Source organism: Sus scrofa, chromosome 2 (genome assembly GCF_054392235.1).
Source record: "Sus scrofa isolate SSC_HxYL_T2T_F1_AM1 chromosome 2, Sscrofa_HxYL_maternal_Yorkshire_Landrace_v2.0, whole genome shotgun sequence".
NCBI classification, from domain to species: Eukaryota; Metazoa; Chordata; class Mammalia; order Artiodactyla; family Suidae; genus Sus; species Sus scrofa.
In genome coordinates this window covers 12,345,020-12,469,142 of record NC_139384.1, presented here as the reverse complement: position 1 = coordinate 12,469,142, position 124,123 = coordinate 12,345,020, and the positions used below count along the sequence as shown (strand labels likewise).

General features: G+C 40.8%; 3 protein-coding genes and 2 pseudogenes across 16 annotated transcripts; 3 read left to right on the top strand and 2 right to left on the bottom strand.

The window, feature by feature from the left end:
* Window positions 1-14,525: 14,525 nt before the first annotated feature.
* Window positions 14,526-15,800, bottom strand: LOC102160176 (elongation factor 1-alpha 1 pseudogene; annotated as a pseudogene).
* Window positions 15,801-26,266: 10,466 nt separating this feature from the next.
* On the bottom strand, window positions 26,267-84,102 carry GLYATL2 (glycine-N-acyltransferase like 2). Of its 5 annotated transcripts, none has more exons than XM_085011091.1 (10): window positions 83,586-84,102; window positions 81,641-81,803; window positions 44,164-45,021; window positions 43,911-44,020; window positions 32,840-32,956; window positions 32,442-32,517; window positions 31,829-31,936; window positions 30,316-30,442; window positions 30,042-30,222; window positions 26,267-27,060 (listed from the first exon to the last, which is right to left on the bottom strand). In XM_085011091.1, the coding sequence occupies exons 5-10, from the start codon at window positions 32,875-32,877 to the stop codon at window positions 26,652-26,654; spliced, it is 939 nt and encodes a 312-aa protein (XP_084867217.1). In that variant the 5' UTR covers window positions 32,878-32,956; window positions 43,911-44,020; window positions 44,164-45,021; window positions 81,641-81,803; window positions 83,586-84,102; the 3' UTR covers window positions 26,267-26,651. The 5 variants fall into 5 exon arrangements, with proteins under 5 accessions (XP_084867217.1, XP_084867219.1, XP_084867220.1 ...); XM_085011093.1 differs by having other exon boundaries at window positions 81,751-81,803; XM_085011094.1 differs by lacking the exon at window positions 32,442-32,517.
* LOC146405104 (glycine N-acyltransferase-like protein 1) lies at window positions 51,994-78,756 on the top strand (annotated as a pseudogene).
* Window positions 84,103-84,435: 333 nt separating the features above from the next.
* On the top strand, window positions 84,436-95,193 carry FAM111B (FAM111 trypsin like peptidase B). Of its 6 annotated transcripts, none has more exons than XM_085011084.1 (4): window positions 84,436-84,603; window positions 84,986-85,035; window positions 85,968-86,056; window positions 92,915-95,193. In XM_085011084.1, exons 3-4 carry the CDS (start codon window positions 85,976-85,978, stop codon window positions 95,030-95,032), a joined length of 2,199 nt encoding a protein of 732 aa, XP_084867210.1. In that variant the 5' UTR covers window positions 84,436-84,603; window positions 84,986-85,035; window positions 85,968-85,975; the 3' UTR covers window positions 95,033-95,193. The 6 variants fall into 6 exon arrangements, with proteins under 6 accessions (XP_084867210.1, XP_084867208.1, XP_084867207.1 ...); XM_085011082.1 differs by having other exon boundaries at window positions 85,942-86,056; XM_085011081.1 differs by having other exon boundaries at window positions 85,891-86,056.
* Window positions 95,194-102,997: 7,804 nt separating this feature from the next.
* Window positions 102,998-113,352, top strand: FAM111A (FAM111 trypsin like peptidase A). 5 transcript variants are annotated; one of them, XR_014836584.1, is made up of 3 exons: window positions 102,998-103,061; window positions 108,524-108,649; window positions 110,689-110,823. XR_014836584.1 is itself a non-coding variant. In XM_085010046.1 (3 exons), exons 2-3 carry the CDS (start codon window positions 105,569-105,571, stop codon window positions 110,321-110,323), a joined length of 1,818 nt encoding a protein of 605 aa, XP_084866172.1. In that variant the 5' UTR covers window positions 102,998-103,061; window positions 105,503-105,568; the 3' UTR covers window positions 110,324-113,352. The 5 variants fall into 5 exon arrangements, 4 of the variants coding, with proteins under 4 accessions (XP_084866172.1, XP_084866173.1, XP_020940361.2 ...); XM_085010046.1 differs by adding an exon at window positions 105,503-105,586 and having other exon boundaries at window positions 108,524-113,352; XM_085010047.1 differs by having other exon boundaries at window positions 108,524-113,352.
* The last annotated feature ends 10,771 nt before the right edge of the window (window positions 113,353-124,123 follow it).

Sequence of the window (124,123 nt, the reverse complement as noted above, 5' to 3'; positions counted from 1 at the left end):
CCCCAATCTGAGCTGCTTCTGTGACTTACACCATAGCTCAGGGCAATGCTGGATCGTTAACCTAATGAGTGGAGCCAGGGATGGAACCCACATCCTCATGGTTACTATTTGGGTTTGTTAAGCACTGAGACACGATAGGAATTCCCTGGAATATTAATTCTTATTCTCATCTCCTGGGGTTGAAGTCACTGTAATTGTCCATTACTTTCTCCAAGCCCATTGAAACTTGTCTGTCACGATTAGCCTAGTGGATCCCCTAGGCCCCTGAGGGGTCCATAGCTTGCAAAGTCTGTCTACAACACAAGAGTAGAGTCCTTTTGTGTCCCACCCAGAGCCAGACCCCTGGTTCTCTTTCTCCTTCAGCTCTAACATTCAGTCCATCAAAAGATTCAAGATTCTTGGAAGAATATATTTCATGCAAATGGGGATCAAAAGAAAGCTGGAGCAGCAACACTCATATCAGACAAAATAGACTTTAAAATGAAAAATATTTTAAGGGACAAAGAAGGTCAGTGCATAATGACCAAAGAATTAATCCAAGAAGAAGATATATCTATGCACCCAATATAGGTTCACCACAATATATAAGGCAACTGCTAACAACCTTAAAAAGACAAATCAACAATAATACAATACTAGTGGGGGACTTTAACACTCCACTTACAGCAATGGAGAGATCATCCAAACAGAAAATCAACAAGGAAACACAGGCCCTGAATGAAGCACTAGACCAGATGGACTTAATAGATATTAATAGAACATTCCATCCAAAAGCAACAGAATACACATTCTTCTCAAGTGCACATGGAATATTCTCTAAGATTGATCACATCCTGGGCTACAAATCCAACGCCAGTAAATTTTAGAAAATTGAAATCATATCAAGCATCTTTTCTGAACACAATGCTATACAAATGGAAATCAACAACAAGAAAAAAAATTGCAAAAAACACAAACACGTGAAGACTCAACAACATGCTACCAAACAACCAATGGATCACTGAAGAAATCAAAGAGGAAATTAAAAAACACCTAGGAGCAAATGACAACAAAGATACGACACTCCAAAACCTATGGGATGCAGCAAAAGCCGTTCTAGGAGGAACGTTTATAGCAATACAAGCCCACCTCAGGAAACAAGAAAAAGCTCAAATAAACAAGCTAATGTTACATCTAAAGCAGCCAGAGAGAGAAGAACAGACAAGACCTAAAGTTAGCATAAGGAAAGAAATCATAAAGATCAGAGCAGAAATCAATGAAACAGAAACAAAGAAAACCATAGAAAAGATCAATGAAATGAAAAGCTGGTTCTTTGAAAAGATCAACAAAATTGACTAACCATTAGCTAGACTAATCAAGAAAAGAAGAGAGAAGACTCAAATCAATAAAATTAGAAATGAAAAAGGAGAAGTAACAACGGACATCACAGAAATACAAAGGATCATAAGAGACCGCTATATGCAACTATACACCAATAAAGTGGAAAACCTAGAAGAAATGGACAAATTCTTAGAAAAGTGCAATCTTCCAAGACTAAATCAAGATGAAAGAGAAAAGATGAATGGACCAATCACAAGAACTTAAATTGAAACTGTGATTAAAAAACTTCCAACAAACAAAAGACCAGGCCCAGATGGCTTCACAGGTGAATTCTATGAAACATTTAGAGACGAGCTAACACCTCTCCTTCTGAAACTATTCCAAAAAATTGCAGAGGAAGGAATACTCCCAAACTCATTCTATGAGGCCACCATCACACTGATACCAAAACCAGACAAAGGTACCACAAAAAAAGAAAACTCCAGGCCAATTTCACTGATAAACATCGATGCAAAATTCCAAAATACTAGCAAACTGCATCCAGGAATATATTTAAAGGATTGTACATCATAATCAAGTGGAATTTATCCCAGGGATGAGAGTATTCTTCAATATTTGCAAATCAATCCGTGCAATACACCACTTTAATAAACTGAAGAATAAAATCCATATGATTCTCTCAAGAGACGCAGAAAAAGCCTTTGACAAAAATCCAACACCCATTTCTGATAAAAACCCTTCAGAAAGTGGGCATAGGTGGGGGAAAAAACTGTAACTGCAATGTATACATCTAAGGATGACCTGACCCCCTTGCTGTACAGTGGGAAAATAATAAAAAAATAAATAAATAAACGATATAATTATGGTAAAAAAAAGAAAGTGGGCATAGAGGGAACCTACCTCAACATAATAAAGGCCGTATACGACAAACCCACAGCAAACATCATTCTCAATGGTGAAAAGCTGAAAGAATTCCTCCTGAGATTAGAAACAAGACAAGGATATCTGCTCTCACCACTACTGTTCAACATAGTTTTGGAAGTCCTAGCCATGGCAATCAGAGAAGGAAAAGAAATAAAAGGAATCCAAATTGGAGAGGAAGAAGTAAAATGATCACTATTTGCAGATGACATGATACTATACCTAGAGAATCCTAAAGACTCTACCAGAAAATTGTTAGAGCTCATCCATGAATTTGTCAAAGTCACAGGATACAAAATTAATACACAGAAATCAATGGCATTTCTATACACTAACAATGAAAGATCAGAAAGAGAAATTAGGGAAGTAATCACTTTTACCATTGCATCCAAAAGAATAAAATGCCTAGGAGTAAACCTACCTAAAGAAACAAAAGAACTGTACTCTGAAATCTATAAGACACTGATGAAAGAAATCAAAGATGATGCAAATAGATGGAAAGATATACCATGCTCTTGAATTGGAAGAGTTAATATTATCAAAATGTCTATACTACCTAAGGCAACATACAGATTCAATGCAATCCCTATCAAATTATCAAGGACATTTTTCACAGAACTTGAGCAAAATACTTTAACATTTGTTTGGAAGCACAAAAGACCCAGGATAGTCAAAGACATCCTGAGAAAGAAAAAGGAAGCTGGAGGAATCAGGCTCCCAGTCTTCAGACTATACTACACAGCAACAATCATCAAAACTATATGGTACTGGCACCAAGACAGAAATATAGATCAGTGGAACAGGATAGAAAGCCCAGAATTAAACCCATGCACTGACAGCCAACTAATCTATGACAAAGGAAGCAAGAATATATAATGGAGAAAAGACAGCCCCTTCAATAAGTGGTGCTGGGAAAACTAGTGACAGCCACATGTAAAAGAAGGAAATTAGAACCTTTCCTAACACCATACACAAAAATAAACTCAAAATGGATTAAAGACCTGTATGTAAGACCAGATACCATAAAACTGTTAGAGGAAAACATAGGCCAAACACTCTCTGACATAAACGACAGCAACATTGTCTCAGATCCACCTCTTAGAGTCATGACAGAAAATAAAAATAAACAAATGGGACCTAATCAATCTTAAAAGTTTCTGCACAGCAAAGGAAACCCTAAACAAAATGAAAAGACAACCCACAGAATGGGAGAAAATCTTTGCAAATGAATCAACCGACAAGGGATTCATCTCCAAAATTTATAAACACCTTCTGCAGCTCAATACAAAAAAAAAAAAAAAAAAAAGACCCCATCCAAAAATGGGCAGGATATCTAAACAGATGATTCTCCAAAGAAGACATACACATGGACAAAAAAAAAACATGAAAAGTTGTTCAACATCACTCATTACTAGAGAAATGCAAATCACAACCACTATGAGGTACCACCTTACACCAGCCAGAATGGCCATCATCAAAAAGTCTACAAACAATAAATGCTGAAGAGAGTGTGGACAAAAGGGAACCCTATTACACTGCTGGTGGGAATGTAAATTGGTGCAACCACTGTGGAACGCAATATGGAGATTCCTCAGAAAGCTAAAAATGGAACTACCATTTGATCCAGCAATCCCACTCTTGGGCATCTATCCAGAGAAAGCCATGACTTGCAAAGACACATGTACTCTGATGTTCATTGCAGCACTATTTGCAATAGGCAAGATATGGAAACAACCTAAATGTCCATCAACAGAGGAGTGGATCAAGAAGATGTGGTATATATACCCAATGGAATATTACCCAGCCATTAAAAGGAAAGAAATAACTGCATTTGCATCAACATGGTTGGACCCTGAAATTATCATGCCTAGTGAAGTCAGCCATACAATGAGACATCAACATCAAATGCTTTCACTGACATGTGGAATCTGAAAAAAGGACAGAATGAACTTCTTTGCAGAGCAGATACTGACTCACAGACTTTGAAAAACTTATGGTCTGCAAAGGAGACAGTTTGGGGGGTTGGAGGATGCGCTGGGGTTGTGGGATGGAAATCCTATAAAACTGGATTGTGATGATCATTGTACAACTACAAATATAATAAATTCATTGAGTAATAAAAAGAAAAAAATAGGTATTTGTAAGACATTCCATCCAAAAGCAACAGAATACACATTCTTCTCAAGTGCACCCAGAACATTCAGCTTTACTGCTGATTACAATTTTTTCTTTCTTTCTAGCCACCCATGCATGTCTTTGGCCATGTGACATCCCCCCTCCAACACAATCGCGGCTTCAGAGCTGCTTTATAGAGGCACACAGTTCCACTGGTTCCAACCACAAGGAAAGGAGATGTGATGCAGATTGTGACTGATTTTCTGTACGGTTTTGTTGGCTTTGTCTGTATGCATATATGTGGGGAAGCCACGTTCATCCAGAGCCTGGATGTGGACACACAGCAAATGGGTGATGAGACCCTGGCCCCGGTACTCAGGCAGGGTGGCCCCCATCCGTATCTCCTGTCTGGTCCATCAGGGACCAAGATATAGGGGTGCCCTCAGGCCCCAGCAAGCAGATGGAGAGAAAGTTGCGGATACATCGCTCAATGAATCTCTGGCTCCTCTCGTTGCCACCAAAATGCCAGAACTTATTCACCAAGGCAGCGTGGGTAACATCCATGGATGAGACTTGAAACATCTCTTGGTTACTATTGAAAACAAGGGGAGAGAACAGCCCATAAACCACACATGCTGTGGAGTGATGTATTTGTTTGCCCCCAAATCATCTTCAGACAATCAGAGCACAAGGTATAGATTCTGCATCCAGATGGCCTGGACCCATCGTCTGGCTACTGAGTTGTCTTCAGGAGGCTGTATAATGTTCCTATGCCTCCATTTCTTCTTTATAAAGTGGGACTATTCACCGAACCTTCTTCAAAATCTGATATGAATATAATAAGAGCAATTCCATCAGAAGTACCTAAGACTTGTGCTCACACACAGTAAAATGCATAGTTCTTCTCAGCAACACAGTGACTGACTCTCCAGTTAACATGAGAGACATGCTGCGGCCCCTATTTTACAGGTAAGAAACATACATAAACAGAAAAGAGACAAGTGCCCCAAAGTACATGCCAGCAAGCTATTTATGAAGATCGAGCTTAGAATCCCGAAATCTTAGAATGTTGGTGTCAGGGGGCCCTTGGCCACTGTGGGATGCTGAAGACCAGAGAAGGGCGGTGATGAGGGCAGGCAGCCCCTAGGGTACAGAGCACTGAATGTGAAGCCTTCTGCAAGACATAAAGGGGCTTTAGGAGGTGACCTAGAAAGAATCCTGGAGTTCCCATTGTGCCTCAGCGGGTTAAGAACCCAACATAGTATCCTTGAGGATGCGGGTTCCATCCCTGGCCCCACTCAGTGGGTTAAGGATCTAGCAGTGTCAGCTATGGCATAGGTTGCAGATGCCACTTGGATCTGGCTTTGCTGTGGCTGTGGTGTAGACCTATAGCTGCAGCTCCAATTTGAGCCCTAGCCCAAACAGTTCCATATGCCAGAGGCGTGGCCATAAACAGAAAGAGAGGGAAGAAAAGAATCCATATGAGGAATTACGAGGTATAGACTCAAGCCCATTATGCCCTTAACCGTCCACATGACCTGAACATTAACTTTGACAATTCTTGAAAAGCTTCCAGAGTTATAGAACCTAAGATTTCGAAGAGGACAAGGATAAGTTCTTGGGTCATCACACAGCAAAGATCATAGTAAATTCAAACCCTAGCTGCAGGCCTTTTCAGCTATGCTGGCCTCATACCATCCTTCTTGTAATTATGTAGCAACTATGTGCCCTATGTCCAAACCAGTGGCCCTGCTAATCAGTTTTGCTTCCTCAACCTTGCTTAGTTTTTTAGGTAGGAACACTGTCTGCTCGGGGACGGTGGAGGTCTGGGGCTGCTTACATGGGAAAAACAAGACCATGTATTCTATAAAATTTGCTGAGAACAAAGACCTGGTACTCAGACTCTGGAGGTGACTCCTCTGAGCCCGCACCAGTGCTGAATAAACCTTGCTTTTCCACATCTCCGAGTGTGGTTTGTCTCCTTCCTCTGCCATGGTTTCTACAGTTTCTGCAACATAGTCACCTGTTGAAGTACATTTGAGTTGTTTCTAGTTTTGGCGATTACAAATAAAACTGCTGTGAGCAATCATGTACAAATCTTTCAACACATGCTTTTATTCCTATTGTGTAAATATGAGGAAGTGCATCTTCATGGTTATCTAATGAGCATGTGTTTAAACTTTGTAAGAAACTGCCAAACTGCTCTTCCAAAGTGGCTACACTTTTATATTCCCAAAGCAGTGGGTGAGATTTCCACCTGGTCTACCTTCTCTCCAACACTGTTCCCAATGATTTCTTATGCAGCCATATTCAGAAATCATTGCTAGAGTAAGTAAAATCCTTGACAACCCCCTTCAAGTCAATAAAGCAAGAAAATCTGTAGAGCTAATTCTCAAGACAGACCAAAGACGGGGGCCAAAATGTACTTTGATAGATGCAGTTCTCTGATGGACTGACAATATTGAACTTCACCCAAACCCTATTATCCTGGACAACAGCACTGTTTAAAGAAACCCCTCTATTCCCCTTGTGTTCCTGAAATGTCTTCCTGCAAGGAACTGTCCTTCTCCAAAGTCTTTCTTTGGTTTTGTAAGAACATCCCCCTTGTTACCTAGAACAAGGCCAGATACTAACTCTTCAAATTCCCAATCTTTGCCTTAAGATGATGAGCTGAATTGTGAAGCTTCCACTGATAAATTAGAACAAAATGCTTCTTAAACAAAGCTTGGTTAAGTTTCTCTCCTTCCCCTGCCTAGGTCAAGTTAGCACAGACGCCTTCTTCACAGTACCTACCACAATAAGCTGAATTTAGGATAAAACATTCTCTGAGAGGTGTTGATCTCAACTCTTTCTTCCCACTTCCTCACACTGGATTCTTTCTAGCCCTTTTCCTATTCACTTATAAATTGTTATCTTGACCTTTATCCTCAACTGTACCATCTGAACAAAATGTTCTGAGGTCTTAACCAAGATTACTGGGCTTGGCCAAATATTAAAGTTCTCTCCATGCAGAGATCTGAACCTGGACTCACCCTCAGCCTGAGTCAACACTGGTATCCAGAAAGATCTTCCATAAACATGCTGACTTCTCATTAAAGAAAAACCCTTTTCTGCCTGAGCTTTCAGATGTTTCCAGATCTTATGGTCTGAGAGTTCTCCCTGTTGAAATAATGCCCTCTTCTTATTACAGGAATATCCTCCCCCCATAAACAGTCTTTTCAGATAGAGTCTCTCCTTACCTAAGTCTGGCCTTGTTTTGTATTTAATGATACTTTGGAGTAGCTCCATTATAAGTTAAAGAGACTTGTGTGGTTAGCCTGGAAACCTAAGTGTTGATGTATTGATCTTCCATGCAGTCATTCATGTATTCAACCACTCAATACATATTTATTGGGGACTCATTATATTCTCGACACATGAGGAAAAGGGTCACCCCAGCTAGGCTGAACTACATTTCCCAGTCCTGTGCATTTCCAATTAGGGTGGCCCATGGAGAGATTCCCACAGAGGATCTGGGGGGCAGAATTAAGCAGCAGGCATTTTGCAGCTAACCTCACGACACAAGGTAGAGGCTGGGCTGGCAGGTGTATGCCTCTCTCCTGGGTCTGCCTTCAATTTGTCTGTCACCTGGGTCAGGTATGGGTGTTTAGCTCCCTAACAAAGGAATCCAATATCTGTGGGTCACCCATTCTACCAAGGTCAGAGTCAGTAGGACCAAGAAAGTTTCTCTGGCCCTGTGAGCCCCAGGTTGTGCCATGCTTTTCAGCTTGTCTTTCTCCCTTGGACTTCCCAGTGTGGCTCAACAGAAACGAATCTGACTAGTATCCATGAGGACGTGGGTTCAATCCCCGGCCTTGGTCAGTGGATTAAGGATTCGGTATTGCTGTGAGAAAAAAAAATAGCTTGTTCTTTCTCCCTCCTGCTTTCCTCTCCCAGCTACCTTCCCCTGTGTACTTCAGTCTTCAGAACCAGGTGGGAAGAAACAGCCTCACAGAAACTACAGAAACTGCTGAACTAGTACACGCAATTGCCTAAGGTCAAGTATCTGTATCAAATCTACTTCTGCTTCTCTCTTTGGACCCTAACTGATGCTCAGACACTGAACGCTGTGCAACTGTGAGCTTAGAGTAAGCCATCATAGTTAGAGTCCCTGTGGCCTAAGAATTCATAATCTAATAAGGAAAATACACAACTGAAACATGCCTCATAGAAAGAGTTAACTTATATCCCATATATATATACATATATACATATACATACATACATATATATACATGTATATACATATACACAGCTATATATACATATATACAGCTGCTGTGGGCAGTCCTGGGACTGGTAGAATTCACTTAAGCTCTGTAGATAAATATTTTTTACTATCAAGTTTAAAGCTTTAGTTTCTTCTGTTGTCCTTCTCTTCCACACAAGACCACAGAATATTTCTTTAACTCAGTATCTGATTTATCAACTCTGGCCTTTCTTTATTTCGTTTATGCCCTACATCCAGAAGACCTTCAAAAATACAGCTTTTTCTCCCTTTTCGAAGTCTTACTTAAATTTCATTTTTCTCACTACTGACACCTTCTAGTCCCTCAATCCAAAAAGAACAAATTACTCTCTCTTTCCACACTCCCCTGAGATTATGTACATATTTCAATCACAAAGTGTGTTACAGTAACTTACAGTTTAACTTCTAGATTATCAGTCCTCTGGGCAGGGCCTCAGATTATTATTCTCGATGTTTATTACACTGTCAGATACACAGTATGGATTCAATAAATGTCTGTTTAGCAACTGAATGTATGAAATATTTGTATTAACATGACCATCTGTTTAGTCACTCTACTTACCAAGGACAAAGATTCATTCATTCAACAGGTAACTTTAGAAGGTCATTGGTATTCTGGGCATGGGAATTTGTACCAGGCACTTGGTTGAGAAAAGCCTCAGACCAGAATAGAGGGAACTATGCCATCTATCTTGGAGGTATCAAGACAGCAGAAGCTTACCATTTTTAAAGATTAACCTTACATTGGCTAGGAGCGTTTCACAAAAAGATTACATGAAAATAGGAAGAAAAATTGAATTTGATGTCAGATTCCTAGAGTACATTTGGGAGAACTTTCTGCACATGCATGCACATATACACTGAAAACACAAACATGGAGTAGAGTAAATGCAGTTGACTAAAACTGAGAACACCCATTTTGGTGAGTTGCTAGTATTAATAATGCACAAAGCCCTATAAAGAACACTTTGAAACTTTTGACAAAGTCATCCCAGTACTTGGGATTCATCCAAAGAAAAACAATTCAGGAGTTCCCATCATGGCTCAGTGCAATGAACCCAACTAGTATCCATGAGGGTGCCAGCTTGATCTGTGGCCTCGCTCAGTGGGTTAAGGATTTGGCGTTGCTCTGAGCTGCAGTATAGGTTGCAGACAGTGGCTCACATCTGGCATTGCTGTGGCTGTGCTGTAGGCAGCCAGCTGCAGCTCTGATTGGATTCCTAGCCTGGGAACCTTCATATGCTGCAGCTGCAGCCCTAAAAAAAGAAAAAAAAAAATTCAGATGAAGAAAAATGCTCTGAAAAATTTTATAAAGCAGGACAATATTGACTTGCAGGAAAGTGCTGAACACAGTCTCAGTGTCTCTCTCTAAAGATAGCATACATAAATAATGATCTATCATTTCACTACTCTAAAACCCATTAACATGGAAGTTAGGATATATATGTTGCCATACGAGAGAGCCTTAAGATGAACATGAAAAGGATGAAAAGTGACAGTGGGAAAATTCTAACTATATATATATATATATATATATATATTGTGGCCACATTTACATAAAGCACATACATCAAGATAAAAAAAATTAGAAGGGAACACCAAATAATATAGGAACATTATAGCTGAGATTTTTTTAAATTATATTTGTTATGGTCTTAAATTAACAGTTAATCTCATCTGTACTGCAGTCCTATTACTATAATCCACATTATCTCTTTGAAACCTTTATCAAGGCAATTAATTTCCCTGGTCATCATTTATCCAAAAAAAAAAAATCTAATTACCTTAGAATGTTACTAGAGTATGTCTACAAGCTGTTATATAAATGTCACTCTGGTTTTTTCCTTCCCAGAGGCTGTTAAATTTTCTGTCACTCATCTATCAGTTGCAGGCTCCCTAATCTCTCCAGAGTCATCAATTCAGTACAAAAGCCTATCTTTATCCAGTCAAAAACTTCTCACAGAATTAGGACACTGCCCTTCACAGAGTAGGTGCTGGATACAGATTTCTCAAAGAGAAGAGCTTCTTCTTTTTTTTTTTTTTTTTTTTTTTTCCTCACCTGGCATAATTCTAGACAGAGGTAAGCTCAGACATTCTATCCACACCCAACTGTAGCATTTTGATTCATTCCACTTCAGTGGGGAAAGAGAAGGAAATGAGTCTGAGAGCAGTGATCCTCCTTTGTCCTCATCTACAAAGCCGTCTTCTCATTCAGACTCTGCAGATTCCCAGACACTAACAAGAGGCAGCAGATGATTCTAGGAAATGAAATATATTTTCTGGGTACAGTATCTTCAAAAGTGTACTTTAATCTGTTTGATCCCAAAACTGCTGAACTGAGGTTCTTAAGAGAACCCATGGACCAACCTGCACCTCTGGCAGCAGAGTGTGAGGTAGAGTCACTCCCTCTGCACCCCATGTTCAAATATATGGCTCTGTAATATTGAGACATTGGCAGAGTGCCCCTTGAGGGTCTTTTTCCATAAGTCTGAGACTCTCTCTGGTCCTAACGATCCTGCCCATACTCAGAAAATCTGAGCTGTGAAACCAGCTAAGATCTAGGAAGCAGGTGGATCTTTATAAGAAATGCTTATTTCCTTCCTCCCCCTTTCACAAATACCTGCAGCTAAAGCAAGAGACAGCTACTGTTTAGGCTTAATGTATAGAATCAGAGTGTTGCCGGAGGCCAGCTCCGGCGGCCAGGGAGTGTACACTTTTTCCCGAAGAAGATGGACGGACGTCGGCTTTTGCATCAGAGACAGCTTCTTTGTCCCTTCTTTCAGGGCGCTGGACTGCTCAAACTTTATTGGCAACAGTGGTTGATTATATAGACAGTTTTTCACTACAGATTACATTACAGTGTTAAAAGTACATTGGTTAACTATTACATGGTATAGCAGCTATACATCATGTTTTAAGATCTCTATCTTAATTAAAGTTAGTGAGTACTTTGAAGAGGCCATAGACACAAGAATTTGGCATTCACAAACCTTGTTTGTAGACTGGTGCTTATCTTCAAAGCGTTGTGGCAGGGAGACAGTGTAAGTAAATATAAACCAACTTAATTAAACTAGCTATCACTTAAAAGCTTTTAAAATCAAAGACAAAACTCACAGCTAGGTTTTTTGGATAATATATGTCTAACTTTTATGAACCTCATTAAGATCCTAACTCTAAAGTTTACAATATAACTAGTTAATAGATAAACACTATGTTTTAACTAAATTGGATTAAAATAGGGGAAAGTCCTTCAGGATGAAATTCTTATTATATTATTGTTGTAACTTTGTTAAATCACAAATCACCACAGGAAAATAGGAATGGAAAATAAGAACAATAAGTAAATAATCAGGAAAGACTGAGGAAAACTGAATAACAAATAAAACAACAGGAAAGACTAGGTCACCCGAGAAACAATCCATGTTCTCTGGTGCAAACATGGAAATTATTATCCCAGGAAAGCCCCAATTCTTCCCCATCAACATCAAAATGAAAGCTGTGTAACCTGAGGCCTGCCCTCGGCTGGCTTGTACCGTGCAGGCAGGCTTTCATCCTGACCAGAGGCCCACCTTCAGCATGCACAGCATGCACCGTTCAGGTGAGTTTCATCCTGACCAGAAGCCCACCTTCGGCTTGTACCGTTCAGGTGAGCTCCCTTCCTTGGTTAGGAACCTGCCTTCAGGGGTTTTTTTTTGCCATCAGGCAAGGTCCTTGTTTTGAGTCCCTGCATTGTCTGGCTCCCCACATCAGAGCTCTTTTTTTTTTTTTTTTTTTTTTTTTTTTTACCATAAGTAGTTACTTACATGCAAAAACTAAAAGGTTTAGAATGTCCCCCTCCCTTTTAGAATAAGCTCACATAGAATAAACAGAAAGAAAAACATATTCAGACATGTCACAATTAAACTACTGAAAATTCCATAGAAAGATAAAACCTTAAAATCATCCAGAGGAAAAAAAGCATGTATTACAATAAGGGTATAAAGATACAAATAATGGCTGACTTTCAGAAGATACAAAAGGTCTAAAAGATAGTGTTACTGAGTCCAAGCTCTATTGCTTGGCATGCAGCAGGCCAATAAATTGAGAGACAACTTGTTGAGGCAAGGAATAGCGACTTTATTCAGAAAACTGGCAGTTTAAGGAGATGGTAGACTAATGTCCCAAAAGATCCGTTTGCCTGAGTCAGAATTCAGGCTTCTTTTATACTTAAAGGGTAGAGAGTAAAGTCAGTCATTTCCTGTTCTGGTCAGCCTCTGGAGGGGATGTGTTAATTTCTTCCTTCCTGTAGTAATTCACAGGTGGGCCTGGTCAGGATGTTTCCTGTGAGCTCAACAAAGGTATTTATTTTATTTTATTTTATTTTATTTTATTTTATTTTATTGTATTGTATTGTATTGTATTGTATTATTTTATTTTATTTTATTTTATTTTATTTTATTTTATTTATTTTATTTTACATGTTTTGTCTTTTTAGGGCCTCACCTGATGCGTATGAAAGTTCCCAGGCTAGGGGTCGAATTGGAAGTGTAGCTGCTGGCCTATGCCACAGCCACAGCCACAGCCACACTGGATCTTTAACCCACTGAGCAAGGCCAGAGATAAAACCTGTGTCCTCATGGATACTAGTCAGATCTGTTACTGCTGAGCCACAGTGGGAACTCCTCAACGCTCATTACCCAGGAGGCAGGGTTCCCACAGATGGGCCATTATGTGTAATTTAAGTTTATAGGCAACATCTCTTTAGTGATTAACCTGTAATAGAATGCAAAGTTTCTTCCCTGTCACAATTCCCCACTGTCAATGTCCTTTCCACAGTCCTGTGAGGAAGGGAACAAAGAATGCTCTGGCTACTTCCTGCTGAATGGGGGCAATGAATATGCCTTAAAATCTTTAGTCAGGAGCAAAATCCTATTTGCTTTTTTATTTACAACTATTTGAACATGATGAAACCCCTTAGAACTTTGTTGTCTAATTTATAATTGAACTTAGGGTTTTGGGTTCTAGTTCTCAATACATATGCCAAATTCTTGAACGAATTAAATAGGTTGACCCTTCTCTAGCTACAATGAAATTACTATTTACTTCAGTGGGGTAGGCAGACCTGCTTAAGGCAAGCTTATAAATAGAGGTTAGTATAGTGCCCCAAATTTTAACATAATTGCTAACTGCTAGTACTTTTAGAGCATTTATAGATTCTCCTATCCAGGCAGACACCTAGAATGCCTACTACACAGTATTCAAAGGGGCCTAATTTAAGCCTGCTTCGGGGAGCCACTGATACATACCAGGGCATCTGGAAAGGCCTTATCCCAAGTTAAACTTGTATTCATTTTCTTGTTTTTTCCATTGATTGTGGTCTCTAAGATGAATGCAGTTCCAATGCCTTAACCCAAATCAGGGGATAATTTCCTTAAAGAGAACTTTCAATTAAAGGGTACTGATTTTAAAAACTAATAACTTAAAACTGCCGCGCACAAAACAAATGGTCCACAAAACATTCTCCTTTCCAAATGAAGGTTTTATGATGTATTGCTATAATTTTTTTTTTTTTTTTTTTTTTTTGCTTTTTAGGGCCACACCCATGGCATATGGAGGTTTCCAGACTAGAGGTAGAATCAGAGCAGTAGCTGCTGGCCTATGCCACAGCCGCACAGGATCCAAACATCATCTGTGGCCTACACCATAGCTCACAGCAATGCCAGATCCTTCCCACTGAATAAGGCCAGGAATCAAACCTGCAGCCTCATGGATGCTGGTCAGATTCATTAACCACTGAGCCATGATGGGAGCTCCTGCATTGCTATAATTAACCAGTCTTTTACTATTAACCTTAAATGGCCAATTTATTCAAATAATTCTGAGACCATTCTTCCACCATAGATTAATACTGGGGTGGCAGGTATTGCAGATAATATTCTTTTACCTTCTGGGCAGACTTGGTGGCCTTGCAAGCTCTAGCACCCTTCTTGTCCACTGCTTTGATGACACCCACAGCAACTGTCTATCTTATGTCACAAACAGTAAAACAACCCAGAGGAGAATAGTCAGAGATGCTCTCAGCACACATGGACTTGCCAGGAACCATAGCAACAATGGCAGCATGACCAGATTTCAAGAGTTTCAGGCCATCTTCCAGCTTTCGTCCAGGATGACACTCAATCTTCTCCTTCAGCTCGACAAACTTGCAGTCACTGTGAGCTATATAAGAGTCCAAGATGGGGACATATCCAGCACTGATTTGGCCTGGGTGGTTCAAGATATCACTTGAGCTGTGAAGTCAGCTGCTTCAATTGGAGGGTCATTTTTGCTGTCATCCGTCACATTGCCATGATGAACATCTTTGACAGACACCTTCTTGATGTTGAAGCCAACGTGTCTCCCGGATGGGCTTTACTCAAAGCATCAGGATGCATTTCAGCAGTCTGTTCTTTGGTTGTAACATTGCTGGAGCAAAGGTGACCACCATGTCAGGTTTTAGAACACCAGTCTCCACTCGACCTAACAGGGACAGTCCCAATCCCAATTCTATAGACATCCTGGAGGGGCAGATGCACGGACTTGTCAGTTGGACAACTTGGTGGCAGGATGCAATCCAGAGCTTCAGGCAGCTTGGTTCCACTGGCATTGCCATCCTATGGGTGACTTTCCTTCCTATGAGCCAAGGCATGCTAGCACTTGGCAGCAGCACATTATCACCTTTCCAACCAGAAATCAGTACCAATACTGCTGTGTCAGATTTGTAGCCAGTTTTCTTCCTGTAGGTGCTGACTTCCTTAACAATTTCCTCATGTCTCTTCTGGCTGTAGGTGGCTCGGTGGACTCCATTTCATTAACCCCAACAATTCGTTGTCTCACATCCAGAGTGTGGACCAGACGGGCATGCTCACAGGTCCATCCATTGCTGGAGACAGCCACATCAAATTCACCAACACTGACAGCAACAGTCAGGACAGCACAGGCAGCCTGGGGTGTGCCTGTAATCAAGTGTTTGATGAAGTTTATGTCCAGAGGCATCAGTGATGGTCACGTAATACTTGCTGGTCTTGAATTTCCACAGGCAGAGATCCATGATGTTACCATGCTCGGCTTTCAGTTTGTCCAAGACCCAGGAACACCATTCAGAGACTTTGTCCAGGTGGGATATGCTTCCTCCCATCCTGAAAATTTTCGATAAACACTAGCAGGTATCTGAAATTTCCTCTTCCTTTAGGCATTTGAGCAAAGTCCATTTACCAGTCTTTGGTGGGTCACATTCTTCTGGGTTGGGTCCTCATCTGGGGACAGGTTATTTTTAGCACAAATCATACAACCCAGAGTGACTCACTGTATGGTCATTTGTAGGTTAGGACCCTTATATATTTTTGAGTCCATTGTAAAGGGACATCTTTCCCATGATGGGCACTATTGCGAGTGTGCTTCACACAGTGGCCAAGGGCACCTCAGGGATCAAACCAATTCCTTGGGCACTGTGTCTCCAGAGAGTTGTGATCCAAATGAAATTCCACTCTTTGTCCCTCTCTGTCCTTTTCTGAATGCCCTGGCTGGTATTTGGACAAATCAATCTGGGGAAGAAGTAATCCTCTTGCCTCAGGATATTGTTTTAGGTTAGGTGTCCCGGTGACCCTTTTTAGTGGGATTTGTATCGTTCATGTGTTTTTGGCTTTCCCTGGGGTGTCGTTAGCCCATACATCTGGCCTTACCTTTTCTTAGCCCTGAGGGTTGGGGCAGGGGGAGAACTCTGTCACCTTTCCTGGGGTTTTTTGGAGAACCATCTGCAGGCTTGAAGCATGTTCTGATGCGACTCTGATATCAAGCTGTTTTATTGAAAAATGTTGGGGTGCAGTCTATCAGGAAAACTAATTAGCTCTTTCCTCACTGTTAATTTTAACCAGGACTCCGGTGGGGAATTAGGCATCTCAAGTTCAAGAGCGCCCCTGGGCCTCTTCATTCATCGGTGTTCCTCTCTTTCTGCCATATGAGAGGCTCTATCCAGGGCAATCTGTTTTCCACTGTTCATCCTCCTTAGAGTAAGCACATTGTTCCCTCCCCAGGGGTAGTTTGCCTTTCTCTGGTTGCTCAGTTGGGAATCTAATGCTGCTACTAAAACGTTTCATTTCATGTCTTTTTTTTCTTCCCTTGTTGTCTCCTGTTAACACTTTAAAAACAGTATTTACGATTGAGAGGGGTTCATCCCAACTGTGCCCTCTTATTTTTGCAACTTTCTGCTGATATCTAAGGTGCTTTTCCTGCCTCCAAAAGGTCAAATTTACCACTATGATACTTTCAGGATCTGCATTAATATGATATCTGTAGGCCTGATACATCCTTTTGAAAAATTCAGAGAGGTCTTCATTTGTTTTTCTGAATTTCTCATAAGTCTTTTGCTTTGCTTACCCCTTTCGAAGCCCTGCCAAGATGCACCAGTAAGTAGTGCTCTAATCAGGGCATGCTTCCCTCACTGGGGGGGGGGGTCCCCAATTTGGTTCAGCTATAGGTACTGCCAACTGGGCTTCAGGTATAGAGGATCCTCCCTATCGGGGGGTGGCAATCTTTCCAGTGAAAGAAGTCTGAGAAACCCAGCTGTCTGGTGTTTTTTGTTTGGCCCCTTTGATGAGATAACAGAAACGGAAGTTGTCCTGCTCTGGCAGTGACTCGACCCAAATTGGGCACTGGATCAGGTCTTAGTTTCTGGGGCACAGGGACTCATATCTGGTATCACTGTCTAACATTTTCTAACTGATCCCTAGAAGGAGGGTAAGTCCTGTGCTCCAGTGTCAGGAATTAGAGCTGGATAGGAATGGAAGGTGGTGCAAGGGGTGACTATATTGGTATAATGGCAAGAGCGGCTGGGAGAGTTAAGGAGGAGTTAAGGTTTGAAGCAGCATATCCTGACTTTTATTCTCTCCTTTTCTCATTTTCCCTGATGTAATAGCACAAATGCTTACATGTAAAGGATTTGATCATTCTTCTCCACTCCTTCACAGAATAGCGATAGAGTCATTCAAAAAGCCACTGTTAAATCATTAATACCAGTTGATCATGTCTAATCATTAAAAGGATGCCCTTTTGCTTTGGTATTAACCAAATGACCTGAATTCTAGGATGGGGCTCAGGCGATTTCAGGAACCAAATGGAACCTTTCTCTTCTCCCTGGAACTATTTCATTCTTGGATAAGAACAGAAAGGGTTTTTGTTTGTTTAATTTTCCTTTTGTCCATTTGACATCAGTAAAAGTTTTAAATATCATAAAATTGGTTTGTCTGTAACTGAAGAAACTGTACCAATCAAAATGAAATGAAAAACCCAAAGGACACAGAAAATCCTAAATAAACTCTGAAGTTTTATCTAGGGGTTTTACATATATGAACAACGCAGGAAACCATAAATGACATAATTAACACAGCAAGGGAGCACAGGGTCCTAAGATAACCCTGTCTAAACCCTTTGTGGAGATCCTAGCAGGTACTGCGGCCACACATTGTTACCACAAAATAGCATCTTTCTATAAGTCGTAAGTTCATAGCTGTAATCAGATCACTTATGTGAATTGTACCTCAGAGGAATTTCTTTAGGGATAGTTGAAACATTCCTCATTTTAAAAGGCAGAAATGCCAGGCAAACAAAACACAAACAGTACACATACAATTGCTAGCATCCAAAGAAACAAACAAACTGGTTCACAAATCCAGTAAAAGTCCAAAATCTCTTTCCTCTCTCCAGCAGGGTACCCCACTTAAGTACAAAACAAATTGGCTTATTCTGGAGAAAAAGCCCCCAGTGGCTAGGAAATAAAGTTTCTGGCTGTGCATGCCAGAGAAACTTACCCTATCATATGGAGTTTGAGGTCTCCCAGATGTCAATTCTTCGTTCTAACTGCCAAGCATTGAGGCTGCTGATGCTGCTTTGGGGAATTTAGGAGGACTGCTCCTCAGGATAGGGGATCCCAGCACCACTAGGGCCTTACTCAGAAATTCCCAAACAGGGGCTGTTGGCCATGAGCAGCAAGACTCCCGGCTGACTTTTCAAAATTTCTTACAGAGTACAAGCTTGTACTACTCCCAGCACCACAAGCCAGTGAATTGAGAGACGACTTGTTGGGGCCAGGAATAGTAACTTTATTCAGAAAGCTGGCAGACTAAGGAGATGGGGGACTAGTGTTGCAAAGAACCAGCTTGCCTGAGTTGGAACTCAGGCTTCTTTTATTCTAAAAGGGGAGGGAGTGAAGCCAGTCGTTTACTGGTTCTGGTCGGCCTCTGGAGGGGCTGCGTTAATTTCTTCCTTCCTGCAGTCATTCACAGATGGGCCTGGTTGGGATGTTTCCTGTGAGATAAACAAAGGTATTTTAGCTTAACACTCATTACCTGGGAGGCAGGGTTCCCAGAGATGGGCCATTATATATAATTTAATCTTATAGGCAACATCTCTTTAGTGATTAACTTGTAGTAGAATATAGGTAGAGTAGGCTCTTCATATGATAATAGAATGATATTTTTTAAATGCTGAAAAAAAATAACTCTCAACATAAAATTCCATATTAAACAAAGTATCTTTTCAACATGGAGGCAAAATACAAAATATTCTCAAATAAGCAAAGCGGATCTGCCCTACAAGAAAAAAGTCTGTGGGCCAAAAAGAAATTAGATTAAATGACATTTTTGGAATAGCAGTTAGAAAGGGAGACCATTGAAAATATGAAATAGTTTTAAACGATTTTTTTTCTTAAATTTCTAAGAAATAATTGACTATTTTTAATTAAATATATAATAACTGTTTATTACAGAGTTAGGACAAATGTAGAGGTAAATTATTTAACAATGCACCAAAAGGGGGCAAATGGAATTACATTATTATTAAGTTCTTACATTATGTGTGAAATGGGATACCATTAATTCAAGATAAAATGTGATGAGGATTCATAGTCATAATTCTTAAAGAACCACTGGTTGAAGGGTCCTTGGAAAGACTGTCAATTACATTCAAAGCCTATGGAATCAGAGAACAACAAGAAAAGATCCAGGGTCCTCTACCAAGGCAGTCCTATCTTATTCATTCAAGCCTCGCTGGGACAATTAACGGATTAAAAGAAGGAGCAGTGAACTTTGAAAAACCCAGGTAAATTTACTGAGCTCTCTAAAAATCCCTCATCAGAAAAATGAAAGATTGGACTTGGTGATCTATAGTTTTTTTTGTTTTTTGTTTTCACTCTGGGTCATTTATTATCTGAAATTTTATTTATTTTTATTTTTTTCCCTACTGTACAGCATGGGGATCAAGTTACCCCTACAAGTATGCACTTTTTTCCCCACCCTTTGTTCTGTTGCAATATGAGTATCTAGACATAGTTCTCAATGCTACTCAGCAGGATCTCCTTGTAAATCTATTCTAAGTTGTATCTGATAACCCCAAGCTCCCGATCCCTCCCACTCCCTCCCTCTCCCCCCAGGCAGCCACAAGTCTATTCTCCAAGTCCATGATTTTCTTTTTTGTGGAGATGTTCATTTGTGCTGGCTATTAGATTACAGTTATAAGGGATATCATATGGTATTTGTCTTTGTCTTTCTGACTCATTTCACTCAGGATGAGAGTCTCTAGTTCCATCCATGTTGCTGCAAATGGCATTATGTCATTCTTTTTATGGCTGAGTAGTATTCCATTGTGTATATATACCACATCTTCCTATGCCAGTCTTCTGTCGATGGACATTTGGGTTGTTTCCATGTCCTGGCTATTGTGAATAGGATTGCAGTGAACATGAGGGTGCATGTATCTCTTTTAAGTAGAGTTTTGTCCGGATAGATGCCCAAGAGTGGGATTTCAGGGTCATATGGAAGTTCTATGTATAGATTTCTAAGGTACCTCCAAACTGTTCTCCATAGTGGTTGTACCAGTTTACATTCCCACCAACAGTGCAGGAGGGTTCTCTTTTCTCCACACCCCCTCCAGCACTTGTTATTTGTGTACTTATGAATGATGGCCATTCTGATTGGTGTGAGGTAGTATCTCATGGTAGTTTTGATTTGCATTTCTCTTATAATCAGCGATGTTGAGCATTTTTTCGTGAGTTTGTTGGCCATCTGTATTCACGATGAGGGATTTTTCAGATTTAATTAAAGCCGATCCTCTTCATTCTGAGGTACAATGCCAACTCTCTTCCTTCCTACCTCCAGAAACAAAGGAAAAGAAATCACAGCTAGGCCCAGACTCTCCTCAGTACATGTCAGGCAATCAAAACACCCCCTAGGTTAAGAACCAGGTTCAGGCTTGGAGAAGTAGTGGTGCGTTATGCAATAATCCCACCTCCCACCCTCTGAGTCAAAAAATGGCTCCGAATCCAAACAGTTTAGAATCCTGACAGTTCTTCTTTTTTTTGTCTTTTTAGGGCTGCACCCGCAGCATAGGGAGGTTCCCAGGCTAGGGATCTAATCAGAGCTACAGCTGCTGACCTACACCACAGCCACAGCAAAGCCCGATCTGAGCCACGTCTGTGACCTACACCACAGCTCAGGGCAACACTGGATCCTTAACCCACTGAGCAAGGCCAGGGATCAAACCCACAGCCTCATGGTTCATAGCCAGATTCCTTAACGACTGAGCCCCTACAGGAACATCCTCCTGACCGTTCTTAATGCTGCAGCTGAGAGAATCTACAAGCCACTTTGGTCATTTGCCCTTCTGTGTTCTCTACTGTCCAGGGTACCAGTTCCTCAGTCTAACCTAATCCTTCCCTGCTGCAGGGTTAAACCCAATCCTTCTTTCTGACCTTGGGGAGATGGCAGTTCCCCAGCCCATCCCCTCACAGATGCCCTAAGGACTCCCTCTCAAAGGATCAGACATCCCTCCTATCCTCCCACCCTCCTAAATATAAATTTAGGACAGGGAAGCTTTAGGGCTCTCCCAGGACCAACAAGACTTAGAAAAGAAGAAGGGGAAAAAAAAAAAGAACCACTGGTTGAGCCATCAGAACATGACAATCTCCTAGGAAGTGTAATGTCAGTCGGAATTTCTCCCTGTGTGTCTCTTTCAGGTTAATAGGTCTCTGGCAGCCAAATCACAGTCATAAGGAGGACGAACCTTAGGATGAAACCAATAGTGATGAAAGAAAGAGAAAGAACCTGGTTTCTTGATGATGTCCTTGAGCTGCTGATAGGCACCTTTCTCAAGCCTGGTCCACATTTGGACTCTCAATTTGGTGAGATAACCGATTTCCTTATTACTCAGGTCATTTCGAATCAGGGCTTTTTTTTTTTTTTTTCCTTGCTTGAAGCCAAAAGCACCCCAAATAATATACCATATAACCATGTCATAAAATCATGTAAACTGTGTTTATCAAAAGACTTTATTAATATGGGAACTATGTATGTCATGACAGTAAGTATAAAAACATTGAATATAAAATGTTAATGCTTTTCCTTCAAGGATTTGAGATATCAAAGGGTCTAATATTATTTTACGAGCTTCTAATATACACCGGATACTGGGCCTGTTAGGATATATTATTTTTTACTCTATCCTTACAACTACTCTATGAAATTTCATTCATTCATTTATTTTTTATTTATTATTTACATCCAGTCATTATTCATTCATTAAACAGGCATTTACTGATAAGTTCCTAGCTAGGGACTAAAGTTTCAGCGATCTTTGCCTTCATGGAAATTACTTTCCATTGTCGAGGAGGGAGCATACATTTTACAAATAATTGTACAAGTATTTAATTGCATTTAGGATGAGTTATATAAAGGAGAAATACAGAGTGCTAAGAGAATACGCATCAGGGGAAACAGGTCTAGGTGGGGTACTAGTGATAGACAAGTCACAGAAAACTTCCCTTTTGGAGTCATTCTCTTTTTTTGGCTGCACCTGTGGAGTGTGGAATTGCCCAGGCCAAGGATCAAACCCAGGCCACAACTGTAACCAGAGCTGCAGCAGTGACAGTAATGGATTCTTAGCCCCCTGCATCACAAGGGAACTCCCCAAAGTCATTCTTAAGTTTGAATCTGAATGCTGCAGAGGTGTTTGCAGGGAGGGAATCAGAGCGTAGAGAACCAGAGGGAATACCTAAGGGAATTAAATTGGATAATTTCTGAGGTCTGTTCAATTCAAACATCTAAAGATATCTTTTTTTTTTTCTTTTTAGGGCTGCACCTGCAGCATATGGAGGTTCCCAGGCTAGGGGTAGACTAGGAACTATAGCGGCTAGCCTACGCCACAGCCATGCCAGATCCTAGCCGCGCCTGCGACCTACACCACAGCTCACAGCAGCACCGAATACGTCACCTGCTGAACAAGTCCAGGGATTGAACCTGCATCCTCATGGATCCTAGTTGGGTTCATTAACCACTGAACCAGGACAGGAACTCCTAAAGATGTCTTAATTACTTCTAAGCTTTGACCTACACATAATAAGTCTCATCAACTTAGAAGCAAGTGGCAGTATTCCTTTATGGGTTTTTTTGTATTTCTGCAGTATCCACTGAAATTTATTCTTTTTCAGTTCTTATTTTATTTATTTGAGTTCTTTCTTTCCTCTTCTTCGTGCGTCTGGCCAGAGGTTTATAAATTTTGTTTACCCTTTCAAAGAATCAGCTCTTGGTTTTATTGATTATTTTCTATTTTTTTTTGAATCTCTATTTTATTGATTTCCTCTCTGATCTTTATGATTTCCTTCCTTCTGTTGACTTTAGGTTTTGTTCGTTTTTATTTTTCTAATTCTTTTAGGAGGTAGCTTAAGTTGTTGATTTGAAATTTTTCTTTTCTTTTTTCTTTTTTTGGCTTTTTGCCTTTTTCTAGGGCCACTCCCGTGGCATATGGAGGTTCCCAGGCCAGGGGTCCAATTGGAGGTGTAGCTGCCAGCCTACACCAGAGCCACAGCAACGTGGGACCTGAGCTGCATCTGCAACCTACACCACAGCTCACAGCAATGCTGGATCCTTAACCCACTGAGTGAGGCCAGGGATCGAACTCACAACCTTATGGTTCTTAGATTTGTTTCTGCTGCGCCACAACAGGAACTCTGAAAAAAGCATATTAATAATTGTTTACTACATGCTTTACAGTAGAAGACAAGACACATTTCTCATATGTGAATGTAAATATGATAAACACACGCCAGGAATGAGTAAATAAACAAAAAGATGTAAGGCAGTTGACGAATGACTGTGACTATAAGCCTGAGTCTTGTATCCAGGTTGTTAATAATTATGGAACTACAGCAATGGTTCTCAACAGGGTGGTTTTATTGCCAGGGGTCTTTTGATAATGTCTGAGGACAGTGCCATCACAACGAGGAGGTGCTACTTTTATCTAGTGGAGAAAAGCCAAAGATATTGTTGAAATCCTGCAATGCAAAGGATAGCTCCCATAGCAAAGAATTATCCACTTCAAAATGTCAGTGGCATCTAGGTAGAGAAACTCTGACTGAGTCTAAACAATTTAGACTTGTACCTGTTGTTCATGTAGCAGTAATTGTTCCTTTATATTGCTTAGTAGTATTACAATGTATAAATATACAAAAACTTTTTTACTAGTTGTTTGCAAGCACTACAACTTTAAATTGATGGACATTGGTGTTATTCCGAGCTTTTTACTACCATAAATAAATAAGGCTGCTATAAGCATTTACCATCTCTCAATGCACATTTTTTTTTCTCTTAGATAAATACTTGGGAGTGGGTTTCTGCATTGTATGATAAGTGTAGAGTTAACTTTATAAGTAACTGCCAAAATATTTTCAAAAATGGTGACAGCCAAAGCTTGAAGTGACCCATATAGTAATTTTTTTAGGGTACTTATTTTTAGGTTGATATATTATGGATACTCAATAATTTTTCATCTTTCTTTGATGAATGTTTGAAGTTTGTTCCAGAAGTCATTTGCATTTCTGGAAGATCACATCGATTCTGTGGAAGCAGTTTTAGACATTGTCAGTCTATTTTGCTCTGGCCTTGGTCCTAAAACATAAGCATTATACCTGAGCTGTTCATCTCACAACTCATTATGGTCCTTCAGGGATTTCAAAGGAAAAGCCTGAAGTGTTCACCACTCCCTTACTTTGGTAAGATCTGTACTCTCTTCCGGACAGAATGATTGTTTACCCCCAAAGTCATATATTAAAACCCTATCCACCACTATAAGATAGTATTAGGAGGTGGGGTTTTTGGGAGATAATTAAGATGAGAAGGGGCCATGAGGATGGAGCACTCACGAATGGGATTAGTGTCTTTATAAGAGTCATGAGACAACTTGCTTCCTCTCTCTGCTCACCACCATGTGAAGATACAATAAGTCAACCATCTGCAACATGAAAGATGGCCCTCACTAGAACTTGACCATTTTGTCACCCCAGTCTTGAACTTCCAGCCTCCTGAACCATATGAAATAAATTTCTGTTATTTGTAAGCCACTTTGTCTATGGCACTTTGTTGCAGCAGCCCAAAGGGATGGAATTCCAGTATTAAGAGGCTATTCGCATCTCTGCACAGCTCTTTCAGTCTTCCAGCTCTTGGTATTTACTTGAGTCTTCAGATGTAATACCCACATATGCATCTTTCAAGAGTCAACTAAGGATTTAGAGGAAACTTGATAGTATACATTTTATGAGGTCCTGCTGTATAGCACAGGGAACTATAGCCAGCCTCTTGGGATAGACCATGATGGAAGAAAATACGAGAAAAAGAATGTGTGTGTGAGTATATATATATATATATATATATATATATATATATATATATATATATGAAAATATGCTAAAATATGAGAAAAAGAGTGTGTATTTGTGTGTGTGTGTATATATATATTTCTGGTATACAGCTGATCATTTAGCTGTATACCAGAAATTGGCACAACATTGTAAAACAACTCTACTTTATTAAAAAGAAAAAGAAGATAGATTTTGTGACTTTTCCCAGTTGACCTCCTTTTACGACATTCCCATTCAATGTCCAGTGGTTAGTGGACATTTGGTTCTGTCCAAGACATCCATATGACATCTGGCTCACGCCAAAGGACTTTGATATTTGGCGTTGCGCAAAACCATTTAGCACGGACCAAATGTCCCACAAGGATAGTAACAAATGTCCTTGTCAAAAGAGAGATAGATGGAGATCTGAATACAGAAGTGAGGGCTGTGTGAAGACGATAGAAGTGGAGGGAGAGCAGATGCACAGCCTCAAGCCAAGTAATGTAGACAGCTTCTGCAAGCCCAAAAGGTAAGAAAATGAATTCTCCTCTAGAGACTCCAGAAAAGACCGACTTCACCAACACTTAGATTTTCATCCTCTAAGACCTCTTTCAGAAATTTAAGATAATAAATTTTTGCTACTTTAAGTCATTACGTTTCTGATAGTTTGTTACAACAATGTCGGGAAACTAATATAGCAAACACATAAAAATCATGTTGAAAATATGAAGTTAAGCCTCACAACTCAACCTACAAAGCCCTTGGGTTAAAAAGCTAGTCAGAAAACCAAACTCTCTGATGGCCATATAATTTAATTCAGTATAGTCCCTCAAAGCACTCTAGAAGGTACCAAGAACCGAAGGCAATGATGGTGGGGTATTCTGAAGGATCCTTTGGAAAAAAAAAACTCTGTAGGAGGAAGAGGACAGTACCGAGAGGACACATTTTTTCAAAACAGATTTTTTTTTGTTTTATTTTCAAACATAGAAGCATGAAAAAGTATGATTCTTTCAAGAAAGGAGTCTTCCAAAAAGAAAATATTGCTTCTAAAGGGTTATCTTGGTGGTAATGATTGACACTGGGTAATTTTAACTGCAATATCTATCACTCAGAATTTTAAAAAGTCACAAAAGTATAACATCCAACGTGCAAGCTTCTAATTTTCTGCAATCTGGAGGAGAAGGAAGGCAAAATTTTTATATGTGTTGACTTACATAATGCACGAACCCCAGATAATTGGATTTTTTTGTGTGCGCTAACATAGATGACCATGTTTTTTGCATTCTTTTTTCACTGATAAGAAAGGCTTGAAATGGGCAATGGCACCAATCAACAATATTTTTTAGGGGTGCATATCCACTGATGCCAGCCACAAAGACTCTCCTTACACCCAACAGTTCTCATTAGCTTTTGAATTTCTTCTTTCTCTTCTGCCACATGTAAATAAAATGGCATGTTTTTTGAAATAAGATATGATATAAAGTGGTAAGCAATTTGCCACATGTTGCCTTGGCCTCTGTATTTGGGAACAGTGTAACCCATTCTCAACTCACAGGACTGTTCCATCACAACCCAAGAGACTGGACACTCCTCTGGACCCCACACACCAAATCCTGGAAAATTCTGGAGACAGCGTTCAACATATTTCAAGCTCCTCTCATTTTTTCCAAAGTCCCAGTGCTCATTCACAAGCCCCGCATATGAGGCATCCAAGAAGATAGTCCTAAAGTTTTCTTTCCTGTCAAGAAAAAAATGTGCATTTATCTAACCAACATTTAAGGAACAATCAGGATTGCAGAAAATGAATATGACACATCCCTTCCCCTAAGGAACCTACAGCCTTGAGGAGGAAATGCATGCACACACATACACACACTGCTTTTTATATGCCTGCTTCAAAATGTTCCCAGATAGTTGAGAGAGAAAAAACCTTATGTCCTCTATGACACATTTCACAGTGGAGAGTCAGCAAAATATAGTATAGTGTATTTCAAAAAGGCCCAACCAAATACCCCAAGAAAAGAGAAAATGCGTTCCTAAAAGAGCGAGGATTGTAGACAAGAGCAACCCTCTATATGGCTGAATTTTCTTCAAAGACCATGTATAAAGTATGGATTTTTGTAGGGGACTGAGAAGTTCACACTGCTGTGTATAACAGGGAAAGGCTGAAGTTCCTGTATGGCTCAGCAGGTCAAGGATCCAATATTGTCACTGCTGTGGCTCAGGTCACTGCAATGGTATGGGTTTGAACCCTAGCTTGGGAATTTCCATATGCTGCAGGCATGGCCAAAACTTTTTTTAAAAAAATAAAAAATAACGGGATAGGCTATAGGGATATATTGAACAGCATAGGGAAATGTGGCTATTATTTTGAGGTGACTGTAAGTACAACTTATAAAATTGTTGAGCCTCTATATGTTGTACACCTGAAATTAACAGGATGTTGTCAATCAACTATACTTGAATTCAAAAATGTGGATTTTGAGTTCTACTCCACAAAATATCTAAATGTACAAGACAACATTTCTTTCGACATATATTTCAATAAAATGTATATTAAAGGGAGATGACAGCCATTTTGATCTTATGGTTTTCTGTGTCCCAAAACTCACCACCACATACTTCTAGGAAAGTACAAAAAGGCAGTTTAAGAAGTGACACTACGGGAAAAAGCGTCTTGGATTTTGGGTGGTAACAATTAGGGTTTTAGTCCTGATTATCTCATTGGGCAAGCTATCTGAGAAGGCGTTTTCTCACCTGTAAAACAGAATAACATCCTCTGTAAGTAGGAGGGGCTGAGAAAGAGAAAAATTCTCAAAGAAGTTTTACTTCTCATGAAAATGGAAGAGTTTTCAGGAATTTGTCAATTTCAAAGTCACTTCACATTTACCAGAGAGTGGGTTCACTGGGCACTAAACTGTCTACACATGGGTGAGGTGTTTTGTTTTTTGTTTTTCTCTCTTTTGCATCCTTGAACTGATCCTGGCCCTACTTCCTCAAAGATCTCAAGCATCCTCACCTGCCTTTTTCCTACGGTACAAACCCAGAGTGGCAAGATATCAAAATACACATTTGGGCTTATAGGAAAGAATCACCTTAGAATAAGCACTTCATTCCATATTTCCAGAATTATAATATCAAGTATTATTTACTTCTCATTTATCATATGTCCCTGTAGATTTGTTTCTCTAAAAACCCTCCTGGGAACATAGTTAAGACAAAGCAGGATTCAAATATTGTTGGCTCTCCTGGCTAAATCAGTTGCATGAATATAATGCATATTTTTGAAGGAATGATACAATTAGGAAGCATAAATGGATATTGATGGAAAATAATTATTTCTTTTTATCTGAAACCCTATTATGCAGTTACCTTCTCTAGATGAAACTGTAATATAATATATTTACATAATCTTCTAGAGGCATTCTATGGAAGTTTAGATGTGTACATACTGGGATGGCATATACAGTATACCCTGTTCCGTCCATCTTATTTGTTGTTGTTTCACTTAACAATATATTAGCTATGGAGTTTTTTCTTTATCAATTCACACAGAGCTCTCTATTCTTATTGATGACTTCATATTATTCCAGTGTTTGGATTGTACTGTAACAAGTCTATCCATGTCCCTATTGAAGGACACAAATTTTTTCACATGTTTTGTTATCATATATTCATATGTTATATGTACCATCCAATTTTGTAGTATCTTTCATTTAATAAACATATTATTTTACCCAACCATTTCAATTCCAGGAATCCAGCTTTCAGTAATATTTATGCAACTTGTGCAATGATCTATTTACACAGACATTTATTGCAGAATTTTTGCTATTAGAAAGAACTGGAGATAAATCAAAAGTGTGTTAATATAGGCATACATAATTCTGCATCTCCCTCTTAAGGAAACCTATGCAGCTGTCAAAATAAATGAAAGCTATCCATATGGGCTTACATGAAAGATGCATATAACACATTGCTGAGTGAAAAGAGTAAGTTGCAGGATAGTACGTGCATATTTGGTAGGAAAAAAACTAACAAAGCAACTCACACCTACAGAGTATAAGCATCCACAGCAATGTAAGAGAATTTACACTTGGACAGGAAGATTGTGAGGAATCCCAGTGGGCAACTTTCACTTTTTACTTTGTATACATGTATGCCCTGTATAGCATGCAGTATTTTTGCAAAAAATGAAAAGTTTCAGTAAAGATTTTTCAATGCCATTATGATGTCCAATATTCTTCCAGGAGGATTCTTATGAAACCTAAGGGAATTAATATATGTAAAAAAGATATCTCTCTTTTTTTTTTTTTTTTTGGTCTTTTTAGGGCTTCAGCTGGGGCATAAGGAAGTTCCTAGGCTAGAGGTCGAATCAGAGCTGCAGCCACAGAAACTCAGGATCTGAGCTGCATCTGCAACCTACACCACAGCTCACAGCAACACCAGATCCTTAACCCACTGAGAAAGGCCAGGTATTGAACTTATGTCCTCATGGATACTTACTAGCTAAGTTCATTACTGCTGAGTCACAACAGGAAATCCTGAGGATATCTTCTAATGGAATTCCTGCCCATGCTCAGGAAAGATTAGCTAACATAGCTCCCTCCCTTTACATGCACCTATAATTTAGTCTCATATCCTACATTTATAAGTCTGGCCCTTATAGAGACTGAAAGATGCTATCAGGAACTTAGGAAGCAAAAGGTAAAATCTTACTTTCCATCTTCATCCTCTTTAGACATTTTAGGTACCTTCATCAAATCTATCTTGTCATCAATTGTTTTCTTGAGCTTCTTTTCATTTACACTCATAAAGAGCATGGTTCTCTTGTAATCTACTTGCACTGATTTTGAAGCTGAAATCTTTCTTATGGCCTCACCCACGCTCTCTTGGCAACCTGGAGAGAGGAGAAAGTCAGGCATTGATTCACCCCGTTCACATTTGCTATGAATGAACCCAGGCGTCTTTGCCTTTAATTCAGAACAATTACCTTGGATCTGGAAGGCTTGTTCCCAATTGATAACCTGGGGGCATGCCAGGACTTCCTCTAACTTCTCAGGAGCTTTGGTGAAGATGTGGTAAGTGTTGGTATAATAATCCAGATCATCCTTCATCTCCTGAGGTAACAAATACCAATCACATTTACATAGCACTACCATTTACAACATGTTGCATGTGTCTGGAGTACCAGAGACTCGTGTGTTTGACACGCTCTGTTTTTCTGAGAGAGGTGCAGAAAATGTCCTTGGAATTCCTCGTAGAATAAATAAATCATTGTTGCCACACTAAAGGTGGTTCCTTTCTGAGGGTGCATGGAGGTCAGCTACCCTGGGCGGGAGGTGGTAAGTAGCTCCGTTGTCTGAGACGGAAAGTGCTCCAGAAATAGTGTGTGTTAAGGAACTAAAAGAGAGTGTACTTAAGATATGGAGGAAAGTACAAGGAACAGGGTCAGGGTCAAGACTCTGGGTCTGTGAGGAGGTGGTGACCCAGCATTCTGGACTGGCATGGTGATTGGTTCTTGGGGTGTATGTGAAAAAAAAAATGGGACTTTTAGAAAAAGGTTTTATGCTAGAGCTCATGGCAACTCCTGGAGTAGAGGAGCGGCCGCGTGCCTGGTGCTAACTCTCCTCGGGGGGTTGCTGTGGGTGATGTTGTGTTCTAATTTCCCTGATTGCTAAGTATATGGATGAGGGGATGAGGGGTGGCTATTAAAATATTCTTACTCTAGGAAGGAAGGAATCGACTGCCTAGACTTCCCAAATCTAGAAAATAGAGAGGACATTCTTATTAAATATATATGATTTATCTATCATTTTGTAAATCTTTGACACAGTCATTTTTGTCAACTTCACTTTTTATAGTTAAGAAAGTGGAGTTCCCCTTGTGGCTTAGTGGGTTAAGAACCCGACATAGTGTCAGTGAGGATGCAGTGGGTTAAGGATCTGGTATTGCCACAAGCCATGGTATAGATCACAGATCCCACATTGCTCTGGCTGTGGCTGGTCTGATTCAACCCCTAGTCCTGGAACTTCCATACGCCACAGTCGCAAACCAAACCATACCAAACAGCAACAAAAAAACAGTCATCTTCCCAAGGACACACAAGAAGTCATTTGGCAAATTTAGATCTTCTCAAATGCAACACTGACTCAAGTATTACTAGATGGTGTTTATTTAGTCACAGGGAAAGAAAAACACTTCCTAACCACTTCCAGCCATAGGCATCTATGTTGAGGAATATGCCTATGATCAGAATCTTGATGGAAAAGTACTGACCAGTGGGATTCTAATGCTATTTACAAGTCTTGGATTATGGGCTATGTGACCTACTCCCATGCCTTGTCTCATTGTCCTGCCCTCTCCCCCAAGCAGCCCCTCTAAAACCTGTGTGAATCAGGGGTATCAAGGTTCTTCTCCTTAGTCCCCGGCCCCAGCTCCTGAATTCCCACATGGAGAAAATCCAGAGGGTGAGCAGCCTGATCTTCAGTAGCTAGTGCTCTCACCTCTTTCTGAGGCCGTGTAATGATTGTCTGATAATCTGGCCAAGCATCCACCAGCACCTCCAAGTTGAATGGATTTTTATTTTTAATGTTGTAAATGGCACCGTATACCTACAAGAGCAACAGAACAAAACAGGAGAGGATGAAGTTTTTCTTTGAGATAGGATCCTGGCTGTGGAATGGGAAATAAAGCCAGGAATTAGAAGGGTTTGGCAGAACATAACTAGTCCTTCTGGGATGGCTTGTTGAACTATTCATTGGAAGAAACTGCAAAACAACCCAAAGGGGTCCACAAAAATTCAAGTTAATAATGAATCAGTAGGAGTGGGCTTCCCTAACATTAATCTTTATTAAAAATTCATACTTTTTTGTATTTTTAAATTTAATATCATAAATTAAAATAAAAATGTAATACTATACCATTTATATGGCATCTATCTATTATATATCAAATTTGTATCAAATACGGAGAATTTAAAGTTGAATGTGGTATGGCCACTGCCTTCAAGTTGGGTCTAGAAGGACAAAGAGATACACAGTCTAGTCATAATAGGACACATGTTCTGACAGCTCTATGCTCAAGGTGAGGTAGGGTCCCCAAAAGGAAATGCATTACCTGTCTAAAAGTGGTGGGAGACTTACAGAAGAAGTAATACTTAAATGCAGTCTTGAAGGATAAGTAAAGTCTTTCCCTGGCAAAGTAAAGAGAAGAGGTCGTCGAGTCATTTCAGGTAGGAGGAAAACCATGAGTACATGTTTGAAAACATTGGAGCTTATACTGTACCTGCTAAACTGTGAATGGCTCAATGATTATGGCACAAGGTGTATGGTAGGAGAATACTGGGAGATAAAGAGGCATTTTGTGGTAAATCTGGATATGGGTGGTAAGATCGTCCCTGGGGAAGGAATGTGACTGTAGACTGTACCTCCGCCTGCCCAAGAAGGATCTGAGCTCTGAACCTATCTTCCTCACACCTCAGTCATCGCTCCCCAGATCTTCCCTTACTCCCTCACCTTAGTGGACTCAGGCAAGCTCTTTTCCAAGGTTTCATACAGACTCTGCAGCTTCAAGGGTTCACGAAGCACAAACATCTTCTGTAACACCTCGTCCCCTTTCCTGAGGAAGATGATCTAAGGAAACAAACACAGAAAACAAAAATACCTGAAGAGATGAGATAGGTGTCCAGGAAGAGGAGAAAGGAGAAATGACCTAGGACACCACGCATTGCCAGAGGCAAAGGGCAAAGCATTATCTAGACCAAACCTTTCCTTTTACAAATAATAAAGTCCAGAGCTGCATCTAGACCTCAGAGCTCCTTGGTGAGCTCTCTACAATTCCACAGTAAGAAGTAACACATCTGTTACTCTGAATCTCCTAGTACCCATTTGATGCAAATCAGGCCAAGACTTGGAGAAGCAACTATCTTCAGCTTCCATTTGCAAATGAAGAATAATGTATCTCTTCAGAAACTGTCTCTGGAGACCCTTGAGATTGAAACACTTGCTCTAATGTTGCCACAGCATCAGTAGTAGTTCCAGCCATCATAAAAGAATGCAACCTGCTGGAAAATATCCTAGAGACCATATTGTGTGTAGTCGCTTTTCCCTAAGGGACAACACCATTGGAAAGAAAAATTGATTCGTGATGATAATACCTAAATACAAATTGGCAAAATCTAGAAACTGGAATTATATTTTAGCAACCTTACAAACAGAGCAAACTCTTTTATTCAATAATTCCGCTTCCAGAAACTCATACCAAGGAAAAAATAATAGACATCTATAAAGATATGAATACAAGGAAATTTATTATTGTACAATGATTGTGTAAATTTAGGAATGATCCAAAATCCATTGTAGAGAAGTGGTTCCCTTAATGATGGCATATCCAAACAATGGGTTAGCAGGCAGCCATTAAAATGATGTCTTCAAAGTGTATTTAATGACACACGGGAAATGTCTATGTTATAAAGTCAACGTATAATCTCAAATTAGTACCCATCTCAAATTCTTTCTGAAATAAAGTTGTATATAAAGAATACTAAGTGAAGTAAGTCAGAAAGAGACAGACAAATATTATATGATAGCACTTATATATGGAATCTAAAATATGGCACAAATGGACCTGTCTTCAAAACAGAAACAGACTTGCAGACAGAGAGTAAACTTGCGGTTGCCAAGCGGGGTGGGCAAGAGGGATGGACAGGAAGTTTGGGGTTGGTAGATGCAAACTATCACATTTAGAATGGAAAATAAATGAGGTCCCACTCTACAGGGCAGGGAACTATACCCAATCTCAAGAGATAGAACATAATGTAAGATAGTATGAGAAAAAGAATGTATATGTATGTCTAGGTTACTGTGCTATACAGCAGAAATTTGCACAGCATTGTAAATCAACTATACTTTAATTAAAAAATTGAAAAAGACATACATGTGGAATTTCTTCCAGTCTTATATACATTAATATCTAATGATATGTAATATCTAATGATATGTATTACAGGTACCTGATCAAAGAATATATGCTAGATTATACAAGTCATCATATTTTCCAAAAATCAATGAATGCAAGAAATTCCAAACAATTTTGGTGTCTTATAAGGGAGTCATTTATTTTTTTCAAGTACAACAGTCCCAAAAAATCCACTACTCATAGCGTGTGTGTGTGTGTGTGTGTGTGTGTGTGTGTGTGTGTGTAGCCAGAATCAAAAGAAAGAGAGGCACAGAGGTTGAGAGCATAACATTTGGAATAGGTATGTCACTCTGCTTGAATTTGTCTGAACTTCACTTTCTTTATACAATGGGCATAATAAACCTCCTTAGGATTGTAGGCTGTCCTTAGGATTTATATCAAGTCACAAAATGCTTGTGAAGTATTTAGTGCAGTGATTGATGGTGTATATATATGGGGTGTGTGTGTATATATATATATACCATGTATACACACCATCAATCATTGCACTAAGTGTGTGTGTGTGTGTGTGTGTGTGTGTGTGTGTGTGTGTGTATTCCTGAGGGGAAATCTGAAGACCTTCAAATCCAAGCAAGGGGACCATTCTGTAGGACAGGAACATAACTGAAGAAACTGCAGCTTCAAAGATGGTGCTATAGATAACTTGTCCTATAAATCTATTAACACAAAAATCAGCATTTTGAGCCAAACCACAGCTCTAGAACAAACCAGTGTGTTTACAGCACTGTCTAGAATTGTGAGTATACTTATCAGATAATCCTAATGAACAGATAATCCTGTTCATTTGGGAGGATTTTTGCAGCATATTTCCCCAGAAGAATGTAGTCTCCTCGAATATGGAACCACATTTTATTCCTCCTTGTAGCTCAAGCCTCAGCGCCACACTTGACCTAGTGTACATATTAACAAACATTTTTGTTCAATGAGTGAATGAATGAAATAAGCAAGGCATAGTGACAGAGCTCTTGGGAGACTTTCTTGAAGACTTAGCATATAACTTTCTTTGATTTGATTCCAGGCTCAGTCAACTTCCTGAGGAAAATGTAGCTAATAATAGATGCTTTCAAATAAAGAAGAAAATGTACAACAGTAGGTTGCATTGAACACATTATATCAAATATATAAGATGTAGGGGGGTGCAGTCAAAAGGGATGAGAGAGGAGTCCCTGTTGTGGCTCAGCAGGTTAAGAACCCAACTACTATCCTTCAAGACGCAGGTTCAATCTCTGGCCTCGCTCAGTGGGTTAAGTATTTGGCATTGCCTCAGGCTGTTGTGTAGGTCACAGACATGGCTGGGATCCCGTGTTGCTGTAACTGTGATGTAGGCTAGCAGCTGCAACTCCGATTAGACCCCTAGCCCAGGAACTTCCATATGCCACATGTGCAGCCTCGGAAAAAGAAGGAGAAGAAGAAGAAAAGGGGAAAAGGGATAGGAAAAAGATTGGGCATAGCTTTTGTTCACTGCTGCCACCTGTGTGTCATCCATAGGGCAGGTTCTCTAACTGCCCTCCATGGTAGGATCCCAACTCTGCTCCCACCAACTGGAGAACACACACCACTTTCCTCGGGGCCTCCAGGCAGCAGAATCCTTCCGGCTAAACAAGATCCAATAAATACTCTGTTATAATTATCTATGAAAATATATAGAAGAATATAGATGTCGAACAAGATCAGAGAGGAAGAGGGGCCAATGGAGGAGACTGGGGAAAAGTTGCCAAAAAATAGTGTGAAAAATAAGAAGAGTATCTCAGAAGCCAAACAGGAGAAACTTTATTTAAATGAGGGATGGACCAGAGTCCTCAAATGCTGCTGAGAAGCTAAGAGAGAGGAGTACTATAAATGCCAGTGCATTTTGGAATTATAAATTGATACCTGATTTGGTGAGAGATATGACATGGAATGATGGAGGGGAAGAAAAAAAGGTTAAGGGGATTAGAGATTAAATAAAATGTAAGGAAATGAAGATAAATCTTTCCAAGAGCTTGACCAGGAAAGGAAGAACATAAAAGTACTGAGGGAGAAAAGAGAGTTCAGGAGCACAAAGAAAAACATCACATGAGAGAGTTAAGCATAGTCATGCTAATTACAGAAAACCTGGTAAGATGGACTATAATTGATAAGCCAATGGATGTAATAGGAGAAAAAGAAGGAAAGAAAAACAGCTAAATACATTGACTCTGCACTGTCTCCAATCATTTATGTTCCTTAATTCATTTAATCTTAAATCATACTTCCAAGTGTAGGTGTTAGGATGAGTTAGGGACAGAAGGACTATCCAAGATGGGAAAGAAAGATTTTAATTTGGGTAGACATGTATGTGTATAGGTATATATGTGAGTATGTGGGCTTAGAAAAAAAAGAGCAGGAAGATAACAAGTTTTCTGTGAATGTCTGTTTTTGGACAAAACAGAATGGCAGGTCATCTTTTGGAAGTAAAGAGGGTGAGAGTGTTCAAGAAAAGTGTAAAGAGAAAAGAATAGAGATTTCTGGGAAAAGATTGGCGGTTTGAATGGATTCTGATGTTAGTGGGAGAAAATGCAGACAAGGAATACACATAGGGGTTGATCTATTCCACTGGGGGTTATGGGGGGGCTTAAGCACCTGCAAAACAGCTTCAAGGACATGGCTCAGAATATTATCTATAGGAGATGGGATTAAGATGGTGGAAGAGAAGGACTAGAGCTCAACTTCTATCATAAATCAACAAAATTACAACCAAATCCTGAGCAGCCTTCAACCAAATGGACTGGAAACTTTCAAAAAGATATCCTACTCCAGAAGACAATAAGAAGGCCACATCAAGAGATAGGATGGGTGATTACATGATATAAGCAACCCCATACCATCTGGGTGGGAAGATGCACAGACTGGAAAGTAACTGTATCACAGAGACTCACATACAGGAGTGAGAGTTCTGAACCCCACGTTAATAACCCACACTTGGGGACCTGGAACTGGGAGAAAGAGCCCCCAGAGCATCTGGCATTGAAAGCCAGTGGGGCTTGTGCACACGAGCTCCACAGGTCTGGGGGCAAGGAGACCCCATTCTTGAAAGGCACACACAGAATTTCATGTATACTGGGTCCCAGGGCAAAGCAAAGTCTCCATAGGAATCTGGATCGGACTTAACTGGAGTTCTTGGAGGATCTCCTGGGAAAAGAGGGGGTGACTGGGGCTTGTTGTGGGGGAAGGGATTAGAGGCAAAGCTCTTGGGAATATTCATCAGCATGAGTTCCTCCAGAGGTGGCCATTTTGGGAAAATCTGGCCCCACCTATTAGCACTGAGAAACCCCAGGCCAAACAATAATCCAGGTGGGATCACAGCCCTGCCCATCAGTAAATAGGCTGCCTAAAGACCCCCCAGGCACACAGCCACCTCTAATCTCACCTGCAGACAAAGCCACACCCACCAGAGGGAGAGGAATCAGCCCCACCTACAGTGGGCAGACACCAGGCCCTCCCATCAGGAAGCCTACAGCCAGCCCCCATACTAACTTCAGCCACAAGGGGGCCAGGCACCAGAAATAGGGAGGCTACAACACTATTGTCTGCAAAAAGGATACCACACCAAAAACCTATAAAAATGAAAAGACAGAGAACTGTAACTCAGATAATGGAGAAAGGAAAAATCCCAGAAAAACAGCTAAGTGATCAGGAAATTATCAGCCTCCAGGAAAAAGACTTTAGACTGTTGATGCTGAAGATGAAGCAAGACACTGGAAATAAACTAGAGGCAAAGATGGATAATTTACAGGAAAACACTGAGCAAAGAAATACAAGACATAAAACTTAAGCAAGAAGAGATGCAAAATACAATAATTGAAATAAAAACTTCTTTAAAAGCAGCCAATGGCAGAATACAGGAGGGAGAAGAATGAATAAGTGAAGCAGAGGACAGATTACTGAAGTCACAGATGGGGAACAGAAAAGAGAAGAAAGATTGAAAACACATGAAGAGAGTCTCAGAGACCTCTGGGACAATATTAAATGGACCAACATCAATATTATAGGGGTGCCAGAGGGAGAAGAGCAAGAGAAAGGGGCAGAAAATATATTCGAGGAGATAATAGCCAAAAATTTCCCTAACATGGGAAATGAAGCACTTGCTCAAATCTAGGAAGCACAACGAGTACAATATAAAATAAACCCAAGGAGAAACATCCCGAGACACATATTAATCAAATGAACCAAAATTAAAGACAAGGAGAAAATATTGAAAGCAGCTAGGGAAAAGAAACAAATAACAGACAAGGGAACCCCAATAAGGTTATCGGCATATCTGCAGCAGAAACTCTGCAGGCCGGAAGAGAGTGGCATGATATACTTAACATGATGAAAGAAAAAAACCTCCAACCAAGATTACTTTACCCAGCAAGGCTCTCATTCACATTTGAAGGAGAAATCAAAAGCTTCACAGACAAGCAAAAGCTAAGAGAATTCAGCACCACTAAACCAGCTTTACAACAAAAAAATACTATAGGAACTTCTCTAGGCAGAAAAGAAAAGACAGCAACAGGAAACAAAAATACCACAAATGACAAGGCTCACCAGTACAGGCATATATACAGTAAAGATACAAAATCACCCATGCACAATTTTGCTACCAAAATCAGAAATTGTAAGAAGAGGGGGGTACAAATGTAGAACACTGGAGATGCACTTGCAATTAAGAGACCAGAAACTTAAAACAATCTCGTATGTATATAGATTACTATGTCAAAAATTCAGGACACTTGCAAACCAAACATCTACAATTGATACAAACCAAATAAGAAAAATCAACTCAAATACAACACTAAAAATAGTCATCAAACCACAGGAGGAGAGAAAAACAAAAGATGAGAAAAAAGAGCAAAAAAACCAAATCCAAAACAGTCAATAAAATGGCAATAAGAACATACATATCAAGAATTACCTTAAATGTTAATGGACTAAATGCTCCAACCAAAAGACATAGACTGACTGAATGGATACAAAAATAAGACCCTTATATATGCTGTTTCCAAGAGACCCACTTCACTTCTAGGGGCACATACAAACTGAAAGTGAGAGGATGGAAGAAAATATTCCATGCAAACAGGAACCAAAAGAAAGGTGGAGTAGCAATACTCATATGAGACAAAATTAACCTTAAAAAGAATATTTTAAGAGACAAGGAAGGACATTACATAATGATCAAAGAATCAATCCAAGAAGAAGATATAACAATTGTAAATATCTATGCACCCAACATAGGTTCACCACAATATATAAGGCAACTGCTAATAACCTTAAAAGGACAAATCGACAATAACACAGTAATAGTGGGGAAATTTAACACCCCACTTACAGCAATGGACAGATCATCCAGGCAGAAATTCAACAAGGAATCACATGCCCTGAATGAAGCATTAGACCAGATGGACTTAATAGATATTTATAAGACATTCCATCCAAAAGCAACAGAATACACATTCTTCTCAAGTACACATGGAACATTTGTGTAAGTGGAGTGTTACATTCTCTAAGATTGGTCACATCCTGGGCTACAAATCAAGCCTTGGTAACTTTAAGAAAACTGAAATCATATCAAGCATCTTTTCTGAACAAAACGCTGTAAGACTGGAAATCAACAACAAGGAAAAAAAACTGCAAAAAACACAAACACGTGGAAACTAAACAACATGCTACTAAACAACCAATGGATCACTGAAGAAATCACAGAGGAAATTAAAAAGTACCTAGAATGCAGGGACCCAAGAAGATACAAGGAGCTGAGGAAAGGAGCTTGCCTGAACAGTACAATTCCGAGGGCAGGCTGCTAATCAGAAAAAGGGGCCTGCCTGAATAGTGCAGTTCTGAGGACAAGCTCCTAATCAGGAAAAGCAGCCTGTCTGAACGGTGCAATTCCGAGGGCAGGTTCCTAAACAAGGGGATACCTGCCTGTAGGGTGCAATTCTGAGGACAGGCCCTAGAAGACAATGAGGTTTGCCTACTGACATTGGTGGGGAACTAAATTTTCCAGAAAAAAAATTTCCATTTTGCATTGCTTAGTGGGGATTGTTCCATGGATGACTTAGTCTTTTCTGTTATTTACTTGTTATTCGGTTTTTCCTCAGTCTTTCCTGTTATTTGCTTATTATTATTTTCCATTCTTATTTTCCTGTGGCGATTTGTGATTTAACAAAATTACAACAACATAAAAATTTCATCCTTATGGACTTTCCCCTATTCAAATCCAATTTAATTAAAAACATAGCGTTTATTTACTAACTGGTTATACTGTAAGCTTTAGAAGTTGGAATGTACTATAGACTTAGATAAAGTTAGACATATTATTCATGGTCAAAGAAACCTAGCTATGAGAGTTGTCCTTGATTTTAGAATCTTTTAAGTGATAGCTAACTGAAGTTGATTTTCTCATACTGTCCTCCTGCCATGACACTTTGGAGATAAGCACTAATCTAAAAACAAGACTTGTGAATGCCAAATCCTTACATCTGTAGCCTTTTAGGAAGCATAACCTGGGAGTTCACTTTTAGAACTTGACCTTCGGGTATACTTTTAACATTGTGATGTAATTGAAAACTGTCTTATAAAACAATCATCTACGCCAATAAAATTTGAGCAGTCCAGATCCCTGAAAGAAGGGACAAAGAAGCTGTCTCCATGTGCATTCACCAACACCATCCATCCCCCGACAGGGTGTGCATCCCTGGCCGCTGGAGCTGGACTCCGGCACTAGAAGCAAATGACAACAAAGATATGACACTCCAAAACCTATGGGATGCAGCAAAAGCAGTTCTAGGAGGGACATGTATAGCAATACAAGCTCACCTCAGGAAACAAGAAAAAGTTCAAAGAAACAACCTAACTTTACATCTAAAGCAGCCAGAGAGAGAAGAACAGACAAGACCTAAAGTTAGCAGAAGGAAAGAAATCATAAAGATCAGAGCAGAAATCAATGAAAGAGAAACAAAGAAAACCACAGAGTAGATCAATGAAACTAAAAGCTGGTGTTTGGAAAGTTCAACAAAATTTAGAAACTCTTAGCCAGACTTATCAAGAAAAAAAAGAGAGAGGACTCAAATCAATAAAATTAGAAATGAATAGGGAGAAATTACAATGGACATCACAGAAATACAAATGATCATAAGAGACTACTACATGCAACGGTATGCCAATAAAATGGAAAACCTAGAAGAAATGGACAAATTCTTAGAATAGTTCAATCTTCCAAGTCTAAAGCAAGATTAAGTAGAAAAGATGAAGGGACCAATCACAAGTACTGAAATGGAAACTGTGATTAAAAAACTTCCAGCAAACAAAAGACCAGGACCAGATGGCTTCACAGGTGAATTCTATCAAACATTACAGAAGAGCTAACACCTATCTTTCTGAAACTATTCCAAAAAATTACAGAAAAGGGACACTCCCAAACTCATTCTATGAGGCCACCATCATCCTGGTACCAAAACCAGACTAAGATACCACAAAAAAAAAAAAAAAAAAAAGAAAAGAAAATCACAGGCCAATTTCACTGATGTGCATAGATGCAAAAATCCTCAGAAAGCTAAAAATAGAACTACCATTTGACCTGGCAATCCCACTCCTGGGCATCTATCCAGAGAAAACCATGATTCCAAAACATACATGTTCTCCAGTGTTCGTTGCAGCACTATATACAACAGCCAAGATATGGAAACAACCTAAATGCCAGAGAGTGAATAAAGAAGACATGGTACATATACACAATGGAATATTACTCAGCCATTAAAAGAAATGAAATAATGGCATTTTTAGCAACATGGATGGACCTAGAAATTATCATGCTAAGTGAAGTCAGCCATACAATGAGACATCAACATCAAATGCTTTCACTGACATGTGGAATCTGAACAAAGGACAGACTGAACTTCTTTGCAGAGCAGATACTGACTCACAGACTTTGAAAAACTTACGGTCTCCAAAGAAGACAGTTTGGGGGGTCAGGGGATGTTCTTGTGTTGTGGGATGGAAATCATATAAAATTTGATTGTGATGATCATTGTACAACTACAAATGTAATAAATTCATCGAGTAATTAAAAAATAAGAAAAAAAGATGTAGTACATATACACAATGGAATATTACTCAGCCATTAAAAGGAAAGAAATAACTGCATTTGCAGCAACATGGTTGGACCTAGAAATTATCATGCTAAGTGAAGTTGGTCAGACAATGAGACACCAACATCAAGTTCTATCACTTACATGTGGAATCTAAAAAAGGACAGAATGAACTTCTTTGCAGAGCAGATACTGACTCACAGACCTCAAAAAACTTTATGGTCTCCAAATGAGACAGGTTGAGGGGTGGGGGGGATGCGCTGAGGTTTTGGGATGGACATGCTGTAAAAACTGGGATGTGATGATTGCTGTACAACTATAAATGTAACAGAATTCATTAAGTAATTTAAAAAGAAAGTATATATTTGTAATACGAAGTCACTTTCCTGTACAACAAAAATTAGCACAACTTTGTAAATCAACTCTATCTTAATTAAATAAATAGATAAAATTATATAAAGGAAATAAGGAATACACATAGGGACTGCCAAGTATTGTATAGGACCAGGTGCAGGTAGGAAGCCATCACTCAGTAGTGATAATCATCCACATGCATGAGCTCAGCACCCAGAGACTAGGAGCAGAGAAGACAAATTGCAACAAATTAGGGTTTTGTTTTCTCCACGCTTAGAGCAGCAATAAAAATAAGCTGCGAAGTATTTGAGAACAAGGGGATGAGATGCTTCAAACTGCATATGAGGGATCTAGGAGAGAGAAAGAAGTAAGTAAATTAGGTCCAATCAAGTAGGAAAAGTTGGAGAGAGTGTAGGATGAAACTCCTTTACGAAGTCAAAGAATAGTAATGGTGCTGGGCAGGGGGCGTATATTCAGAGAATAGGAGACTAGAATAAAAAATTAGGATATTAGAGGTTAGGACTTCAGAGGTAGATCAGTTCTGGATCCATGGCTATTGGCTTCAACTTCCAGTCAATAGAGTTGGAGCCAGTAAGGGACTGGGAGTTACAGGTGTCAGAGACTTCACCAGGATGTGGCAGGAGTTTGATGGAGAGAAAAGTTTGTGAGTCAGTTGCCAAATGTAGTGATAAATGGAGAGAAATTTTGCCTAAAGCAATCCAAAAGAGTAAAGCTTCATCTTAGCTGCATGGTCCAGTATGCAAAGGAAGAGTTTTTCTACACAAGTAATTCTTTGAAGGCATGGATGGAAGACCAGGAGAATGCTAATTTTTTTTAAGGTCCTTATATGGAAATTCCCAGTCTAGGGGTCGAATCGGAGCTACAGCTGCTGGCCTACACCACAGCCACAGCAACATGGCATCCCAGAGGTGTCTGCAACCTACACTACAACTGACAGCAATGCTGGATCCTTAACCTATTAAGCAAGGCCAGGGATCGAAACAGTAACCTCATGGATACTAGACAGGTTCATTACTGCTGAGCCACAGTGGGAACTCCCAAGAATGCTGATTCTTATTTTTACTCTGGGTGTCTAGAAGGCAGCAGAGAAAGGTATACAGGTAGGTATAAACAATTATAGTTCAAGGAAAGGATCTAGAAGGCTTACCAGTTTGAAACACTAGCTTTGTAGATTCTTAAAGTACTTCTTTCTGGCTCCAGGGACCTACAGTTTCTTTCAGGAATTTGTTCTCAGCACTGGGATACTGCTGGGTGCTCCTTCCAAAGATTTGAAAGGGAGAATAATACAAATTATTTAGAACTGGGATCCCAATTAAGCGAAAGACTGAGAAACAAACAAACAAAACAAACAAACAAACAAAAAACAAAGGGGTTTTGCTATTCCAAACAATTCTGCTTACCTGCAATTTCTTTGTAGATCTGTATACACACCACCTTCTGCCGTTGTTCAGTGTGTCAATGGAGAGGCTCCTATGGCCGCTACCTTAGAGTTTTATCCACACTAAACCCCAACTGATTTAACTTGTCACAGTTTAGCATAAAGCTCTAAGTTGTGGGTTCCTAGTAGGGAGCAAACTGGAGGTTATGTCCATTGACTGTATGAAGTCAGAGGCTTTGCAGACCAGAGGAAGACCAGGAATGTGTTCTGTAGTGAGCAGCTTCTACAATTATAAGTGTCCCACAGAAGATTTTGATTTATGCATGATCGCTTGTAGACTATTGGCTATTCCAGAGCCATTATAATATGGAAACTTGAAGGAGTTGGCAGAGAGGGCTTCATTGCAGCATTATTCAAATAGCATCATTTGAGCAAACAAAAGACTTAGAAAATCTGGCTTCACTGGGAAATTCTTGGTCTCAAGCCTCTAAACACTTGTGACTTGGGAAAAGCAGAGAAAAACCTCAGGAAAGTCACTGTGAGTAGAACTGAGCTTGGTACACACCTTGTCCTTGGCGTTGTCAAAAATGCAGGGGACAGATGAGGGCAGGGGGGTTGTAATACTAGCATAATACACAGTTACTGGACAAAAGTTAGGGAGGGACTGGAATGCATTTTGGAGGAGAATAGATGTGAAAAGGATTCCCCAAAGTGTGCTTCTCGGAGCATCCACATTAAGGTCATCCAAGTTTGCCTGTTAAAAAAATACAGGAGCTTCCTCACATCAGCTGAATCAGGGCCTCCCATACTACATGAGAATATAATGTACTGTATAAAAAGCTACCTAAAAGAGTCTGATCTGCATTAACATTTTGAAGACCTGGAAATAAAGGAAAGGGATAATAAGTTATCAATATTTTACCCACTTTCAGGAACTTCGCAAAGCAACTTCACAAATTTTAATCATGCATGAAATGAGAAAAGCAAGAGTTATATTTCACAAATTAGGAAGATAATGTTGAAAGAGAATAAACGCCTTTCCTGAGGTCACAAAGCTAGCCATCAACAATGCCTTGTACTTGAGCTGAAGCCAAAGACCAAGTGCTTATAATGAAATCATGATTCTTCAATGAGTGATTCCTTACCCTTAGCTGGTTTTTAGCTTATAAAAAACCTACTTCATTAACTTTGGAAATTCCTCACCCTCCATTTAAAAAATGTTTGTCTATTCCATGCCAGGAAATGCGTAATTTTTTATTTTAAATATAGCTAAGATCACACTAGAGTTCCCTGGTGGCTCATTGGATTAAGGATCCGGCATTGTCCCTGCTGTGGCTCGGGTCCTAGAACTTCTGCGAATGCCATGGATGCACCCCCCCACCCCCCAAAAAGATCACCCTGTAGATAGTTGAGATCACACAATTTTGTATACCCCACTAAGTGTTTCCAAAGAAGCACAACCACATTTAAAGCCACCAGCACTTCAAGTTTGTCTGTTTGAGTGACCTCACTGAGTGTTCGGAGGTGCAGAATCTGCTCACTCCCCAAAGCCCCTGAATTGAGAGTCTGGCTGCTCCTTTGGACCATCACGAGGTACTTTGTTAGGAATTCGGATAGAGAGCAGATGCATTAGGAGAGCCCCCAGCCCAAGTGTCCCACTATCATTTTAGAAGCCAGCAGAGAAGACCCTGGCCCTTGGAAGATATGGAAAAACTGCCCCCACATTTGAGAGCAGGAGGACCTCTTGGTGAATTCCCTAATAAAGATATACCAGGAATTTCCAGACTCTGGAAGAGGTGTGCAAACAGGCAGTCACCGTCTCAAGATAACTTTTAAGGAGTTGGTTTTAATGTAGATCGGGGTAGAGTGACCCTTTGACCTTTAGGTCCCTCTAAGATCTGGCAAAGTCAAGTTGCCTCAGGATCCCTAAGGATTTTATACCTGAGTGTGGACTGCCAGCAGATGGGCACTCCTTCCTAAGGCACCTGCTGCACCCCAGTTTCATACTGCTAAGGGTTAATGAAGGACATCAAGAAGAAAGCAGAATCCCAGGGACCCATGAGATCTTGTGAAGGAATACAGAGGGTGAGACTATACCAGCCTCCCACAGTTTCCCAGCCTTGTAGTCCAGCCCCAAATCTCCAGGAGAGTCAGAGCCTCACAGAGGTTCAGGGATGGTTGGTGTATGGCTATTCTTTGTGGTATTAGGTATATGAAAAAATAAAGACAAAACATAGTTTTAAGAATATAGTTGCTTTATTATATAGCTTTAAAGTGTTAGGTGCCATATTTTCCTAAGAGAAGAGGCACAGGGTCTGAGTGGAACCTTAGCCCTCTGCACCCCATGATCCCAGACTAAGCCCCAGAGGAACTCCAGAGCTGATTGCAAGGATGGTACAAAGGAGGCCTGTCTAGTCAAGAGGTCAAAGGAGCTTACACGCTCCTAAGGAAGCCCATAAGGAAGTTGCTCTCCTGGCCAAGATCCTGAGACAATGAGTAGGAAAAAACTGGGCTGCCTCGGGGCAGACTGTAGGTAGCAAGGGAACTGGAATTCAATAAGGAAGTGCAGATCTTGTATCAGCCACTGTCTCGGCTGAATGACCTTGAATAAATCACCTTTACAGCCTTGATTTCCCCATCTGTAAAATGAGGATAATTTGGGCTATTGAGAGCACGAAATAAGTCATTATAAGTGAAGGTAGCTAGCAGAAGGGGCTTAATAAAAGCTGACTCTTACTCATTTCTTGGACAAAATATTAGCCATTCATGATTTTCAAATTTATTTTATTTTTAATTTTTTGGCCACTTGGTGGTATATGGAGTTCCCGAGCCAGGGATCAGATCTGAGCAGCAGTTGAGACCTATGCCACAGCTGCAGAAACACTGGATCCTTAACCCACTGTGCCAGTCTGGGGATCGAACCTGCATTCCAGGGCTCCAGAAACACTGCCATTCCCATCATACTCCTGTGGGAACTCTCATGATTCTCAATTTTAATTGTTGAAATGTAATCTAAGAAAATAATTGTAGCTATTTACAAAGGTGTGGAAAGCATGGAAGATTAACCAAGGGGATATTTGGAAAAGTGGAAAGTCAGAAAAATATTTAATTACCCAACCATTAGGAAGTGGTTAAAGGAGTTACATTTTGCCCAGTCAGTGGTATTAAGCAAAAATGCTCAATATCAAGAGGGTATAATCATGAAAATACTGTTAAAGGAAGAAACTGGGTTGCAAAATAAGATGGAGAGTATATCAGTCTTATAAAATGTTGTCCACATGATTTTTGTTTCTCATCAAGGACTCACTCTGGATCCTGTCCCATGCCCAGTACACTGCCCTTCCCCAAAGACTGGGCAGCTGTCCAGGCACCATGGGATCCTGCATGCACATATGCTGTTGCCTTATTGCCAAGATCAGTCTGTGCCCAAATCTCTCCCTTTGCCTGCAGGACAGGACCACCTTAACATTTGCGGTGCTCAGGGCAAAAATATAAATCCACATACCACACTCTAAATATTCCAGCTACCAAAAAATCTGAAAACGATTAAACAAAATATGCTCCATTCTCTGTCTCGACCAATATGCTTTCATAAATAAGATATAAATCATAGAAAATAACATTGGAGGAATATACATTAAAATGTCAGCAGTAGCTATCTCAAGAGAGTGGGACTGTGGCTGTTTGAGCTGCTTTCTTTTCTTTTCTTTTTTCTTTCTTTCTTTTTTTTTTTTTTTTTTTTTGTCTTTTTGTCTTTTTGCCTTTCCTAGGGCCGCTCCCGCAGCATATGGAGATTCCCAGGCTAGGGGTCTAATCACAGCTGTAGCCACAGGCCTACACCAGAGCCACAGCAATGCAGGATCCGAGCAGCATCTGTGACCTACACCACAGCTGACGGCAACACCGGATCCTTAACCCACTGAGCAAGGCTAGGGATCGAACCCGCAACCTCATGGTTCCTAGTCGGATGCGTTAACCACTGAACCATGACGGGAACTTCCTGAGCTGTTTTCTTAGTGCATAAGTATTTTCTAAAAGGTCTGTAATGTAAATGGAGGACTTCTGATATCAGCAGCAATGACTATTCTTTCATTTGTATTTATTGTGTCTGATGGAGACCAAGGATTTTTATAGGCACTTAATAAGAAACAAGCAAAAAAGACTCCTGCTTTCATCAGAGCTCAAAACCTCATGGGGGCAGGAAGCACGCACTAAATTTTTTAAATAATTAAATTGTACAGCATGGTTGAAGGTACCTAATACTATGGAAACAGAAAAGAAGTAGGGAATGATAATGGGAAATCGGAGCATGGCAGAGAGTTAGGGGAGCAGTGGTGATTTTTAATAGGGTGATTGGAAAGGTCACATGGAGAAAGTGGCTTTTATGTGAAGATTTGAATGAGGCAAGAGAAGCGTCTGTGCAGACTAAGGAGAATAGAGAATATAGGCATAGGAAAAAGCCATACAAGAGTCATAGGCAAGCGTGGACCTGACCAGTTTAAAGAATAGCAAAGAAGCCCAGCAGCTGAACCAAGCAGAGTGACCAGAGGCACTGAAATAGAAAAGGAAGCCAGGAAGGGGTATGGAGCCTAAGTCATAGCAAACCTAGGGGATCATTGTAAAGAATGTGTGTCTTTTTTTCTGAATGGGTTTGGTAGTCTTAGCAGGAGTTGGAAAGGAATGACAAGAACTTGCTTTAGTTTTTAAAGGAAAATTCCAGTTTCTGTGGTAAGAAATAAACTAGAAGGAGCAAAAAGAAGCTGGGAGGTGTTAGTGACAGATTGCAGTAATTTAGGCAAGAGTTAATGATGGATGTTTGTAGAAATCAGGATGAGAGTGGTTGGATTCTAGATACATTTTGAAGGTAGAATGGTCAAGAACTGAGAAGGTTTAAAGATTTTACCCTATTGACAAGATAAACAGGCACAATTTCATAAATGCTGGCAGAATATATGACTGCTGATTCAGAGACAAGATTTTATTATTTATGGTATAACAGGCAGAATGAATTTCATGTCTGTGTCAGTTCCCCTTGCCCCACAAGATCTATGGAGGTGACACAAAAGGGAACGGGTGGAAGATGCAAATGTAATGGGATTTGTGTTGCAGGTGAAGAATCCTGAAATAGGGGACCTCGGGGTTTATCATGAAATACATGCAAACATGCTTGACCTGAGATACAGAGAGAGATATTATCTTTGTTGTTGTTGTTGTTGTTGTTGCTATTGTTGCTGTTGCAGTGTCTATTCAAATCTTTCACCAATATTTTATTGAATTGTCTTCACTGTCGACTTTAATTTTTTTTGATTAATGTATAATCGATTTACAAGGTGCCAATTTCTGCTGTACAGCAAAGTGATTCAGATATATATATACATATGCACATATATATACACAATATATATATACACACACTCATTTTTCATATTATTTTCCAACATGGCCTATTCCAGGCAATTGGATATAGTTCCCTGGGCCATACTGTGGGACCTGAGACATTTTCTTTACCTAATTTCCCCTATTGCCTATAGTTCTAGTGGACCTCTCAGTTGAGGTTCTCTACTCTTCCTTAACCAAGTGGTGGTGGGTACGAGTCCCATACTAGTCTAATCAGATCTTTGGAAGCTGAATCTTGAAGGTTGTGGCACATGGATGGAGAAAACAGAATGATTCATCCTTATAATATCCTTAAAAAATCATTCATTCATTTCTTTACCTGAATAGACAAGGCTACCTGATTACTGTCTTAAGCAAGTTATGGGAGTTAAATTCTTCTTGGGTTTTTTTTTTCTCTTTTTTTGGCCATGCCCATGGTATGTGGAAATTCCCAAGCCAGGGATCAACCCACGCCACAGCAGTCACCTGAGCTACAGCAGTGACAACGTAGGATCCTTAACCACTGGGCCACCAGGGGGCTCCAAGTTTTCCTTGGATTTGGACAGCTACCCTACATCTTGATAATTAATGTTCCTTTCTTGCCTAAGTGAGCTAGAACCAGTTTCTATTACTTGCAACCAAAGTGTTGTGGAAGAACTTGATGTTTGAGCGGTCACATGGTAGGTAGTAACTGGTGGAACTGGGATCTGAACTCACGTGTTCAGACTCCTGAATCTGCTTTTTTATTCATTACACTGAATTTACAATGTGAGGAAGGTCGTGGATCTGTGGGGTGGCTCCCCTCTGCCAACTTGCCAACTGTTATGTAGTCTAGAGTTGTTTTTGTTTGTTTGTTTGTTTTGTCTTTTTAGGGCAGCACTCAAGGCATATGAAGGTTCCCAGACTAGGGGTTGAATTGGAGCTGTAGCTGCTGGCCTATACCACAGCCACAGCAATACCAGATCTAAGCCTCGTCTGTGAGCTATACCACAGCTTACAGCAATGCCAGATCCTTAACTCCCTGAGCAAGGCCAGGGATCACACCTGCATCCTTATGGGCGCTAGACAGATTCGTTTCCACGGAGCCGGAGTTCACATCTCAGTGAGCCGTTTGCACAGGAACTCCCTAGTCTAGAGTTTTGATAGCTTTGAAAGAGAAAAGAGATTCAGCTGGACAAGATTATATTGATGAAAAGGCAAACTTTTTTTGTTTTCATAATCCTGATGGTTAACTATAGTTATGGTATCTTACATCTTTTTTTCTAATTTGTATGAAAATTAAAAGATATCAACTGTGTTAAAGAAAATTCTGAAATAGGAAGTAAATCACCCATGTTACACTATCCCCCCCAAATTTTCATGTTTACTTGTTCCATTCAAATCCTGACACACATGCATACATATTTTGCATAGACACTATATACGAATTATTACAGTTATATTTTGATTTTTACTGATAGAGTCATTATAGCTGCTTTCATATATAGTGTTCTCAATGACTCCTGCCTGTGTGAGAGTCATGCTTCTTAACTGTCTTTTACAAATTCATTCTTTTTCTTCAGCAGACTTGTAAACTTCTTAAGAAAATTGGTTATGCTTTTTATCTCTGTATTGGAAACACTGCTACTTGGATGACTGGTTTATTTGGCAAACTGCTTTACATCTTTAGGACTTGCTTAAATCAATAAGTATAATTTAATTTAACCGAATGTTTAGGAACCTTCAATCCCTTCTTAGTTCAAACTCTTCCTGTTTACTTTGGGAATCTGAAAGGGTCCATGGGATTTTACCAGTTGAGAAAGATGGGGAGATATTTGCTCCTTTGCTCTTTGTTTTCCTGGGCTTCAAAACTGTATGGTGTGTTTAATAAGAAGAGTCTTCTTGGCATTCAGACCGTGCAGAGGACACAGGAAGAGATGAAACTTAGAAGCTCAGTTGAGATCTGTGATAGCCTAAATATAAAATCAAAGTATTTAGATTCAATCCTGGCCCTTGAAGAGTGGGGTCTGAGCACACTACCCTTTATAATCAAAAAGAACAAAATAGGAATAAATTTAGCCAGGGAAGCGTAAGGCTTACACACTAAAAAGTACAAAACATTGGAGTTCTCGTTGTGGCTCAGTGGGTTAAGGACCCATTGTTGTTTCTGTGAGGATGCGGGTTGGATCCCTGGCCTCTCTCAGTGAGTTGAGGATCCAGCATTGCCGTGGCTATGGTGTAGGCTGCAGCTGCAGCTCCGATTCAACCCCTGGCCCAGGAACTTCCATATGCCACAGTTGCGGCTGTTAAAAAAAAAAAATTATTTACAAAACATTGCTGAAAGAAATTAAAGAAGATCACGTCTCAATGGGTTTTGGAATAATTCATTTATAGTTTGAAAATCTAACTCTGCTTTTCATGTCTGGACAAAATTCAAGGGCGTTACCTTGTCTTGATGAGCTTTGATGTCTTCAAAGTGAGGATGATGATAATCTCCTCGTGAGGCTTACTTGGTGGATACGTGTAAAAGAGCATTTTTAATTTCTCTGGTCTCCAAACACTCTCCCTTAACTTATCTTTTCAGAATCTCTCCTTGAAGAACTCAAAGACTGAAGCATCCTGCCACATGCTTCTGCTGTGTGATTCTCAGAAGCTGCTGACCTAAATCTTTGGCCAGAAGCATCCCTGAATCTCTCAAAGTGAAAAGGAGCAGAGGTCAGGTGTGGAAGTGGGGTACTGAGGATGGGAACGTAGTCGGTCCTTAATTCCAGTCCTTCATCCTTGCCTCTCAGCAGAGGGTTGGAGGTGCGAAAGAGGATGGAGGGGGAGATACATCTAGAGATGCTACTGCTTCTCGGGAGGAAACAATAGGGCTCATTCAGTAGTCCTTTTTATTTGCTTGGAGAGGCGGTGGAAGACGGTGTCTAAGGGCAGAGGTTTTGGAACCAGACTGAATGGCTGTAGATTCTGAGTCTGCCACCTTCCAGCTGTATAGCTTTGGACATGTTACTTTGCCTTTCTGCGCCTTGGTCTCTTCACCTAATGTTAGCACTGTCTTCTTAAAATCGTTGTAAGCACTGAGGTCCATACAGTGTAAGTCTTCAGAGTAGAGCGAGTGCCCAGTTAGTGCCCAGAGGCTGGTCATTATCAAGAGGAAGACTGTGAGTTCTACCTGCCTTCTGGTGACTTCCCTTCCATCAGTATAGTCCTGGAATCCAGCACTTGTCACTGATGTGGTCCTTCTTCGGGAGTATGGCTTTGTTGATCACAGCAATCATTGAGACTCCTTCCACCTGGAGGTGCTGGTGGACTCCTGGCCAAAGTATCAGACTGTCATTATCCAGCTTCAGAAACAGGTAAGCATGAGCTCCCAAAGGGCTGAGGAACTAGTTCGTCAGACCCACCATGGCTGCTTGTGGAGTGAAAGAGAAGGTGGTATGCTTTCACAAGGCTCCTGTAGTACTTGGTACCCAGTGAGCTCCACATCTCCTTCCTTCCTGTCACAGCACAGAACTCATCTGGGCAAGGGCAGGATTTGAGGAGGAGGAGGAAGAACGTGATGAGGAGAAGACTGGCACTGGCTGGTCACCTCTGACCTGATGTAAAACAAGAGCTGACTGAGGTTGGCTGGGGTCAGCGACAGGGGCGGAAAAAAGGAGAGTCCAGAGGGAAAGTTGAGTGTCTAGAATATCAGAACAACAACTAAGAAACAAATGTCAGGGCAGAAGTCCAACCCTAAAAACTGCCTCTTAGGAAACAGGGCTTGGACTCAGAATGAAATGCATGTCAACTACATGGATGCAATGCCTCCAGTTAGTTAGTGTCATCCTCAGAACAACCTTATCAAGGGAGGATTCATATCTCCAGTTTAGAGATGAGGAAACTGTGCTGAGGGATATTAAGTCCTGTGGCTGCGGAAGACTGAATGTCAAACACTGCCCAGCCTTGGCTGGGATGGCCTGAATTCAAGTTTAAATGACTGCTGGTTTTACTAGCTGTGTGACCACAGGCACTTCTCTGAGCTTCAGTCTCATTATCTGTAAAATGGGAATAATGTGCTACCTTCAAAGAATGACCTAAAGTTTAAGTGAGATACTGGTAAGTATATAAAAAAACTTAGTTTATAGGAGTTCTTATTGTAGCTCAGTGGGTCAAGAACCCAACAAAGTGTCTGTGAGGATGTGGGTTTTATCCCAGCCTCGCTCAGTTGGTTAAGGATCCCAGGTTGCTGCAGCGTGGGTCTCAGATGCTGCTGTGATCTGGTGTTACTGTGGCTGTGGTACAGGCCAGCAGCTGTACCTCAGATTGACCCCTAGCCTGAGAACTTCCATATGCTGCAAGTGCAGCCATAAAAAGAAAAAAAAAAAAAAAAAGCTTAGTATATATATATATAGAGAGAGAGCACATGATTGTAAATGCTACTTTTGTTACTGGCTGAGCTCATAAATGGAGAAAAGGTTTAAACTGAAATGTAAACCTAGGGCTGTTTTTGCCCTAAAGCCTATGAAGGTCCCCATTCCATGGACATCTAGTCAGTGAAGTGTCACTTTGAGGCAAGCCAGCTTTACTGTGGGTACAGAGGCTGTGTCTCTAAGTAATAATAAACCAATCTAAGATGATCTTGAAAACCAGGTTAGATAGACCTGGTGCAGAAAGTAATGAAGTGACTTCAGTTTGAAGAAACCGGTAAACCATGCTGGCTGGACATTTCATATATCTTCCTTCTTGGCACTTTTCCTACGGATGTGCATTTGATCTTCTAGCTTCCTGACAGTTGGATTTGAAGACTTATACACAGTTTATTATATTCCATTGCCCAATTTTTTCAAAGTGTGGTATGCTAAATAATGTTTTATCTACCATTATGGTACACTTGGTCGGATATTTCTTTTCATTTCAATAATTTCAGGATTATATATGTTGGAGCAATGTCACTATAGCCCCAAACCAAGGATTTCACATCTTCATTGCTTTGAACAAGGCTAATTTCTAAAACTAGTCAATAAATACAAATACTGACTTACAAAAGTGCCATTGTATAAAAATTGGGATGGTTATAAGGTAATACACTTTTGGAATACATGCATCGAGTCTAATTCTATAGCATCTCATGTTTAAAAGTCAATCCAATTGTCATGAAATTATGACCAATTTTTAAAACCAAATCAGCTTTTATACATTCCTTAAATTTTCTTTCAAAGTAGAGGGCAAATAGAAGTCACTTGAACTACCCCGCTGTCATCACCTTTAGCCCTAAATTTTAATCCCAAATTATGTTTTGAAGTTGGACCATCTCCCTTTATGCATGTGACCAGATTCCACATTACTTTGCAGTGTTACAAAATTTCAACTTTGCATACGGAAACTTTACTCAGAGAATATTCAAATAAGTGTTCCACAAACATTAGGGATGTTTTCCAAAAGAATGTCAAAATTTGTTGAAACAGAAGTATTTAAGGATGAACTAATCTGGTGCTGGGAGTGGGAAGGCACAGATGAAAGAGAAAACGTCCTAAATTGATCACCATTGAAGCTGGGTCCCAGGTACATTGGAGGTTTACTGCACTTTTCTACTTCTGCGTAACTTTTACATTTCCTGTGAAATAATGTAAAAATAATTTTTTTTTTAAGTTAAAAGAACCAAAAAGTCGGTTAACTCCCTCATGGCTTTGGAACAGTAGCCAGAAAGGGCAGAACAAACCCTGGACTAGTCCTTGCATTTAATGTGGCCACTCTTTAGTTGACCTCAGGAAGGTATCATCTTTCTACTGCACTTCAGTTCATTTGAAAAATAGAGGGTTTTCCCTGCACCCGAGTCCAATGGGAAGACACTTTAAACTACAGGTTTTAAGGTCTTCCCCAGATGTAGCAAATAAGAACCTTCTCTTGGGGTGCAAGAGAATATATCTAGACAAGGTTTACATGTTTTCCTCTTTTTTATTTTCGTTTATTGAAGTATAGTTGATTTCCAATGTTGGGCTGATTTCTGCTGTACCGCAAAGTGATTCAGCCATACATGTGCACATGTCCGTTCCTCTATAGATCATCACAGAACATTGACTAGATCTACCGGTGCTATACCGCAGGTCCCCATGGATCATCCCATTCCACATACAAACATGTTCCTTCGTTACTTTTTAATCACAAAGGTCAAATATGTTGATTACACAAGTGGGATGAATCCAACGGTGTTTTAGGAAGTTAATAAACTCTCATCTCCCCTCTTCTCCTCTCTTCCCACCCCTTGAGGTGGTCATGACTCTCCTTGCTCATACGAACACATACGGGGAAATTTGTTATCTCTTTCTTTCATAACTTTTTCATTTGCCTTTAACACAAGCCTGGACATCCCTTCAGGTCAATCAATATAGCACTAACGCATTCTTTTAATAGCTAGGTAATTTTCTGTAGAGTAGATGCTCTATACTTTAGTCAGCCCTTCTACTGTTGACTTTGAATTGCTCGCAGTCCTTTCCCACTACAAACAGTGCTTCAGTAAACATCCTTGTATACATAGCCCTACACCCTGAAACATTTCCCAGTAGAATTGATTCCCCAAAGTGGTATTACTAAATCAAAGTGCATGTACATTTTAAAATCCAATAGGCACTGATGGATTACTTTCCCCGAAGACGGCCACAGTGTAGTCCCATTAGCAGTAAATGGAAGAAATGTTTCCCCACATTCTCACCAGTCCTAGACGTTATCTCTCTTTTAAATGTGCACCAAACTCATGGATTAAAAAATGGCATCTTGGAGTCCCCTTCATGACACAGTGGAAATGAATCCGACCAGAAACCATGAGATTGCAGGTTCGATCCCTAGCCTTGCTCAGTGGGTTAAGGATCTGGTGTTGCTGTGAGTTATGATGTAGGTCGCAGACACGGTTCGGATCTGGCATTGGCGTGGCTGTGGTGTAGGCTGGCAGCTGTAGCTTCCATTAGATCCCTAGCCTGGGAACCTCCATATGTCTCAGGTGTGGCCCTAAAAAGACAAAAAGACAAAAAAAAAAAAGGCATCTTATTATAGATTTAATTTGCATTTCCATGATTAGTGAGGTTGGACCTATTTTCATGTTTATCAGTCATTTGGAATTCACTCCTGAATTTTATGCTTATATATTTTGATGCTTTTAATACCATGTCACTGTGTCATTCTTAAAATTCTGTAAGGGTATTTTGAATATTAAGGATACCAACATTAGCAGGTATGCTACCAATTTGTTCCCTAACTTATAATTATATTTATTTCACCAGTGGAGCCTTTGACATGTAGAAATTTTTTATTTTCATATGATCAAATATCTTTTTCACTGTGAATTCAAAGATTTTTTTTTTAATTAGGAAGATTTTTACTATTCCGAGGTTATAAAAATATTTTCCTATTTTTTTTTCTTATGACAGGTTAATTTTTACTTTTTACATTTTAATCTTTGTTTCATCAGGAATATATTTTTGAATAGCATTAATTAAGGCTATTTTATATTTTTATTCCATATGGCTAGCTAATTGTGCATACTATTTTTTATGTAAATAATTCCACTGAAACTTAAATATCTCTTTTGTTGTATAACACATTTGTATATTTTTAAATCTATTTCTGTGTTTGTTTTCTGGTCTTTTCTTAAGTTATTTCAATGCCTTTATGGTAAGTTTCCATATCTCATAAAGTAAATCTCCCTCCATCATTGTTTTCAAATTTTCCCTTTTTTCTTATGAACTTATGAGCTATGTGGACTTACACTAATTTTTCCACTTGCCCTCCAATTATACCAACTACCTATTGCAGTTGTGAATGGAACTGGATTCATTTTTAATTGAAAATAATTGTGGAAATATTGATATTTTCATGATACTAAATCTTTTCATGTAAAAACATGGTATATATCTCAATTTTCTCAGGTCCTGTTTCACACCATTTGGGAAAATTTTAGGGTTTTTCTTGGGTAAGTCCAATGACTTCCCATTATATTTATCCTTGGATATTTTATGTAATTTGTCACTACTGCTGGTGGGGTTATTTTTCCTTTTCCATTCCTGAGTATTATTACTTTGTTATTGATTTTTATCTGTGTTCTTAATTTCTAAACATACCACAAGATTTTTTTTAAGATACTGTTTATTTATGTGTGTCTGTTGTTGCTGTTGTTGTTTGTCACAGTCTCTTGGGTTTTGTAAATACATAACACAGACGTACCTTAAGCATTGCAGGTTTTGTTCCAGACCGCCACGATAAAGTGACTAACCCAATAAAGCCGGTCATATGAATTTTTTGGTTTCCCAGTCCATATAGTTATGTTTACACTACACTATAGTCTATCAAGTGTCAAATATCATTGTATCTAAAAAAAAAGTAATGTGCATGTATTAAGTTTAATACCTTATTGCTAAAAAGTGCTAATCAATCTCTAAGCTTTGGCCCATCATAATCTTTTTGCTGGAAGAGGGTCTTTCCTCTCTGTTGATGGCTGCTGACTGACGAGGGTGGTGGTAGCTGAAGGTTGGGTGGGTGTGGCACTATTATAAAATAGGGCCACAGTGAAGTTTGCCACATCAATTGACTCTTCACAAACAAATTCTCTGTAGCATGCAATGCTGTTTGACAGTATTTTACCCACAGATGAAATTCTTTCAAAGTGGGGGTCGAACCTCTCAAATCCTGCCACTGCTTCATCCACTGAGGTTAAGTAATATTCTGTATCCTTTGTTGTCCCTTCAACAATATCCATAGTGTCTTCACCAGAAGTAGACTCCATCTCAAGAGACCACTTTCTGTGCTTGTCCATAAGAAGCAACTCCTCATTCTTCCAAGTTTTATCATGAGATTGTGGGAATCTAGTCACATCTCCAGATACCATTTTTAAATCTATTTCAGTTGCTATTTCTGCAGTTACTTCCTCCACTGAAATCGTGATGAACCCCTCAAAGTCATCCACAGGGATTGGAATCAATTTCTTCTAAACTGCCACTAATGTTTATGTTTTGTCTCTTCCCACTGAGACAGAATATTAACTCAAGTCATCAGTGTAGGAACATGGGGTCTGATACATTCTTTCGATAGGGATATTGATTAACATTTGCGGCTTAAGGACTCCAGGGAGTAAAACTTCCACGGGCCTTGTTTTATTATAGGAAATGCGCATTCCCCACAGACTTTGTTTACTATAAGAAATGTGAATCTCTAGCCCACTCCTCAATTGACAGAAAAGGAATGAGAGGAGGAGTTCCCCTTGTGGTGCAGTGGTTAACGAATCTGACTAGGAACCATGAGGTTGAGGGTTCGATCCCTGCCCTTGCTCAGTGGGTTAAGGGTCTGCCGTTGCCATGAGCTGTGATGTGATGTAGGTTGCAGACGCAGCTTGGATCCTGTGTTGCTGTGGCTCTTGTGTAGGCCGGTGGCTACAGCTCGGATTCGACCCCTAGCCTGGGAACCTCCATATGCCATGGGAAACAGCCCTAGAAAAGGCAAAAAGACCAAAAAAAAAAAAAAAAAAGAAAAAAAAAAAGAAAAGAAAAGGAATGAGAGGAATGGTGACTTAATCTAAGGACAGAAAAGGACAAAAAACTTGTAAAACTTACAGGACATTTATTTCTAACCCTAAAACCCCTATTGGACACAGGACCAATATAGGTAATTGAACATGGGAGAAAAACCACATCTTTCAAGACTCCATGTTGGTGCCCCTCCCCACATTTAAGAGATAAAAATCCCTGTAGGACAACAAAGAAGGGGGATCTTCCCCCCCCCTCCCAGCTGTCCTGGGAGCTTTCTGCTTTCCTTTAATAAAGACTTTGCTTGCTTGCTGCGTGTGTGTTCACAGAGTTCATTCTTCGACAGCCGTGATCAAAACCCAGATTCCAGTATCATCTCTCCAGTATTACCATGATTCATAAGTATTATAATGGCACCTAGAGTGGTGAATCCTTTCCACAAGGTTTTCAGTTGACTTTGAGGGCTCCTTGATCTGTGGGCTGCAGAATGGATGTTGTGTTAACAGACATGAAAACAACACTAACCTCATGGTACATCTCCGTCAGTGCTCTACCGGGTGATCAGGTGTATTGTCAATAAGCAGTAATATTTTGAAAAGAATCTCTCTTTTTTTTTTTTTTTTTTGAGCAGTAGATCTCAATACTGAGCTTAAAATATTCAGTAAACCATGTTGGAAACAGATGTGCTGTCACCCAGGCTTTGTTGTTCCACAGAGCACAGGCAGTTGAATTAGCATAATTCTTAAGGGTCCTAGGTGTTTTGGAATGGTAAATGAGCCCTGGCTTCAGCTTAAAGCCCCCAACTGCACTGACCCCTAACGAAAGAGTTAGCCTGTCTTTGAAATTTCGAAACCAAGCATTGACGTCTCTTCTTTAGCTATGAGAGTCCTAGATGGCATCTTCTAAAATCAAGCTGTTTCTTCTACATTGAAAATCTATTTTTTAGCATAGCCACCTTCACTAATGATCTTAGCTAGATATTTTGGATAACTTGCTGCAGCTTCTACACTAGCCCTTGCTGCTTCACCCTGCACTTTTATGTTAAAGAGCTGGCTTCTTTCCTTACACCTTATAAACCAACATCTGTTGGATTCAAACTTTTCTTCTGCAGATTCCTCACCCCTCTCAGCCTTTACAGTGCCAGGGTCCCTCCCCGGCGGTCAGGGGAGGTCCCGGGAGAGGAGGGGCGGCAGGTGCAGGAAGAAGAATGGAGACGCAGACACTCTCGAGGAGTGCTCAAGCAGTCTCTAATTTATTGGTGGACAACTGCAAATTATATAGGGGAAAAGGCTAAAACCGACATCAACAATGGAAGATCAATATCTCAAATTTTTCCAAAAAACATAGATAAACCTTTAAGATTAAAAAGCACATGATTTGGGTAAAGTACAGTCTAAAAGCATAAAATAGAATTGAACACCATAAAAGAACAATCAAGCAGAAACTAGGAATCACGTAAGCCACACATGACCTTTGTAAAAGTTACAAATATATTGTTTTCTTAGAACAATCATCTGACTGTAAACCTAAAAACTATTTTTACTTTTAACTTTATTATTAATAGATTTCTATATTTAAAATACTTAATTCAATAAATCAATAATTATCAATAACTACCTATAACTCCTAAAACTTATTTACTTACTAAAAACTTAAAATAGTTTTAGCTAAATAATGCATACCAATATTATCTAAGATCTTGTGAAAAACAGAAGCCAAATCAGAGGCCCATTTGAATGTAGACAGTGGGGAGCTATTCTCCCGGAGGTAAGTTGGAGGTTTAGCAGGCAAAGACAATAAAAGTTAATAAATTCCTTTCTTAAGGTAAGGGACAGGGAGTTAGGTACAGTAAACAAAGCACAGATTGTTTACAAAAGAGCAGAAACTTAAAGGTATGTTTCCTCAGGCATAACGTCCTCTAGTTTCCGGGGTCTGGCAAGCCTGTTGTTTTGCAGCCCTTTCTTCAGAGTCCCCTGGACTTTGTCATCAGGTGGATTCCATTCTTGAAACTCAGCTTCCAGCATTACAGAATTGATGAGCGTTCAGGTCTTGCTCTGGATTAGCCTTTGGATCAAGGAAATGTGGCTGGTTTGATCTTCTGTCTTAACCGAAACTTTCTACATATCACTGTTGGGAAAATAAAATGACTCTGGCTCAGGTTGTCAGTGTCGGAAAGTGAGACACGTGGATAAGGGGAGATCTCGACAAGGCTCTTTACTTCTGCAGGAGGGCACGGGTACTCCAAAAAGAGCCTCCCTGTTTATCCCTCATGCAGGTGATGTACCTGTCCTCTTCCTATTGGCCAGGTCAGGGCACACTGCTGGCTAATTGAAACAAACTGTTGCTGGCTAATTGAAACAAACTGTTGCTGGGAGAAGAGGTAAAGAGGAGGGGGTCGCAGGAGGGTGGTTCAAGCAGAAACCTGAGCAAAATAGAGTAACCAAGATTTCCTTTGATAGGAAAGACATTATGCTACTTTCCACATCAGCAATAAGACTGATTCACTTTCCTATCTGTGTGTTCACTGGAGCAGCACTTCTAGCTTCCTTCAAGAACTTTCCCTTTGCATTTACAACTGAGCTAACTGCGTGGCACAAGAGGCCTAGTTTTTAGCCTGTCTCAGCTTTTGACATGCCTTCCTTACTTAGCCTAATCGTTTCTAGCTTTTGACTTAAAGTGAGAGACATGCAACTCTTCCTTTTACTTGAACACATAGAGGCCATTGTAGGGTTGTTAATTGGCCTAATTCAGTATCGTTTTGTCTCAGGGACTAGGAAAGCAGGAGGAGAAAGAGGCAGACAGGAAGTGGCTGGTCGGTGGAGCCTTCAGAGCATACACAGCATTTCTTGATTAGGTTCATTTCTTGCATGGGCACACAGGGTGGAACCCCAAAACAATGACAGTAGTGACATCGAAGATCACGGATCACAGATCACCAAAGCAAACATAATAATAATGAAAAAGGTTAAAATATTGCAAAAAATTGCCAAATGTGACACAGAGACACTAAATGACCAAAAGCTGTTGGAAAAATAGCACCAACAGACTTGTGGAATGCAAGGTTTCTAGAAACCTCAAATTGTAAAAAAAAAAAAAAAAAAAAAAAGAACAAACAAACAAAAAACAGAAAAACCTCATTATCTGAGAAATGCACTAAAGCAAAGTCAATAAAACAAAGTATGCCTACACTGCTGTGGCAGTGGCGTAACTTGGTAGCTGTAGCTCCGATTTGACCCCTAGCCTAGGAATCTCCTTATGCCGTGTGTGTGTGGCTCTAAAAAGCAAAATAAAATAAAATAGAATAAAATAAAATAAAATAAAATAGAAGCAAGGAGGAAAAGATTACTTTTTAAAAGAAGTATGCTGGTACTGTAATATACAAACAAGGATAATCTGCTTCTTCTTTCCCATATCTGTATTGGGTTTTTAGTTCTTTGCCTTACTGCATATAGTAGAACCTAAGAAAATAATATCAAATGACAATAATATTTCTATCCATTTTTCAGTCCTAATTTTAATGATAGATGTTTTAGTAATTCATATTTGGAATTATATTTGATTCCGCCTTTATACGTTTAGAATATTTTTCTATGATTCCCATTTTCTTAGAATTTGTATTTAGAATAGTAAATGGATTTTATGTTATTTCATATTTGTTTATTTCTTTTCTTTTCTGTTTGACAATTACTATACCCATGTAGTTTTTCCTCCTTTAATTTATTACGCTGAAGGTTCTGATTCTAAGCCATTCCTGCTTTTCTAAAAGAAACTCTGCTTGTTCATATCTGCTATTCCTTTGGCATAATATTGAATATCTTACTGAGAATTTTTGCATCTGTATTCATAAATGAAATGCTCAATAAAATCTTTTAGTCCTTTACCAGATTTTAGACTGAGAATCTTCCTGTCTGTTACTATGATTTAATGTTATAATTATGTATTCATTTTTATGTAAAACTTAAATGTAAATAAAACAAGCTGTTTTGGCCATTTTCTTTTTTTTTTTTTTTCAGGACCATGCCTGTGGCATAAGGAAGTTCCCGGGCTAGTGGTCAAACCAAGCTGCCTTTGTGACCTACACCTCAGCTCGTGGCAATGCCGGATCCTACCGAGTGGGGCCAGGGATGGTTCCCACGTCCTCATGGATACTAGTTGGGTTTGTTACTGCTGAGCCACGAAGGGAACGCCTTGGCCACTATTTAAATAGTAGACATTTTGTTTCATTTCCATTCTTTTTTTCTATTAGTCTGTTGAGGTTTTTGATTTCTTTGAAGGTCAGTTTTGATGGTTTATCCTTGAAGGAAGTAATTTCTTTTATCAGTAAATAATTTGCCTTTAAGTAACATATAACCTCTCTTATAACTCTATTATTCCCTTCTCTGGCTTCTTCATCTTTAATGCTTTTTTTTATTTCTCTTTCTTTCCTCTTTCATTTCTTAAAGTTTTATTGCAGTATAGTTGATTTACAATGTTGCAATAATTGTTGTTTTTATTTCTCTTATTTTTCCTTAAAAAGTCTTACCAGGAATTTATCTTTTTTCTTGCCATTTAAGAATGGATTTATGGTTTTGTATACCATGGATACTATGTCTTGTTCTCCATTTCATTATTTTCAGATCTCATTTTTATTGCCTGCTTCCTTTGTTTTCTTTTTTCATTTTGATATTCTTTTTACAAATCATTGAATACTTTGTCTATTTCTGATCATTCTTTTCCAATCAGACCTCTTACATCTACTTTTTTGAGTACATTAAGATTTTGGTTTGGGTCACACTCAGAAACCTGCATTTATATAAGCACCTTCAAATTCCCGAAGGATTCTTAAATGAACTCGGATAGTATCCACAAGGATTCTTTAAAATGAATGACAATATTTTACTCTTTATTCTTTAATCATATAATTTCCAACATTATATATTCTGCTAAAACTCTCACACTTATGGTTGATATTTCCTTCCAAAAACAAATATTTGTCTTCCCATGGAACTTTTGTCTTGCCAAAATGTGATTCCAATTCTCTTTATTCCAAGTCCATAAGAATAATACCACATCAAATTGCCCAGAGCACTACCAAAAATTTCAGTTACCTTATTCCATTATATAGCTTCAGGCTTTGAACAAAGTATTACTATTCTAATAGGTTGATAGTCTATTGCATTGGGTGAGGGTAGCATTTCATGCAAGTTTGTGTCCACTAGAGTATCTTGCCATGCCCTGGAAATTGTAAATTCTCAGTAAATGAGAGCTGAAGAAAAAGATCAGGGGAAAATATGACCTGTCCTCATCCCATATAGGAGATGACTCACAACATAAACAGATACCATATATCCTCCAAAGAGCCTCAAAAACTACAGGAAATCTTTAAAAAGTGTGCAGTCACCACATGGAAACAAATGCTTCAAATCCAAGGTCATGAATCAGAGGTGATGAGCAGCAGCTCTGGTTCTCAACATGGGTCCCCAGCCCACAGCATCAGCTTGTGAGAAATGCAAATCCCCAGGCTTACGACTGAGGGATGGGAGGTGGACAGCAGTTGTGGCATAACAAGGCTCTAGCTGAGTCATGTGAGCTTGAAGCTGAGAACTACTAAGCAACTGTATTGAGTTACTAGTCAGATGGGATCAGCAGAAGCAGAGAATCCTGAATCACTGACTGTATTGCTTTCTTACCTCTCTTCCCAGGAAAGTTTGGATGAAGAGATAAGAACAGTTGCATTTGCAAAGTCAGTGAGAGTGGAATACCTGAACGTAATCTTCTAAGTAACAGAAGATATTCTGAAGCTCCGTGCCTTCCATAAGAGCAAACTTGGAAGCTGGTGTGAGGCAAACCACCCAGATGATAAGTTTGAGAGGCATGGAAAACATGGGTTCATCGCCCCTGTGGCTTTTCTTTTTTTTTTTTAAATTTTTTAAATTTATAGTGATTCTATTAAATATATGTACATTTTGAAATTGCTTGCCCTCCTCTTTGGGCTTCAATTTTGATACCTTTATCATATTTTAAATTGTATATGCTAATCTTTGAAAATATAAAGAGAAACATTGCAGAGAAAGGAATAATCATTTAAAATGCCACCATTAAAAGGTCAAAATTGTTATTATTTTTTATTCAAGTGTAATTGATTTACAATGATGTGCCAATTTCTGCTGTACAGCAAAGTGACCCAGGCATATATACATATATATATACACATATACAAACACACACATTCTTTTCCTCATATTATCTTCCATCCTAGTTTATCCCAAGAGATTGGGTATATTTCCCTGTGCTATACAGTAGGGTCTCATTGCTGAACCATTCTAAATAGCTTTTTTTTTTTTTTTTTTTTTTTGCTTTTTAGGGCTGCATTTGCAGCACATGGAGACTTCTAGGCTAGGAGTCGAATCAGAGCTGCAGCTGCAAGCCACAGCCACAGTAACGCCAGATCCAAGCCACATCTGTGACTAAACCCCAGCTCATAGCAACACTGATTCTTAACCCACTGTGCGAAGCCAGAGATGGAACCTGCAACCTCATGGTTCATAGTTGGATTTGTTTCTGCTGCACCATGACAGGAATTCCAAAATGGCTTTCCTTTTAATATTGTGAATTCTTACACATTTTTGTAATTCTCATAAATTAGTTTTGGAGTGAAGATAAGATGTCCATTCACTGGGATGAATAAAGGTTGCCAAGAGTCAAAATGAGCAATTGTGCAAAGGTGGATATTTAATCAAGGAAATGAGTGCCAGGGAGCTCTAGTGTCAGGATGGTGTCCAGAAATTACAAGAGCAGGGGTGAAAGTTTTGTGTGCTTTGTTTTGTTTCCTCAATCAGGATCTGAACTTGAAGTTTTCCCAGCCCGATGCTTCTCATTCTGGGTGAGTGACTGCTGGTGAGTGACTGCTGGAAACCAGGTCAGAGTGAAACCACATCCTGCAATGCACACAGACCCTGCCAGCATTCAGTCTTCTGGGCCTGGAGGGGGTTGCAGTCACATGGGCAGCCACAGACCCCACTAGTGAATTGGGGATGGCCTACTCCTTGGATGGATACCCAGAAAAGGACATCCTGAAACAGTTGCTGTTGTGCTACATCAAATTGCTGCCTCAAGAGAAGATTCCATTTTACCCCTCTGTGCTGGCAGAGGATTGAAAAAAATCCCAAAAATTTGTGACGTGGGCTTTTTTGTGTGTGTGGCCTCATGCGCACGGCACCAATAGACCTGCAGAAATTAGTTCCCTTTGGGAGTTCCCATTGCAGCTCAGTAGGTAAGAACTTGACTAGTATCCATGAGAATGTGGGTTCAATCCCTGGCCTCACTCAGTGGGTTAAGGATCCAGCATTGTTGGAAGTCACAAACTTCGGTGTAGGTTGCAGATGTGGCTCAGATCCTGAGTTGCTATGATTGTGGTACAGGCCTCAGCTATAGCTCTGATTCTCCCCCTAGCCTGGGAATTTCCATATGCTGTAGGTAAGGCCGTTAAAAGAAGAAAAAAAAATGGAAAAAAAGAAATTAGGTCCATTTGTTTAGATGATGAGGCTATTCAACCATCTTGGGGAAGTCTTTTTTTTTTTTTTTTTTTGGTCTTTTTGTCTTTTTAGGCCTGTACCTGTGGCATATGGAGGTTCCCAGGCTAGGGGTCTAATCGGACCTATAGCTGCCGGCCTACACCAGAGCCACAGCAATGACAGATCTGAGCCTTGTCTGCCACCTACACCACAGCTCATGCAAACGCCAAATCCTTAACCCACGGAGTGAGGCCAGGGATCAAACCTGCAACTTCTTTGTTCCTAGTCAGATTCGTTTCCACTGTGCCATGATGGAAACTCTGTCCTTTCTTAATATTGAAGCAGACACCACAAAATAAACCAATGTTTATTGGGCAGTCATGATACACCAAGAACTCTTCTAAAATGCAGATGTGATGTTAAAAGATACAGCCTAAAGAACTCATGGTCTGGCAGGGGTGGTAGTGGTGACACAGTCTTTCAAAATGTATGTTAAATGTTGTTGGAAAGAAAGGGGTGACTAGCTAACATGTGACTGGGAAGCGTGGGCCAGGTTTTACTTCTGGAAATGAGAATTCTTTAGGAAACTGGATTGAGGGAATCTACCATCTGGAAGATGAATAAGGAACTTTAATAAAATTGTCAATAAGAATTAGGAGGGGGAGGGAGTGGGATGGACTGGGAGTCTGGGGTTCATAGATGCAAACTATTGCATTTGGAGTGGATAAGAAATGAGATCCTGCTGTGTAGCACAGGGAACTATATTTAGTCACTTGTGATGGAACATGATGAAGGATAATGTGAGAAAAAGAATGTGTGTGTGTGCGTCTGGGTCACTTTGCTGTACAGTAGAAAATTGACAGAACACTGTACATTGATGGAACATTTTTATGGAAAAATAAAAATCATTTTAAAAAGACATTTATTATAAATACACTTGTTACTATAATGGAGAAGAACAAATCTGACTCTATATTGGATCTGTTTCTTTTATTAACCTTTGCATTCTATTGCTTTTACCACAAGATAATCACTAAAAGGATGTTGCCTGTAGCTTAAAGTATACATAATGGCCCACTTCCTTCACCAGGAACTCTGCCTCCCATGCCTGAGTGTTAAGCTCAAATACCTTGGTTTAAGCTCACAGGAAACATCCTGACCAGGCCCACCTGCCAGTGGCTGTAGAAAGGAAGAAATTAACACATCATTCCCCCCCCCCCCCCCCCCCCCCCCCCCCCCCCCCCCCCCCGCCCCAGGAGTCTGGTTGGAACCAGGAAATATTTGCAACAAGGTAACATCTTTTTACTTTGCCTCTTCACCTCCTCATCTTCTAGGAAAGAAGTTAGCATCTAAACCAGGGCAAGATGGTTCTTCCGGACACTATCCTCCTTGATCTGCTTGCTGGCTTTCCAAATAAACTTTCTATTCCTTGCCCCAACAAATTGTCTCTTGATTTATTGGCCTTTCACGCAGAGAGCAGTAGGAGCTTGGACTCAATTACACTACTTATGGATTTATGAGGCAAAGCCACACAGAAGAAAGAAAGTCAGTCTCCTGATTTGTGACTAGCAAGGTATAAAAGGTGAAGTCCCAAACAAATGACTTCCAGAGGCTAACTTGACCTCCTCCCACAATTAGCTGTTATCACTGCATCCTGGGAAATGGAATCCTGAGAATGGAATCTGATGGCCTCTGGGCCTCTGTGTTTGCTGTGATTCCTTCCTCCTACCCTTTGCTAATGATGCTGGGTAAGGCATTTCCTGGGAGTCTGGTTGTTTGCTCAGCCTTGGGGGTTTGCACCAGGAGTAAGATCTGATGTCAGGAGGGTTCTGGGAAAAAAAGTAATAACTAAGGTGAAAATTAGAGTGAGTATGAATGATCCAGACAAAAAAGAGGTGGGGAGTTCTAGATGAAAGATGTAACACATTCTTGGAACCAATTCAATAAGTTTACAAACAAAATGAAAAAAAAAAACAACAAAGCCTTTATAATACCTGCTCAAAATTCTTGATCTAAATAATAATAACAATACACTTCAGGAGCAGCGTAGACATAGCAATGTCCTCTTGTAGTTTTTTTCCTGGCACTGGAAATCGGGCCATTGTAGACACTACAACTATTGCCTAAAACAAGAAATCTTCACAGAAGTGGCTTTGGATGATTATTCAATGCAAACCCTCATCTCTCCGTAAAAAGTAAATCTCTGCAGAATTTAATGTTTATATTTGGTATGATTTTATTTATTTATTTATTTTTCTTTTCCAGGGCCACACCTGTGGCACATGGAGTTTCCTAGGCTAGGGGTCCAATCGGAGCCACAGCTGCCGACCCACAGCAGAGCCACGGCAATGCGGGATCCGAGCCGAGTCTGTGACCTACGCCAGAGCTCATGGCAACGCCAGATCCCCAACCCACTGAGCGAGGCTAGGGACTGAACCGGCAACTTCATGCTCCTAGTCGGTTCGTTAACCACTGAGCCACGACAGGAACTCCTGGTATGATTTTAAAGGGTGCGTTTCCAGCAATTAAAGAATTATGTCAGTTAACAATCTTTTTAAATAACTTCAATTCATCTTAGAAGTCTGTGGTAGGTTTGTCACTCACATCTTAATATAAATCCGTCCAACCGGCTTGTTAAACTCCCAAGACCTGGGTGATAGTTATACTGACTAAATGAAAGGATGGTCTGAGATAGGAAGGAAAGATATAATTTTGGACAATGAAGGGTGGAGAAGTCTTAGATAAAAAAACAAAATCGAATGCTTAGTGTTATAGGAAAACAACTATATTCTGGCACTCAAAATTCAGGAAACACAAAAGGTGAAAGAAGAGCAAATAACATTTGCCTTTTTCAAAATGATGCCTCAGGAAGTCCTGCATCCAGAAAATAATCTGGATCCAATCATCCAGTCTGAGGCTCAGACCATCTTAGCACAGTCCAGCTGACACTGAAGGGCTATGTTAAGACATTGATTCCCAAACCCTATCATCCACCTGAATTAAAGAAACAATAAAAAAAAATGGCCAAATAAGAAGGAGATTTTTTTAATATGGAAAAAAGCATATAATTATCAATAATCACATTAAAAGTAGGTGGATTGATTTTCCTATTGAAATAATTATCTCTCATATATTTTTTTTGAGGTGAGGAGGGGAAAGGTAGGGGGCAGAGGGAGGAGGGGGGAGGGAGAAGGGGGATGATGCTGGGAACAGAAAGACTGGGTGACAAGGTTGTGGATCTTTTTTTTTTAATGGCCACATCCCCACTGTATGGAAGTTCCGGGGCCAGAGACTGAATCTGAGCCACAGCTGCAGCAATGCCAGATCCTTTAACCCACTGTGCCTGGCTGGAGATCAAACCTGTGACTCCACAGCTACCCAAGGTGCTGCAGTTGGATTCTTCACCCACTGTGCCTCAGTGGAAACTATGGATCTCTCATATGTTGAGTTTAAAACAAAGTCAAAGTATTCTGCTCAGGCTACCATAACAAACTTCCATAGACTGGGTAGCGTAAACAACAGAAATTTATTTCTCACTGTTCTGGACTCTGAGAAGTCCAAAATCAAGGTGCCCACAAGGCAGATTTTATGCCAAGCCTCTGCTCTTGGCTATTGGTGATTGCCTCCTCACACGATGGAGAAATAGACAGAAAGGGGATCTGGTCTCTCTTCCTCTGCTTAGAAGGACACCAATCCCACCTCCAAAAACCATCACATTGGGTTTCAACACATAAATTTGGATGGAGGAAGCACACAAACATCCAGTCTATAATAAGGCACACCTGAAACAAACAACACATGAGGGTTAAAAGGATGGAAAAAGATAGACAAATGTTTAACTGAAAGCAAGGTAATACCATCAATATCTGGAAAAAAAAAAAAGAACTTAAGGTGAACACCTTATAAACAGAGTCCTCCCACAAGATAGGTCATGAATCTTGCTAACAAGAAAAGACAGCTACAGATACATAGACATACAAAGAGAGACTGGTAAATCCACAGTCATAGTGGGAGAATTCAGGACACTTTCCTCAGAAGCAAAAGATCAAGTAATTTTTCCTTTTTATGGCTACACCTGTGGCATATGGAAGCTCCAGTCCAGGGGTTGAGTCGGAGCTGCAGCTGGGGACTACGCCACAGCCACAGAAACACCAGATCTGGGCCGCATCTGAGGCCTACACCCAGCTTCAGTGGAATCCTTAACCTGCTAAATGAGGCCAAGGGTTGAACCCACATCCTCACAGAAACATCAGGTCCTTAACCTGCTGAGCCATAATGGGAACTCCAAGTAATTTTTTTTTAAGTCAGATTTATAGAATAGTATTATAACCTGGTATTTTTGATGATTTCTGATTATCCATCTATTATGTGTTTGGTAACTGTTCACCCCTTTGTCTGGTCATTATAGCAGACTACAGGGACCCTGGGGGAGGGGATGGATGTGCAGCCACATGGGGAGCCCCGGAAACTTGTTCCTAAGTTTTGTTTCTGGTCCCTCAGCTGTCTATTGGGAAAGCTCTATATTTCTAGCCTAGTGCTGATGCTGAAGACTTAAGCCTGTGGATAAATGCTTAGGGCAAACCAAGATGTGAGGATGGAGGGAAGAGAGGGGTTGACTAGATATTCTAGGCCGTCTCCCACCAAACTTCTTACTTCTGTTGTGACCAAACTTGAAGGTTTTGTTTTTGGTTTTGTTTTTTTTAACAACTCCTATCTCCGCAACAATCAGCCCCCATGAGTGTTTCAATCTGGTATTTCCTCTATGTTCATCTGTCTGCTCAAAATTTCAGGCTCAATGACAGTACTTCTGTTTGGCAGATTTATTCTGGTTTTGTTTCTTTTTATTTCTTTCAATGTTTCCTATAATTATTGGTGTGAAAAAGATAGACATGTGTTTGGTTCACCACCTTGATCCCCTTCCCACCCAGCATTCACTCTCTCTCTCTTTTTTTTTTTCTTTTGTCTCTTTTGGCCATGCCCGTGGTATGCAGAAGTTCCCTAGCCAGGGATAGAACCCGTACCACAGCAGAGACCTGAAACACAGCAGTAACAAAGCTGAGCCTTAACCACAAGGCCACTTGGGAACTCCTAGCAATCTCTCTCTTCACTCTTCCTCCCAGGCTGGTCCCACCTGCCCCATTGCATCAGGTCCTGCCTGTTTGCCTCATACCCTTGCTCTGACTGACAGGTGAACCTGGGCCGATCCTCCCTTACCATGGACATGAACTCCCTTGAAGTGGTACCCAAGCCTCAACGCTTTACATTGCAGATCTTCCCATGACATGGTAAGTAGTCTTTTACTTTCAGTGAAGGCCTCAGCTCAGTAGCACAGGGGACATTTTAAAAATTGATCCCAGTGGACTTCCTCTGCTCAGCCCTTTTCAAATCCTTTGAATGGGGAGAGGGAATCAGTAACAAGAGACTTTCCCATTTCCTTCTCCCTAAAGGAACACTTGTTCTCCCAGAGGAAAATTAGGGACAGTCCAACAGAAGTTCTTGGCAACCAAGCCTCACCTTGTCATCATGGGAAGAGTAGCTTGTGTGTCTGGAGTGATATTTTCTAAAATTTAGCAATATCCCCAGGAGGAATAATAAACATATTTACAACTGTCAAGGGCACCGATCTTTTAGAACAGTTTGTTTATTAACCTGTTAGAATGGTTTGTTCAATCGTTTAGAACAGCTCGTTCAACCTTTTAGAACAGTTTGTCCAAGGGCCTCCCTGAGGACCTACCTGTCCCTACCAAAACATACACACATATACACACAACCATACACACTCATACCCACATGCACACACATTCACACACACGCATACACACATATACATACACACACCTCCACTTTTGCTCTGGATCTCATCTTAACTTAGTCCAGATTTCTAGCTCTCTGTATCCCAAACTCAAGTGTTGTAGGGTTTGGGGAATCCCTTTTTGAGCATACTCGCTGACTGCCCACAACTATTCCTGGAAAACAGATCTAAGGTAAAAGTTTCTTCATTTCCTGCCATACCAGCCAATCTTCTTATGTATAAACCCTGAACTGCCTAGCTGCTGCAAAATATGTTGGAAAGGAGTTGTTATGCTTGTGTAGTCATAGATTATCTCTGGAAAAGTAGTATATTAAGAATGGAGTGAAAGTTAATTCATTTCCCCTGTATATGCTTTTTTTTTCCTTTTGAAAATTGTACCCTGTATCTATTCAAAAGATTTTGTGTGTGTGTGTTTTTGCCATTTCTTGGGCTGCTCCCACGGCATATGGAGGTTCCCAGCCTAGGGGTTGAATAGGAGCTGTAGCCACCGGCCCATGCCAGAGCCACAACAACGCAGGATTCGAGCCACGTCTGCAATCTACACCACAGCTCATGGCAACGCCGGATCCTTAACCCACTGAGCAAGGCCAGCGATCAAACCCGCAACCTCATGGTTCCTAGTTGGATTCATTAACCACTGAGCCACAAAGGGAACTCCCAAAAGGTTTTTTTTGAATCACTTTGTTGTTTAGCTGAAATTATCATGACATTGTAAATCAACTAAACCTCAGTAAAACTTTAAAAGATAAGAAATACAAAAAGATTTTCTTTGGAGTTCCTGTTGTGGCTCAATGGTAATGAATCCAACTAGCATCCATAAGGATGAGGGTTCAATCCCTGGTCCCACTCAGTGGGTTAAGGCTCCAACATTGCCATGAACTGTGGTATATGTCATAGATGCAGCTCAGATCTTGAGTTGCTGTGGTGTGGTGTAGGCCAGCAGCTACAGCTCTGCTTTGACCCCTAGCCGGAAACCTCTGTATGCCATGAGTATGGCCCTAAAAAGACCAAAAAAAAAAGTGAGATTTTTTTAAATGGGGAAATTGGCTCTACTAAGGAATATTATGAATTTACTTATCCATTAAGTAAATTTTGCTTATTAGCTTTTTATTTAACCAATAGTATTTTTCTTCCTTTGACATAGATTAACTGACCATAAGTGTGTTGGTCTTTCTGGGCTCTCTATCCTGTTCAGTTGATCTATGTGTCAGGTTTTGTGAAAATACCATACCATTTTAATGACTGTAGATTTCTTATATGGTCTAAAGTCAGAGAGCATGATAATTCCAGTTTTGTTCCTTTTTTTCTCAAGACTGTTTTGACAATTTGGGGTCTTTTCTGATTCCCTATAAACTTTAGGATTATTTGTCCTAGTTTTTTTGTTTTTTGCTTTTTGTCTCTTTAGGGATCTACCTGTGAAATACGGAAGTTCCTAGGCTAGGGGTGGAATCAGAGCTACAGCTGCCAACCTGCCACAGCCACAACACTGCCAGATCTGAGCCATATCTGTGACCTGCACCTCAGCTTGCAGCAACACCAGATCTTTAACCCACTGAGTGAGGGCAGGAATCAAACCTGCATCCTCATGGATACTGGTCGGGTTCTTAACTCACTGAGCAACAGTGGGAACTCCTGTCCTAGTTTTTGTGAAAAATGTCATGAGTATTTTGATAAGGATTGCATTATATCTGCAGATTGCTTTGGGTAGTATGAACATTTTAACAATATTAATTCTTTCAATACAAGAACACTGGATAGCTTTCCATGTCTTCATATCATCTTTAATTTTCTTCATCAGTGTTCTATAGTTTTCATAGTAAGTCTTTCAACCTCTTAGTTAAGTTTATTTTTAAGTATTTTATTTTTTAATGTGATTATAAATGGAATTGTTTTCTTGTTTTCTCTTTCTCATAATTCATTATTAGTGTATAGAAAGGCAACAGATATTACCCCCACTAAGAAATCTTGTGAATTAATTTATTCATCATATTCTCTTATTAGCTTTTGATTCAATCAATAGTATTTTTAAGTGCTCAGAGTCAAACACAAACTTCTCTACTAATTTTTTTTTTCTTTTTACAGCCACACCTGCAGCATATGGAAGTTCCTGGGCTAGAGGTCAAATCTGAGTTACAGCTGCTAGACCACATCACAGCCACAGTGACACCAGATCTGAGCCATATCTGAGACCTACGCTCCAGCTTGTGGCAATGCAGGATCCTTAACGCACTGAGTGAGCCAGAGATTGAACCCACATCCTAATTGATACTAGCCTGGTTCTTAACCCACTGAGCCACAATGAGAACTCCATATTTCTCTACTTATTATATATAAACAAAGTGCCAGTTATTCTCCCTCTGCTTCCACTTACATCCAAATAAGATGACATCTCTCCAAAAGATTGACCCCCCCCCCCCAATTCATCCTGAAATCCAGAAGAGTGTGACGGATGAAGCAAAATGCCGCTACTCCTCCACTTTTGGTCCCCCTAAGCCACACCATGGATGTTTCAGCTCCAGATACCATAGAATTTCCGTTGCAGTGAGTCCTTTCCATTTAAAGTATCCTTCTCCAAAACTTTTATTACACATTCCCATAAAGTCTGTCACTGTCCATTGAGGTTTAACTACACACATAAAATTGGCCAGATTTTTTTTACTCTCCTTTTTTTCTGTTCCCATCTGAGGGCTCTGTTCCCTACTCATTTGATGTGTGGTTAGAATTGTTACTCTAGTATTTTCTACGCATGAGTACATTGTGATATAGTTTCTGAAAGCTTCCAAATCCACACTATCTTTCTTTGACTCTCAGGAGGACTGATGCCCTGTGACCCCATGGTTTAGACTGACCAAAATTTTTTCCCTCTATTTTACACAGGAGGAAATTGCGGCTCAAAGAAAGACAGTAACCTATTCAAGGTCACATAGCCAGTAGGAAGTAGAGGACTAGTAACTGGTGGGTTTGGGGGGGCTCAGATAGCAACAAACACTCAAAATTGGAGGAGAGAATAGGGAATGGGACTTTTAACCCAATTTCAAGCTCAAACAGTGTAAGACTGCAAAGAGTGGAAGTTCCCATCGTGGCTCAGTGTTAATGAGCCCAACCAATATCCAAGGGGATTTGGGTTTGATCCCTGGCCTCTCTCATGGGTTAAGGATCCGGAGTTACTGTCAGCTGTGGCATAGGTCGCAGATGCACCTCAGATCCCATTACTGTGGCTGTGGCTGTGGCTGGCAGCTATAGCTCTGATTAGAACCCCTAGCCTGGGAACTACCATATGCTGCAGGTGCTGCCCTAAAATAAAGAAAGAAAGAAAGAAAGAAAGAAAGAAAGAAAGAAAGAAAGAAAGAAAGAAAGAAAGAAAGAAAAAGAAAAAGAAAAAGAAAGAAAAAGACTGCAAAGAGCTTTCGGGAGGCGAGGCTGCATGTGTGTACACAGGTCAGCACAGGGAAGCTCATACCTGTCTCCGCCCTCCATACCTTGCTATTCACCCTAGGTCTCCAAGGGTATGTGACTGGTTTCCATCCTTGCAACCCTCATAAGAAATCACCTCTACACCCTTTGTAGGTTTCTCAGCCTGTTTTCCTTACAAAACATAGAAAGTGGCAACCCTGCAGGATTCCTCCTTTCTCAGTAGTTCAGGACACAGCTTGGGGTAAGAATCTCAATCCAAGTTCAACTCGTGGGTGTCCTTCGTTCCTATGTATGGGGGTGGGGGGCATTAGAGAGTGTGGGAATAGGGTATCCAACCATCTGGTTTATGCCTTTCTTCAGAAGCCAATTCAGTTACAGAGATTAGGTCTTCTGGCACCTAGCCCAGAACACTTTCTTCAACCCTTCAAATATCTCAAGTGAGAAGGTGCTGAGAGACAACCAATTGAGTCCTTCCTGAACTATAGCTGAGTCTCCCTGGGGGTCTTTGTGTATCAGACTTTTACCTCTGCTACTTGTGAAGGTAAGGACTGAAAATGTGCAATTCCTCACTAAAAATCAGAGAGAAGGAGTTTCTGGTTGTGGCTCAGAGGAAACGAATTTGACTAGCATCCATGAGGATGAGGGTTCCATCCCTGGCCTCGCTCAGCAGGTTAAGGATCCGGCATTGCCGTGAGCTGTGGTGTAGGTCACAGACAAGGCTCAGATCCTGTGTTGCTGTGGCTGTGGCATCAGCCAGCAGCTACCGCTTCAATTCACCCCTAGCCTGGGAACCTCCATATGCATCAGGTGCAGGCCTAAAAAGACAAATAATAATAATAATAATAATAATAATAATAATAATAATAATAATAATAATAATTAGAAGAGGGGAGATTAGGCTCTGAGGAGAGGGAAGGGCTGGGTGATCCTGGCCTTGAGGACTGCGAGACTGTAGGAGATCAGGGGAGGCATGACAAAACAGTCCCCCATCTTCCCTCTACTCCTGCCCCAGCCCCAAGGGCTTTCAGGATGCTCTGGGCAAGGCTTTTTCTCTCTGCATCCCCAAGCCTCTGGCTAGGATGCTTTCCTCTCCAAGACTCCAGTGTTCAAACTCCTTCCTGCCTCTCTTGAAGTTTACATTTTGTCTCCAATGCCAGGTGACAAAAACTAAACTAACAAAAAAATAATCATATCTGCTATAAGGTGAAATGTAGCATATGAAAAATTGGGATAAGGGGACAGAATATTACAGAGGAGTGGAGGACAGTATTTTTTTATTTTTTTAATTTTTTTTCATTTTTTTTATTACTCAAATGAATTTATCACATCTGTAGTTGTATAATGATCACAACAATCTGATTTCATAGGATTTCCATCCCACAACCCAAACACATCCCCCACCCCCCAAATTGTCTCCTCCGGAGACCGTAAGTTTTCCGATATCCGTGAGTCAGCATCTGTTCTGCAAAGAAGTTCCGTCTGTCCTTTTTTCAGATTCCACATGTCAGTGAAAGCATTTGATGTTGGTGTCTCATTGTATGGCTGAGGACAGTATTTTAAAGGGAGTGGCCAGGGAAGGCCTCTCTGAAAACCTGGCATTTGACAGAGATCTGAAGAAAGAAGCGAGAGAGTCAGGCGCATACCAGTAGCGGGGGTTGCAGACTGAGGAAGCAGTCCAGGAAGTGTTTGAGATGGTCCACTGGAGTGAATGAAAAAAATACCTTAACCTCCATTTATGCATTCATCCAAAAAATAAAATGAACTAACATTTCATATATTAATTATAAAAGAATATATGTACATATATAAATAATATTATATGGGTAGATGCTCAATTTGTTAAAAATTATAGGGATGGGACATTAAAAGGTCAAAAGTTACTGCCTATGGCCTCTGGAAAGGCAAGAGTCTGTATCTTCAGACACCATCATATCATCTGAAACAAAATAGGTATCGATAATCTGTGTGTGTATATCCTGACCATGTCCTTGTCTTGTAGAAGTTCCCAGGTGCAGAGATCAAACCTGCCACACAGCAGCGACTTGAGATGCTGCAGGGACAAGGTGGGACCGCTGAGCCACAACAGCACTCCCCAGACTTTCTATTTTTGGTGGTAGTGAGGGGGATATTTTTAAAAGCAACTAGGCCTCTGTCTCCAGGGGGAAGGGCCCCTAAGAAATGAATAAATGAAGAGACGATCAGAAGGATGAATCAGTGTAGGAAGAAGTGATTCACAGGATCCGTGAGCATTGAAATACTGCAAAAGCAGCCTTGGCACAATAAAAGACCTCGGGCATTGGCATCTGACGAGTTAAAATCATCCAAGGACTGCCACCAGCAATTTATTCATTTTGTTTCCTAATCTGTAAAACAGGAAATGGATTAAATAAAAAGATGATGTAATGAGACACTCCGATGGAAATGGTGAAACATTATGCATTTAGTGGATGCTTCCCACCTGTTACCTTTCACTCTCATCTCTTCATCCTAACCGCCGGGCAGCCTGCCCCACATTGTCAGTGCTGCAAACAGTCTCTAAAACAAGGACTGGTAGTAGTGCGCCTGCTTTGCTCCCAGGCTGCCTTTCACCAAAACTGCGAGGACCCAGAGTGATGGAGAAATAAGTTTGCCAAAAACAGGTGAGGTGAGCCTTAGTTAACTGGGAGGAAGATACGTTGGGGGAGAAGGGGGTGGGGGAGGTGAAGAGGAGTAGTCAACATGAGCTATTGCAACCTTGAACTAACAGGGATACCCTCAGGGAGCACAGGACACAGTATCTACCACCCCGACCTCTCCATTCCCTGTCACAATTGCACCCACTAAAGGGGTGGGAAGCTCTTGGGGCCAGAACACGGAAGGGGGGGGGGCCAAACCATAACAAGCTACCATTGGCCACAATGACTGTCAATCCTCACCCAGCTCCGATTTTCCCCGCCTCCCTACCACTCCCCGTCCCTCAGGCTGATCCTCTGGCGCCATCTTCAGGCCGCATGAGGAACGTCATCCGCCCTGAAGAAGCTATCGCTGGCGGCCAAGATTCACTGCCCTAGGGCTGGGGGAGGTTCTTTCTGGCTCCTGGAGTGCCAGGGCGGTCCTGGAAAGGGACTGCCAACGTTAATCTCGGTCCCAGGAGCTGTGAGGCAGAGTCACGGAGGGACAGGTTGGGACATTAGGTTGGGAGCAGGACTGCAGGGGAGCGGACACAGGAAGTGCTGGGGTGAGCTGGGGTAGAGGAAGCTGATTAGAACAGAGAAGCAATATCTCAGGACTGAGGTCATCGCGCCCGACTGCGTGGGTAGTAATCCTGGCTCTGCTAATTGCTTTGTGCCTTGAAGCCAATTGCTTGGCATCTCTATGGCCACAATTTCCTTTGAAAGGGGAATAACTGCAGCTGCCTCCTATGGTTGTTGTGGGGATAAAATTAGTAAATTTTTGTAAAATCCTTAGAGTGGTTTTGTTTAATGAAAACAGAGGTCACCAACAGCACTAGCATCACCTCCTGAGAAATGCAGGCTACCCACTCAGCCACACTCTAGCCTTAGGGAATCAGGATCTCACAGGAGCTGGGAATCCCCACCAGTGGATCCTGATGCATCAGAGACTTTGCAAAGCCCTGGTCTCAGTTTCCCAGGCAGACCTGTTGATGCCTCTGCTTGTTAAAGGATGCAGTTTACTGAGCCTTGCCCCGGACCTATTGAATTTATACTGGAATCGATTCCTAGAATCTGTGGTTTTTCAAAGCTACTCAGGTGTTAAGTTTGAACAGGAATGGACCAGGGAATCATAAATGGGCAGCCCTCTTTAATGAACAAATAGGGAGTCTAGACCCTCAAGAGGCAAAGGAGCTTGTCTAAGGTCTCCCTGCATGCTCCTAAGAGGCTTTGAGGCACTTGGGTTAAACTCCTCTAACTCACCTCCTTCCTCTCAACTAGTCCTCTGGTAAACCATCCTGTTTCCTAATCTGTGAAATGGGGCTAAAGTCAGACCTAGCTCAAAGGGTGACTGTGAAGATCCAGTGAGACCCACAAAGTCCCCACTAGGGATACGGATTAAGTGAAGGGGTTCATGTGTGTCCAAGTCCCAGAGCCTGAAATTCCTGCAGTGGCCTGGAACCCTGTGGGGCAGGTCTCCTTGTAGAAATTCTCATGATTAAATAAGGCTTGGAAATGCAAGTCACCAAGAGACAGTGGGATCACTGGGCCTCTTAGTTGGACCTAAAGCTGGCCCAGTCCTGAGCCATCCCCTGAACTGAGAGATGAGCACAGCCTGGGGTTCCCGAGTCCCAGTGTGCAAGTGAGGACACGAAACCATAGGGCTCACAGTGGCGTCTTGGCCCCAGGCAACCTCCACCCTGTATTTCTTTTACTGAAAAGAGATAGATAGATGACAGATAAATAAAGAGATAAAGATAGATAGATGATGGAGAGAAGCATACCCTCCTGGCTTTCTGGCAGCCTCCTTATTGGAGCGGCTGGTGTTCTGGGAGGGAGGACTTTACCCTCCCAGGGTGCATTATCGTCCTAGCATAGGGTGGGTACTGTTAGGACTTCAGGACTGACTCTAGGCTGGTGCTGGAAACTTAGAGCTGCCTCTCTGATCTTCCCTTAAAAGGGGGGAGAGCTTCCAAACCAAAGGGAGGGGGGTCCCACTGTTAACTCATGGGGAAGAGGAAGAGACCATTGCCACCCCTGCCCCCAGCCCCAGCCGTGCTTTGATGTATCCAGGGTCAGCTCTGGACTAGGATATGCAGGCCTTCAGCCCCAGTCCTCCCAGGGGCCAGGACTCTAGATGCTTTTGCCTTTGTGCATCTGATGACAGCTTCCCTCAACTCTGCCATAAAACACCTACCCCTCCTCATCCATTGAGTTCAAGTCTGAATCTCTGATACTCTCCCAGGTAGAGGCAATGGGGTCTTTGTTCCCAGAACATGTGTTTGCAATTCTAAATACAGAAATCATCCCACTCTGTTAGGATTTGGGGGGGCAGTGGTGGGGGCGAGAGGCATCTTCGAGGGTTCATGAAAGAGTCACTATCCCAAAGCACTGACCTTATGCCCTGGTTCTTTCAGGCGTGGCTTTAGTATCTGATAAATTCTCACCTCTCCAAACCTTGTGAGTGGTCTTTACCACATGATGATGTTTGTTTGGTTTGTTTTGTTTGAAGGCCACGCCTGTGGCATATGGAAGTTCCTGGGCTAAGGGTCTAATCAGAGCAACAGCTGAGGCCTATACCACAGCCACAGCAACAATGGGTCGAAGCTGCATCTACAACCTATGCAGCAGGTTGTGGCAACTCCAGATCTTTAACCTACTGAGCAAGGCCAGGGATCGAACCCACATTTTCATGGAGACTACATTGGGTCCTTAACCCACTGAGCTGCAATGGCAACTCATCATGGGTTTGACCACAGTAAAATAATCCAAACACCTGCAACTTGGCCAGAAGTATTCTTGTCACATATATAATGAAATGCGGACTACTTACTATGTGCAGCCAACATATGTGTCATATAAGTGTCAGCTGAAAGTGAAGCTTTTTTGGTGGCTCAACAGATTCCCTGAGCACTCCCTATTCCGTCACTGCTGCCAAGCTGCAATGGGTTTGCAGCCAAGCTCTCAGAGCACAGCCTCGACCGGGAAAGCAATACTGGAGCCCTATCACAGACCTATAGGTCCTGGTTCAGGCAGTGCTATGCTGTTTTTGGTTAGGGTCAGTTTTACACTTAAGGCAGAAGTGGAAGACTGCCACCTGCTGCTAAAATATCAGCTGCCTTTGTACACTGACGCCAAGAAGAATGCAGAGACAGAGTTGGAGGAGACAGAAAAAGTAGCTTTAGTTGCCAGGCAAAGAGGGAACACAGCAGGCTAGTGCTTCAAGGACTGTGGCCACCACCACTGCTCCCCACTCCCTTGAAGGAGTAGTGAGAAGTCTTACAGGGTTCAAGGAGCAGGGCTTGGTCAGCTTGGGGATATTCTGCGGACTGGTTGGTGGTAATTGGGAGTCAGTGTCATCAACCTTCTGGTTCCAACCAATCTGGGGTCTACCTGCTCCTGGACAGCATGCAATTGATTCTTCCACCTGGCGGGGGCTTCGGCACCTGCAAAACAGTTCCAAGGGCATGGCTCGGAATATTATCTAGAGTTCTGGAGGAAGAACAAAAGGTTCTTGACTTTGCTGAATGGCTGAACTATTACTCTTCTGTCTTGCTTGGCTGTTTTCCATTTTCTCGCTTCCCTGATTAAATGAATTCTTTGACTAAAGTTTTTCTATAGACAAAACGGCAGGTGGAAGACATGAGTGGGGGACCCCTCTAGGAAGGCCTCACAGGGTCCTGCTGGGCTACACACCCCAAATGGCATCAGGCCAGCAATTGCAAACATATGGTTCAGGTGCTATTCCGATGACCAGTAAATAGGAAGTGACAAGCATCAGCAGTCCACTGGGCTCTGGAAGCCAGAGCATTCGGGGATTGGCAGGATCCTGTGCTGGGTGGGATGCCATTACGAGTAGGCAGACGCCCACTGGGAGGTAAACATTTCAACGTCACCTAAGAAACAGAGGATCTGGGGACACAAGGCAGGTTTTTTTCTTTATCTTCTACTGAGCTATGGCCCTTTGAATTCTTTTTTGCCTCTTCCTTTTCACAGCACCTCAAATAGACTTGTCAGTGAATGGCCAACATCATTACCATCATAAGTCCAAGTTTCTCTGTCTCTCTCTCTCTCTCTTTCACTTTGGTCTATGTTATTCCTTGGCATGTTCAGTCTTCTGTCCCTTCCTGACCCTCCCTGGGGACTCACTATCATATATTGAATGTGATTGCTTTTACTTCACTCCTCGTCACACAGTTGGAATGGATTAGGATCTTTAAATCAACATGTCAAAGCAGAATTCACACACACACACACACACACACACACACACGCGGCGGCGGCAGCAGCAGCAGAAGAAGAAACACCTCCTGCCTGGGATCTCCCATACCAGTTAATGGAGACTTTATCCTTGCTCAGGTTGCTCCATTCAAAAGCCCAGGAATCATCACTGAGCCCTCTTTTTCTCTGCTTTCCTGAACTTCCCATCCATAAACAAAACCGGTGGACGTGCCCTTCAAAATCAATGCAGCATCAAAACAGCATTCGCCCCTCCATCACTACCACTGCAGCCTGCCCCTACCACATCTCTGGAAACCTGGGGTAACCTCCCCCTCATCGCTTTCTCCTTCTGTATCTACTCTTGTCCCCCAGAGTTTGTCGCCCTTATAGCTGCCAGTGATTTTTTTAAAAATCAGATTATATGACTCCCTTGCTTCAAACTCTCTGTTTAGAATAAATCTCACATTTGTAATAAAATCCAGACTCCTTAACGTAACCTACAGTTTGCTTAGTGACCATGGCAAATACGAGTACTCCTGAAGTTATGATCCTTTCCAGGACAAATTCTCCGTCCTCAGAAACATCAGGCAACATCAACAGCACCCTCCCCTACGCCTCTTACTTTTCATAACTTTTTTTTAACATCTCCAGTCTACAAAGAAATGAGAATCAGCAAGTCCCCTTGGGCAAAAATTTGTCCTCCTTCTGTGTATGTTAGTACCGGTCACTTGTACCACTTTAAGATGATTTAAAGAAGAGCCGTGATTTGATCAAATTATCATAGTTTTTCTCTTTTCTTCCAGCCTTTTCATATTATTTTTACAATTACACTTCTAAGGTTCACTCTGTCCAAACCCCACTGAGCACCTGGAATTTAAACAATGATCACAGTTGCTCTGTATATAGTTTACATTAAGTCCAGAAAAGCTGTCAGTAGTATCCCAACACCATCAGTCTTTACATAAACATCCATTCTACTTCAAAAGGAAGGGTTACTCATCACCTACCAGTTCTATTTTCCCCTTCTTTGACCAGCTTCTCAAAAATAGCATCCAAAACGAAGGCACCCCCTCCTGTTCAGTTTCTTAAACGGTAAAATGTTTTCTCAAGCCCACTTTTTGGTCATCAGTTGGAAGATGGGTAACGCTGCAGCCCCCTTAGGACTGGAAATTTCTAATGCACGTTCTGGGAACCGAGAGGGCAGCTGCTGGTCTCTTCCTCCTGGTTGGAGAGTTTCTGTGCAACAGCCTCTAGATGAAGTTGTCACTTTTGCGGGGGACACCAAGTCTGCCGCCTGCTTTGGGCCACTTCATGCGCTGGAAGCTGGCGAAGTGTACGGCCACAACCCCGCAGGTTCCGGGCCAGGAGCCTCTCCTGGGAAGCTCAGTCCACTGCTGCTGCCCATCCTGGAGTGGCTGAGGGGATGCGATGGCCGCTCACTCAGCTTCAGCGACCAGGCTGTTGGGCCTGCTCTTCCGACTCCGGGGCTCACCGTTCCCACCCCAAGCCGCCACTGTGTAATTTGACCCTCGGGCAGAACGCTCCTCCCTCTACCGCCCCTCGCTAGCTCAGCAACTCTCCCGACTACAATAGATGCAGATTTGGCGGGCAGGGATGAAGGGAAATAACTGCTCCAAGTTTGACCCGGAACAAGGAAGCTGGCTGTGGACCTAGGGTGGGAAGGGAATGGATGAACAGGACCGGGGCGGGGTAATCACGGCCATCTGCGCGGCTGGGCACGTCTCTCCCCGTTACCCCGCGTGATGCAGTCCACACCCATCTTTTTCTGGCACCCGCTCAGAGGCCGGAATCGGCCAATCGGCTTCCAAAGTGGATGAGTGTCTGTCGGAAGAGCGCAGACAGCCTCTGCAGCTTCCCGCCCGACGGTCTACTCCCTGGCGCATTGCTCGCTTTCACTTGCTAGGGTGAACATTCCAGGAAGCCTCAGCGAAGCGCCGTCATCGCCCCTCTTCTGGATCCCAGCAAGGCTGGCACAGACACTGTTGGGGCAGATTCACAGCTTCTGTGAGTGGCTCCTCCGGTGGGAGTTCTTAGGGGATGGTTGTCAAGGGCGCTAGCTAGAAGGATCTCAGTCCAGATCCTAGGAGGTTTTGGAGGGAGAGGGACTGAGGCATCCTCCCGTTGTGGTAAACCACTCCCCAGCCTCAAGAGTTTTACACCTGGAAAGGCTTTGAGATAGTCTAGGTAGCTGTTCCAACCGAGGTGCGGTGGGGCTTTGGAGGGAGGGAGGGGGGCGCATGTAAGTTCCTTGGAAGTTACTGTTCCATCGATTTTGCCTACTTTTGTCCGTTTTGCTTTCAGACTGGAGGGTAAATCCGGTCCCTGGCACTTTCTTGGAAGTTACTGTTCCATCGATTTTGCCTACTTTTGTCCGTTTTGCTTTCAGACTGGAGGGTAAATCCGGTCCCTGGCACTTTATTTGGCCAGACGTCTAAGGTAATAACTGTCTTAATATTCTCGTCTCCTAGTTCTGTCAGCTGTGTCCACTTCTGGATCTGTTCCTTTTCACTAATTTTTCTCCTCATTGTGGATCATATTTTCCTGCTTCTTTTTTATGCCTGGTAATTTTTGACTGGACATCAAGCATTGCCGATTTCACATGCGGGGGGGGGTGTTCAAGAAATGCTTCTATTCTCATCAATATTCTAGAACTTCCTTCTAGTGCACAGTTTGGAAACAGAGTCATCCTTCCAAGCCTTGCTTTTAAACTTTGTCAGGTGAGACCAGAGTGGCCTTTATCTAGGACTAATTTTGTCCTATTGAGTGTAGAGGCAATACCTTTCTGAAGAGACTGCCTGGTATATTATGAATTATGAAGTTTTCTAGTTTGCCTTTGGGAAACAGAAACTATTCTCAACCCTGTATGGGCTTCAGAATTGTTCCTTTTTTTCCTGTTGGGCAGTTCTTCTCCTGGCTTCTAGCAGTTTCTTACACTCATGCACTGAGCAATATTAAGCTGCGGTTTCAAGGGAAGGGAACCCAGTACAGATCTGCCACACTTCCTCCATCTGGGCAGCTGTAGCTTTCTAGTACTCTTCTCTACAAACTCTAGCCCCCTGGGCCCTCCGTGACTCTTAGTTTCTCTTCTCAACTCAAGGAAACTGACAGGCTCTGCTTGTGTCCCGCTTCCCTGACACACAGCCTGGAAACACTCCCCAGGCTATAAGCTAACAGCTCTGAGGTCTTACCTCTGATTACCCTCTCCTGGGGTTAGACATCACTGCTCTGCCCTGCCTGACAACAGGTGTTCAAAACTTATTGTTTCATATATCTTGTGTTTTATTGTTTTAGTCATTTCAAGTAGGAGGGCAAATCCAACCCGTGTTTCTCTGTCTTGGCCAGTGGCGGCAGTGGTTATATTCTCTTAGGAATCATCATGAATTTCATGAAGGCTGAAGAGAACAAGTCATTCAGCACTGTAGGAAATGACCTGAGTACCGGACCTGAAATTTCAAAGGTATGTCTATTTTTTAACAACTCTCCTGAGGCCACACTCTAACCATAGCACTACTTTAGGGTCCAGGAAGGGAGTAAGCGCATAAAGAATGGCAGTTATCAGAGTTCCCGTTGCGGATCAGTGGTTATGAACTCCACTAGTATCCATGAGGACTTGGGTTCGATCCCCAGCCCCACTCAGGGGGTTAAGGATCTGGCGTTGCCATGAACTGTGGTGCTGGCCGTAGACACAGCTTGTATCTGGCATTGCTGTGGCTGTGGCATAGGCCAGCAGCTGCAGCTATGATTCTACCCCTAGCCTGAGAACTTCCATATGCCACAGGTGCAGCTCTAAAAAGACCAAAAAAAAAAAAAAAACAAAAAAAAAAAAACAAAAAACAAAACAAAAAAAACAAAACAAAAAAACCCACAAAAAAAGGGAAGTTATAACCCCATTTCTTGTATTGTTTAAAATATAGAGAGATCATACCGTATAAGTGTTTGTGTAAAGCAAGATGATAGTGATGAACTAAAGCAAACGCTACCTTGTTAGACAACAAGGTGACCAATAAACAGTATAGACACTTAAGATAATTGGAAATATAGATGGACAAAAAGCAGAATGCAGATAATGTTTCCTGAGAGATTACTGGAATCAGGCTTGTCATTTCCTATGGATCATCTCATTTAATATTGAATAAAACTCTGTGCAGTAGATATAATCGTCCCTATTTTACGAATGAAGAAACTGAAACTCGAGTTTCATGAAATTGAAAACGGAAGGGACTTCAGAGCAAGGATTCCAACCAGGCAATCAGACTTCGGAGCCCAATTTTTGACCAACACACTGATTGACTCAAAATATGCACAATGATAATACTAAATCAAGACATAAACAAAGACCTAAGAAAACAAGACCTAAATAAATAGCACTGTTGAATCTTCCAGTCCTGAACACAGTATATCTCTCTATTTATTTAGGTCTTGTTTAATCTCTTGCGGTATTTTTTTAGGATAAATGTCTTGCATATCTTCTGTCAGATTCATCCCTATAAATATCATGTTTTTTGATGTTATTGTAAATATAACTTTTAAGAAATTTATGTTTCTGATTGCAGCCTGAAAGTTTGCTAAATTTGCTTCTTTCTGGTAGTTTTTTCTGAGGTTCTATAGGATAGTCTATGTAGAGGGTTCCATCATCAGTGAATTGGGGCAGACTTACTTATTTCTTTATGCTCTGAATGTCTTTTCTTTCCTTGTTTTGTTGCATTAGCTAGGATTTCCAGCAGAATGCTTAACAGACGTGGCAAAAACAGACACCCTTCCTTTTTTGATAATGTTAGGAATACTCTCAGTCTTTCACTGCAAAGTATGCTGTTACCTGTAAGTTTTTTGTAGATGACTGTTATGAGATTGAGGAAGTTCCCTTCTGTTCCTAGGTTGCTAATCACTTTTATCAAAAATGGACGTCAGAGTTTGCCAAATTCCTTTCCTTCTGTCTGTTGAAATGATTAAATGTTCTTTTTCTTTTTTATTCTCTCAGTATGATTAATTACATTGATAGGTTTTCTTTTTAAAAAATGTCCCCAGGTTTTCTTGTGATGTCATTGACATATAGCATTGTATTAATTTAAGGTGCAGAACACAATGATTGGCTCTATGTATGTACTGCAAAATGATCACCACAGTCCTTACCTCACGGAGTTAAATTTTTTTCTGGAGATGAGAATTTTTAAGATCTACTCTCATAGCAACTTTCAAATATACTATATGGTGTATAGTATGTCATTAGCCATAGTCACCAGAAATTATCTGTTTTACAACTTGAAGTATGTACTCTTGACCAACTTCAACTATTTCTCCCACCCCCCAGCCCACCTCTGGCAACCACCTATCTGTTCTCTGATTATGTGAGTTCAGTGTTTTCAGATTCTACGTGTAAATAAGAACATAAAGTATTTATCCTTCTCTGCCTGACTTATTTCACTTAGCATAGTGCCTTCAAGGTCCACCCATGTTATAACAAGGGGCAGAATTTCCCTCTTTTTTATGGCTGAATAATGTTGCATGGTATATATATATTGTTGTGAGCCACATGGGAAGTCCAAGTTGCATGGTATATATAAACCACATGTTCTTTCTTTCTTTCTTCTTCTTTTTTTTTTTTTTTTTTTTTTTTTTGGTTGCTCCCATGGCATGTAGAAATTTCTGGGTCAGGGGTCGAACTCACTCCACAACAGGAACCAGAGCCACCGCTGAGTGACAATGCTGGATCCTTAACTGGCTGCACCACAAGGGAACTCCCTAAACCACATTTTCTTTATCCGTTCATGCAATGATAGACACTTAGGTTGTATTCTTGTCTTGGCTATTGTAAATAATGCTGCAAATATCAAAGAGGTGGTGACTTTGTTTCATTTGAATATATATCCAAAAGTAGAATTGCTAGATCATATGGTACTTGCATTTTTTTTTTTTAAATTAGGGCCACACCTGTGGCATATGGAAGTTCTCAGCCTAGGGGGCAAAACATAGCTGTAGCTACTGGCCTACTCCACAGCCACAGCAACAACATATCCCAGGTGTGACTGAGCCCAATACCTTAGCTCACAGCAATGCAGAATCCTTAATCCACTGAGAGAGGCCAGGGATTGAACTTGCATCCTCATGGATACTAGTCAGTCTCATTACTGCTGAGCTATAACAGGAACTCTGATAGTTCTATTTTTAATTTTTTGAGGCATTTCCATACTGTTTTCCATAGTGGCTGCATCAGTTTACATTCCCACTGATAAATTTTCAAGTTAAACCAATCTTGTATTGATATATACCTTAGCTGGTCATGAAGTATTAGAATGTTTGCATTTATATACATAAGACGACGTAGTGGTTTATAGTTTTGTTGTAAGGATTTGCACTTCTGTGATAGAGTAGTGTACACAATGCCCCAGGAATTAGGATATTTACCTTATGTATTATGGAAGCAGCAACTATTTTGATGGATCTTCACTAATTGTTCCTTCCAATCCTTTTGGATAGTTTTTTCCCCTGCCTTGAGTGATTTTTCAGATGCATGTATTGATCAGTACTCAACTAAAGACACACAGGGAATTTCTCTGTTCCACCCTCCCCCAAATGCTTTGCCTTTCAAAAGTTAAACCCATTGACTTCCCTTCAGTCTCAGTTCTATCCCCTCAACTGAGAGAATTTACTGAGCTTTGCCTGGATTACCTTCCCTGTTGGCCCAGAATCTATCTTCAGAGAGTGATCTGGAGCAATTATATGGTTTGCTTCTTTTTTTTTTCCTCCTATTTCTCAAGGATCACTATCCTTTCTTGCCTAATGTCCAGTGTCTTGAAGAGCATATATTTTGTCTGTTTCTCTAGTTCTTTCAGGTAGGAATGTAAATTAGGTCTATATCGGGTCTAATATTACATCTTGACCAGAGCAGAATTTTGAGACATTGCTTTTTATATTCTTTCCAGAGGTTTTCATTGTAACTACTGGGAATAATAGCTATCATGAGATTAAGTCATTTTGGCTACTTCCTTCTGTTATTCTTAAAAATATAAGTGTGACATACTAGAAAGTTAATTAAGGACATCTTCAAAAATTCTACAGGAAATATTGCGTGAAATAATCATTAGAAAACTTTCCTTTACCATCAGGGAGAATAAAGGAATACTCACTCTTATTGACTCTAGTTAGTTGATGATTACATAATAATCATTACATCACACTATACTAGTGATGCTAGCCAGTACAATAAGATAAGGAAAATAAATAAAAATACAGTTAAGAGTTGAAAAGGAAGGAACAAAGCATATTCATGAAACATTTACAGATGATATGATTGCCTATTTTGAACACCAAAATTATCTATGGACCAAATATTAGAAATGATGATAATTTAGCAGTTGGCTAGCTTTAAGACTGATATTTACAAAAGAGGGATTTATTTTGATCAGCAATAATCAGAATGCAGAATATCAAAAAATTATTTTATTATGCCTAGAAAAATATCAGTTACCTTGGAATAAATTTTAAAAATAATTTTAAGTCCTTTATGGATAAAATTATAAACTTTTTTTGTAAGACATGAAAGGAGACCTAACTGAATGTCAAGATATAAGAAGGGGTGAGGGAGGGATGGGGTGGAAGTCTGCAGTTAGCAAATGCAAATTGCTACATATAGCATGGATAAACAACAAGATCCTACTGGATAGCACAGGGAGCTATATTTGGTATCCTGAGATCCTGAGATAAACCATAGTGAAAAGTAATGTGAAAAAAAAAATGTGTGTATATAGCAAAGCTGAGTTGCTTTACTATTTAGCAGAGATTAATACAACATTGAAAATCAGTGTTTCAATTTTAAAAAAGTTATAAGATATCCAAGAGTAGGAAAACTCATTATTATTAGGATGTCCATCCTCCTCAAATTCATCTATTGGTTCAATACAATGCTAATGAAAACTCCAACAGTTTACTTTTCTGGCACTTAAGAAAATGACCAACATTTATTAGAAGAGCAGAGGGCCAATAACCAATACATTTCTGAAGACAAAGAGTAAAGTCAGTGAATTTATATGATCAGATATGAATGCTCATTATAAGGTGGTAATTAAGAAAATATTTAGCACAGATATGGAAAAAGATACCACTGGAACAGAGCAGAGACAGATTCATGAAATCTATGAAAATATCTTTGTATTACTTTGTTGGGGATTCTGTAACAAAATACCACAACCTGGGTAACTTAAACACAGATACGTATTTTCTCACAATTCTGGAGGTTCAAAGTTTAAGGTCATGTTTTCATTGGGGTTGTTGCCTTGTGAACTCTGCGAGGGAAGGTTCTGTATGAGGCCTCTGTCATTGCTGTGTTGATGGCTATCTTTTTCCTCTATCTCTTCACTTCATCTTTCCTTTATGTCTATCTCTGATCAGATGTCTCCTGTTTATAAGGGTATCATTCATATTGAACTCGGGGCCCACCCATCTCCAGTACTGCCTCATCTTAACTAATTATATCTACAACAACCCTATTTCCAAATACAGTAGCATTCTGAGGTACTGAGGGCTAGGAATTTCAACATATAAATTGGGATGGGGGACATAGTTCAACCCATAATCTTACAGGGCATGAGTGACAGTTCAGATCTATGGAGAAAGGATGAACAATTCCATTTATAGCGCTGGGACAATTAATTATCATTGTAGGAAAATCAAGCCACAAGCTCAGAAAATATATGTTTAATGCATATGATGAATAAACAATTTGTGTGCAGACTATATAAAGTACTTTCAATAATAGAAAACTAATGCAGTAGAAAAACTAGTAAAAGAATGTCCAGGTAGAAGCATGAAAAAGGGGTTCAACCTCGTTAATAGTTAAACTACCAGCAAAATGCCATTTCACACGCACAAGATTGGCAAACATTAAAAGCTGGGCAATATCAGGAATTCCCTAGTGGTGCAGTGGGTTAAGGATCTGGTGTTGTCACTGCAGAAGTGTGGGTTCACAGCAGTTTGATCCCTGGCCTGAAAGCTTCCATATACCTTGGGCATGGCCCAAGAGGGGAAAAAAAAAAGTTGGGCAATACCAAGTTTTGATGAGGATGTGGAAGCAGTGAGAACTCTCATTTCCTGTGGCAGAGATGTAAGTTGGCACGACCTCTTTGTAAATGATTTGACAGTATTTAGTAAGGGTGAGTACGCATATGTCCTAAAGTTAAGCAATTCAACTCCTACGTCTATACCTGAGAGGCAGTCTTGCACATTTGCATCAGGAAACATATTCAAGGGTATTCACAGCAGAACTGTAGCACTAGCTTAATAGAAAAAGACCTGGAAACAACTGACATGTGTGTAAACAGTTGATTTCTTCAGTGGGTTCTCTTTACCCGTGAAAGTGAATGTAAAACTCCATCAACTAGAATGAGCCTCAAAAAAGTGGTGAAACAGATCACAGAAAGCACATTCAAAGGATGCATTTACATAAAATCAAAAACAGGCGAAGCTCAAGAGTATGCTATTTATGCTTTTACTACATATATGCATGTCTCTAAAGAATCTGTTGCCGTCCGATTGTCAATACTTTCTCCTGGGTTATTGCCAACTGATTTTGTATGTATTGGTAAATGGTTTGATTATGGATTTGTATATCTCTCCAATCCTATGATTTACTAATCTTTTTAGTATCTTTTCTTAGTGCTGTTGAAACCAGGTAAAGAATAGAAATTAAACAGTAAATACTTAATTTGAATCTTTGAAAAGTGCTATTTCAAATGTCCAAGAGATGTGCTAACTCCATTTAGTAATTAAATAAATGCTATTATTAAAAAAACAAACGAAATGGCATTTCATCTCTCAATTGCCAAACATTTAAAATAATAGTACTGAAATCCTTTTGAAGAATTAACTATAATGTTGATCTCCTTGAGTAGCAGGGGAGAATGCAGAGGGTGAGTTGCAGTAACTTTTCTCCAAGGCAGTTGGGCAGTGGATGTGCTGTGAAATGCATTCATAATCTTAGTATTTCCACTGCTGGAAGTTGGGTCTAGGGAAATATTAAGACTGCAGAAAAATGTTTTATGTATAGAAAACTTTTTCATACTTAGAGTAGTAAATAATTGGAAACAACCTAAATACTTAGCAACAGAAAAATGGATTAGAAACTATTGTACAGTGAACTGTCATATAGCCCCTCAAATTGTGTTTTCAAAGGTTGTTTCATGACATGCAGAAGGACTGGAAGACTGCTTAGTAAAAAACAAACTCATGTGCAGCAGAGTACAATTTAGTCTTATTATTAGAAAAACACGAAACAATTATTAAAGATGATTCCTATTAAATTTTTAATCTTTCTTTTTTTAAGGATACTACCATGCAACAGACGTGTTCTGACACACCTGCTGATCAGTTGCTGGCTAACCTACAAGTGAGCATCAGAACCATTAAGATTAAAAGTGAAGTCAGTGAGCAGAAGATATCCCCTGAAAGTCAGAACCCACATTTGAGCACCAGTAAAAAATATTTCACCTTTATGCTTCAGATAGGCTCCAGGAAGTCAGATCAAACTAGGAAAACAGCACACGGTGGACTCAATGAGAATATCGACTCAGCTCTGAAGAATAATGAACATTTCAGAAGACATGTGCAGGATCCGTTTAAATGGAACATTATGGCTTATGAAGAGACAACAATTAAAGGATTTGTAAATTTAGGAATGCCTCTCAGGTGCCTACCTGAAAAGTCCCATTTTAAAATAACCATTGTCCCAAGAAAAAGTAAGCAGGAAAATTATGATCCGATGTTACGCTTATGTGAAAATCCAGACATTGAATGCATTCTTTTCCACGTTCTTTCTATTGGGAAGAACATAAAGAAGATTGTCAAGATCATGGACCTTCATGAAAAAGGAAGTAAACTTTGTGTCTATGCCTTCAAGGGTGAGACTATCAAAGAAGCCCTCTGCAAGGATGGCCGATTTCGGTCTGACTTAGACTCGCTCGAATGGGAATTAGTAGAAGGTCATCAGAACGTTCATGGGAAAGAGTCCACAGTGGATCAAATCTCTGGGAAACTTTTAGAAATGGAGGTTTTAATAAAAAAGGATAAGAAGAAAGGTACCGGTACAAAAATTAAACAGAGGAATGAAAATGCCACTGATGAAATCAATCACCGTGATTCAATATGGTCTAAGAGCACAGTCCATGAACCAGGGCCAAATGGAGAGACTGAAGACACAGAACACAACAGAGAAAAAATTCTCCCATTTCAAAGTCTAGAGAGTAAGAAACACCGGACAATTTCCGAAATTAAAGGTTATTATGATGGAAGTTTCAACACAAGTTGTATGGGGGAAACCTCACAAGTTAGGCTAAGGTCCCCTCTTCCTATAGAATGTGCTTTTTATACGGATAGGCAAAAGGAAGCGACTAATTCCTGGAAGAAGAATGTAAAAATTTTGGGAAAAGCTATAATGCATCGATATCCATTTTTTAATGAAGAGGTGCTTAGGGTAAGAAAGTATTTGGAGGAAGAACAAAAGAGAAACCTGCCACCATTTGAACAATTCAACATATATAAAGAGTACTTTGGAAAAGTGACAGAAAATTCCACTTCAGTTGAAACCTGTGAACGTCTTATTCATCATAGCGAGTCTGTTGGGTTTATGAAATGGGACGTTAATGGAAACTCAGGCAGTGCTACTTGCTTTGTCATAAAGAATGGTTATATTTTCACCTGTCGACATGTTTTAGATCTCATCCTGAGAGACAGTACAAATCCAAGTTTGCAGTTGGATATAATAAGCAGCTGTGTAAAGGTGACTTTCTCTTACAAAAGTTTCTGCCCTAAAGACAATGATTGGTTTTCCCTTGAGAAATGTTTTGCAGTGTCTGATGAAACTCTAGATTATGCCATATTAAAACTAAGCAAAAATGGACATAGATTTCCTCCAGGCCTGTTTCAACATGTTTCCCCTCAACCATCAGGTGGTTTGATTTATTTAATTGGTCACCCAGAAGGCCAGATCAAGAAAATAGATGGTTGTATGGTGATTCCTCTGGAGCAACGGTTAGAGAGTTACCCAGAAAATCATCGAGATAGGGTGGCAGGAACCCATGCTCCCATTTATAATGCTTGTCCTGTGCTTACCCAAAGAAGTTTCCTGACAGAGGCTTGGAGCCGTGAAACACTTAGTTATGATACTTGCTTCTCCAGTGGGTCCTCTGGCTCCCCAGTGTTTAATGCATCTGGCCGTTTGGTTGCTATGCACTCCTTTGGGCATTTTTATAGACATGAAAATAAGGTTTATGCTCTTATTGAATTTGGCTATTCTATGGATTCAATTCTTAGTGATATCAAACGGAAACATGAGCGCTTGTACAAATTATTAGAAGAAGAGGAAAATGAGAACCATGAAGAAGAGAGAGAGAATACACGAGAGTCATCACTTCGAGATCATCAGGTTGAACCCATGGAACATTAGGAAAAGGATGCTGCTTTCAAAAAATATGCCCAAAATTCAGTGATTTGGGGCGGTTTCTGTAGAGTATAATGGATATTATTTCTTTTAGAAAAGTTCCAGAGAATCATGTAGATACACAAAATGTATTAGAGCTCAAATAAATATTGATTTTTTTTTTCTCACTGGCTTTTTTTTTTTTTTTTTTTCTTGTAAACAATCTTGGGCCTTACTTCAAACACTTTGGTCAGGAGATACAGAGTACTGGGTGTGAGATAGGCTACAAGGATGTAGCCTATCTACAACATGGGAAACATAGCCGATGTTTTATAATAACTGTAAATGGAGTGTAACCTTTAAGAATTGTATAAAATTTTTAAAAATATAAAAAATTAAAACTAAGTAGGTCACTTATATAAATAGTTTGGTATCTGCCATTCTAAATGCCTAAGATGGTATATCCTTTCCAACTTTGTAACCTGTGAAATGACTAGTTATTCTCTACATAACAAGATAATGGGAAAATACACCTTTAGAGGTACAGGGGGGAAAATGTATTGTTTCTCTAAAGTCCAAAATTTCTTGGTAATCTTAATTTATTTCCCTTCTATGCCCCTGTGACATCAGCCTTGATTATAAATGCCCCCAGAAAATCCAGCTTTTCCGTTGTTTTCTCTAGTTCTGTCCTTCTCTGGCAGATATAAAGAGTGACTCAGCCAGGCTGCATCCCCAGCCTGTCATATTCAGAAATTCTAACTAAGCTTCTGGATATAAACCAGGTTCCTCTAAATAGATGCACTTGCATGTTATTTAGAAGACAGAAGTAAAATGGAAGTCATCTTTCTTCTCCATCTTCTGGCAAACTAAGTCACAGAAAAGTGAGTGTCTAGAGATAGTATTGTCAGCCACATTCAGGGTCAGTGTCTAGTCAGAAGATTCCTGGGTTTCAGGACTAATAGAAGCAGTATCAGCAGCCAGAATCAGCATTGCAGTGTCTGGTCTTCACTTAGACCTTGTGGAGAGGCATGTGTAACAGCTTCCTTGTCCAGCTTTCTGATTCCTGTATTTGCAGCTAAGAGGATGTATTCTTGAACTCAATAATTCCAGTGTTGGCCTTCTGAATGCCACTGCTTTTGTCATCCGAAAGGTTCTCCAGCACCAACCACTTCAGTTAAAACTCTTTTACCTACAATGACCTCTGACATACCCTCCATACCAACGAGCAATGGGTGGAATTGTCCAAGTGTGTAATAGTCTCCCAGCCATGCCAAAGCCAGAAATCTGACTCAGGGAAACTGTTAGTTCAGAAACTCTAGATCTGTAGGTCTATTTAGAAAAGATAGAGGAACAATTGTTAAATTTCAAAAATAAAAAGAGCTTTATTTCTCCCTTATGTAATCATCGAAACATACTCTCCTCTGTGGGAATTCCAGATTGTCAAGGTATTGGGTTTCTCCAATCAGGTCACATTACACCCCAGCCTTCCATATGCAACACGGTCCAAGATGACTGCTAAACTTCCAGCCAACACACAACCATCACAGCCAGGGATAAGTGGAAAACTGCACAATTCGTCTTAAGAACGCCATCCAGAAACTGCCTATATCATAGATGCTTACACCCAGTGCCGACAACTTGGTCATATAGCTCACTTAGCTGAAAATCAGGCTGTGAAATGTAGTGTTTATTCTGGTTGACCAGATGCCCAACATAAATTCTATTACTGCAGAATGAAAGGAAAATGGATATTGGGTGAACTAGTAGGCTTAGCCACTGTTCTAGCCATCTAACCTCTCTAGTATTTTATATGCTCTTCGTTCCACATGTGAAGCACGCCTACCCACTGCCCAAGATAACCTGCATTTCTGGGTAATGTGCATTTCTCTCCATCACATCTGAATGCAGCTCCTCATGGTCCAGAGATGTATCTTCCCATTTCCCCTCATCCTAGTCACACACCCAATATACCATAGTGGAGTATGGCCAGAATCTAATACCTTAAGTTTTTTCACTCAGAAAAGAGACTGGAAAACATGAGAGTCACAATCCCAAAGCAATGATCAAATTCTGTTTTGCAGTAATTGCCAGTATGCCTGCTCCAGCAGGGAATTCAAACTATGATTAGTTCATGTTACAACTATTGGTGGGTGCTCTTTGGAGCTAGAACTGCCTTGACCATTGTCCCTCAAAGCCCCAGATTTTGTCTTTCAGGCTGTTCTTGTCTGACTACTGTTTTCTGTGGCCATTTCTATTTTTTAATGTTTAGTTTTATTAGGTTGGGATTTATGTACAGTAAAATACATCCTTTTTGGTGACTAAGTCTGAATTCTGATAAATCCGTATACTTGAGTAACCCAACCTAAAAGCTGAGCAGCATTTTTATAAAATGTGAAAATTTTTTATAAAATGTATAAAATTTAGTGATGCTTTCTGTCAGTGTATAACTTCCTCTGACTTCTCCTTAATTTGTTGTTAATTTTTGTTTGTTTTCCATCTGGATCATTCAAATCACATTCCAAAGAGTCTTCCCATTGTTTTTGGCTCTATGAGTCTCTTAAGTCCCTATTGATGTGTGAGCTTCCCTCCCTCTTCTGCTTAATTTTTTCCAGACATTTATTTATTGGTGAAAATGGGTGCAATTAGGAAGTAAAGGGTCAATATCTGAGTGAGGAGGGAAGCCCAAAGGGGTAGGCTCCATTGTTAGGGCTGCAATTCTGGAGGTGATGGCTGAGCATATGAGTAGCTAACCAGGTGTTTCAAAAGAGTCATGAAGCTGAGAAGAGCAGGAGCAAAAGTTAGAGTTTGAGACCTATCAAGTGGTAGGGTTCTAGTAAACACACAGGACTTTTTTTTCTTTTTAAGGCCGCACCCAGGGCATATGGAAGTTCCCAGGCTAGAGGTCAAATTGGAGCTGTAGCTTCCAACCTAGGCCACAGCCACAGCCACAGCAACATGGGATCCCCAACCCACTGAGTGAGGCCAGGGACTGAACCCACATCCTTATGGATACTAGTTGCATGTGTTTCCACTGCACCAAAACGGGAACTCCCTAAATACACAGGATTTTGAAAGGGAACAAAATGTTGCATGTTAGGGGTAAGAACAGCACCCCTCTATTATCCCAGCCTTCACAGGGACACAAGTCAACTAAAAATCATTCTCAATCCCAACTAAGTTGAGATGACCTGACCGAGGTCAGGCCAGTGACTCCCCCACCCAGCCACCTCCCAGAATGAATGGTAAAGTCTCTCTGGAGAAAGTTATATCATCCTGAGTATCATTTTTTTTTCTACAAGATGATATTTGCTACAGAAAAATGAAAAGAAATCTTATAATTGAAAGGTCAAGAAATTTGGGGGGGTGGGCAGGACAAAGACAATTTGCCAATTACCAAGAAAATTTGCAGAGATCTGCAATTAATGAGAAAAATGTGATCGTAGTCTTCTATAATACTAATATGTGAGATATATATGAGATTATAATTATTTACAATCCAAGAGCCTAAAGGCTTTGCTTATGCAAAAGACAAGCCTTCTTTCTTGTGAGCCACACGGGAAGTCCAAGAAACAAGCCTTCTTTCTTGATTAGTGCCTGAGTAACAGGGAATTAGGGCCTTCTCTCAACCTTTAACTCATTCTTTCTCTACCAGACAATGTGGGTTGACATTTCCTGTTTTAGTGGGGGGGGGGGGAAGGGAACAATTATGCAACAAAAGGATACCCTTAGACATTTTCATAAGGCTGTGGGCCTTCTTGTCAAACCCTGCTCCACCCAACACTCAAAGTTTTCAAATCACTTGATCCTGATGCTCCAACTAAATTTCCACTGCAGATGATTCTTGGAAGTTCCAAATTAGGTGAATCAGATCCTCAGATTTATTTTTTAAAATAGTACGTACATGTAGGCTGCCTCTCTCAGTCCATTCTAAGAGCCTTGTCATATGCCACTGCTTGAGCTTGCCTGCCCATCAAGGTAAGGCAGATCACTGCCCCATCTCTCTGAACCAAAGATGGGTCCAACAGATGGGCCAGACAAACAGTGGTTCTCAGTGGTTACAGTAAAACACATTCTCCACTGATATTGTAGGTGTAGCTTATCATTGGAATGTACAGGAATCAGACACATAGACCCTGGGGGAGTCTTAGACACAGGTCAATGACAGCTGAGTAAGAACTACCCCATAAAGCATATTCGTGGGACCTCTATCTCAACAGAAAACTGTACTGGAACCATCCAAATCAGCTAAAGATGAGGCCCCAGGCTCAGGCTACCCCAGCACTCTCCATTCTGTCTTTGCTGCTTGATCCTCCTGGGCTTCATCCAACCTTGGAAAGGCCAGCCAGGAAGAAAAAAATCAGAGACTGGTTGACATCTTGCTGAAGCTATACAAGGCCCATCCATCCTCACTGGACACACTGGCTTCAGCCCTTTTTGTTTGTTTATTGTGAAGGTTAGTTACACAGATGGACAGCCACTCAAAACAAAATCTGGCTAATTATTCTATCAGTCCAATTGTGTGGTTCAACTATGTCCTCTATTGCCAGCAAAGGAGTAGAGGGAGGGTAAAATACATTAATTTCAGAAAGTGCCTGCTATTGGCTTCGGCACTGCAGTGTGCTTTCAGCTATTGCTTTACTATAAAAAGACTAGGAAAGGGAGTTCCATGGTGGCCAAATGATTAAGGATCCAGTGATGTCACTGCTGTGGCCTGGGAACTTCTGGATGTCTGGGGCACAGCCAAAAACAAAAACACAAACAAACAAAAAACAAACAAAATAACAAAAAAGACTAGGAAGAAAAGCTAAAGTTTATGTTTTGTGGGCCATTTATTTTGTGTGTGGCAGCTTTAAGTTACTAGTTTTTAAAATCAGTAATTTTTTTTTTTTTTTTTGCTTTTTAGGGCCACACTGACAGCATATGAAAGTTCCCAGGCTAGGGGGCGAAGCAGAGCTGCAGCTGCAACTGCAGCTGCCAGCCTACACCACCGCTACAGCAACACAGGATCTGAGCCGCATCTGCACCCTACACCACAGCTCACAGCAATGCCGGATCCTGCATCCTCATGGAAACTAGTTGGATTCATTTCCACTGCACCGCAGTGGGAACTCCCCAAATCAGTACTTTTTAATGGAAACAACTTCACCAAAAATCTGTCACAGAATTTTGGACCCATTACAACAAAGTTTAATGAGGGAGGGAAAAAAAACCTTCCTAATGGTAGCATGTATTTATATACAAGAGAAATAATTTAAATATATTTAAGGAATCAGCCTACTCTTTCCTTTTCAGGGCCAGACAACTTGGCAGCTAGGTTAATAAAAGCAGACTACTTAACCATGAGCCAAGAATCCCCTTTACACTTTTACAATAATCCATGGTATCACTAGTGATGGAGAAAAAGGCATTTGAGACTTTCTTTACCCAGGGAAGGTGAGGCAGGTCATTATTAAAATGAAAAGGCAGTGAAGCAGTCCCCAAAAGGCCAAGCCAATCTCAGTTCTAGCACCTTCAGAACAAGAGATGGATCTTGGAAGAGCGAGCGAGAAAGACCTAGCAGATCTCCAACTTCCCAGCTCTCTGCTAATCTCTTCCACACCCAGCAAGGGAAAAGCAGCTTTCCAAAGGCTTCAAACTCTGCCCCAGAGACCTGAGGATTGGCGAAACCACCTCCATCTCCGGCTGCCACCTGGCCTGAGAAATGTCAGTCCCCACCCCAGCTCTGCTCGCCCTCCCAGTTCATCCTCTGGCGCCATCTGCAGGCAGCGCTCGGGACTCCACCCGCAATGAAGAAACACTTTGCTGCTGGCACTCAGCCTGGGACTTTCCTGTTGGGGAGCAGTGGGCGTTATCTCATTTCTGTGATCTGTTGAGTCAGCAGTGCTGACGCCTCCAGAGTATCTTAGAGGTAAGGGTAGGGCTATGGGATGTTAAGTAGAGCGGGGCAGGGAAGAGCTGAGGTGGTCTGGTGTCACAGACACGGATCTAACCACTGGAAAGGAAGCAAATTCTAGAGGCTAAAACCTAGGGCCCAGGTTCCCCCTCGGCCCCAATTCACAAAGGTGTCGTGATTATTTAAAAATTGTAAAAAGTGCATAGAACAGAGCCTGGCATAGAGAACATGCAATGATTGTTGATTAGCAATTGGCTCTAAAGTTGGTCTAACCTACATAAATTGTAGCGATAGGTAGATAGATAGATAGATAGATAGACAGATAGATAGATAGATAGATAGACAGATAGACAGACAGATAGATCTGTCTCCTAAGACGAAGGGAGCAAAAGCAAAGATGAACAAATGGGACCTAATTAAACTTCTTTTTTAATCTGATTTTTTTTTTTTTTTTTGGCCATGCCAGGGCATTTAGAAGTTCCCAGGCTGGGGATCAAACCTGTGCCACAGCAGTAACCAGAACCACTGCAGTGACAATGCAAGATACTTAACCTGCTGCACCACCAGGGGAACTCCCAGAGTGATTTTTAAAAGGTGCAGATTACCAGGCCTCACCTCGGACCTGTTGAACTATAGCATATTGAGTGGGCTCTGAGAATCTACATTTTTTGAAGACTTTCCCAAGTGTTTCTTCTAGACAGTAAAGTTGGGAAATGGCTGGTCTGGGCCAATTTTTTTTTTTTTTTTTTTTTTTTTTTTTTTTTTAGTGGCTGCACCTGCACCATATAGAAGTTTCCAGGCTAGGGGTCAAATCAGAGCTGCAGCTGCTGGCCTACGCCACAGCCACAGCAACACCAGATCAGAGGTGCTACTATAACCTATGCCTCAGCTGGCAGTAACACCAGATCCTGAACTCACTGAGCAGGGCCAGGGATCAAATCAGCACCCTCATGCATACTAGTCAGATTCTTAACCTGCTGAGCCACAAAGAGAACTCCTGGGCCAAATGTTTTGAATTACAAATGGAGGAACTGAAAAATGTACCTGTCTCTCTGTAGGGCTCCTGGGAACCTATTGAGACAGAATATTAACTCAGGTAGTCAGTGTAGGAACATGGGCTTTGATGCATTCTTAGACATGGCCACTTATTAACATTTGTGGCTTAAGGGCTCCAGGGAGTAATGTCCCCACAGGCCTTGTTTACTATAGGAAGTGCACCTATACCCAGATGGACATTAATCCCTAATCCCCTGTGACTCAGTTTATGGGAAGAAAAGAGCAAAGAAACTATGAGACTTACAGGACATTTCCACACCTAAGACCCTATTGGACAAGGACTGATATGGGTAATTGAGCAAGGCCAATGGGAGAAAAAACCCACATCTCTCTGGACCCCACCTTGGTACCCTCCCCACCTTTAAGAGATAAAAACCCCTTATAGGACAATAGAGAAAGGGGGGCTCTTCTCCCGGCTCCCAGAAGCCCTGGGAGCTGTTTGCTTTCCTTTCATAAAGACTTTGCTTGTTTGCTGCCTGTGTGTTCCTGGAGTTCATTCTTCAGCTGCAGTGAACAAGAACCCAGATTCCGGTATCATCTTTCCGGTATCACTGTCAGGGTAAAGCTCTTGTGATTGTGCTTTGTGAAAATCTGCCTTACTAGCAACACTGAAGTGTGTCTCTCTCCTCGCCACCGTCATTGTACTTGTGTAAAGGAAAACTCATAGGGAAGAGAACAGACACAGGTTCTGATGGCTCTGTTTCTCAAGCTGGTCCTGGGGACCAGACATTCAAAAGGTTTTGTTTCAGCCTGGAGGGACCATCTGAAACAAACAGAGCATGGAATATGCCCCCTCTGGAGGCCCCCAACAGTCAGGTTCCCAATTCCCCAGTTGTCCAAAGAATTGTAGCCATCACAGCTAAAGCTGCGAGGGTGGTAGGGTGTGGCGGCTTAGGAAGGAAGAAGCTGGGAGGAGTGAAAAAGAGAAATTCCCCCAAGGGCGAGCTGAGCTGTACTTCTCAGAAGTCAGGCAATCTTTTCAAGCCTTAGCTCCACCTTCCTCCTTTCCTGTTTAAAACGGGAGTGGGAGAGGCCAGTAATCTGCAGAGTTGAGAGACTTTCGCCTAAATAAGAAGCCACTTGGGCTGGGCGCTGGCAGCAGCCAAGGTGAGCTGTGACCTGGAGCAGGCAAGCAGTGGGCAGGCTGGTATGCGCCAGCCCTGGGGGCTGGGAAGGGAAGGGACTGGGGTTCCAGGCCTGGGCCAGACCGTGCCCTCCAACTGGGGGGGCTGAAGAAGCACAGGATTTTTATTTCTGTAGCTTCTTATTTTGTTGCATGCTGGGAGGGGTGGTCAACTTGGACGTAGCCTAGGGTCAGAGGCGACCTGATCACTGCCCCTCCACCACTGGCCAGGCTAGGTTCTGGCCAGCAGAGGCCAGAGAAGAGGGAAAAGGGGGATGGGGAAGAGGGAGAAGAGGAGGAGGGAGAGAGAGGAGGAGAGAGGGAGGGATACGGAAAAAGGACTAGGAGAGAAGTGGGGGGGGGGAGGAGGAGAGCAGGAGGGAGGGAGAGGGAGGGAGGAAGGGGAGAGAGAGGAGGGAGAGAATCCCTTATTTTACAAAGGGGACGCTAAGGCTCAGAGAGGCTGAAGAGTTTCCTGACTAGCTCATTTCCAGTAAATGATGAAGCCTGCTCCACTGCGCAATAGTGAAGTGAATAAGCATAGTCTTTTTTTTTTCTTCTGGATCTAGTCTTTATTTTTAAAGTATTACATTTTTCTCATTATAATAATAATGAGAATATGATTATATTATATAATCATATGTCATGGATATATATGTAAAAACAGTCAAGAAGTGAATTTGAGAAATACGCAAAGTAAAATAATAATAATAATAATAATAATAAATATCCCTCTATTCAAAGGAAGCATAGTCTTTATGACTGCTTCTTGACAAGAAATGCAGGGGCTAGAACTTAAAACAACAACCAGAAGAAGCAACAGAGTAGGTGAACAATCTACGACTTTTCTGTTCTCTTCAAAAAATCAGTGCTTTTTCTAGAATAGAAGAGACTCAAGATGATAATTAAAAACAACTTATGTACTTGGATCTTGGTCTAAATAAATCAGTATTGGGATGATATAGGAAAAAAGTCCAACATTTTTAGAGGTGAAAGTGATAATCAGGGTTACAATGTCATGGTGTCCCTAACTGTGAAATAATGGCATGAAATAAAAAGAGGATGTAAATAAGTTTGCAAAAAATGAGTGCATTGCCGTATATGATAAGTGCATGGAGGCTCATTATACTATTTTCTTTTTCTTTTCTATTTGAAAATCTTCATAATCAAAAGTCATCAAAAATAGGCTCTCTGGGGCTTTGTGACCTTGAGTACATCATGTGATTTATCTGGGTGTTCAAAGTCTTTTTCAGTGAAACGGGACTAATAATACCTGTCTCACAGGGTTATAAGAATTACATGAGGTGGTTTATGAAAAGCAATTAGTAACCAGGCCTATTCCTTCATATGCGCAGTTTATTCATTCATTAAATGTATCTTTGTAAATATATTTTTGCAGCGGGGCTTGCCCTGTGCCAGGCTTTGTGTTAGATGTTGGGATTCTGAAGACAGATGGCTACTACCCTCCATGGTTTTCCTTCTAGTGGTGTTTACCTTACCACTATTAAAGATTTCACTGTTTTATGTGCATTGTTCATTCTCTTCTGGGGAGACATCAGAGGGAAGATAGATAGGGAAGTAGCTTTTCAAACAAAAAACTCAAGTTGCAGCTAAAGTTTCTCGCTGTCTTCCCAGGTGGACTTTCGTTTTATTTTGTCTTCCTGGCATTACCCCATTTTTTTCTCCATCTGTTTCCCTATTATTATGCCCTCTTCTCATCTTCATCGTCAGTGGAGGCCAGACTATAAATAACATCAGTGTAGCTAGGACACACTTTTGAAAACTGCAACCGAAAATCCATCCACAGAGTATTTTTACCTGCATTTGAATTCCATGTATGCCTTGCGCAGGTCACCTGTTTTCTCTGAGTTATTCTTTCCCCATCTGCAAAATGCAGATATAACTATGTGGTAAGTGTAGGCATTGGCAATCCAAGATAACTTTTGTAAAGTATTTGGTATACTGCTCTATAAAAAGGAACTTTTATTGTTTGGGGCATTATAATTAGTGGATAAGCTGGCTGGGGAAAGTTAGGCTGGAGCTGAGCAGGAAAGATGGGCTAAGGGTCCCCGCTAATGTTATCCTTTGTACAAGAAATGATAGCTATAAAGATACTGCTATAATGTGACACTTTTTCTTTTTTTTTGTCTTTTTGCCATTTCTTGGGCTGCTCCCGTGGCATATGGAGGTTCCCAGGCTAGGGGTCGAATTGGAGCTGTAGCACTGGCCTATGCCAGAGCCACAGCAACGCGGAATCCAAGCCGCATCTGCAACCTACACCATGGCTCACGGCAACTCGGGATCCTTAACCCACTAAGCAAGGTCAGGGATCGAACCCACAACCTCATGGTTCCTAGTCAGATTCGTTAAGCACTGAGTCACGACGGGAACTCCAGCGTGACCCTTTTTGAAATTTGTGCTTCAGCTGGATTGTCTGTTCATCTTTGAGCCATCATGAGTGCTAAGGAGCCCAGGTCACAGATGAACTCAGATGAAAAGAATAATACAGGTGACTGTTACTTTTCTAAGATAAGGTTTGTAAATACTATTTATGGCATCTACCAATATTAGACTTTGCCATCCTTGGCACTGGACTTCACGGTTCTTCTTGCCAAGAAATGACCTCATTGTATGTAGGGAATAGTAAATAAAGTCTGTCTCATCCATTTTATGATTTTTATTTTAGTAGCATGGTGGTAGGAGTTTTAATAAAAACCTTGGCGATAACTATCAAAAGACTTTAATAAAGAGCTATTGTAACACTTCCTGAATAAGAACAAAAAATCAAATGTAACATATTTCATCTGGAATAAAAACAAAATCAGTGCTCTTTCGTAGCATGCCAATATATACCTTCCCACACATGGCTGGTCTATTCAATAGCAATAATAACCTACCTTTGCATAGTGGTTTATTTATAATTTATAAAATTGTAATTGTAAAATTATAAATTTTAATTTATAAAACAATGTTTTAAATGTTTATTCTTACCATAATCTTGTTAGGCAGGCAGGGAGAATTTTACCATCCTCAGTTGGTTTCTGAGGAGAGAGAAGTGAATTGTCGTGTATGGCACAAGTGGAATGAAGACTTGGACTTAAGCTTCCTGACATGACGTCGGGGCTCTATTATCATATCAAACCACCATCTCCTTTACTGAGTCTAAAACGCTTAAAAAAAGAGAAAGAGAGAATTCTGGCTGCTTGTGGGCTGGAACTAACTCTGCCCCTCACTCTGTATACTCCATTCACCTGGCTTAGTTCTAGGTCTGACTTTCTTCTTCCTCCTCCTCGATTGATATGGTCCACCCCTTTCTGTTTTACTTTCTTGTACTTAATTAATCAACAAGTAGACCAAGAAATAGTAAGCATTCGGGAATGCAACTTTAGGAGTCCCCTGGTGGCTCAGGGTGTTAAGGATCCAGGGTTGTCTCTGCTATGGCTTGGGTTACTGCTGTAGTGTGGGTTCCATCCCTGGCCTGGGAACTTCCACGTGCTGTGGGTGTGGTCAAAAAAAAAAAAAAAAAAAGGAAAAGAAAAGAGACTTTAACTTTTCTTTTATACTTGTTCTAACTGGAACAGCCAAATATCTAGAAAAGCCAAGATCTGGTTTCCTCTGTCATACTCCATGACCGAGCGAGCTGATAAATGTGTACTCCCCCCATCCCCTTTTGAAAGAAAGTGTCTAAATCTGCCTAAAAATCTTTTGACTAATCAGAAATCCATTACGGCGCTCTGATGGGGTATACAACAAGCATATTTCTGACAGCAGTAAGGGATCCATTTTGAGAGTGAGTGTATGCCCAGAGTATATTTATACCACCTTTTGTTCCTTTTTTGGCTTTTTGGTTTTGTTTTTGTTTTTTCTGCTGCACACTCAGCTTTGGGAAGTTCCCGGGCCGGGCATCACATCTGATCTGCATCTGCACACCTACACAGCAATGCCAGATCCTTAACCCACTGTCCCAGGCCAGGGATGGAACAGGCAATACCACAGAGACAAGCCGGATCATTAACCCACTGTACCACAGTGGAAACCTGTTCTGATTTTTTGGGATCCAAAATATTAGTACCATTACTAAAGAAGGAAAATAAAAGTTTACCTATTAATGTGCCAGTCAGTGTGCTTGGTGTTGTCACACATGATGTTACACTTAATCTTTACAGCAATCCTGGCATTGTTAGTCCCATTAGAGCAAATGGCATTGCTGGCACGTGAACCCATGTCTCTTGACACCCAGGCCATGATGATATAACTTGAGAAAAGTGTATCTTTTACACATAGGAACTGGATGCTCTTAAATTTTTTTTTTTTCTCTTTCTTTTCTTTCCTTTAGGCCACAGGTAACTATGAAAGTTCCCAGGCTAGGGGTCGAATGAGAGCTACGGCTGCTGGCCTGCAATGTGGGATCCAAGCAGCATCTGCCACCTATACTACAGCTCATGGCAATGCCTGATCCTTAACCCACTGACTGAGGCCAGGGATTGAATCTGCATCCTCATGGATACTAGTCAGTTTCATTTCTGCAGAGCCCCAGTGGGAACTCCAGAAGCTCTGAAATTTTTTATTGAATTTTGCCTTTGGATTACTCCTTCTCATGTAATTCCTCACCCCTGACCAGCCTCTGGTTTTTAAAATAATGCCCTATAAAAATAGGAATCATGGGCATGAAACTTACAAAAAAGAGGATAAATTGAAATGGAAAAAATACTGGAGTTCTGATACCAGAGTTCATTTATTGGTTGTTATGTGACCCTAGGATGGGCACCTACAGGAAAAAGTTTCTGTGTCTCAGTTTTTCTATTGAAAAGACAGAGAGGCCACATTTGTTCCTCCTCATTTCGTAGGATTTGGGGATTAATAGCTACAATAGAGGAAATAATTAGTGTTCCTTGCCTAATAGATGCTGGGCGAATCAAGGTTTTTATTATTAGAAATAACTATATTATTATGTCCAAATGATCATCTAATGATTTTTTTCAACATTTAATGCCTGATAGTAAACCATGGTTACTTATTCTTGCGGAGTTTGGTGCTTTAAGAACAGATTTTTGGTGCAGTCCATCACTTTGCTTGAAAAAAATAAATATTTTAGAGCTGAAAATAGTAAGCAAGACTTTAAGTAACACTGTAACAGCGCTAACAGAAGAACCTGTGTTTCTAATGCAGCTGGAAAAAAGTTGTTTATTTCCTTATATTTCTCAGGGGGAAAAAAAAAAAAGGATGCACCAGCGTGGCAGTTTTAAAAGCTTATCTGATTAATGAAATAAGAAACTCAGTTTATATTTTGGATCCCAGCTCGAATTCTGATTTAATTATATTCCCTGGCCTTTTTGAGATTGGTTCTGAGTTTCCTAGATAAATTTTGTGAAAGGCATGCTAAAAAGAGAAACAAGAAACTAAGGTTGCATTCATAGTTTTAAAGTATTTAATGTTTTATGTTTAGGTCAATGAAAACCAACAGAATAATTGCAGTACTTCTCCAATGAAGATGGACTCAAGAAATATTTCAGAGAGTATACCTAGCACCCAGGCTGAAGGACCCAAAGACCAAACTGTGTCCCAGAACAAGGTAATTTATGTTCATTTTGCTGTAAACAGTAGAACACACAAAAATAGGCCATACGAGGTCAGTTCTAAAGATGGCGAGACCTTGTATATGGCACTCCAGAAACTCAAGGCTGTCACAGACGAGATAAAAACTCATTCAGGCCAAGAAATGCTGGTATGTGGCACAGAAGGGATTGAAGGATACTTAAACCTTAGCATGCCCATCAGGTGTTTTCCCAAAAGCTGCCATGTGAAAATTGACTTTGCTAAAAGTCAAAGTCAGCAGACAGAAGAGAATCAGGAAGAAGATCAAGAAGAGAACCAGGAAGAGAATCAGGAAGAGAACCAGGAAGAGAACCAGGAAGAGAACCAGGAAGAGAAGTGTGTTGTTGGCCAGCATAACAATGCATCTACTGACTGTGTCAAATTTTATATTCATGCAGTTGGGAAGACTAAGAGAAAGATTGTCAAATGCGGGATGCTTCGCAAAGAAGGGAACCGCCTCTGTGTCTATGCTTTTAAAGGAAAAAGCATTAAGAGTGCTCTGTGTGAGGATGGCAGATTTCTTTCCATCCTGAAGAATGATAATTGGAAACTCATTGAAAAACTGAACGTAGTTTTAGAAAGCTCACGATTGGTTGATGACTTAGAGGGCAAGTCCTTTCAGGTTGAGTTTGACAGAAAAGTGGGCACTGGGGCAGATGCCACTCGGAATTCTGAGTCACAGAAAATAAACCCCCGTGTGTTGAAAGAAACAATTGCAGACCGGTACCCTAGTTTGAAAAAAGAACGTGATAAAATTAGAGAAAGCTTTAAGAAATCTATGGAAAGAGGAAAGGGGAAAAAATTATTTGAATCACATAAAACAGACTTTGGGAACCTGACCAAAAACTCTACTTTGGTTAGAGTACACAGACTTCTTTGTCATCGCAGTGAGTCGGTTGGGTACCTCTCATGGGACAACAGAGGAGAAAAGGGTTCAGCCACTTGCTTTGTCTTTAGAGAGTTGTACATTTTCACTTGTCTGCATGTAATAAATGAAATTGTGAGAGAAGAAATAGACGAAACTAAGTGGGAAAACATAATTAGTCAATGTGTAAGGGTGACTTTTGTTTATGAAAAGGCTGGAGAAGAAAAACAGAAGTCCTTTTGCATTGAACCTTGGTTTGAGATATTTGATGCAAATCTTGATTATGTTGTTCTGAAACTGAAGACAAATGGACAACAGGTACCTGTGGGATTATATAATGAAATAGCGCAAAGTGATCCTGAACCACCTAAGGGGTTGGTATACATGATTGGCCATCCTGACGGAGAGGCAAAAACTACGGATGCTTGTGCTGTGATCTCTCATGGTCGGCAAGAAGAGGATCAGGAACAACCTCCGGCTGGAGAAGCAGAGGGTCGTGGTTATGACATGCGGTATATCCATATGCACACTCAGAAAAGTTTCCAGGAGATAGTTCCCAACCCTGAGGGAGTTACCAGTAACACCTCTTTTTACGTTGGGTCTTCGGGCTCCCCAGTGTTTGATTCGGAGGTTTCATTGGTGGCCATGCTCACTGCTGGCTTTTCTTATGAGTACCAGAAGGGGACTTCCAGCATCATTGAATTTGGCTCTACCCTGAAATCTATCCTCTCTCATATTAAACAAAATCATGGAAGGTGGTATGAAACACTATCTGTAAATCCATAGGAAGTAGAAATTGTGAGTGTTTAGAATGGAGAAGAGAGAGAATTCAGTCTATTTACCAGCTTTAAAGGTATTGCCCATGGAATTATTATTCCATGGGCAATGATGATAGCTTTCTAAATTCCAAAATGGTCAATCTCATAAATAATAATAATAATTAATAGTATGGACCACTTCCTATGTTCTGAGTATTTTTCTAAGCACAGGAAGAAACTAGTTTTAACAACTTTATGAGGTGAGTTAGTATCCCTGTTTTAATGTCAAGCAATGTAAAGAAAGATAAGATTAATAATCAGTTTTATGACAATAAGAATAATGTAACCATTGTTTCTTTTTTTTTTTTTTCCGTCTTCTTTATCTCCCCCAAGTTCAGTTACTTAAGCATGATCCAAGACTTGTTCAACTCATTATCTACAATGTCTGGTACATGGAAAGTAAGTGCTTAGAAAATGTGTGGGTTCATCAATAGCAAAACTTAGAGCTAGAGTTAATCTTAACCAAGTATCTAAATGCTCAGTTAGAAATTATCTCAAATAAAATTTTTTAGAATTTCCAAAATCCTCCTATTACTAAAACTGTTGGTATATGTGCGTCCCCAAATTCAGAGCTAAAGTAGTATTTATCAGGTTTCGGTACTATAAAGTTACTCTTTTCCCCATCCTTTCTACAGGGTACTCTTTGCAGTAATTCATTTTGCATAACCCACGGGTAAGGAGTGGGGAGTTATGCTCCCCTTCCTTATATGAATACTCTTGGAGTACTTACATAATTTACTTTGGAATCATTCTACATGGAGACATTCTAGCCCACATAGAAGTCTTTACTAAATATACCCAACAAGACTTAAATGATGACAAAGCGTGTCTTTGCTGCACGTGGAAATGTCTCTGATGAGAAAAGCTCCAAAATGGGATGGCTTTGGACATTACTGCTGCCTCACAAGGAAGTATCTTTGCTGTTACCCAAGCAGATTGTTGTGTTTTCATACCTGATGGGTCTATGAATGGGTCGTCTTTATTAAATCACAGGAGGACACAAGTGAATATCCTGAATGATCCCACCCTCAGCCTAGGGGACTTAATCAATGATTCAGCTCATGGTGCTCTTGGTGGAGAAAATTGTTACCTGTCTGGGGAATCATCTTAATCTGTGTGTTCTCTTGCACATGCCTATATTGTTGCTGTGATATCTGCCTCCGGTACAGCCAGAGAGCCATCCGACGAGCCCCCTCAAAACTGGTGACATCTCTTGTTGACCACTCAGGGCATATTGCGGAAGAGGAGGGCGCGTGAGATTGTAAGAGCTGGTCACAAGGGGTGCAGTGTTGGAGGAGGTCATCAAGAGGACGGACCACCCACTGACCCTTGAGTTGGACTCTTCTGTCCTTGGAATGTACACATTACCTACTGTTCCCATGGTGAGAGCTGTTCCTTCACTTTAAAATGCCATGCAATACCTTGAAAATACTTTATCTTTAAAATACTATAGGATATCACTTATATGTGGAAGCTGAATAATAACACAAATGAATCTATGTACATGATAGACTCACAGACATAGAAAACAAACTGTGGTTACTAAAGGGGAAAGGGAGGAAGGGAGGGACAAATTGGGAGATTAACAGATACAAATCGCTATACATAAAACAGATAAGCAACAAGGATTTACTAGCTAGCACAGGGAATTATATTCACTGTCTTGTATGAACCTATAACGGAAAATTATCTGAAAAAAATAGCTGAACAACTTTGCCGTACACCAGAAACTAACAGTTTGTAAATCAACTATATTTCAATTAAAAAATAGATTCTGGTGGGAGGGTGGAGAGATCTGTCTTGTGATCACTCCAGACATAGGTGTAAATTCCCATGCTTATTAAACCCACCACTTTGGAGTGACTGGCGTCTTTCTTCAGTCTCCCCCCCGCCCTTCGGGGACAGGGGGCAGTTTTCAATATATAACAGCCTTTGCCTCAACCACTTTAGAAGGACTAGATGTTTGCTACCCTACTCTCCTGTCTCCTACTCACTCATAATTTGGGATGGAGGACAGCCCTGCCAAACCTGGCATATTGCTCCTCACCCCACCTTCTAGGATCTGTTAGTGATTCTGTTTCCTTCATATGGCTATATTGAAACTAATGCCTTTGATCCCAAAAATCCCATGGGCTTCACTTCCCTTCCCCGCAGTGGGAGCTTGGATGCTGAGGAGGCTACCTGCTGACCCTGTATGGCTGGTTTGTGCCCCTCATTCAGCAGGTCCTCACATGCCTCTTCTCGATTCTACCAGCTCCAGCTTCCCAACACACTTAGAAATACACGATTAAATTTCCTCTGTGTGTTTTCATGGTTAGCTAGCTCATTACCTTTTATCACTGAGTAATAGCCCATTGTATGGATATACCACCTTTGTTTACTTATTTGCCATTTGAAAGATATCTTTAAGGAAGTTCCAAGTGGCTCAGTGGTAAGAGCCCAACTAGTATCCATGAGGATGTGGGTTCGATCCCTGGCTTTGCTCAGTGGGTTAAGGAACTGGCATGGCTGTAAGCTGTGATATAAGTAGCAGAGGTGGCTCGGATCCTGCATTGCTTTGGCTACTGCATACGGCGCAGATCCAGCTCCGATTTGACCCCTAGCCTGGGATCTTCCATATGCTGCAGGTGTGGCCCTAGAAAGCAACCAACCAACCAACCAACCAACCAAACAAACAAACAAAAAAAAAAAAGGAAGGAAGGATTTGTGACTTCACAGATTTCAATATCACATTTAGGGTTACCAGGGGTCAACTGTGTGGGAGGGTAGAAGGGATAAACTAGGAGGGTAGGATTGTCACATATACACTACTATACCTGGAATAGATAATTAACGAGTTACTGTATGGCACAGGGAGGTCTGCTCAATGGTCTGTAATAACATATGGGAAAAAAGAGTGGATATATGTATATGCATAGCTGATTCACTTTGCTGCAATCCTAAAGCTAATACAACATTACAAATCAACTATACTTCAATAAAATTTTTTTAAAAAGATACCTTGTTGCTTCCTGTTTGGGGTGATCATCTAAAGCTGCTCTAAGCATTTGTGTACCAATTTGTGTATGGACATCACTTTTCAACTCAATGGTGAAATTCCTGGGAGTGATGATTGGACTGTATGGTAATATTATGTTTTTGGGTTTTTTCCCCCCTAACTTTACTCTGATTTTTTTTTAAATTTTTTATTTTATGGCCACTCTCATGGCATGTGGAAGTTCCCAGGCCAGGGATTGAATCCAAGCCACAGCTGCAATTTACCCTGCAGCTGCAGCAACACCATGTCCTTTACCCACTGCACTGGGCTGGGGATCAGACCCTTAGCTCTGCCGTAACCTGAGGCTCTGAAGTTGGATTCTTAACCCACTGCGCCATGACGGGAACTCCTATTGCGATATTATTGCTATGTAACATATATTATTTTAAGGCGTACAGTGTGATGATTTGATACTTTATACATTGCAAAATGATTACCATAATAAAATGAGTTAATATTCATATCCTCTCACATAATTATTGTTTCCTTTTGTGGTGAAAATATTTAAGATCTACTCTTTTGGAGTTCCAAGTATGGCTCCGTGGAAAGCAACTCGACCAGTATCCATGAGGATGTGGGTTCAATCCCTGGCCCAGGTCAGTGGGTTAAGGATCCAGCATTGCTGAGAGCAGTGGTGTAGGTTGCAGACGTGGCTCTGATCTGATGTTGCTGTGGCTGTGTTGTAGGCCAGCAGCTGCTGCTCTGATTCCACTCCTAGCCTGCAAACTTCCATATGCCGCAGCTGTGGCCCTGAAAAATTTAAAGAAAAACATTTTTAAAAAATCTACTTTTTTAACAACTTTCAAGAGTATAATATATTGTTAATTATAGTCACCAAGGTGTACATTAGATCCCCAGAACTTACTCATTTTATAGCTGAGTTTGTACTCTTTGACCAATATTTTACCATTTCCCCTACCTCACAGGCCCTGGTAACCCATTTCTATGAGTTAGTCTGGTAAGATGTTTAACTTTGTAAGAATCTGCCAAACTCTCTTCCAAGATGGCTGTAACCATTTCACATTCCCACCAACAATAAATGGAAGTTCATATTGCTTCACATCTTCACCAGAATTTGGTATTGTCAGTTTTGTTTTGTTTTGTTTTGTTTTTAATTTTAGACATAGTAATACTGTCAAAAGGCCTGGTATATTTCAGGGGGTTCAGAAAATTGGGGCTGTCTTGGGTGATCTAGCATATGTATATATAATTATACTATCAGCCTGGATTCTGCCAGGAGAATAAAGCCACTACAAATATACAAGAATAAAGGACTTACCTAGGACTTAGGGCTTAGATGAGAATGGAAAGAGCAGGGGAAGAGAAGATCTGTAAAACTGCAGCCAGAGGATGTTGGCTTAAAGTATTGGAAAGGGGAAGAGAAGCTGCTGATTGATGTGGGAACATCTGAGAGGGTGCCTGTCTTGTTACCATAGTGAAGTGGTAACTTACAGACAGGTTGCAAAGTTGCTGCATCAGATGCAACCTACAAACAAGAGCTGCTGGAGATATTACACAGTCCTGACTGCCACAGTCTTCCAAAAAAAGAACAACTCCCTGGTCTTCCAAATTTCTTAGGAGTTTTTCAATAGACGAATGCTAACGCAGAACACACAGGGATTCTGGGAAAAATTGTTCTCAGCTTTATAAGGAGGTGTTGGTGCTGCTAAATTGACAATAGGTAGCCAGCCTGCATACATGCATGTGTGAGAACACACACACCACATGCACATATATGCATACATTATCATTTAGCAAGGTTGTAACATAGTGCTTACTATAAAGTGTATGTTACAACTTTGCTAATTGCAAGTCAGCTGTGCATTCACTATGCCTGGCAAATAAATTATCCTATACATAAATCCTATCACCATCCATCTGAAATATTCTGCCATGTTTAATATTGGATGCCATCATAGAGAAAGAACAAGTTAAAAATCAGGCTGGGATTTCCCATTGTGGCTCAGTGGTTAACGAACCTGACTAGCATCCATGAGGAGGCCGGTTCAATCTCTGGCCTTGCTCAGTGGGTTGAGGATCCGCTGTTGCAATGAGCTGCGGTGAAGGTTGCAGACCATGCTCGGATCCCACGTCGCTGTGGCTCTGGCATAAGCCAGCAGTTACAGCTCTGATTCGACCCCTAGCCAAGGAACCTCCATATGCTGCAGGTGAGGCCCTAAAAAAAAGACAAAAGACAAAAAGAAATCAGGCTAAATTTGGACACAGGAAAAAAAGGTTTTTTTCCTATTCCCTTTTGATCTTTTGTGCAGCCCAGCTCTTTTCTGTCATTGCTTATTTTCCACATGAAAATTCCAGGTGAGCTCACAAAAGCTTTAAACACGGACTTTCATTTCTCTTTTCTCCTTCCATTTGGCTTCTTTTCCAAAACATTTATTTTCTCATTTTCTCCCTTCCCCTCTTTCACACTGACACACAATCTCCTTTTCTGTCACATGCCTTCCCCATGAAAACCCTTTGAAAACAGCCAGAAAGAATTTTGAATTAATCTGAAAACTGGGCTGTCCAACATGCCTTGGAAAAATTACTTAAAATCTCCGGGCCTTGACTTCTAATTAATTCTAAGAAATTATATTGCATGTTTACAGGTTAAATATAGTCATAAGGGCTTTATTTCTGTTAACTCTAAATCCTTACCTCAGCCCTATGAGATAGGTACATTCAGGATCCCCATTTTACTGATGAGGAGACTGAAGCTAAGCTTCAGGAACTCAACCAAGCTTGCACAGCTCTTTTAAGAATTGGAGATAGGCCCTTAGGCATCCGGCCTCAGAGCTCATGCTCCTCACTCCTAACTCTTGTGTTTAGTCTCCCAAAGTGAAAGATGATTCTTGGAAGTGTTAAATGAGGGACTCCATTCCTTTCTCCTTGTCCTTTAGACTTCCAAAATGTTTTTTGTTTTTTGGTTTTTGTTTTTTTTTGCTTTTTAGGGCCTCACCCATGCCAAATGGATGTTCCCAGGCTAGGGGTTGAACTGGAGCTGCACCTGCCAGCCTACCACAGCCACAGCAACATAGGATCCAATCTTCAAATCCACATCTTCGACCTACACCAAGCTCACAGCAACACTGGATCTTAAGGCACTGAGCAAGGCCAGGGATCAATCCCGTGTCCTCATGGATACTAGTCTGGTTCTTAACCCCCTGAGCCACAACGGGAACTCCTGAATGATCTTGATATTAGCTGGTTTAGGAGATTTTTTTAAGGTCTGAGAAAGCATAGATCTAATACTTTTTGAGTTCTCCGTGGGTATCATAGGAGTGAGGAAGGAAAATGGGACAGGGAATTCTAAAGATGGGAGAAAAGACAGCTGCTCTTTGGGATGTCTGACCTCTGATCAACTTCATTGACTTTTTATCAATTTCTCTCCAGGCTTTCCTTTTGTCTTTCTTCCTTCCTTCTTTCCTTCTTTCCTTCCTTCCTCCCTTTCCTTCTTTTCTTCTTTTTTTATAAATGGCCACACCTGCGGCACATGCAAGTTCCTGGGCCAGGGGTCCAACTGGAGCTGCAGCTGAGGCCTACGCCACAGCCACAACAACACCAAATCTGAGCCACATCTATGATCCATGTTGCAGCTTGCGGCCATGCCAGTTCCTTAATCCAGCGAGTAAGGCCAGGGATTGAACCTGCATCCACATAGACACTATGTCAGGTTCTTAACCTGCTGAGCCAAAAGTAGGAACTCCTCCATTTATATTTCTTAGTTTATATACAGGTAGATGCATTCATATTTCTGCCATACAGTCCTATGAGTTTTAACGCATGCAAATGCTCTTGCCACCACCACTTCTAATAAGACACAGAACAATTCTGATACCCCTTATAAATCAAACAATAATATAAAAGTCATGCAGGAAATCATATCATCTATTGGGAAAAGTAATAAACAAAGAATTTGTTTTTTGATTGTTATTGTATTAATTGTGAAGATGTGACTCCAGGATGAAAAAATTTTTGCTGTGGCTTAGCTGTCCCTTCAATCATTAGAGGTCATGTTTGTCTCTCATCTTTCACTTAATAATTGGAAAGCAAAGTGTTGGGTACATTTAACTTGTTTATTTCTAGCAATAAATGATACTATGCTTAGATGCCTAGCAATTAATATTTCCAAGTACATTTTGGAAGAAGAAAAACAAGATTCTGGTGGGATATGTTTGAGGATTTAAGAAGATTCTCTGGGATTTGATAGCAAGTGCACTCACCCAACTGATGGGGGAGGGATAGGATTAAGGTCGTCCTTTCACTCCCCCCCCCCCCGCCCCCTGACCCTGCACTAACCTAACTTGTTAATGAATCTGGGTGGCAAGGGGTAGGATTAAAGCAAACCACCCAAAGTTTTCCTTGTTGTTACTCACCTCACACCATTCACTCTCCTCTGGGCAGGAGAAGGAAGGAATATTTTCATGACAGTGGGGCAGCAAGCCTCATGGCCAGCACAAAAGCAAGGTGGCTCTGGCTTCTGAGTGAAGGGATCCCCAAGGCAGAAATCAAGGGTGTCATCAATGAGATCTTGCTATCTAGTGTCTAGCTTTGAGTAAACAAAAAACAGATGTTCATTTGGTTGACCCCAAACTACTCACCAAACCACTCAACACCAAAAATAAATGCATGTAGTCACGTCCATCTCTCTCCTTTCCTCTCTACCTTAACCTCAGATGCTTGTGAAGATAGTTAGAGATGGAGCTGAGACTTCTCTGTCCTCCAGGGGGATCAAAGAGCAAAATCCTTGTGTGACTATGTTGGGAATTTCAGGGGGTAGGGACTGAAACGTATGGCCTTGTTGAATTCAGACACCCAAGTCACTTCCTTGCCCTGTGGTCGTGGGAGAGAAAAGGATTCTGGGCACAGGAGGGGTCAAAGACACCAAGAGCTGCGGGATGGAGCTGAGGCAGTGTGTGTGGAGGTGGAGAGAGGCCCCTGAGCTTGGTTCTCACTAGACACTGAGGAGTACACAGGCAAGGACCCTGGAGCAAGGGGCCAGAAGAGGAAAAGAGACTGACAATTAAGCTTCCCTCCTCTACCTCCATTACCATCCCTTCTCCACCCTAGCTATCCTTTCCCCATCACCCTGCACTTCCCTGGGCTCCTAGGTGTCCACCTGTGTTGGAACCTCTGGTTTGCATTGTGATCCTACAGGAGGAAAGCCCCCTAGTTCATTTGATGGGGTTTAGGAAAGGTTTGAGGTGGGGGCAGGAAACAACATGAACTTGTGGAGGAGGCCCCTTGGATGGACTCCATGTCCTGCTGCTGTGGAATTGATGTGTCGTATGCCTGCACCCCCATCTCATAAGCACCAGAGGGGATTCGATTCTCCTATTCAGGAACTGCTTCACATGGGATGTGGACTTAAACAATATGCACAACCTCACAGCCATAGAGAACAGACTTGTGGTTGCCAAGGGGGAGGGAGGAGGGAGTGGGATGGACAGGAAATTTGGGGTTAGTAGATGCAAACAATTACCTTTGGAATGGATAAGCAATGAGGTCCTACTCTACAGCACAGGGAACTATATCCAGTCTCTTGGGATGGAATATGATGGAATATAATGAATAAAAAGTGTGTATATATATGTATGACTGAATCACTATGTTGTACAGCAGAAATTGACTCAACACTGTAAACCAAATAAGCCCTAATAAAAAATAAATTAGAAAAATATGCACAACCTAAAAGTTGAGAGTTAAGTTTTATTTGGGACAAAATGAGGATGATAGCCTGGGAGGCAGAATTTCTGATAGCTCCAAAGTGGTAGAAGGGAATATCCAGATATATGTGATTTTGATTAAAGGGGGAGTACATGCAACCAAACACACACTTTATAGAAGGTCGCTGCTAGTCATGAGGAGCAGAAGTCACCATGAAGGATTTTAGTGCTTTTCTAGATATGAGGAGATGCAAGAATCAGGCTCATAAAATCTTCTTCTGAAAATATCTAACTACCTAAAGACCTGCTCTGCCAGTTTTCCCAGAGCACAGAGTGCCTCACCCTTGATCTCCACCCTGAGCTCCTTTCAGAGGGTATTGAGGGTTGGCAGGTGCAGTGGCTCAGGATTCGGTCTTTGCAGCAGAAGGCAAGTGCCAATCTCCAGTTCACAGGGGTTTGTAGATTGTACCCAAACCATTTCTCATCCCCTCTGGAAAGTCCAGCAAAGATAATACAGAATCCCAAAAGGAAAAAAGAAGTCAGTCTCAGCCTTCCTTAAAGGCTGAAGGGTGACAGGGAAACACTCAGAGAGGTCATTTACCCAGCACCACATGGCCCCCTGCAGGATGTAGCTACAAAATGCACAGCTTCTAAACAAAGGCAGCCATTAACTTGTAGCCAAACTGATGGTGAAACTGACCTCCAGATCTTCCATCTGACAGCCCCTTTTGGGAATTGTTCAACTCAGAACCATTGACTAACATAGGAAAGATCAAAAGTCTTTAGCAGGATTTCCCGTGGTGGCACAGCGGTAACGAACCTGACTAGTATCCATGAGGAGGCAGGTTTGATCCATGGCCTTGCTCAGTGGGTTAAGGGTCCAGCATTGTCATGAGTTGTGCTGTAGGTCGCTGAGGCGGCTCAGGATCTGGCATTGCTGTGAGTGTGGTTTCTTGCAGCTACAGCTCCAATTCGACCCCTAGCCCAGTAACTTCCACATGCCGCAGGTGCCAACCTAAAAAGACCAAAAAAAAAAAAAAAAGGTCTTTAGCAAACACAAATGGCTCAGCCATCCCCCAGCCTGGGCATCTTCTTGGATTTTACATGATAAAGTGACAGTTGCCCTTCTGGGGGAAATTTTATCCCCTACTTCCTCCCTGGGATTTTTTTGGGGGGCATCCTATCTTCTGACCAACAGACTGAAGTCAGGTCATCTTAATCCAGTCAGGGATGTAACTGTTGTTACATTGTCAGTTCTTTTCTACTTGATCTATCATCAGTGTAATCCTAATTAAAATCCCAGCAAGTTATTTTGTGACTATCAACATTTTGATACTAAGGTTTATAAGGAAAGGCAAGAGAATAGTCAACACAATAATAAAGAACAAAGTTGGGGGGCTGTCACTACTCTACTGCTTATTATTGCAAAGCTGCAATAATCAAGACAGAGCTGTATCAGTAAAAGAATAAGCAAGTAGAATAATGGAACAGAGCCCAGGAATATATCCACTAAAACACAGACAACTAATCTTTGAAGAAGGAACAAAAGCAATAGGATGGAGCAAAAATGCTCTGTTCCAGACATGGTGCTAGACATCCCCATGCCAAAAAACAAACAAACAAACAAACAAACCTAGAGATAGACGACATACTTTTCACAAAAATTAACTCAAAATGAATCAAAGATCTAACTGTAGAATACATAACTACAATATTCCTAGAAGGTAACAAAGGAAAATTTAGGTGGCCTTGGGTTTGGCACAGAAGCATGACCAATGAAAGAAAAAATATTGTGTTGGATCTTGGTAAAATTTAAAACTCTGTTCTGTGGAACACACTGTTAAGATAGTGATAGCCACCTCATCCCCACCACCACACAGTGCCAAGGAAAGTGATGGCAAGATTGGAGAAAAATCCATGTCAGCCTAAGCACTGGGACACAAGGCACTTCCTGTCCCCCTTGGGCCCTGTGGCACCTATAGCAGGCCAGACGGGGCAAGCTCCAGTTATTTTAAAGAGAAAGAGACAGAGAGAGACAGAGACAGATAGAAAGAGAAAGAAGGAATAGACAAGTCACAGATTGAGATAAAATATTCATGAAAGGCACATCTGATAAAAGACATTTAAAATACCAAAAACACTTAAAACTCAACAATGAGAAAACAAATAACCCTATTAAAAAAAAGATGGGCCAAAGACCTACACAGACATCTCACCAAAGACAGATGGCACATAAACTGGTGAAAAGATGCTCAGTGTCATATGTCATTAGAAAACTGTGACTTAAAATAGCAATGAGATACCACTACCTGTGGTCTACGGGTTCTATGTCAAAGAATTTAAAAACCAAGAGTGAACCTTAATGTGAAATGTAGACTTTAGTTAATAATGATGTATCAATATTTCTCAGCAACTGCTAGCAAAAACATCACTCTAACACTAGATATTAATATTAGGGTGGAGCTCTGAGGGGACATATGGGAACTATGTACTTTCCACTAAAAGGTTCTATAAATGTAAAACTGCCCCCAAAATAAAATGTATCAAATTTAAAAATCATCAAAGGGATAGACATAGGGCAGGGTCTAGGAAAAAACAGATGTGGTAGGGTTGGGGTGCCTCATGACAGCCTGGCAAGGATGTAGGTTCCCCACTCAGCCTTTGCTGGCATAGGTCAGGATGGGAACCACAATTTTTCTGTGCTGTTTGGCTTGAGTAGAGAGGTTATTATTTAAAAGTTTTCAATTTTGCTGTGCTACCCCTTTCTTTGGGTTTTTTTTGTTTGTTTTGTTTTGTTTTTTGGTTTTTGGGTTTTTTTTTTTTTTTTTTTTTTTGGTTACAGGGAATAAGCTTTTCATGTTGTATTGTGTTCTTTTGTTTTGTTTTATTTTGGGTCTCTGCCCATGGCATTCCCCAGTTGCTGGCTTCCAGCATTCCAAGTCCGGGTTATATGAGGCAAAAAGAAAACTAGGGTACTCAACGCCATTTTATTCCTTGGGTCCCAAGGTCCCTAAGTGATCTGCCTGTCCTCCAAATTTCAGAGTCTTCTCATGGTTTTCCAGAGTTTTTAGCTGTGCTGAGCTAAAGGCATAGGCTGCTTCTTCTTAAAAGTCAAAATCCTTTTTATACTTTTATCATTTTTTGGACCTATTCATGAAAGTCAGACAGTGGCTCTTCCATGGTGGTGGTCTATCGGACAGGCAGCTAAGGATGCTACAGATGGAACCTCTTTGTAAAGGAATGACAATATTCCGGAAGAGCACAAGGGACCAGAAATATTGTTGAGGCCATTTTTGGGAAATATAATCTACCACCCTCTTTGCCTTGGGAAACTGATGAACAGCTGCACTACAGTTAAAGTAGTCAAACTTGTTAAGTAACAACGACTCGGATGACTACCTATTTGAAAACAGGAGTCAAGTACTCTCTGATCTGATTTGCCTAACTTTAGAGGATTCTTCATATCACAGTCAGCATGCAATACATAGCACTGTAGGAAAATGAATAGAGCCAAGTAACTGCAGAATAATGATCAGTCAACAGAACATGACACTGTCTGATGTGGCCTTAAAGGTATATAGAGGAAATCCTGAAGGCATTTACAAATGAGAGAGAGAATGAAAAGAAGCAAAGGGAAGTAAGGTTTCCATACTTCACTTGAACTGTTAAAATGACTACATTAGTAGATTGTGATGTTGTAAATATATTGCGTAATGCCTAAAGCAACCTCTAAGCAAGTTATTCAAAGATAAACAGTGAAAAACACTATACAGAAGTCAAAGTGGAATCTTAAAAATGTGCAAGTAACCTGCAGAAGAAGGAAAACAGAGGGAGTAAACAGAAGACAAAAAACCTGGCAGACGTAAGCCTTAACACATCAATAGTTACCATAAATGTAAATGGTTTAAATACACCAATTAAAGTGAAGAGATTGGCAGAGTAGATTAAAACATGACCCAGCTACAAACTGTCTACCAAAAAACTCAGTTCAAATCTAACAGTACAGACAGATTGAAAGTGAAAGAATGGAGTTCCTGCTGTGGTACAATGGGGTAAGAATACAACTGCAGAGGCTCAGGTTGCTGCAGAGGCTTGGGTTTGATCCCCAGCCAAGAGCAGTGTATTAAAGGATCTGGTGTTGCTAGAGCTGTGGCATAGTTCACGACTGCAGTGTAGATCACAGCTGCGGTTCCAGATTCAATCCCTGACCCAGGAACATCCATATGCCTCAGATGAGGCCATAACAATTAAAAAAAAAAAAAAAAAGTAAAAGAATGGAAAAAAGATACATAATGAAGGAGTTCCCATTGTGGCTCAGTGGTAACAAACCTAATATCCATAAGGACGCAGGTCTGATCCCTGGCCTCGCTCAGTGGGTTAAGGATCTGGTGTTGCTGGGAGCTGTGATATAGGCTGGGTAGCTGCAGCTCAATTCAACCCCTAGACTGGGATCTTCCTTATACCGTGGGCTTAAAAATAAAATGAAACAAAACAAACAAATGAACCAGAAAAAAAATCATGAAGACATTGATAAAAGGAAAACACAAGTACCTATCTTAATATTAGATACAGTTGACTTCACACCAAAGAAAATTACCAGAGACAGAGAGAGGTATATAAATATATATATCAGTATATTAAAATATATATACTGTTATATATATTTATGTATTTATTTATATGTCATTATATTATATATATATATATATATATATAAAATGATATAAGAGTCAACCCACCAAGAAAACATGGCATTCTTTTTTTTTTTTTTATGTCTTTTAGCCTTTTCTTGGGCGGCTCCCGAGGCATATGGAGGTTCCCAGGCTAGGGGTCTAATAAGAGCTGTAGCCACCAGCCTGCGCCAGAGCCACAGCAACGCAGGATCTGAGCCGCGTCTGTAACCTACACCACAGCTCACCGCAACGCCAGATCGTTTTTTCGGGAACTCCGAAAACATGGCATTCTTAAATGTACAAGCACAAGCAACAAAGTGGAAAATTTGTGAAGCAAACCTGTTAGAACTAAAAGGAGAAATAGACAAATCTAAAATTATAGTTAGAGACTCTCA

Excerpts from the sequence above, each read along its gene's own strand:
- GLYATL2 (XM_085011091.1), bottom strand. The coding sequence starts at position 32,877 with ATGAAACCTTGGAAAAGAGCTTGCCTGAGTCCACTAAG. Across the intron at positions 32,518-32,839 it reads GCTTGCCTGAGTCCACTAAG|GGAAAGACTTTACTTATCCT; the intron begins GTGAGGGAGTAA and ends TTACTTTGCCAG. Across the intron at positions 27,061-30,041 it reads AAAGAGGATGAAGATGGAAA|GAAAGAAAACTTTAGGACTA; the intron begins GTAAGATTTTAC and ends TTTTCTTGACAG.
- FAM111B (XM_085011084.1), top strand. The coding sequence starts at position 85,976 with ATGAATTTCATGAAGGCTGAAGAGAACAAGTCATTCAGCACTGTAGGA. Across the intron at positions 86,057-92,914 it reads CCGGACCTGAAATTTCAAAG|GATACTACCATGCAACAGAC; the intron begins GTATGTCTATTT and ends TCTTTTTTTAAG.